This window comes from Psittacula echo, assembly GCF_963264785.1.
Source record: "Psittacula echo genome assembly, chromosome: Z".
NCBI lineage: Eukaryota > Metazoa > Chordata > Aves > Psittaciformes > Psittacidae > Psittacula > Psittacula echo.
The window spans coordinates 62,957,060-63,101,238 of record NC_137742.1 but is presented as its reverse complement, the minus strand read 5'-3'; the positions used below and the strand labels follow the sequence as shown (position 1 = coordinate 63,101,238).

The 144,179-nt window shown below is 41.3% G+C and overlaps 2 protein-coding genes across 2 annotated transcripts; one reads left to right on the top strand and one right to left on the bottom strand.

The window, feature by feature from the left end:
* Positions 1 to 83,064: 83,064 nt before the first annotated feature.
* On the top strand, positions 83,065 to 103,889 carry RIGI (RNA sensor RIG-I; the record flags this gene model as incomplete). Its single annotated transcript, XM_080638332.1, has 18 exons — positions 83,065 to 83,170; positions 83,274 to 83,405; positions 84,827 to 85,005; positions 86,846 to 86,996; positions 87,182 to 87,307; positions 88,084 to 88,197; positions 89,166 to 89,319; positions 90,177 to 90,435; positions 90,943 to 91,105; positions 91,523 to 91,624; positions 93,760 to 93,917; positions 94,211 to 94,346; positions 95,244 to 95,392; positions 96,642 to 96,732; positions 97,402 to 97,572; positions 98,974 to 99,125; positions 101,713 to 101,859; positions 103,590 to 103,889. The coding sequence occupies 18 exons, from the start codon at positions 83,065 to 83,067 to the stop codon at positions 103,887 to 103,889; spliced, it is 2,790 nt and encodes a 929-aa protein (XP_080494458.1).
* Positions 103,890 to 107,040: 3,151 nt separating this feature from the next.
* On the bottom strand, positions 107,041 to 143,270 carry ACO1 (aconitase 1). Its single transcript, XM_080638218.1, has 21 exons — positions 143,245 to 143,270; positions 132,723 to 132,843; positions 130,815 to 130,983; positions 127,881 to 128,018; positions 125,789 to 125,858; positions 125,501 to 125,684; positions 123,442 to 123,581; positions 122,230 to 122,401; positions 121,663 to 121,763; positions 120,567 to 120,683; positions 119,113 to 119,272; positions 115,017 to 115,152; positions 114,432 to 114,516; positions 114,007 to 114,163; positions 113,328 to 113,452; positions 112,804 to 112,908; positions 111,972 to 112,114; positions 110,597 to 110,744; positions 110,074 to 110,196; positions 108,874 to 109,059; positions 107,041 to 107,660 (listed from the first exon to the last, which is right to left on the bottom strand). Exons 2-21 carry the CDS (start codon positions 132,817 to 132,819, stop codon positions 107,547 to 107,549), a joined length of 2,670 nt encoding a protein of 889 aa, XP_080494344.1. The 5' UTR covers positions 132,820 to 132,843; positions 143,245 to 143,270; the 3' UTR covers positions 107,041 to 107,546.
* Positions 143,271 to 144,179: the final 909 nt, after the last annotated feature.

Here is a 144,179-nt window from a genome sequence, read left to right as displayed (position 1 = left end):
ATAATTCCAAAACCAGAAGCATTCCCTAGTCAGTGGCCTCCCTAAAATATGCTTGCCTAAATGACTTGAGTAGAGAAGCAGAGTTTAACAACAACAGAAACAAGAACTCATGGATTCTGTAAGCCTGCAGCGTTGGTCTGTGTTGCCTAATGAGAGGACTGCTCTGTTAGTTAGTTAGACTAACTAACAGAGTTAGTCTTTTTATTTGTCTTCTTTGTTCTGTAAGAAAAACAGATTAAACATTTCTCATTTTTTTGCTTTCTGGATATGTCTGCCACTGGGTCAGTTTGCCTTTCTCTGTCATTTCCAAGACTTAAGAATAATATATTGCTTCTAGTGATCTTTGAAAAATTACGATTTCTGCCAGCTAAATGAATGCATTTAAAATTTCATAGCAGATGTGCATATTTACCACCCCTCTTCTTGGAGAGCAAAGCATGTAAAGGGGAGTTGCAGAGGTGCATTTATTTGAAGTGATTTGCTCTTTAAAACATTAAATTGGAGAATTGTCTATTTTGCTCATCCAGATCTCAGTTAACCTATGCCCACCGCACAGACAGCAACCAGATGACCATTCTTTTTTACACTTCAGCCATTCCTTTCTGTTTCTGACCTGTGCCCCTCACGTAACACCATCAACATGGAACAAATGTGCAGTGCTGTTACTCCTACCAAAGCAGAACATACTGAGTACAATGTCCATGCTGCTCTTGGCAGACAACAGTAAAAATATCACTGCTTATCACCATAACCACTTGCCTTCTATCCGTCAGCCCTGGTGATGTAATTCAAGGGTTTCATGTGCTCAGCCTCCCAGTCAGGAGGTCAGTTTAGGGAGACAGCAATTTTGCACCTTCTATTTAAGGAGTTGTGTAACTGCGCACATCATTTGGAGTAACTGAGCAGTTATGAGTAGAAAGGGACGATGTGAGAAACAGAGGCTTGAAACCGTGGTGAGAACACAGATAGTGGGGGCAGAGAGGCTGCTCTTTCTGATGATCGTATACAGTATGAAAGCAAGCATGCCAGTCAGCCCCAGATCTCTTCCTTTTAGCAAAGCCCTTTAAACTCCCACCTGCTGTCTGTTCCTTGGGGCTGCAAAATAAAAGGCTGTCCCCACAACCTGTCTCCAGAAGCCAAATTCGCTGAGCTGTGGGCTACTATCCCTCTATTTGGAAATCCCCAGCACACCCAATTTTACTCTGGAGTTTTAGAATTTGAGTACTTCTGATCTAGTATCTAGTCTATCCTTTGCACTAGTTATTGTTTTCTCTTATTTATTCTGTCCTTGCAGACAGGGTGCTGGTGAGCTTGCTGTTCTGGCAGACCTGAAATGGAACACATCCTCAAAAGACTGTAGGGTACTGCCTTGGAGCTCCATGTCACTGTTGATATTACTCATGTAAATAGGTGCAAAACCACATCAGAGTGATGTGCTGGTGTACAGACATGACATTTTATGGGGCAAAAAGACGAATCCCTTAAAATCCGGACAGTCTCTAAGGAAAAGCACATGACCTAACTAGTCTCCGTTTAAGGAAACATGCAGAGACTAGCAGAAATAGTTTACCAGAAGTACTAGCTCTGTCTGATCTTGAGACATAGGGCTATTTCTGTCACCAGATAAGCCTGTATTTTCACTGCTGAGGGAGGCAGCACATGAAGCTAGGGGGTGGCTTTGTCTGTGGAAGTTGTGCCCCTTGAGGCAGTTAAAATACATCCAGAGCAACACATGTGTTCTGCCCACTGTTTTGCTGTAAACATATTTGAAAGTTCTCCATGTTCCCTTCTTTTGGTCAGTATACTCTGCTTTAGCTCTCAAAAAAGGCTTCTCATCTTGGGCCTTTGCAGTTGCGTTGATTTCTCAGTTTTGATCAGACTGGGATTTTACAGGTATTTTTTTTGCCTGGATAAGTTTATGTCCTTGGCAAGATTATCTTCATTTACTAAAGGTTGCAGCTTCTGCTAAACTTGGGAAATTCATGAGTTGGAGGCTTATCAGGGGACACAGAAACAAAGATAGACACAGCATGCAACAATGACAATAATTTTCCTGTTTACACTGAACACACTGAAAGCAGCTTCTGAAAAAGGCTGAGGAACATAATAAGAGATTCTGTGTCACAGAATTTAGGTCTGAACTGTATTAGAAACCTCATGAGGGAATTAATTAAACACAGTCCATTCCTTTGATTCTGTTCACTGTGCACCTACTGTTATAAAATGGGATTCAGAGTTTGGAGTTCATTCTCTGACCATCAGACTGCAATCATCCAGTGTATGGGTAAAACACTTTACTTTTTAGTGCTCCTTTACCAGAACGCAAACATGAAGACTGAAATAATACATCAGAGAATTGTGGAGTTGGAAGGGACCTTGGAGGTCTGTAGTCCAACCTATTGCCCCATCAGTCCATTCTGTCCTGAGCTGCACCATAAGACACCCAGCCCTGTCTCCTGCTGTTTGTGGCTGGGCTGCCTTGGTGAATCCCAGGACTGACTTGTTACCTCACCTTGTTTAGAGCTGCAGTTGGTCACTGTAGCCAACCTGACACTACTGTGGTGGCAGCACTGTCTCTGCTGGGGGCACCTTGTTTGTGCCCACCATGGAGCAGCCTCATTCTTCCTGTGCTCTCCTGTACAACAATACTTACGAGGAGGTTACTGAGAAGAGACACAACTGTTCCTAAAGCAGCAAACAGCAGGAGGGTGAGAGGCAATGGTCATAGACTGAAACAGGAGATGCTCAGCCTGATGATAGGAAAAGACAGTGCAGCACTGGCTCAGGGAGGTTGTGCCATCTCCATCCTTGGGGTATTAACAGCCTCTTCCAACACAAGCCATTCTATGACTCTACGATTCTACGATTCTACAATTCTACGATTCTGTGATTCTATGATTCCATGATTCCATGATTTCATGATAATAAAGCCCCCAGCAACCTAGTCCAAACCCATGGCTGAGCCTTCTCTGGGAGGATGAACTGGAGTCCTCCCAGGGTCCCTGATAGGCTGTGCGGGTCTGTGGTCCTCAGTCATGTAGTCAGGGAACCTTGAGATGCTCTGCTGTGCTTCAGTCAGGAATAGGACCGTCTGCGTCTTCCTGCTGAGGAAGTCAGTTCCCTGCAGTAATGAAAGCCACACTGCAGTCTCAGATGGTGGCCTTAGAAGTACCCCTTCTCGCGGTAGTGAGGGGCTGCCTATCTGATGTGGACCAGCAGCTGCAAGCTGAAATGAACCTGAAATACTGTGCTTGAGTTATTTGGTAAGGGTGACAGAATTACTTGTCTGAAATCCTGGGAGCATGATGCTTACTGCACTTTAATTCTGTGGGGTTTTTTTTTGCCTGTGCTCTCATGGTGATTTTTTGCAAGCAATTTGGTCACGAAGTCCTGCAAGCTTAAATACTAGTTCAGCTCTTTTTGTAAAAGTGATCTGGTAGAAGCAGGCATTTGCAAAGCATACAAAGCTGTGTTGTAGCTTTTCAAGCTTTGGTACAACTGAACTAGTGACAGGAAACCTCAAGCGCTGTATTACTAAGCAATAAATAGCAAGTGACTTCCAGTAATTCCTGGAACTCATTCACAGTATTACTACATGACATTTCTCAGTAATATTGTGAAGGTATTTCCATCTGGCTGGCTTAAATTCTCTGTACTGGTTAAATCTGAAAAACAAAACTATTTACTGGAAGCAAATTTGATCATAGACAAAGGAAATGGAATAGAATGGGCCTGAGCCTCATAAAGTAGAATTTTTATACACAAAACCTGTTGTGTTTTCTCAGGAAGCCTTCAGGTATGATCCAGCCTAACCAAATTTGTTTCCAACATAATCACAGAATGGGATACTCACAGGCTAGCAATCTTCCTTCAAAGCAGGAAGATGAAGGTATGAAATATTAAGTTTGACTGCAAGGCTGCCCTGTTCATTTTTGATGCTGTGGTGGAAAAGGAGCACTGTGTGAAGTGACTGCAATCTTGAATATGTGTCATGGAGCTCAGTGAACGAGATAAGCCTTGGAGCACTCACAGATTGCGGATATTATTTCTAGTTGTCAGCATGAAAAACTGGAAGACATCTGCCTGCCTAAGGACACAGGTAGATGCATGTGACAAATCCAGGATTACAAGAACTCTCAGCTCTTTCGCAGCTGGTAGCCAGCAGCAGGATCTCTCCCAGCTTATTATGAAATGTTCCTCTCACGACAGGGAATTGGAAGGAAGATAGCCCATTAGCCTAAAAGACTCAAAATTCAGCTATGTAAAACTGGTTCTTAGAGAGGTTTGTACGAACCAGTAAGGGTATGGCTCAGTGGCAGAGCTTCCTCTTCAATTATAAGGATGAAAACGAATCACTGGCATCACGTTTGTTGGAGAACTTCCTCCTTCTTCTGAAACGGTCTGATATCTGGCTCTCTTTGGTGTTAGGCACTGGTCTTTTTTCTTAGATTTGGTGGTTGGAAATGCAAGTCACCAAGAGCTTCTATCTGTGTCCAAAGACTTAGTAGATGAATTATTTAACCTCTGTGATTTGTTTTACCCATTTATAAAGTGGACATAATGAAAAAAATATGCACATACTGGTCCCACAGTATCACAGAGGTCAGATGAGACAAAGAACCTTAGTTTCATGGAAGTCTGTTTCAAGAGGAAATGTGTAAATGATAGAGGAGCCAACAAGGAGAGGTGCCATACTTGACCTTGTACTTAGCACAGGAAGGGTCTGGTGGTGAATGTGATGCTCCAAGGCAGCTTTGGCTGTAGTGATCATGAGATGGTCAAGTTCGATATCCTCAGGACAGTGAGAAGAGCGTGCAGCAAGCTCACTGCCCTAGACTTCAAGAGAGCAGACTTTGGCCTCTTCAGGAACCTGCTCAGTAAGGTTCCATGGGATAAAGCCCTGGAGGTCAGGGGCCCAAGATTGCTGGTTGATATTCAAGGATCACCTGCTACAAGCTCAGGAATGTTAGATCCCAACTAGAAGGAAATGGGGCAAGAAGGCCAGGAGGCCTCCATGGATGGGTAAGGAACTGCTGAGAAAACTTTGAGGGAAAAAAGAAGCTTATAAAAGGTGGAGGCAAGGACAGGCAGCCTGGGAAGAATACAGGGATGTTGTCTGGGTAGCTAGGGATCAGGTCAGGAAAGCTAAGATACAGTTAGATTTGAGTCTGGCCAGAGATGTGAAAGATAAGAGGAGGGGCTTCTAGAGGTATGTCGCTAACAGAAGACAGACTAGGGATAAAGAGGGCTCTCTCCAGAAGGAAAAAGGAGAACTGGCTACCCTGGATTTGGAGAAGGCTGAGATTCTCAATGACTTCTTTGCCTCAGCCTTCACCAGCAAATGCTCTGACCACATGGCCCAAGTCTTGGAAGGCGGACACAGGGACTGTGAGAATGAAGACCTAGGGCCCACTGTAGGAGAGGATCAGGTTTGAGACCATCTTAAGAACCTGAAAGTGCACAAGTCCATGGGACCTGATGAAATCCATCCGTGGGTCCTGAAGGAGCTGGTGAATGAAGTCGCTAAGCCACTGTCCATCATATCTGAAAAATCATGGCAGTCAGGTGAAGTTCCCAACGACTGGAAAAAGGGAAATATAACCCCCATTTTCAAGAAGGGGAAAATGGATGCCCCGGGGAATTACAGACCAGTCAGTCTCACCTCTGTGCCTGGCAAGATCTTGGAGCAGATTCTCCCGGAAGGCATGCTAAGGCACATGAAAAACAAGGAGGTGGTTGGTGACAGCCAGCATGGCTTCAGTAAGGGGAAATCCTGCCTGACCAATTTGGTGGCCTTCTGTGATGGGGCTACGGAACTGATGGACAGGGGTAGACCAGTTGACGTCATCGCAGTTGACATTATCTACCTGGTCTTGTGCAAAGTGTTTGACACTGTCCCACACAACATCCTTGTCTCTAAACTGGAGAGACATGGATTTGATGGATGGACCACTCAGTGGATAACGAATTGGCTGGCTGGCTGCACCCATTCAGTGGCTGCAACACAGTTGAGGTCAACAGCTTGATTTCCAGCTGGAGACAGGCAAAAAGTGGTGTCCCTCACAGGTCTGTGTTGGGACCAACCCTGTTCAACGTCTTTGTTGACGACATGGACACACACACTATATACCAACAGTGAAAGATGGCATGGAAATGTTGGTGTCCATGGAGACCTTTGCCTAGACAAGGAGAAATCCAGGCAGAAGGGGACAGATGAAGAAAGGTAGCTTTAGCTGAAGCCTTTTGGGACCAAAGTTTGCTTGTGAGATTAAGGCTCTGCTTTCATTCTTGCCACATCTTTTGCCACATTTGGTTTTCATTAGAGTGCAAACATTACAGATACGCACATTTAACGCCAATAAGTGAAAGGCCTGTGGGAAAAGAGCAGCTCTGTAGGCAATGAGTGTCACAAACCAGGAGCCTGTAAAACCCAGAAGGCGAGATGTATGCAAAAAAGTCTAGGTTCTCTTTATACTGGGGATGAAATAACCCTTACAGTACTGGAGTCCTTAATTTTTTAAAAATAAATAACCATAAAATCATAGCTGTTCTACTATTGGTTGCTAAAAAATTATTTTGTTGCAGTATTGGTTAGGGTTGTTGAGCTGAAGTCAGTTAACTTTCCTCTACTTGTGTGTATTTCAGGCAAACCTGTTCAGGAAAGGATTTGCAGTAGAGGTATCTGTCCTCTTACCAGCCACAGAACCTGCCTGTGCTGGGGACCCAGCTTTTTCTTAAAATAACTTTACCTTTCTAATGGTCTTCTCTGTACAGTTTTTAACTGGGGGGGGGGGGGCGTTGGGGGGTTGGGGAGTGAGTGAAATGGGGGGCAAGCAAAACACGATGAAACACTACAATGTTATATATTACATGATTTATGTCTCAATGCACAAGCTGAAGCGGTATGGTTATTCTAAGACAAATGTAAAGTTCATGCTACTCAGAAACCTCCTTTTCAGAAGGCAAGCAGATGCACTGACTTACACCCACTCTCTCTTGGCTCCAAGGCCAGGGTGGAGCTTGCATTCGTTTGTCTGTTAAAATAAACAAAGGATCTGTTAGTGGTTTTGGTGGTCTACATAGTCTCAAAGCCTGTGGGATCTGAATCAATGTTATTGAAAATACATGTTTGCTCAAAAAAAAAAAAAAAAAAAGGCAATTAAACCCTACAATTTCTGGAGTTGGCAGCAGTAAAGAACATTAAAGCACCTTTCCATTTCACATGGTACATGGACTATTCTCTTCAAGCGCTTCTATTAGTAGAACTCCTTATTAATCTGCTGCAGAGTTATGCAACTAAAAAATAAAATCCTGAAAATTACTATTTCTTTTCCTTCTGGCACTTAGACACAACAATAACAAGCACTCAAAAAAACTGTAAATAAATGAAGCTGCTTTATCTTATTAAAGCCCTGAGAAAATTACTGAAGTAAATATAATTGCCCTGGATTTGATATAGAAATCAAAATACAATTTTGGGTCAGGAAACCGATTTGTTGCTGAAAAACTAATGTCACACTATCTTAGGAGATAGCTTTGAGGACAGCAAAGGAGGAAGAATAATGTTTGAAATAGAAAAACGTACTCCCAAGCGTAAAGGTTAGAGATGGTACAGCAACATCAGTCTGTGTGAAATAAAATAACCCGGGCATTTTTCTTAATAAAAAGTGTAGGTATTACTTCAGACTATTTGTATCATCAACACTGTTGTTTCTAATAGCATGCTTAGACCAACTTTTGCTCTATGCAAGGCATTCTTTTTTTAGCAAAGGATGATTGTTGGACTGCTTTACTGTGACACCAAGAAAGCTATAGAGATCAAAGATGGCCTGTTGTAGGCATGTTCAGCTCAAAAAAGTACCTGCCTCTCATCCCAAACCCCTGAAAGAAAAGAAAGGTGTCATTTTCAGGATGCTTGTCCTCATATGTTACCTGCAGGAGCTCACATATTATTTTGGGTGAAATCTTGACTCCACTGAGATAACTGGTAGTTCTTGCACTGGTTTTGAAACACTTGAATTTAAATGTCATTGTGCTATGTTTGTTCAGAGGAAATTCAGTTTAGAGGGGATGAGTAACTATAATATTGAAAATAAATACTGCACTTTTGTATGAGAATTTTTGAGATATTTTTATTAAATGTGTCTCAGATACATGTATTTAAGTGGACAAATGAGTTATTTTTTAATTTCTAAGTAATGAAAAAAGTACTCTTGAGACTCCTAAAAAACCCCTCCCTTCTTACAGTATTTTCACAGGGGCTGGCAGTGGTTCAACGTGCAGGTGCTCTGCTGTCAGCAAAGGTGACCAGAACAGTCTCCCTCTGCTATTGGCTGCACCCTGACTTGTTTCATAGCCCTGGCAACCAATTTAACATCCTCGGATATATCATTACCTGGTATAAATTGTCGTAGTGCCATGTAAGCCATTAACACTGGCACTGAGGTTATGCCTTGCTGTGCCTTGGTTTACTCTTGTGATGAAATGACCAGAACTGGCTGCGCTTGCCAAGTGCATTGCACTGGGTAAATAATGAACAGATGTCAAATGCTCTGGGCTTCTCTGATGGGGAAAAACCCCAACTACCCACCAACAAAAAGAAGCTGTAGGAATGGCTAGGATTGGTGTTATATTCAGAGATCTTCATAGAGCTGGCAGGTGAATTATTAGGAAAGTGAGCTGCAATAAATACTGGTTACTCTTAATTTCTCTTTAAAATATTTGCTTACAGATTCCTCTGAGCAGTTGTTTTGAAGTCATGGTAATGGGTACATTTGACTCATGTAATGTTTAACTTGCAGTATTCTATTTGCTCAAGGTTTCAAAAGTATTATAAGATCAAATGTGTGTTGTGGGAGAGAAAAAGTCAAACAATATCTGAATTCCAGTCAGGCTCCAGGAAGACACAAGACTCCTGCTTATCTATTAGAAAGTAAACGTTTGCTGCTATATTTTGCTTGCTACCAGCACCTGCCAGCTATTCATACACTGCATGACCTAAATTATGTTTTTTCCTTTAGGAAGCTATCAAGTCTCTGAGAATCAGTATAATGTGTAGAAACCTAAGCCAGTATAATGACAGTTACTTCTGGAAAAGGGCTCCTTGAACCTTAGATTTTTTTGTTGTTAAATAATCTTTTTTTACTAACTTGGTCGTGGAGACCATTTTTTTACTGAGCTGCAGAGGACAATGATGTACAAGCTTTATTAAAGACTGGTCATGCAAATGGCAGAAAATACAATGGCAAAGTAAGTCCCCTTCAGTAGCTTCCATGGCTGCTTACACACTTTACCTCTTATACTGCAGCAAAGTGAAAAGCAGAAAGAGCAGCGCCGTAACTAGCCTGAGACAAGGAGGGTGAAGAGGCAGCAAATCCACTGGGGAGCATGAGCTGTCCCAAGCTCACAGGGAGTTGGAGTGCTGTGGTGATGGGAAAGGAAGGGTGGCTGAGGATGGGGGCTTCTGGAGGTGTCCTGGGAGAAGGACTACAGTCTCAGAGGAAATCTGGGGTGTAACCACTGTGCCTGAACTCCTGGTGACTCTAGGGACTGAGGTTTTTAAGCCTGGTAACAAAAACACAGTTGCAGGCTTGCAAATGCTCAATTTTAGTCATTGGTGATAAAATTATCACTCATTAAAGGAACTGTGGTTGTGGGAGGGTGGGTATCTGAAAAATCTTCCTATTTCTTAGAAGGCCGCACATGCTCAGCAGGCAGTGCCTTCCTCTGAAGTCACCAGGCAGCTATAGCAGAAAACAATGCCCACATCCGTGGGATGAGCCCCTGCAGCAGTGGGGCTGTTTTGTACTCTCCAAGGTGAACACCTGTGGTGCTGTTATGCCACCATGGAGGGGGAGCTCATTCCAAAGCTCAAAGTTGGGGAATTTAATACACTCCCCTTCAAATGGGTGGCAGCAGCTCCCAGCTGCTCTTCTTTAAACCAATGTCTTCCTACATGTTACATGATCCCTTTTATGGCTGCAGCCTGGCTCATGCTGCAGGATGCCTTTTGATTGCTGTAAGACCTGAAAGAGTGTCTTTCTCCTGCACTACTAATTCATTTGCAGCTTGTACAAATAATTCGTGTGGCTTCTTCCTGACTGATTACGCTTGCTCTTGTTAAGTCACAGAATCACAGAATGGTTTGGGTTGGAAAGGACCTTAAGATCATCGAGTTCCAATCCCCATGTCATGGGCAGGGACACCTCACACTAAACCAGATCACTCAAGACTCCTTCCAGCCTGGTCTTGAACACTGCCAGGGATGGAGCATTTACCATTTCTCTCTGAAACCTGTTCCAGTGCCTCACTCACCTTACAGTAAAGAACTTCCTCCTTATTTCTAACCTGAACTTCCCCTGTTTAAGTTTTAACCCATTACCCCTTGTCCTATCACTACAGTCCCTAATTAAGAGTCCCTCCCCAGCATCCTTATAGGCCCCCTTCAGATACTGGAAGGCTGCTATGAGGTCTCCACGCAGCCTTCTCTTCTCCAGGCTGAACAGCCCCAACTTTCTCAGCCTGTCTTCATACGGGAGGTACTCCAGTCCCCTGATCATCCTCGTGGCCCTCCTCTGGACTTGTTCCAACAGTTCCATGTCCTTTTTATGTCGAGGACACCAGAACTGTACACCATACTGCAAGTGAGGTCTCATGAGAGCAGAGTAGAGGGGCAGGATCACCTCCTTCGACCTGCTGGTCACATTCCTTTTGATGCAGCCCAGGATACGGTTGGCTTTCTGGGCTGCGAGCGCACACTGAAGCCGGCTCATGTTCATTTTTTCATCAACCAACACCCCCAGGTCCTTCTCTGCAGGGCTGCTCTGAATCTCTTCTCTGCCCGACCTGTAGCCGTGCCTGGGATTGCTCTGACCCAGGTGTAGGACCTTGCACTTGGCATGGTTAAACTTCATCAGGTTGGCATCAGCCCACCTCACAAGCGTGTCAAGGTCCCTCTGGATGGCATCCCTTCCCTCCAGCGTATCAACCAAACCACACAGCTTGGTGTCATCAGCAAACTTGCTGAGGGTGCACTCAATCCCACTGTCCATGTCACTGACAAAGATGTTTAACAGGATCGGTCCCAGCACCAACCCCTGAGGGACACCACTCGTTACCGGCCTCCAGCTGGACACTGAGCCATTGACCACAACTCTCTGCGTGCTGCCATCCAGCCAGTTCTTTATCTCCTGAGTCGTCCATCTATCAAATTGATGTCTCTCCAATTTAGAGACAAAGATGTTGTGTGGGACAGTGTTGAAGACCTTGCACAAGTCCAGGTAGATGACATCAACTGCTCTGGCCATCCATCAGTTCTGTGCCCCTTCATAGAGGGCCACCAAATTGGTCAGGCAGGATTTCCCCTTACTGAAGCCATGCTGGCTGTCACCAACCACCTCCTTGTTTTTCATGTGCCTTAGCATGCCTTCCAGGAGAATCTGCTCCAAGATTTTGCCAGGCACAGAGGTGAGACTGACTGGTCTGTAATTCCCCGGGGCATCCATTTTCCCCTTCTTGAAAATGGGGGTTATATTTCCCTTTTTCCAGTCGTTGGCAACTTCACCTGACTGCCATGATTTTTCAAATATGATGGACAGTGGCTTAGCGACTTCATTCACCAGCTCCTTCAGGACCCACGGATGGATTTCATCAGGTCCCATGGACTTGTGCACTTTCAGGTTCTTAAGATGGTCTCAAACCTGATCCTCTCCTACAGTGGGCCCTAGGTCTTCATTCTCACAGTCCCTGTGTCCGCCTTCCAAGACTTGGGCCATGTGGTCAGAGCATTTGCTGGTGAAGGCTGAGGCAAAGAAGTCATTGAGAATCTCAGCCTTCTCCAAATCCAGGGTAGCCAGTTCTCCTTTTTCCTTCTGGAGAGAGCCCTCTTTATCCCTAGTCTGTCTTCTGTTAGCGACATACCTCTAGAAGCCCCTCCTCTTATCTTTCACATCTCTGGCCAGACTCAAATCTAACTGTGTCTTAGCTTTCCTGACCTGATCTCTAGCTACCCAGACAACATCCCTGTATTCTTCCCAAGGCTGCCTGTCCTTGCTTCCACCTTTTATAAGCTTCTTTTTTCCCTCAAAGTTTTCTCAGCAGTTCCTTACCCATCCATGGAGGCCTCCTGGCCTTCTTGCCCCATTTCCTTCTAGTTGGGATCTAACATTCCTGAGCTTGTAGCAGGTGATCCTTGAATATCAACCAGCAATCTTGTCCCCCCTGGCCCCTAAATTCCATGTCTTCTGTGCCACCCTTTCTGCTCTGTTGCAGTAGGACCTTGGCTAAGCCCTTTCACCTCTCCATGTCCTTTTTTTTCCATCCTTTCTCCAGGCTATTTAGACAGTGAATGGCTTAGGGCAGGGCCTGCCTTTTCTTGGCAGTGTGTATGTGTACAGTGACTAACATAACAGGCTTGTGATTTCATCTAGGTCTTCTACTTCAGTTCAAGTAGTACCCAAAATACATGTTTAAGATCCAAGTAATTAATCTCTAAGTGGTATCTGCTGGTGCAAGGAGGAAGTCCCCTCTGCTATTGAGAAATCTTCATTTCTGTTCCGCGTTAGTGCTTCCACATAAAACCAAACTCTTAAGTATCTTTGAGAGGTTTGGTCTCAAGTGCATAGGGTGTGTGGAAAGGGTTTATACATTTTGAACATGTTGCTATGAACCTACTGTGCTCTAGCCTGCAGTCTCGCACATGTATGGCACGCTTCCCTAGTACTTGACAAATTCTTATAGTCTCTCATTAGGGATTTTTTGATAAGACTTTGCATTCCCATAATGTTTGTTCCAATCCCTCTCACCTCCCCAGGAGCACTCAACTAGGCAGAGGTACTTGAAACAACCAACAGTGGGTTTTGTTTTTCTCTAACTATGCTATGACTGCATCTTGTACTTGTGCAGAATCTTGGTGCCTGCTCAGGGGATGTACATCCAATGTGCTCTCCCAGTGGGCTCCCTTTGGAATGAATGTTAGAGGCATTTTCTCCACACTGCTGGTGGCAAATAGCAGGTCCTGCTGTGAACAGTGGCACTGTTCCCATCCAGCTGAAACAGAAACGGGCTTGGTCCTTCAGTCTCTGCAGTTAGTTTATCTTCGGTTTAGTAATGAATGCTATTCACCAAGCCTGTGCTATAAGATTTGAGGCACTGGTTTTACACCAGGCCACCCAGAAGCCAGGCAGTGAGAACAGAAACGCCACTGCTTCTTGTGCCTCCCAGAAACTCTCCCCACCTCCACCACCAGGAGGGAAATATTACCCTGATTTTGGCATGGGAAATGAAGGGGATAGGAAAGGTAGAGGAGCTAATAACAAAGGTAGCTGCAGACACATTCATCACCAGAGATACACAGATGTCTGCCTTTCTCCCTGCCAGGGGATGTTCATGGAAGACAGAGTATTCATCTGTCTTAATAGAGGATAAATGTAATTTTCTCCAGTTAAAAGTAGAAAATGCAGTGAAGAAGAGGTGTCTTTCAGCCAGCACATCTAGCCTCTAAAGAAAAGGTTCTTTTTCAATTTGCTATGGCAAGTGACAGAAAAACCTGCCCGTATGAGACAACAGACCATCCTAGATGTGTTACTCATTGCAGACTAATTGCATGAGATTGTTCTGATACTGCAGACACACTGAGATTGTACCGTGGATTAATCGTGTATCAGATACCTGACTTAACTTGCTGTTATTCTAAAACATTGCTACGTTTAGCTTGCCAGACAAGCATGCAAAATGGGATTACTGACATCAGGGTACAGTAAGAAGTGGGATGGTCTGACCTGGAGAGCAACAACGAGAGCAAGAGGGACTTGCGTTTTTACAGGCTGACATCACATCTGGAAAGCTGCTGCCCTCTGGTGAGTCAGCACACAAAAGCAATCATACGAGTCTGATCATCCAATCGCTTGGATGGAGGAAAACACGCTGTTTCTGCCAGCCGACTCGTTATAACTAAGCCTCTGCTTTTACTAGCGAATTTTGGGAGCACTGCAAAAAGTTCATGGATAAATCTCCACCTGTTTTCCTTGACTGTAACGCTGCTCGACACTTGAAGGTTTTCTAGGCTACATAGGTAGGCGTGTGTCGCCTGGTGAGGCTTTACTAGCTGTGCTTTTACTGGATTGGAGCAGGAGTGTCTTTTTTTATGGCTCCTGACCCTGCGTGGTCTTGTTTACACCTGAAGCACCAGAGCCCTGCCCCAGTACGAAGCGTGATAGTGGGAACAATGCACCTGGCATACTCCTTTTTTGGACAGGCCAAATACAGTTCTCCATTCCTTAGCTGGTAGCAAAACCCAGAAATTCAGAGAAAGGGGATAAAAAGTAATTTTTTGTATCTTCCCTGTGGTTTGAAGTCTAGAATGGTTGGTTTTTGCTTCTCTTTTACTGCTGGCTGGCATAGCTCTTGAGATGCCAAAAAAGATCTATTTTTTCAAGGTCTGATCTCTTATTCACTATGGATTTTACTAGTAGAAAAAAAAAAAGATATTGCAGTGTCATAATGGTTGCAAATATCTAACTTTTCTAGTCACTGTCATATCAAAGAGGTAAGCCATCTCTTCTGGTTTGCGTCAAGCACCCTGTTGTTTTCCTCGCTGCAAATATTTTTATCATAGAATCACAGAATAGTTAGGATTGAAAAAGACCTTACATATAATCTAGTTCCAACCCCCATTTGAGAATAACTCATTCATTGGTTTCCTGTCACTATCTCAAATATTCTATAATGCCTTCCCCATGTTCTTTTCTCTTCCTTTCCATCTTTTGAGAAGCACAAAGAACTCTTGAATAAAGCCTTAAAGATAGAGGCAAAGAGACTATCATACATCTGAGGAGAAAAGTGGGTAACTGCTACCATTTCCAAATAGCAGGGACTATCAAACTTGCATAGCAATTTCTATATCAACCCCACAGCTGTGCTTCAGTACACCTGTGGAAAGATCAGTCTTACTTAATGCTTTCATTGCTTTCAAAATGCTTTCATTGGCAGGGAATCAATCACCACCTTAGTGGTCAACCGTCCTCCTTTTAAAAAATATACATCTTTATTATAGGCCTGATTCTGTTCAGTTTTAGCTTCCAGCTATCGAATGACATCATGTTTTTGATGAATTTGATGCTTGATTGAAAGAAGCACATGGTATTGGAAGTATCCCCCAAATGTAGGTTTGTACTGGCAGGTTGTCACCAAATCACTGTTTAAGTTTTTTGTTGCATTAATCACCGAAATTTCTCAAGTGTCTCTTATACAAGGAAAATTCTCAGGACTGAGGATTGTTCTTGAGGCTTTTTTGCCAGAATATATTCTGAAGTGAAGGCATCAGGACTGAGCAGAGATTTCCAGGATCAGTCTGCAACTGCTGTAATATTTGCAAAAGCGACATACAGCCCTAACCCTCGTTAACAAATCTCACTGACGTCTAGTGAGACTTAGGCTCTGTGGCATTTCGGATATGCTTTTATTAGTAAGAGTTGGCACCACCATTTTATTGTGACTACAACTTTATGAGTTCTGTGTGTGAAGTTCTTAAGAAGGTCTCAAATACCTGTTTTCAGTTGGATGGGACTTAAACATGGGAAGCACCAGTTACTGGGGAGCTTATGAATATGTTTTGAGGGAAAAATACGAATCAGCCAAAAGTGAGTGTGTAAGACAGGGATCAGCTGCCTCTTGAAACTGTCTCCAAGTGCAGAGGAACCCTAAACAGTTGTGGTAGCCTTACTTCCCGATTTTTAATTCCTGAAGGAGAGAAAAATTCCACATAACTTTACTGTGCTGTGTGATTTGAACAAGATCATAGCTTTATGTCTAGGGCTAGTGTTTCTCTATCTCCAGTGAAAAAAGGATTATCACTAAGCATTCCACAGCTCTGGAATGTGGCAGGGAACTGGTGTGCAAGCAAGAGAAATTTAGACTCTTGTGGAAGCTGGTGAAACATGCAGGTTCTAGAGCAGAGAGCACCCTGACATTAGCACAGATACCAAGGCAGCAGTCTTTGCCTGAGGTGACAAGACTTGCAAAGGGCTTTAACAGATAATCCTTCTCCTCCCTTTCTGCTCCATCCCCCTTCCTGCACAAAAAACCCTGCCCATGTGAAGCCTGTCTAGAGAACTGCAGGGAACAAGCTATTTTTATTTCAGCTGCATCCTAATAATGTACAGGGACAACGACTCCTGCTGAATGAACAGGAAGGAAAGGAGGTTTGGTGCATGGCACTATCCCAAAGCATTTCTGGGTTGTGCTGTTAACTTCCTGATAGCTGTTTTATAACAACCATCTCCTTTTCCAGACTGCACAGACCTCTCTTGCTCACCCAAATCTCTCATGGTTTTACACAGGCCTGCACTTCCCAGTGCCACAAGGTCTGAGAGCCTTCACTCAGTCATTCTGCAGATAAGTCTTAATGGGCTTTTGGCAGAGGTGCATCCCTACAGCTCCTCAAAGGCGGTTATCGCTCCTGGGCAAGAACACATGCAGGTGTGCTACAGCCAGCTAGATGGGTATCTGGAAGAAAACAGGAATGTTGAAATATCTGGAAATGTGCCCCTGTGCTTTATGCTGGCATGCCAGATACGGAGTTTCTTTCCCTAATGGGTCTTATGGTGAACTGTAATGAAAGCTGGGCTCAGTTTACACCCACTGGAGTATATGGAGCTTCTACATTAAAAAAAAAAAACCCAACCAGAAATTAGAAGGTGGAGACAGATTTCTTAGGAAGCTCCCAATAAAGATCTCATTCCTCTTTGAAAGCCTCTGGGAGCTCTCCCTGCAAGGCTGATGGACCTGAACGAAACACGGAAGAAAACCCAAATTATACAGGGTAGTTTTGAAAGCAGATTTCAAGTCAGTGAAAGCAAACGCTACCATTAGTGCCATTCAGAACTTCCTGGTTAACTTTGTGTTATCAGAGAATAGAGAGGAAAGTCACCTCTTGTGTAGGAAGGACATATGGGATAGAGCCACAGCTTACAACTGCAGGCTGATACACCTGATCACTTGGCTACAAAGGCAGCAGTGCTGCTGGGTTGTGCTGCTTGCAGTAGAACCAAGTTTGAGATGTGTAGAGTGATAACTCATTAGCCATAGGAGCCCTTCTCCTGCATACAACATATTCATTTCAGTACAGAGACTAAAATACAGCTAGCAATGCTCAGTAGATCTAAAAATACTATCAGAGTTTGGGATGCATATGTGGTCCCACTGCACAGAATAGAGGAAATCTTTTCTTTCTCTTCAAAAAGTTTGTATTCATGATTTGAAGAATGCCTATTATTTCATCCCAGTGAATAAATGCTTTGCTTGCTGGCAGATCACAGATATTCCAGGGCAGATTTCTTTCTGTATTGTTTGAGAAATTGTGGTTATAGACCACCAGCATTCATTGGCCAGGTGGACTTTCATGGCCATTTGGCAAAGATGCTGGGAAAAGTAAATGGAGTTTGCTACTATTGGCAAAATCCTACTCCATACTATTAAGTGCAGATAGCACATGAAAGTAGATGGTAATATACAATATGTGTGTGCATTAAAGCTGATCTGAAAGGACCTGAGTGTTTAGAAAAACAAAACAACAATTAAAAAAACCTTCAGAATTTTATAGCTTTATCAGGCTTAAAATATTTGAGATTGCCCCAAAAAAGAGGTAACTGTACACTTGGTGCTTTTCAGGAGTCATTGGAAATTTAAACTAGAAATCTACTGGGGAAAAATTAAGAAAAAAAAAACAAACCACAGAAAACAGTTCATATCCTGTAATTTTCTTAATATAGGATCATAAGTAGTTGTCATCCAGTCTAACCATTCTGGCTGAACGTAAATCACATGCCTCTTTCTGTGGTCTGGAAATAGTGTGTAGGGAAACCTGTTGCTCCTTTGTTTATGGAACAAAGAATCTCCCTCATTAAACACTGAATCTCAGTTGGGGATGGGAAGAACAGTAGTGTTCCTTCAAATGCAAGATGCCCAGGGCAATACTGTTCCGATGTTAGCATGAGTCAGTGGAATGCCAGTTAAATTTCAACCTGATTTGTACCACAAAACCATTATTTTTGAGTGGTCAAGGCAGGAGACCCGGGACAAAAAACTCCTGTCAATTGGTGCTGGTAATGTATAGCTTTGGGAAATTTTGGTAATCTCTGAAGGTAGATAAATCAGACTCTTGGTGATAGGAACATGAGGGGTGAACACCTTCGTTAAAGTCTGCAGGTGATTAACTTAATTTGTGACAAATTCTTCTTGTGTCGGGTCTGGGAGAAATTCAGTACTGTACTACGTTGTTGGCTCTTAATATAGGAGATGAGTCATTATATCTGTTCTGGCAATGAATAGACTTAATCCTGAGAACTGCAGTTAACTAATCAAGGAAGGATTTTCTTGTTGCTCTTAATGACATACCTGTATAAAACTTGAACTAGCCTGTTACCACTGTTCGCCTGTTTGAAAAAGCAGGTGACTATGGGTGGGGAGTGAAAAAGAAAGTCTAACAGGTTGCTGATACGGCATTTTCAAATCACTTCCTCAAGCCTATTAATTTTAACTCATGGATTTTGTAACGCAGCCCACAGAAACCACACAATTTATCACCCTTGCCTCTTAATATTATTTAATATTTAATATTATTGCATATGAAAAAAAGCCCCATGAAAATTATCTGCAGCGTGATACAGTTCTTCCAAGCAGAGAAGCTGATAGTCTCTGATTCAATGGCTGTAGAAGCAACCATACCCCGAATTGCCATTTGAACATGTTCACTCAGTGTCCTGGAAATAGACATCATATGAAGGGATCAGCTTCTACAAAACTAAGAATGATGCTCTCCATATAAACAAGTGATCACTTCAGGTCACCCCTCCCTGAGCTATTCTCCCAGCGTATGTGAACAGCAGTGTCCCAGGACTCCAGTGTCTTTGCCTTGTTCATCACAGATCTGGTTGAAGATGACATCTTTGCCAGCTGCTCTTTGTTCAAAGAGAAGAAATAAAGCTCTTTACAGGCACAGAGAGCCAGAGACAGTGAAATGGCTGTACAAAGCAGCTCATATCATGGCTAGAGGTGGGTGGGTAATGTTCAGATTAGACATTTGTCTTGGCTATTTGTTATGGGGCAGAAGAGGAAATGTTAAGTCTTTTGAAATGGAAGGTTTTGGTGGGAATGTTTGGACATTTCTCATCAAAATGAGAAAGAGACATTCTTGTCAGATGTTTCTGCTTTCACAGCTATAGGTTTCTTAGTTTTTCTGTGTGCTTTGGCAGGAGACACTGCAGATGATCACCCAGTGGTTACAGCCTTCACTTGAGGCATAAGGAAGTTTGGACTGAGATGGCCAGAGACTGGGCCTTGAGCTAGAAATTCTCAGTGAACAATGTCTCTGGAAACTGTTACTCAGTGACAGCAGAGTCCTTCTCTGTTTCACTCTGAGTGAAACTGAAGGGAGAGGAATTATTGTTTAAAAATACCCTATTTGAATTTTGGGGAAATACAGCTGGACTATCAGGTTTACAGGTTCTGAAGAGCATAGTCTTCCTTACAGTAATCACTTTAAAGACCTTTCCTCAGATATATATTTACAATTTATTGTAGTCAGTCAGTGTACCTGTTATAAAGATAGGCACTGGAATTAAAATTCCTATCTGGGTTATTATCTGATAAAACATTTCTTGGTTCAATAAACGGAATTACAATTACTTTCTCTTTGTTTGTCAGCTGATTGCAGGCTGAGGAGGTAGTGAGCAGCAGGAAGGAGTTTGAACTGTGAACTTTTGCTTTATTGCATTGAATAAGCTTTTATTGACTAGTTTGAAACTTTCCCCTCCCCCTGAGTTACAAGCTGGGCGATGCTCATTTCTGCATACAAGTATAATGTTTAGCAGTACTCTTGCATTTGGGTGTCTTAACTGTGGGCCTTCATCTGCCAAGGCACAGTGGATAATGCTGCTGGTACCTCTGCCAGGTCGTGCAGGAACAGCCCTTTTGTTTGAGCTCATCTCTAGAATCAGGTAAACATGGCTTGATCCAAATCATAAGTTACAACTACCCCTGCAGCAAGGAGATGTTTGCATTTCAAAATGGCATTGAGAAGTCATTGAGTTTACACCTACAATGAGCTGTTTCATGGGTCATTGCTTTTTATCTAAGATGAGAAGCTTCTCTTAAGACTATTTAAGACTATTTGCGCTGAGCAAAACCCTCTAACAGCTTGTAGGGAGCAAAATATTGTTGTCTTCATATGAACTTCAGGGCAGAACTGCTGTAGAAATATTTGTGGTGTGAACGTTAGTCCTTATTTTAAATGCCTATTGTGAAACATAGAACTTGCTGTAAATTCAGGGATATGCCTCTCTCTTCAGAAGGCACCTACAAGATTGGGTGCCGTACACGGGCACCTGAGGACAAATGGAGGTGTTAAAATGCTCAGACCTGGACCAGGTATCAGTTCATGGTAATGTCCAACTGCCAAACGACATTTGTTGTTTTCTAAAGTCCACTGACTCAGTTCCACATTGGTGAAGCTGATGAGGAAGATACATCTCATTTGAATCTCAATTGCAGATTCAGTTTTTGAAGAAGTCATTTCAAGAGTGGTGGTGGGAGATGAACAGACTGTGTAGCATCGGGAAGGAGGTACAGGATCTCCACAGGGTCTTTCTGGACATCTTGTAGAGGCAAAAATCCAAGCCACACAGGGCAGAATAAAGTGAAATTTAGAGGCCATGGGTGGACAAGGAGCATTTGAAGACACTTGCAACGGGAGCGACTGGAAGCTCGTGCCCTCTGTCAGCAGTGGGCAGGCTTTCTCTTCATCAGTAGGCCTGCAACAACCAAACAAAAATTTGGGACACGGAGGCAAGGAGGAAGCATTGCAGTACTGTTTAATGTGTCTATTGACAGGCCAGATGATGGGAGGAATGGCAGTCTTGAAAAGCGGGCAACAATACCAAACTGAGGAGAGCAATCAGTGGCTACATGGCAGGGCTGGTCCAGAGAACGGTCCCTGTGATATTCTAAGTTGGAGTGTAGGGCAGCTGGGGGGTGCTGGGCTGGTTCAGCTTATAGAAGAAGAAGGAAAGCAAGGATCTCCCTGTTCTCTGCAACTGCATGGTGGGAGGTAGCAGGGAAAATGGAGCAAAACTCTTTCCAGTGGTAAATAGCAACAGGATGAGGTGCAATGAGGATGAACTGAAACATGGGAAATTCCCATTAGATATCAGGGAAAACTAGAACAGTGGTCAGGCGTTGGACCAGGGCCCAGAGAAGATGTGGAATCTCTGTCCTTGGAGAGATTAAAATTTGACTTGACAAATCTCGGTGCAGCCTCATCTAACTGGACCTACTTCAAACAGTGAATTAGATGAATTCCAGAGGTCCCTTCCATTCTGAATGTTTCTAAGATTTCATTAAAATAATTTGAAAGAAAAGATGGCTGCATTTTAAAACTAAATAATTAGCTAACTAGGTTTCTGTAAGCAAATTTAAACATTCTTTATGTGCTTTTAAAAATACGAATGTTACTATCCCATTTTGGCAAATTTTCTAAATTATGCATGTATATAAAAAAACCTGGAAGGTCATTATTACTATTGTACTATTGTACGTACATTGTTATTATTATATGTTATTAAATGGAGTGAAAAATTTTCACTTAAGTTAAAGTATGATAGTAAACTGTGACATTTTCATTGTCATAGTATTTAGGACCATTAGCCATGTATCAGAATAAGAGGGATTGCTGATATGAAAGCACAAAAAAGAAACATATATGAACTTTCTATCTCAACTCAAAATTAGTTCTGAGAAACTTTGCTTATTGTATACCTCTAGACAGAAAAAAGTATCTTTTATTTTTTGTAAAGAACAAGTCATGCAAGGAAAGTGTTTTGCTGTCCAGGAGGGAGTGACTTAAATATATGACATCTAGAAAAACCAATGTAAAAATACTTCCTGTATCACAAACTAAGCTACAAATCCAGAAGTCTAGCATTCCTGGAGGCAAGTCATAGCAAACTGTTGGGAAGCCTTCTTGAGTAATGTAGACCAGAAAGCAATTTTGAGAAGTTTCAGATTTCATAGGTTTATTACACCATGAAGCACAATAATATAGTGCAAAATAGTGGATGAAGTACAACTACCATAATTCAAAAAAAATTAAAACCAGACATTATCTAGTTAGGTAAGACTTTGACGTTTTCATGGACTGTGTCTTCAACAGGTGTCTTGCCTTTTCCCAATGTACTTTCTTCCATACTTTCTCTGAAAGGAGGGAAGTCATGTTTCTCACCATTGCTGCCTGTCACCTACTTTAAAGCATCTCTCCCCTCTGCCTCTTTATTTCCATTCACCTAGAAGACACACTCAACAACTTACAAGATTTATTTTTGTCCTTTTGTGTTCAGCCTGGGATTGCTCTGAAATACAGCTTGCACTCACCTTTTCAGGTGAAGTAATTCAGCTTTCCAAAAACTGGTTCCTCTTTCTGCAACTAGACTGTCGTATCACATAGCACCAAGGGATTGGATTGAGAGCAGCCTTGAGGAGGAGAACTTGGGGTTGTTGGCTGATAAAAAGCTCAGCATGAGCTGTCAGTGTGTGCTTGCAGCCCAGAAAGACAACCATATGCTGGGCTCCACCAAAAATTGTGTGACCAGCAGGTCAAGGGTGGTGATTCTGTCCTCCTACTCTGCTCTCATGACACCCCACCTGCAGTACTGCCTCCAGCTCTGGGGCCCCCAACACAAGAAGAACATGGACGTGTTGAAGCACATCCAGAGGAGGGCCATGAAGATGATCAGAGGGCTGGAGCAGTCTTCTGGTACCTAAAGAGGCCTGCAAGAAATCTGAAGACGGAATTTTTACAAGGGCATGTAGTGATCCGACAAGGGGGAATGGTTTTAAGCTGACAGAGGGGAGATTTAGATTAGGCATTAGGAAGAAGTGCCTCTCTGTGAGGGTATTGAGACACTGGCACAGGTTGCCCAGAGAAGCTGTGGCTGCCCCACTGAATGCTCCTGACCATATTCAAGACTAGGTTGGATGGGGCTTTGAGCAACCTGCTGTAGTGGAAGGGGTCGTTGCCCATGGCAGGGGGTTGGAAGTGGATGAGCTTTAAATTTCCTTCCAATTCAAACCATTTTATGATTCTGTGATTCTGTGATGTCTGACTCATCTTTTTCTTACAGCTGCAGTTGCAAGGCTGTGATGAAAACCAGATGCAGACAACACGGCCAAATATTTAACAAAGTTGTTCTTCCCCAAGATCCTTCCTTCACTCCCCAGCAACAGCATGGTTGGTTGCAAATTGCACTGCCTCCATGGGGAGCAGTGCTGGATTATTAGTGGTGCAGAGAATCAATCCCCAGCTTCGGAAGCTGTGCTTTATCTGTGTTGTTGCATTTTCAGCTAACTTGGCCTCACGGTCCCCATCCCAAATTAGGACTTTCATGAGGGACTTTTATATGTTACAACTTTATCAGAGCTGCTTTCATCTGAAAGTCTTGGGGAAGGAGATGTGTAAGCAGAAAATAACCCTTAGCTCTGGTGCTCCTAACCGGGTGATTTTGTAACTAAATAAGGACATTTTAAAGTTTCTTCTGTTTTTCAAAACATTTCTTTAAAAATCAAGGCCTGCATTTTGAAAGATAGTGGTTTGCTTTTCTCCAAAACTTCTGGCTCCTGCTGAAGTATTACATATGTAAAATTGTTTAAATATCCCAAAGAAATTGTGATTGCTCTATGTGGATAAAAGCATATTTTCCACTGGCGACTAAACAGCTTTAGTTCTGTTAACCTGCTTGTCTATATTAGTAATCACAATTCAAGGAAAAGGAGATAATAGCTAGGGGGCTAGGGTGTATTTGACATTGTGGTTATGTGTGTGGCCACGGCAGACAATTCTCAGGATTTTTACAAATTTGCACATTGTTTATAGTATTTAAGCCAAGTAAATGCAACTTCATCTACGAACTAGGAAGCGTACATGCAGAAAAACGTTCTTCCACCTTCCTTGTCCTTGGCAGGGCCATATTGATGTCTTAGAACAGTTGAAATAAATGACACAAACAGCTGCCATCACACTAACTTTTGTATTTGTACATGCAAACAGTTACTATGTGTAGAAGGAACCGTCATATTTGTCAATGGAGTTCTCTTTACAGATATTTCTCATGCCTTAGATCATTTGCAACTGTATTTGCAACATAATTGAAATAATGACTGAAATAATGGTTAGAGAACTTCTTAGGCATATGTGATTATGAATATTTGTGAGTTTGTGTCTTTGCTCATTGAAAACTTATTCTGTGGTTTATCTCCAGGTTTGTGGGGTTTTTTGTGTTGTTTTTTTTTTTTTTTTTTTTAAATTCCCATTTTATGTATGAAAATGTTGGTTTTGGGTTTTTTAAACATCTTCTCAGTAGTTTTATAACCAAAAATATTTATTACTATTTTTCTTAGATGTTCTTAGAAACAAAGGTGATCCAGACAAATTAGATGAAAACTCTGCAAACTGCTGAAGGATAAAGAACAACTACAATATAGATTATATGACAACTATTTATCTGATGTTTGTTTATATCCTTGAAGGAATGTGTGAGATTTCTGGTAAATTCAGTCGTAGTTGTGCTGGGTACAGTTTCATGACTAGCTTTTCCGTGATAAGCTAGCTGAGCTCTAGAGGTGTTTTCGGCAAAAAGTGCAAGACCTTTAACGGAACGAAAATAACTGTTCCCCATTACAGAATAGGAAAGATCTTGGTTAGAAAATTCAGCTGTGAATTTTAGGTACCATAGGTCAGGTCTATCACTTGCCTGCAGCAACCCCTTCTAGCCCTCTGTGTTAGTGGTTGTATAACCATAATGGGATGTTTGCTCAGCTAAAGAAGCAAATAGGAAGGAGATATTTTGCATATTTGAGTGGAGTCCAGATTTACATCTCTATCCCTCTGCATCTGAGGAGGGTGTTTGTGAATTGTATTTGACCCAGACAAGCTGTTAGTTTTGTTACTAGGTGTTTTTTCTTCAATCAATCAGGTACAATACCAATACTGTGAAACATTCATTAAAACATAGGTTTTAATTCCCTACTCTCCACCCCTTGCTTGATAGCATTGTGTCCTTGCCTGGCTAGACAGTGTGAGTCAGATCATTACCTTCCAGGGCAGAATTGCCTTGGAGGGAAAACATTCCACAGAAAATAATAGGATGCTTTGACTGAGGCATCATTTAATCTTTTTCCTTAAAATATAAAGTATCTTTCTGAATGAATGACCCTTTATGGTAAAAGTGCAGCCTGCTCTCTTGGCCCTGGGATGTTCAAAGCATGTCTGGTATTAAGAGGTATCTGGAAAATCATATTTTGTCTTTAATCTCTAATAAATGGTGAGTCTGAACACAATGTGTGTTTACTTCCTGCTCATTCCTGAAAGGGGCATGAAAAAAAGTATTAACCAGACAGCCTGGTGCTGTCTATGATACTTCCTTTCCTTTTACAGATAGGTGATGGAAAATTCCTGTTCCATGCAATCAGAATGGGCCTTTCATTTGTTTTGTGTACCTGTTCCATCAAATTCAATAATCAGTTACAGTCCCATAAGTTGGTAGGGGTCTTCAAACTAAAAAATAATCTACTAAATTCCACGAAATTTGTAGTAAGTGTCTGTAATGTGGCTTGGCTCTGTTCCATTGCATAAGGTGATTCTTCAGAGCTGTTACTCGGAGAGGATTCCCATCCCACAAAGAGGAATTAATTAAACATGAATGACAGGAAGAAGGACATGATTTCTGATTCAGACATTAAACTGTAGATGGAGAGGTAGGCTCTTCTCCCGCTCACTGTATCTGAAGCTCCTTGCTGGATGGAAGCTGCTTCTCCAGTCTTTTTCTCAGTGCTACTACTTACATAGCGCTACTACTTACATAGCGCTACTACTTACAAAGTCTACATAAATAGTAGCACTGACAGTGATTTTTTCTGAAGAGACAATTTGTTCTGCTCCAAGAGAAAGGCAAAGGTACCACTGAGTAATGGGAAGGCAGCAGCAGCAGTGCTTTCTGGCCACTGGGGATCTTTCAAGGGAATCATAACTTCAGAGGTTGCTTAGCTGGGCTTTGGTTGTGAAGCTGGAAGTCTGGTTTCATCCAGAGGTGTGCAGATGTCTTGCATGACAAAAAACTCTTGTGGGTGTGAAGCAATAGAGAACATGCATTAAAGGTGTGACTTTATGGTTTGAGAGAGCACTGGATTGATTAGGGGGTGATGTCCCACTTCTGTCATTGGTGTTGTGTGAGAGTAAAGCTGCATGAAAAGTTACATGTTAGGACTCCCCTGCATCTAGAACATGAAGTAGTAATCAAATTCACCACATGAACTGATTCTGATGAAAGTGTAATTAACCCAAGGTGCTGCAAACTAGGTTTTAGTTTGTTGTGCTTAGTCATTTGTTGTATTTGTTGTCTGTTATTTAGGTAAGTTGATTTTTTTGAGTCTTTCATGACAGGGAAGCCTAGGTAACTCTAATGCCCATAAAAATTAAGTTACAATACACTGCAGAACTTTTTGTGCATGAGCACAAGCAGAAGCCTGACTCAAACCAGAAGGAGTGGCTCCTCTTAGAGGTGATATATGAATTTCAGAATGAAGTTTCTGTGACCTGGCTTTCTCCAGTTGCCTGAAAACTCCCAATCTACTCTTAACTAGATGACTAGTAGTGAAAGCATTTAAAAGTGTAAGATGGGACCAGAAGAAGAGGCTTTTCAAGTGCATTTTAACATTACTTCTGTTGGCACAAGTGAAAAATACAGATAGGTGTATCTACATTTTGCACAACTTTCTGTTTGTCTTACACAAGTCCATAATTCATTTGAAGTATAACTAAAAGAATTCTATGTGTTTTCTATGACTGTGCAGTTACAAATCTTATGGCTAATAGTATCAAAGGTCTTTAGTGGTTTTAGTAATTGAACTTACAATGTTCTTACCAGTATACTTGGAAATCCACTTTAAAGTGAAAGTCTGCAACTGGGCACACGAAAGGATGGAAATAAGTTACATATCTATACAACTAACTGCATACATATATATATATGGAAAGCTGAAGGTAAATCTATCTCTGAGCAAAAATGTGAGGCAGCATGAATGCTACCTTAGTTTGTAAGCTCTTACTGCACTTTGGTCTGAATCACACCCATCAGCCTTTGTATTCAAGCAGTCTCAACCTTTTACACTGCACAGATACTGCAGAACTAACTACAGCCTGATTCATCTTTGAAACAGAAGTCTTTCAAGGCAAATCTTTCCTCATAATATGAAATAGCCTTGTGATAAAGAGTGTTCTGCTTAGACTTGAGACTGTAGCAGTATTCTGGTGATTAGTACAAGGTCTAAAAACATTATGGTAGTGAGCACGTAGATTCCTTTAAGTCATTCAATGCCTGCTGAATTGGCACAGTTTCACCACCAGTCCTGCCGCTCCCCTTCCTCAGCTCTGCCCTGCACACACAATCTTAATAGCACTGCTAGGGTTATTTTGCATATTATTCACAGTGGTGAATGCCAACAGAGAATGTACCTGAAATGAAAAAGCTTATGGGAGCAGCTTGCTCAGACCCATCATGTGGAAAGCAGACCACTCGAACAGGCATCAACAAACACCTTGGTCCTGCACAAAGTTCCAGTGTCAAGTTCTCTGTTATCCTCAAGGGCTGGTGTCTATTTGAAAAAGGAAGAAAATGCCTCCATGTCTTTTTCAAATTAACATAACGCAAAAAAAAAAAAAAAAAGAAAAAAAAAGCAAAAAAAAAAGCAAAAAAAAGCTGCAGTGAATGTTAACAGATTTTAATTTGCTGAGTTATTTTCTTAAACTTATGCTCCTGGATTTAATCATACAGTAAAATCAGTAAAAATAGATATCATTATTTACACACACAAGCATACAGTGTGGGTGGTAACTTCTCAGAAAGTGTTAAAGAAAAAATGCTGTCTCTCTCATCATCACAAAATGAAAAAGCAGAAGAATATAGGGAAAGTGAAATTATTTGTCTCTAAATCACATATTTGGAAAATTATGATGAAACATTTAAAAAAAAAAAAACAGTAGGAGACGACTTATTGCAATCTGCCACGTTTTCCTTTTTTTATGAGTAATCTAATTGCTTTAAATTTATTCAGGACTCACATGCTCTTGACTTTATCCCACGACCTAATGAAAACTGTCAGTCTCTCACCCACTCATGGACTGAATGCCTCCTTTCAGAATTTCCTAATATACCCTGGGTATGTCTTGCCAGAAAGGTACTGGGGAACCTGCCCTTCTGTGTCATAACAGGGTAAAAGGCTACTTCACTCTCTGCAGTAAAGCTGTAAGACGGTCTAATTTGTACAACCCCAGAAAAATCTATTTTATCAGTTAAAGACTTGAAGTATATCCTCACTAAAGAAAGTTTATATGTACTAGACTTCAATTTATATGTACTAGACAGGTTCAGGCATAATTTCCACTAATTTTGACAGGGACTACAAGACCTCTTTTTTCCCTATCGTCTGTTTTCAGAACACATCTAGTATCTGCCTACCATTGTCATTGCTCTGGTCAGGGCTAGTTCAGAGATCTTGGGTGAGCTCTGGCAAGTACACGCCAAGCTGGCATGCAATTTGAAGGGTCCTCACACCTGTTTTTCACAGGGATAGCAGAAAGGCTGGGATCCGCCAATCCTAGCATATGTCATGGGACTATTTTTTCTGGAGGAAGAGGCTTATGATTGTGCTTTGTTTCAAGAGCAAAGATGAGCTTGCCTTCATGGAGCTCATGGTGGCTATTCACACAGGATTCACAAGGGGCTCACCAGTGCTTCAGAGGATTGAAAGGCTTCAGGACAGGAGCCAAAACTTCAACATCTATTGGCAAAGACTAAAGGATAAATAGCTTGACATAAAGCAGCTGAATCCAAGGAGCAATGATGGTCAGCTGAAAAAAGGCAGTGTCTGAAAGCAGGGGTTAAGCTTTTGAAGTCAACCAGCTTTGACTTTTGTTCAGTTGAGACTTACAAACAACTGAGGCTAGTATATGAGTGTAACATCTTTTTGCAAGGAAGGAGGAAGCCAGCGAAAACTTAGTAAGTAATTTCTAATAGGCAATCAAAAAGCTGGCCAATGGACAGGCCAAAAAGCAGAGACGAGCATGGCTAATATCTACCACATGAGAGCCTTGGTACAAATGGGTAACTTCTATCCAGCCCATAGACAGTGAAGTGTCCATTTACTGTCATGTACATTCTAGGAGACTACAGTAATGATTGACAGCATATATTTAAGTATTTGCTGCCCTGTAATCTATGAAATAGCAGGCAATACAAAACCACTGTCAAGAGCAGCCCAGCTCAGCTGTACAAAGCCCCTTCCCTGTCTGCTTGCATCAAACAAATGTCTGTCCCGTGACTTCCCAAGACCAGAGCTGCAGGTCTGGTGGGGTTCTCATATAAGGCTGGAAGGAGGAACAGCAGAGGCAGGACTGAGGATCTTTTGAAGTATGTCTGTACAGCAGTATGTTGCTTCATTGTGTGAGGTTATTTCCCTTCCTGAGAAGCACTGGGGATCTGAGACTCAGCATCAATTATCGGCTTCTCCAAAGCTGAGATAACTGACAACTGAGTCAATGAAGAGCAGTATCAGTCTAGTTTTTAGTGGCACAGTTGCTGCTTAGCCTGAATACCACTAGCATGGCTGCAGTTTTTAAGTGTGGGGGCAGCAGTGCATGGCTGGAGACTGTGCTTGTTCCTCAGTTACATCCTCTCCTAATCTCACATAGGAGATTACTATATATTTGCTAGTAGGGAAGACAGAATTTCTGTTGCTGATCATCTGAAGATGGGTAGGTGTTCTGTTATCTAAAATACCTTGTGGTTTGATGCTCAATAGAAAAGTCAGGGTACTTGCCAGAGATATTGTCAGTTAAGTGGTTAATGTATTTTTTGCCACTTATCTCCAGATGTCAAATGGAATAAAATATTAAAATAGTTTTTCTGCACTGGGACAGATAAAAGAATGGACCTTCCCCATGGTCAAGGTAGAACTATGGAGATGTATTAAGATGACAAGGAATACAGAAAACAACAAAGGGGTGGCAGCTAGAAACTGCAGTCTTATGTTCACAATGGATATATGCCTTTCTGACTGAAAGAAGACAGTAGTCTAATGATGTAGGAGAGAGAAGGCAATGGTCCATTTCATGCTCCATGTGCTTCAGGTGTTGACCGCTCAGTGATTGTTGCATGGGCAAGAGCTTGTTGGTTCTTAGTCTTAGACTCTGTTCTGCAATGTGATTATTACCTACAGAAAGACAAGATGTACTGCGCTTAAATGTGTTAGTTATTCTCATAATACTTGATAATGAAAACAGTGAATTACAGACTACATTTTATATTTAAAATTTGCATTTACTGTTTTGGCAATGACTTCACAGAATGAGCTTGACTGCATGAGAAACGAAGTATTTTTAAGGGTAAGTCTTGCAAAACTGAACCAGGAGATGGCTGAGTGAAGATAGATTCTTTCTTCTATATGTAGAAACACGTTAAACTCCAGCATTGATTAGAGTTATGAATCAATCTGTTTACAAGTTTGTTTTGCAATAAATGCACAGTAAACAGCTGAGTACAGGAAGGAAGGCAGTCCAGTTTATGTCAATGGATAAATTTGCACCCTGATGATTTAAGATGTTTTCCCTATGGTGCCGTTCTAGCCCACTGTTATCAAAGAGAGTTTATCATTGATTTCACAAGTCACATAATGAAGACAGCTGTTAAACACCCTCGCTCTGCAGAACTGGATTTTGCCTGCTCTTACATTATATAGAGAAACCCATTTGTAGGTTTGATCTGTGAGGCATGTTAGTGGAGACAAATAAAGACATGTTAGATGAGCTAAGGGAACGAGCCTTGTATCTAAGTGTATGGTGCAAAAATTCAGTGTGATTTAAGCTTGATGACTTAAATGAGTTTTGCATAGAACTGTAAAACTGTTTGATAAAAACCAAGTGGAGAGTTAGGGTAGAGCAAGTCAGTAATTCAGGACCTTTTGGCTACTGAATCTGCACTTAGTTTACCAGTGATTTGTGCCTCAGTTCTTTGAGAAAAAAATATAATGAAATGTACAGGATGGTGTTATAAAACACAGATAAGCCTCACTTTCTCCTAGGCATGCAATGTTCACATTCATTTTAAGGTCAACCTCTTTCGTGGAGTGTGTCCCCTCTTGTTTGTTTGGGAAGGATCATTTAAGCACTGTTCTGGAAGTTCCAAGACAGTTCTGCACTTTGCTTTAGATATCCTAGTAAACTTCTGCACTTCTTCTTTCTCATATCCAAAAGGTGGAGACCATACTATATCCTCATTTTGATGGATAGTATGAGGATAAACAAATCAGGTTGCATTGGTCTTACGTGGTATGAAACCAGAAATATACTCAAACCTGAGAATTCAGTTGCATTTCACGGCAATTTTTATGACAAAAAAATCCCCTCTTCTCCAAATGAAGGCTGTATTATTATTGTTACTATTGTTGTTGTTATTATTGTTTACATTTGATCTATTGAAATTATTCCTTTTTAGTGACTAAAGTTTCTATAAAGTTTTCTGGCACTATTTGTACTGTTTTGTTCACCTTGTAAACCACTGGAAATATTTGATAGTCTTCTAGATTTAGAATTTAGGGTACCTATTAAACAAGTTTAATTAGATACATTGACTTCCTGATTGATAAGCAATGGCTTTATAAGCATTCTTTTCATACTTCTTAGTTGCCAAATAAAACACTGTGGTTAGAAGAGGAAAATTTCAGGAATGTATGAAGCATTTGCAAAAAGAAATTAACTTCTTTTTCTGTTTTGTTGACTGGAATAGCAAGTCATCAGTCCCATCCATAGCACATCTTATTCTAAAAATAAAGTTTTTAAAATCTCAGCTTGATAACACAAAAGAAATCAGAACACGACAGGAATTTTCAGTGTTCAAGATGTCCTTTAGCTGAGTTAAATAATAGACAATTATTTAGGTGTGACTCCTATGCTTGTTTTATTGATCTGTCCCTCTGTCCTACTGTTAAAATATAGGTAGACATGTGTGCTCTTGGGACTCATGTGCTTCCAGCACAAGTATTTAGGAACAACATGTGCCAAGGCACTAAGATTTTGCCTTTGCTAGTCTTTCAAAATTCCGTGCTCTAAGATAGAAGATGTCTCAACAGATACAGATCACATTATATTATGCATAATATATGTATCTTCTCTAGACTCAATAAGATGCCTTCCTACCAACTGCAAAAAAAAAAAAAAGGAACTTCACAAGTCAACCTCAGTATTTCTTTCATAGCAGCCTGCCAGGCGAAGTGGTAAATCCAACAGTGTATACACAGATCACATTGCTATCATCACATAAGTGACTCCAAGAGGCCTTACCTCAGCCACACTCCTGCAAAATCTCTAGTTTGACTAATCCTGAAAAGGAAAAAAATTTCTCTCCTGTACACTGACGCTTTAATCCTATTCAGTCTTTCAGCTCCCATTAGAGGAGTTTGTTTACCAGTTACTTGACCAAACCATAATCATTTCAGGTTAAATATTCCATTATAGGTTATTGCACTCAGAGGATTAGGCTCACTTCTCACTGGAAATATTTGTCATCAGGCCACTCATTCCCATAAGCATATTAGCACAGTTCATGGCAGTGAAACATTAAGCCAATTAGCAATATGCAGGTCCATGGGACCAGGTCTGATTCAACCAAGGGTGTGGAAAGAGCTGACCAATGTCATTGCAAGCCTTGCTCTTTAGCATCTTCAGCTGAACCAACTTTATCACCTTTGATTATTTTGATTCCTGATGGTGACGGAAAGGCAAATGTTTCATGCACCCTCAAGAAGGGCAAGAAAGAGGATTCAGGGCTCTGCAGGCTGGTTAGCCACAGCTCGGTCCCTGGAAAAGTGATGGTGAAAATCCTCCTCAAAGCCACTTCCAGCCATGAAAAGGACAAGAACATACCATAGACAAATTCTGCCCAACGAACTTGATTGTTTTCTATAGTGACATGAGTGGTTGTGTGGAAAAAGGGAGGACAGCACATGCTGTGCACTTTGACTTTTTCACGGTGCTTGCATGACTTTGCCATGATCTCCTGTAAACTCCTGAAAGCCAAATCAGTGAAATATAGGCTGGGTATGCAGACAAATAAATGGATGTAATACTGTCTGGACTGCTAAGTTCAAAGGTTGGTGATGGTGGCATGAGGTCCAGCTGGTGGCCAGTTAGTGGTATGGCAGGGGAACTGCTACAGTTTAATGCACTCATTAATGATGTGGATGATTGGTTGGACAGCACTCCTGCAGTGTTTGAAGATGACACCAAGCTGGGGGTCATGTTCAATGTTGGAATGCAGGGCTACTGTTCAAACAGGACAGGCTGGAGAAACTGGTTGATGGGTACCTCACAGAATCTGTTGATCAGAGACCAGTGCAAAGCTGGGCCTTTTGGATGGACAAAGCCCTGTAGTAGGAGAGGCTGGGGCCAACCAGCTGGGAGCAGCTTTGCTGAACACAGCACAGTATCAGAAGATCCTGGTGGACACAACATGACCAGAAGACAGGAGTGCATTCATGCAGCAAAGCAGTCCCCACACTAAGGGCTGCACCAGCAAGGGGAAGAAATCCTTTCCAGATGCTCAGCACTTGTGAGACCACATCTGGTGTGCTCTCCCCAACTTTGGGCTCTCAGCAGAGGACAAGTGCTGACATGTAGGAGTAAGTTCAGTGGGGGGTCCCTGTGACGGCTGGAATTGGAGCACAAGGAGGGCAAGGTGGAGGGCAATGGGCTGAGGAAGGGAAGGGAAGAACCCACTGCTGTTGCAACTGCCTGGTGGGAGGGTATAGAGAAGAGAAAGCCATTCTCTGCTCAGAGATGCACAGCAACAGGATGAGAGGTAATAGGCACATGCTGGAATGTAGGAAATCATTAGGCACTAGGAAAAACTTCTGTCACATGAGGATGGTAACAATATTGAAATAAAGCCCAGGGTAGTCGTTGGAGATATTCAAACCTCAAATGGCCAAAGTCCTGGAGCAACCTGATCTAACTGGATCTTTTTCAAGCAGGGAGTTGGAGCAGACAACCTAAATTATCCTGTAACTTCATTTTAATGGTAAATAGCTTCAGCTAAAGCTCAACTTCTTTGGAGAATAAATTCAGAGAAAAATTAATTCTGTGGTGTAATTTCCAACCAATAACAATAAATTTACAGATGTTTTGTGAGAACTGCTTTAAATATATCAGACCAAATAAAGGTGATGATACTTCTAGGTACAGAAGCTTGCTCTGCAGTTGGGATGATGCTTTTTGCTAGAACAGTAGTTTTCTCTTCAGCTGACAGCAGTGCTGCCCTGTAGGAAAACATCAGGATCTGTGCTGCATAATGATCCCTAGAGAATCAAGGCACCTTTTGAGAATGAAGTCAGGTGGGCAGAAGGTGATGCTGGATTTTTGCTTTTAATATAAATTACGCCTACTAAGAACAGCAGGTTCACCTGCCCAGTTGAACAGAAAATCCCAAACTTCAGAATTCCACCCACATCTCTGATAACTATTTCAAGCCATGAATACACACCACCTGCATAAGAAGGAACAATTAATTTCCTTATCAATGTTTAGAGATTGTCTGAAATTCATCTACATGAGAGGAATGTACCACTCCCTTTTAGCGACCTGAAGCAAAGTCTCCAGAGTAGCAAAGTAATATAACTGAGGACGATAGAACAGCTTCATGAAGCTTCACTCTGCTTTGCTTAGACTGAATGCAAAGGGCTGGCTAAGACAAGAGGCTTTGGGAAAATGCCCACAGCTAGGTAAGGTTGGCACTATCTCTCTTTCTTTGTAAGGGAAAGGAAAGATTTTCAAGTGGTTATGATGCAGAGAATAGCCTGGAGGAAAAGTAAGTGAAAACTTGTTATTGCAACAGCTCATACAGAGGAGATCTCTTCTGCGGCTCCCTCAAGCAAGGTTTCACTGCCAATGAAGCAGGGATCAGTTGGGATTGCCCCTTCCCCAGCCTTTCAATGGCACTGGGAACAGATGTCTGAATCTATCCTGGAGACAAACCTGGAACTTGGTCTTCCTGTGTGATGGATGTGACCACTGCTGTATATTAAAATTTATACTAATGAGTGTATTCTTTCTTCCTTGTTTTTAAGTGATTAATGACTCATGCTGTATTTCCTGCTGTATCTGTGCCCTTTGGATATGTGTTGAGCCTCTCAGCACGTTTATATCAAAGGGTCTGTAGTGTAAAGACTGGTGCTGTGCGATGGTCACTGAGGTACTCAGCACTGGCTCAGTGGCATTGCTGTGCACAAAACCACAGACATGAAAAGAAGTATGCCAGTAAACATGCAAATCCAAGTCTTTCTTGCAGCAAAGCCTTTAGATGTGGATCAGGGTGTATGCTTTTTCTCATTTCCTTTCACATGACATTACTCCATTATTCTTGTCTTTAAAAGTCATATATATTGGCATAGTGCTGCATATTACTGCCTAGTGCTAAAGGCACATCAATCTCAAAATTATTTTAGTATAAATACTCTTCAGCAGCAAATACTCTCGTTTGAAGTGGATGTCAGTGGTTCAGACAAGGCATTGGGAGAACAAGTACATATTTCCTGTCACATCCTAGCAAACCACCTTTATTACAATTTAGAAGAGAGGTTTCATTGTTAGATTTACAAATGAAGATCTGCTTTTTCAGCTTAGTGCCTGTTCTCACCTTGATCTTATGCAGCAGTTTCAAGATGCGCTTTCATGGCTTTTGCTGAACTCTCCAGACTGATTTCACAATGATAAAACATCTCCTTGTCCTATTTAATTTTTTTATCTTGCCCAGAAAGCTATAGTAATGTGAGGCAACTGAAAAAAAACCCCACCCCAAAACACAACCCTGCATTGAAGGAAACTGGTAACCCTAAGCGAAAACACCTTTCTTTAAGACCAAGCTATGCCAAGAGGAGATGGTTGTATGTCCCATTTCTGCAAAGGGCTGTACTTCATGCACAGCTGATTTGAGATTTTGGAAGGACTTTGGATGGAAGCAAGTGGTGCTGTTGACTCATTGCTGGTTCCCTCCGGATGGGGCCTCTCTCCCCCGCCTCACGGGCTGGCTGGTTTCCCCATCCCCGCAGTGAGACAGATGTCAGGAAAGGCGAGGGCTTTCTGTGCCTCTGCAGGATTTTCACCTGACCCTGGCTGATGCAGTCCTGACACGACAAGAAGGCAACTTCCATCCCTGTTGCCTGGCCGCACCCTTTTAAAGGAATTTGCTGCATGCTCCTATATAGCCGCAGACTGTACAACCACTGGCTTTGATGGTTGAATCACAGCGGCCTACGCAAAAAACAAAGGTGGCAATCTCAGTGAAACTCCCAAGTCTTTCAGCTCCTGAGTGACTTCTAACCATTTAAAAACTCAGGTGGTTTCCTGCAGCTTTGCTCCTTGCACATCCTTTTGTTTGATGCCACTTGGGCTGAGAGAGATTGGGAATTACGGCATGCCATCAGAAGCACTGCAGCACTGCAGAGCAGCCAAGTGGGTCCAAGAGCAAAGTAAAACTTGTGTGGACAGCTGTAACAGCACTTGCATATATTTGTTCCTTAACATGCACTTTGCAAATCCAGAGTGGAGGATGTATGTGCAGCCTAACAAATCTAAAGGCAGCGGATGGCAGGCCAGGTCACGTTGCACTTTAGAAGAGTGGTGGAGATACAAGCAGAGCCTTGAAGCTCAAGCAGCATTCCACTTAAAAACTGCTGGAGAGGGCAATTCCGTGTCCCTTTTCCAACTCAAGCTCCCATTAATTTCGTCTTTTCATAAAAAACCTTTTAGCTATATTTCGTAAGTGGAAGATTACACATTGGTCTGTTTCTCCTCCTGCTGGCTACCAGTTAAATTACTGCTAATATTGAGACATCACAGCACAGGGTTAAAACAGTTTGAAGAAATTAGAGATCTGGTTGTCTGAAGTACAACTGAGAAATACTGAAATTTACCTTCAGTGAATATTTGACAACTTTTGCTTTGCAGAGAAGATTAAGGCAGAGACAAAATGATTTTTCTTTTTGAACACTTACTGAACAGCTCTTGTAAAAAGGCATAATAATAACAGTAATAATAATGGTAAGGATGATAACAACAACAATAATAATAATAATAATAATGTAATTTAAATTTCTGAAGGCAAAACACTCCTGTCAGAGAAATGAAAGACATTTTGCAGGGTAGCCTTTGTTATTGCAAAAAGGAAAGAGCTTGTTGGTCACAGTAGTCAGGAGACCCATGTTTTTATTTCCAGCTGAGCTGCACGTTTCCTGTGTGACCATGCAACTCCCCCGCACCTCCGTTTCCCGTCTGTAATGCTGGATAATAGATATCTTGGCGAAGCAAGGCTGACTCTCTGCTTGCAGAAACTAAACATGCAGTGTTCCCAAGGGCATCCTTTGATCCTCACTTGTGCTGCCGGAGGAGGAGTGTGCCACTCTCTTTTTCACTGAATTTGGGAGGCTGCTTTAGGAGGAATGTGTTCTTTTTGTCTCTCTCGGAGGGAGCTAAGGAAACCCAGAGGAGGGAGAAGGTGTCACAAATTGTTTTCAAGGAGTGGGAGGTGACAGAAGGAAGCAGTCCCCAAGCCCCTGAAACTGAAAATTACTGGGTCCTTCCCAGCTCAGGTTCCCTTTTTAGGCTCTTACTAAGACCCTTTTGCCTTTCACTGGAGACAAGCATATTGCCTTTATGTCTTGTTCAGTTTGCTTCCTCTGAACTACGTTTTCAGGGATGACACCTTGATGTCCATACAGGCTTGTGAAAACCAGTGCAAAATCCTACTCCATCAGTGCAACATGGTTTTTGCCTTAATTTTGCTCAGGCAAAATCAGCTCACTCCTATATGAAGGCAAGGGAAAGACACCCTTTCAACTTCTCTATCTCAACAGACATTCTCCCAGCTTCTAACCAGGGTGTGTGCCTGGCTGTACTGGTGCAATGCAGCAGACCTAGTGGGATGCCATGGATCTCGCAGAACAGAAAAGAGCTCAGAAAGTGTCTCCTGCAGCAGGTTTGCCATTCTGTGACATACGTGCCAAAGACAATACAGTGGCAGATTCCAAGTGACATTCAACAGAGGAAACACATGGCCAGCACACAGCTGGAGGCATCTAGACATAGGAAAGCCAGTGTCTCTCAGACCCTCTGGGATTTCCTTCTAAAGCAGGTTGAGTGGAGGTTGGAGAGTACACCCAGCATCCCACTGGGACCTGGCTGGGGTCCTTCCTGCTCAGCAGCATGGGGTACCCTGTGGAGGTTCCGAGGCTAAGTGGTGGGCATAGAAGCTGCCTGATTTAGGAAATGGCAGGCTCTCCTTGGCACCGTGGAAACCGGGGGTGGTTTGCACAACCTGTGCTGTCCCAGGAGAATAAAAGTCATTACAAATAAAACCTAACCCTGCATGCATACCCACCACCCCTCTTCTAGTATTACAGTTTGCATTCATGACTTTTCAAGAAGGGCAGGCAGAAAAACTGGGTGAAGATGTCCAGCTCCTTCACAGCGACTCTTAGTTGTTTAAATCAACCCGGCAAGGAAAGGATTTTCTGCATTAATTCAGGAGTACAGGAAACAAATCAAGGAAGATGCAACCTGTAAGTTTACATGTTTCTTCCTGTTAAGTAAGGATCATATTTAGAAAACAATGAAGCTAAAGTTCTGCTTCACCTATTTTAAACTGTGCTCCTGCCAAAAGGAACAGATTGCTTCTCCTGCTGGAGGGCTCATCTGTGAAACCTGGCATTCTTCCCTGTGCCAGTCGTCCCAATACTTCACCATGCCTGCTCTCCACAGCTTAGATAGCGGCACATGTGGAGCCTATATCTTGCTGGTAAAACATGTAGCAAAGCTGAAAGCTGTAGTCTTTGGTGAGACCTCTTCTGCTCCAGGAGACACAGCCTCCAAAGTGGGCACACTGACTGTGGGGTAAATAGAGGGTAAAACTGCCCATAAGCAGTATATGGTGTTTTCAGAATAGTGCTGGGGGACAGGACTCTTTCCTTGGTCCTACATGTCCAACATGTAATGAAATGCTAGGTGAAACCACACTGTAAATTAAGTGGTATTAAGTGGTAGCTGTGCTATAAGTATACATTGCTGCCCAGTACCTCTGCAGCTATTCAAATTCAAATTCAAATGGTGATTTCAAGGGGAGGCAGCCCTAAGCAGTGTTTGAATGGAGGGATATTAAACATTTTTGAAAGGTTTCATGCCAGGAGCAACATACAGAACTGAATAATCAAATGCTCACTTTGGGCTCCAGCTGCTACACTGTGAGAAACTTGCAAGCCCGCAAAGGTAAAGGGTTGGACCCCCAGCAGCCTTGGCCAGGTTTTTGGGTGCATGCGTTTTGGTCAGTCGTGGGAGATAAATAGGAGCCCTTGGCAGATAGTTCACAGAAAGTAGCAGAATAGCCCATGCAGGAACACAATGGCAATACTGTTTCCCATAGACTAAAATAATGAATCATAGCTTCCCCTTGCTACTGTCGTTCACATAACCTTTACAATAATTTATAATTAAATTAGTTGCCCTTTGGATAGGTGCACATGTTTTTTTTTTAAGGGTTGCTAGGGTAACTGATGATTTCCTTATTTCATCCTGTGTAAGGGGAAATTTTACTTCCTAGTGAGCCTGAACTCGAGACTCAGTGAAAACAGATACTTGTTTATCAGGAGTTTCAGTGATTCTGCTGATATCAGGCAAAGGACTCTCAACCTACTTTATGTGGGATTGGTTATATTATTTCATTTTAATGGTAAAAGAAGAGCTAGTGTAACCCTTCTGAATTGTTTCATCTAAAGGATAAGGGAGTGGAATTTTTAATTCAAAATTTTAAAAGGCTTTTACACTTTCTCATAAACTTTTACTCAGCCTGTTTGCTTGCTATTTTCTCTCCTGTAGCTAGAAGTTACTGCTACGCATGCAAAAGAAAGAAGGCAAGAGAAGTCTGTGTGTAGTAGGTGATAGTGTGTAGGATGGTAGCGTGCCTCTGCTGGACCTGACCAGTTCTCTCTTCTGAAGAGCAGATGAGATTTTATAAATAAACAGCTGAAGAGAGAATTATTTCTTATTTCCCTCTGTCCTCTCCCACATACACAGCATGAAGGCCGGAGAACAGAGGGAAGCTACAACAGAAGCTAAGCTGTATGTCTCTCCGCAGTGGGAAACCTAGTACACACTTTCAAATTAAACAGCAAATTCTCCAATGTCCTTGCCCTCTTCCACTCCACAGCACAAGACAAAAGGAAAGAAGCTCCAGCTTCTGAGAAAAAGAAATAAACATCAGCATACTAGCTCGAGTAGCCAGCTGATCCTGTAATCCCCGAGCCCCTGTGTGCTGTTTATCAGCAGTCCTCTCCCCACACGGCATGCGTACTGCGGGCAGCTTGCTTCCCTGCTTGTGGTGTGAGCAAATGGACTGAGGGGCAGCAGTGCCTTGAGAGGAGGCCTGTGATGGGTAACGGCACAAAGCGCCAGATGGCCTTCTGCAGGGAATTCCCCTTCTCTCACTGAGACTTTCTTGTGCATCCTGCTCTAGTGATTTTATCCCCAAGTGATCTGGCTTTCCCTCAGCAGTGGGATGGAGAAAGCCAGCCACAGACATTGCCCCACTTCCCTTCCAGAGCCTGCATCTGTGCAAGGCACTGGTGCTGCTGGCAGCACAGCAAAGAGCTCCGCTAGCCATTGCTTTGTGGCCATGCTCATGTGCAGATGTGTAAAAGAAATTTCTCCAGGAAATATTGGCTGGAGGTTTAAAAGTAGTCTGTAATTTGATGCAATAGAGGACAAAGGTGAGTACATTTTATTATTTAATCTGTCAGACAGTTCAATGCAATTCAAGGTTATTGTAATAAATAGAAATGTTTACCTAACCTTTCTCCATCTGATTCATCATGAATTGTGTGACATGTCCTCAGTGACACGGGACTGTATAACTATAACCAAGAAGCAAGCAGATAAGAGCTTTACAGTGTATATCTCATCTCTGGTTTTACATAAAAAAGCACATAAAAAGATAGACATGTCCTAGGATGCAGTTCTATATGTATATTCCACTGGCTGTTGCTCACATGAGGTTTCAGACAAAAACTAAACCTCACATGAATTCTTCAAACTGACATCCTGAGAGCTTTCGAAGTTAACATTTTAATCTCTGTCTCCTCCTGCTCTCTTGGTAAGGATTTTCTATAATACTTTTGAGTAAGTGACACCAATATTCAGAACAAAATGGTTCATACCATGCTTTCTATATGACCATGGCAGGAGATGTTATTCTGAGTCACTTTGACAGACTAAAAGTCCCAGTTATTTATCAGGAGTAAAGACTCCTGTCAGAAGGCATCTCAAACTACTTAGGGAGAGTGAAAGTTTACACTGTGTCTGTTCTCAGTAAAATCTGGTTGACGGTTTTTGATCTTCCGTCAAGAAGATACCACACATTCTAACCAAAGCTTTTCATAAAGGAAAGTTACTTATAAGAAAATTTTTCAAGTCAAAACAATTTAGTTTTCCTTTTAGTTGACAGTTTAAAAAAAATAAATCTAAGCTTAATTCCTGAAGGAATTTTCATTTAAAGATCATTGAGAATTAAGTCTATGATTGATCATTTAGATGTTAAATATTGTTGAGAGTAAGTCCATGGTCAAAATCAAGCCAAAACTCATCATGACATTGGAATTTCCAAATTTTACTTTTAATTTTTTGCTTAATTTTTGTCCTTTTGTCCTGACTAGGTTTGGGACTTTGTATTCCATGTTGAAAACCTGATTTGGAGTCAGGAACTATTTTCCCTCTTGAGATTTTAGGTTTAAAAAGGAGAAAGGACACACACAAACAGCAGAAGTAAGCAAACGGAAGAGTGATTCAAAACATCTTGCAAACACTGAGTTTCTTTCAAGGTCTTGATCTTTTTATTCTGGAGAGTTTCCTTTTGTTACATAAATCAATAGCTGGCCAGCAGAACCAAGCTAATTAATTCTTAGGACGACTGACTCTTGTTAAATGTGCAGGGCATTTAAAGCTGTCTGTGACCGCCTGTTGAAGCAAGCTGCACATTTGGTCTCATTCTGGCTTCCTCAAGAGTAGTGGCAGCAGCCTTTAATTGGCAGAAATCCCATCTGTCACCCCTTGGAGTATGGTGTGATTGTAGAGTGCAGTGGTCTCACGAAAGCTGAGACCTTTGTTGGGCAAAGGTAGGACTTGAGTTGTCTGCAGAGTGCATGGGAAGGGGAGGTTGCTCCTGGAAGAGGTGTGATATTCCCACGCTGGCCCAGGTTGCTGATTTGGTCTGTTGAAATGCAGTGTTGGAGCATGTTTGCAGCAGCTGTTTCCAAGCCAAAGTGGGGAAAGTCACACGAGGTAACAGGATGAGTAACTGTGGTTAAGCCCACATGTGCCAGTGGTGAAGGAGAAGTTTGCAAATGGAGTGTCATTTCTCTGTAGATGTATCTTTTAACATTAAAGAAACCAGAAAAGCCTTTCAGAAGTAAACCGAAGAGCTCTTTTTCAGAAGGTTGGAGTCCACCTGGAGCAGTCAGAGAAATAAATTGTTCAGACAATGTGAACATGTAACATGTGGGAATAACCTGGATTTGAAGTTGTCTGAGTAGAAAAAGACTCACTAAATTTCAGAGTGCCAAAGCAAAAGTACGAATAACAAATCATAAAGGTGCAAATTAAAAGTAATACTGATTCTTGTATGGCAAAACACCCCCTCTTTGCTTTTTAAAGAATGCTGACCCTTCATCACCTCAGGTGGTTCAGCTCTGAGAAATGGTACAAAACTAATGACATTTAAGCACTGATGTTTTGTGGGCTTGTACAACCACAGGCTTGCAACTGGCTATTCCCTTTCACTGTGTAAAAAAACCCAAAGCAAAATAATGGAAGTTAAGGACACAGCCATTCACACAGAATTCTACTGGCAGGTCAATGCTGAGAAAGGAACTGAAGAAATTCAGAAGAAATTCAGAAACTTCAGAAAACAACAGAAGCATGGCATTAATCTTGCCACTTGGCATGTGGGAAAAATGTATAAATAGAATACTATGCATCTATTTAATTTCCGCTGCCTTCTCTGATTTCAGTGCCGGTATACTACATAGCAGCAGTTAATCACGTCATAAAATATACAGAAAACTTACTGTGTCAAAATTGGTGTAAAATTAAAACTTTATTAATCATTTACATGCAAAGAATAGTTAGCAACTACACTATTTACAATACTTTGAAGTGTCCTAGGCACCTAAATGCATTCTAGTGGAATAAATGACACATAAAATGTAGATTGCAAGACATCTAAATTTGAATTTATACTGCATCCACAGTCCTGCCCTTTGACTGTGTGCTCTCACACAGAAAAAGGAGTCTCTTCCTCTGAGCATTTTTGAATAGCATCTTAAAGATGTTAGGAATACCTCAAGAGTGAAACTATACAGTTTTATTTGAATAAATGCTTGTTGTGTTCATTTTGTTGTTGACATGCTTTTGGAGGATTGGCTCTCATCCAGTAAGGCTATATTAACAGTACTTGTCATCTCTTCAAGGAAGGGACTGCTTCTTACCAAGAATGTGTAGTAACACCCAGAGCAAAGGTAAATTAAAGCTAACCAGAAATGCTGTGTGGTTTTATAACACAAATAATAAGATTACCATGCAGACAAGTAATTATGCCTTTAGCCATGCAAAATCTGAATTCTTGCCAGCTTTGTTTCACCTGTACAAATCCTCTTCTGCAAGCTTTTAAGGCCCTCCATGAACCAGACATAAGCTGTTCCTCAGCTCTTCTCAACACTGAAATCACCATTCTCACTCCAGTGATGTCTGTTGCTCTAGAACAGATAGTCTTTCTGGCATGCTGCTACTTCTGCAGAAGATGTCCCCATACCCATCCCTGGCCTTCCCTCTTCCAGCTAATTATCATACTGCCTTTGAGTAGGAGGGTAAGGATTTTCCAAATGACCTCAGCATGCATTTCATCTTCTAGATTTGCAATGCTTCTGATGTGAGCATTTCACCTGGCAGAGGGTAGAGAGGCTGAAGTGGAGTCTGTTCAGGAGTGGGGAACCTTGTATATTCAAGTATTGGAGGTGAGCACTGCATAATAAGAAACTTTCTGACTTGATGTTCTGGTTTTGTCTACGAGCACAAGGTTTTCAGCCTGAATCTCTGCACTCAGGACCTCTCTTACGTAGACATTCAGGAATTTTCAGCATAAACCTCCGAGGGGGAGACAGAGGTGGACAGAGGTGACATGAGTCTAGGTCAAGATCATGATGGGCAGAAGAGTGACTGGTGGTTGATGGTGAAGCAGCAAACAGCATGCTGCACACTCATTTCTGCTTTTTGAGATCTCATCCCAGAGTTGGCAGTGGTATTTGTGCATGTGCTACTGAAGTCTGCCCAGTCTTAGCCAAAGACTACTGGCTAAGTTGCGGCCTGGGAATGCAACCTCTATGCATTTTCACCAGGCATTTCTAGATATTTATGCTCTTTAACTAATGAAATGAGTCTAAGAGTAATCAGCACATAATTAGTGGCCTCAACTCATCTATCAAGCTTTATGGATTCATCAGTTTGAAGTGGATGGACCTTTCTTTCAAAAGCACTAAGAACTTGCAACTCCCATGTGTGTTGATGGGACTGAGCATTTTTTTGGCCACCATTAATGATAAATCTGATACTCATTACTACTAGATGACCTAATGAAGCCTTCTCCTGTTAGGTCACACAGCCAAGCTGAGATATATAAGGCCAAACAAGATAGATGTTTGCATACAGATAATCTGTAGGCAAAACTTTTTTTCTCCTGTTAACATGAATTCTTCAGCTATCAGCATTGCAACTTTTGACTTTTAGCATCAGCCGTTGCTTTTCTCCTGCTTGCATGTTTCATATTCTCTTCTTGGCTAGTCTTAACAGTGCCTTTCTAATCAGACATTGCAATTAATTAGGAAACAGGATAGGAAAGCTATCCTAACATGTAGGCATTCACAGAAGACGAGATGACTCTGAAGTACTGACCACAAGGCTATGGGTGACTGAATCCGTTTGTATCATTATTGAGAGAGAAATATCCAGAGGCTTCAGTGGAAAAAAACAGTCAGGAGGGGAGAGGAAGTTTAATGTATTTAAAAGATCTGCTACATCCTCAAAAATTGTAAAGGAATGATCCTCCAAACAGATCATAAATGGGGGAATGAGAATAATTTGGGAATTTTAAGTGGTATTCTGTGATTTCTCTTATGAAACATTAATTTTAAGGTAGTTATTTCAGGATATAAACTTTAAATTATTATTATTATATATGAAGAGGTTTTGTCTACTTCTGGCTTCAGAAATTTTGTCTTTCCAGGTCTGGATTTCTTTGGGTCTGCCTCTGGGTGCATGATCTTTTAGGAAGGACAGAGGATTTAAGACATTTTGAACAATCACACTTTACGCCAGGGTCCTGGTGTGTCTTGAATCTCAACGAAACCCTTTCCCCACGTGTTTAAATAAGGCTTAGAGTTGTATGAATTGGCATAAACAGCCAAAGCACCTGTGTTCAGCAGTTCAATTAAAAATGTTTTCCCATACCCAGTGAACAAACAATGTTTTCCAGTTGGCTGTGAACATCAGCAGGGAGAAAAATGGGTCATGATCTCTATCTAGACTTACATGCTCCTGTAACACATGAAAATGAAAAAGATTATACAAATCCATTTAATGACTGAATGACATAATAAAAACTAGTTCTGGAGTTGCCTACAGTTTACATCACATGATTTTTTTTCCAAAATGATAGGGTACAACGACACCTAAGCAAAATGTGCGCAGGTTTGAGTTGAAAAGTTGTTAAGTAGTCTGAATTATTTATATTTATTCTTCATTAGCTGGGTGACAATAGCTCTGCACAGGTGTGGAACCTGTGCACCTGGCACTGCAGAACTGAGTGGCAACATGCACATAACCATTTTGGTGCACAAATGGATGCTGCCCACCCCTTGTGGCTATACATGTGATTCACAGTGTTGTGGGCTCTGGAGAAGTGGTACCCCTGGAGGCTGATGAAAGCCGTGGGCTGAGCCCTCCTAGCCCAAACGGCCAGAGAACAAATGGAAAACCAAGTCAAAAGATTCATCCAAAAATAAGAGATCTTAATGGTATGTCCATGAGTCATGCTTTTACCTTCTCAGATTTCATCCTAATGAGGAAGCTACATGGGACAAAACTGAGCAAGATTTTTGTGGATAAATGAGCAAGGCAGTTTTGCGTCACAGAGAGGCTAGGTACCTTGTGTGAGAAATGTCAGAATAAGAAAGAAAAGCAGAGAAATAACAGTGTTGGGAAAACTCTCAGAACAGGAAGCTGTGAAAATTTTATAGTGGGATTAAAACTGACTGAACAGACTTGCAGAAAATTGTAAGCCTGGAATATTACCTTGACTTAGCATTTTGAAAGGCCTTGGAGATCCAGAGAAAATCATATAGAAGGGCACTTCAGTATTCAAATTAAGACTTAAAACCCCAACAAGGGAGAGACTGCAGGGCATTGGATTACATGAAAACAGAAGAAAGGAAGCAATGGCTTTTATAATTAGAGTAGAATAAGCCAAATCTATGATATGGGAGGGGATAAAGATGCTGACGATGGTTGAGAAGAATGTAAGTAACAAGATCAGAAAGGAAACAAAACTCAATCTGTCTGGAACAGAGTCCAAGTCAGAGGTGCTTATGAATCAACAGGATGAAAGAACTGATTGTATTGCCCAAGAAGGCAGAAACACAGGGAGAAAATACAAGTTCTGAAGGACAAATACCAAAAATTGTAGAAGTGAAAGGAAAGCTTGCCATGCAAGTTAGGAAGGAGCAACCAGCTGTACACGAAGAAAGGACTGAGTCATGAAACCCAAAATTAAAAAAACCCCAAAACCCAAAACCAAACCTAAAATATCCAGCAGGTAAGATCTGATAATAAGAGGATCAAAAATAAAATTTGGAAAGCTTTCCACTCTGAAGTACATAAACAGTATTTAGTTATTGGGAGTAACAGGAAAAAAAATCCCATGACTCTCTTTAAATCCAGAACAGACTGCAAATCCAGAACATAGGAAGAGGAAGAAAGCATGTACAATATTGTTTCCTAAAGCAGTAAAAACAAGACCCGTGAGATACATTGAGTGTAACAAGGCATTTGTTTGAATGAATTGAATTTACATAGTGCATAGTACGCTTGCTACTCAGTCTGAGAGTTAGCTAGCATTTCCTTGACTTTCCTCCCTGCTGTACTTGTTGTCTGATCACAGAAGTGTGCCATTCACAGAAATGCTGTATATTCCTGTCATGTCTGTACCTGCTCTTGACTGTGTCTGTTTGGGTGTACATTCAACTCTGACTTTCACCCAAGGACAGCAAGTTAGTAGCAGACAGCTGAATTCAGATCAGTAGATGTCTTTTTTCCCCCCAAATGCAGATGTTCAAATGACACACCTTTTGGGTACTAGTACTAATGAACAACTCTTCTAAGAATCCACAGTGGTAAGAAGATCATTGCATGTATTTTAGCAGCTAAAAATGAGCAGGTGTTTGATAAATCAGCTTTCACGTGTGTGGTTAGTTGGGGAAGTGTTTACTGTGGTTAATACTTACGATGACTGTCATTTACTCCAGCCTCTTAGACATGAGCTTGATTTCTGGGGGTTGATTATAGACATGATAACCTTGCAAATTCAACAAAGCTCATTTTACTAAAGCTCAGGTGAAGCAGAAAGTGTGTGCCAAGGGGAAGGGAGTGTCTGTGGCTCCTGGCAACGTGTAGCACACCCATCATCACGCCAGCAACAGGAACTCCTGGGCATGGGAAACTACAACTGGAGGAACAGCTCCTACCACAACTCCTATCCCTCTCCATACTGGGAGGAAACACACGAGTTTCAAATCAGTGGTGGACATTGATGAGGCACGTGGTTAGAAGCAGGTGTGGGAGCTTTTACTATAGGGTGCACATATTGAGGGAGAAGAAGGAGAAATCAAGGCTAGTCAGAAAGCTGGTGGCTGTGGAAAGCCTGGTGCAGACTACAGTGAGCCAAGGATCAGACAGTGTAAATTTTTTCTGTGTCACTATGGTTGTTTTTATAAAAGAATTAAGTCCCTTCCCAGTGTGCCCATTCACTCCCAGCAACCTGTAAGTCCTGATTTTGTAAGGAAAAGGCACAGTTTAAGATGAATCAGGCCAGCCGCGCTGTGTCCTATCCATGGTCGTGTTTAATGACATTCCTTGAAAGCACTCACCTTGAGTGAGTGAGATGGTGTAAAACATTGCATAGTCCAGAGTTTAATCTAATACAGGCCAGCTGAGACCCTGATGCTGTTGTACTGGTTTTATGCTTATCTAAGCAAATGCTAAGCCTTGATATTTTTTATACATACATTTCCTACAGGGCACACAGTGCTTCAGTGCAATTAGTAAAAGGTAGTTGCCAGCAGTTACCAATAAAATAGACTTATGCCATGAGAAGAAGTCTCAGCAGAAATTGCCAAGAAAGGCAGATGTTAGTTTCTTTGTGTGAGTCTCAAGGATAATGCTTTTTAATATATTTTTCTGACTTATCAAAACATCCAACATATTCCCAGGTCTATTGCTCTGATCAGAAAAAGCCCATAAGAAGCGAGGCCCATCTCTAAGTTTGGACTATGTGGATTAACTGGGCTTTTTTGACATTGTCCTTGGTTTCCTTTGTGCCTGATTTATTGAGGTAATTCTTTGAACCTTGCTATGAGAGACAAGGGGTAGATCTCCTAATTAATTTGTAATGCTTCTGAAACCACCTGTCTTCTGAAATGCAGGGACTATTTCCTCAGATCTTGTAAAGGATCTCTTAAAATCACCCATGGATCATCTATTTATGGAAAATGTAGATGCAAGACAACATTTATTTTGAAAACACCGATTGCTAATTAAGAAACTCTTCATATGTATGCATAGAGTTAGATGTTCAGCCAAACCTTAAAGTGACTGAAACCGAATGTTTTTATGGATGTTCAGTGAATTTTATTCTAGCACCTTTCTTGCATTATTTTCTGGCTCTACCAGAAGCAGATTTAATAAGTCAGTCATGGAAGCGCTGTCTGACTTGTGAAATTTATCTGAACCAATAATCTTGTCTACCTAGAGGAAAACTTCACATCTGGAAGAGTTTCATTCTTTGCCAACATCCAAATATTTGCACGAATGCAAAAAACATCTAAGGAAAATAAAAAAAAAGACCTTCAAAAAGTGCATATAACGGAATTATGTGAAGGATGGTGCTTTTAGGACTAGCAAAAGTTGTATTTGGCAATTATTTGCATGTGTGGAGAGATGTATGATCTGATGATAGTGAACCTTACTTATGTACTTCAATATATCCCTTCTTCCTTTGAGCTGAAGAAACATGCATCTGAAGCCAAACAATTTGCAGTGATACACAGGGGAAAGTCAAGTGGATCTCTAGGCTTGTTGCTTGTATCTAACATAGTAGCTCTTGGAGCTGCTTATTATGTAATTTTTTGAAATTGCTTCAGGCACTTGACAGTACTAATGGGGCTTATTCTCACAGATGTCTGTGGGTATAGGAACCTTGAAAGAAGGAGCAGAAAGCACAGCCTACAGACAATGTAAAATGCCAGAAAAGGTCTTGCCATTCACAAAAAAGATCCCCTTTGAAAGGCTTAAGGTTAAAATTTTTGGGGGGAGGAAGTGATTAAGGGCTGGTGAGAACAAGTAGGACTTCTGTGGTATTAAATTAATGGAACAGTTCTGTCTTCATGAGGTTGGTGGGACTGGCCAACTGTGAAAAGAGGAACTTTTGCTCTCCCTTGCTACCCACATACTTCCTCACCAGCACTGAACTTGATAACATGGTCTGTAAAAGATTGCTGGCTGTCTTCCCTGTACCCTTGCTGATAACAGAACACACACTGTATCCAGCACTGAGCTCTGCAAACCCCATGAAGATGTGCTTTGCTCCTGGAGTTGTCTTGGCAAACCCCCCCTGCCTCACCCATCCTTGGCAATGACTTTTTTTTTTGCTGTGGAGAAGACTGATGCCTGTCCAGGACACAGAAAGTAGACACAAACCTTACCTAAAAAAGCAGTTGTAGCTGGAAAAAATACTCCAGCCCTCTGGTAGCTGATGTCTCTTTGTGCTGTCAGGGGTGTTGGGAAAGGAAAAAGGTCTCCTGAGACTTGGGGGAACAGTGGGCTGAGCATGTGCTGATATGAGCTATCACATTGGTCATGTAAGGAGCCTCTACCTCCGACACTATCTATACCTTTGGGAGATACTGACCATGTAAATCTCCCACTGTGCTGGCATATCACACCTATGCTTTCTGCCTGTAGGGCTACACACAAGCTGCAGGAAAAATTCTGGCAGGAGGAAACTCTTGCTCTGCAAGTTTTGCATGACTTGCATGCACAAACTGAGGTGACCTCAGTCTACAAACCTCTGTCTTCGCTGGGTGTGACCAAGATACTGTCAGTCAGGAATACACAAGCAGGCACGTGTAAGGAGCAGGAGGAAGAGGAAGGAGCTCAGGTCTCCTTTTTCGATGAAGGGAGGAATCCATGGGAAGACTTAGAGATGACTGTGGTACTCTGAGTATGCTGTGGGGTAGAAAAGGGATCTCTGAAATAAGGAAGGTGGAAAACAAACAAAAAGCACCATTGGCTATACAGAAAGTACACACAGTGTTGGGAGCTGTTAAGACTTCTCCATCTAGACTGTGCCCCTTGGCTTTCTCACTCACCCAGCAAAACACTGGCTGCAGATGTGAGGGACTGGGGCAAGGCTGCTGGTCCTGTGGGGATGAAAAAGTAGCTGTAGAGTTTTGCTTTGGTTTCTACAAGCCCGTTATGGACTCTCCAGGCAAACCCCAGGTAACGAAGAGGATCTGGTAGCATCTTCACAACACCCTGGCAACACGATGTTGAGAGAGCTGCACAGTTCTGCTGGGTGGTGTCTCTGTAAGATGATGGAAAGGCTCCAGAGGAAGACTTAGGCAGAGTGAGGGTTACTGCAGGTTACACAGGGCTGTGCAATGTATGTTCAATGGTGCTTTTCTTCTGTAAGTGTTATTTGCAATTGCTATCAATAGATATGTCCTGTTTGCAACTGGAAGCAGGCAGCTGAGTTTCTCTGTCAGTTTCTGAGTGAGTTTCTCTGTCCTCATGAAATGGTGGTGCTCTGCAAGCAGGCATGATAAGGCGTGTGAATCATACCATCCCAAGCGCTTGGCATCTGTGTGAGTCATTGTTTTGCTTCCACGTTTTACAATTCCTTCCTGTTTTTCAGTATCTGGGGGTTTGTTATCCTTGTGACCTACCCACAGCACTTTGAAAACTGACTGAGGTGCAAATGTTAAGGCTTGGCTTGGTGCAGTATTTTTTGCTTCCTAGGAAATGTCACAATTACAGTCTGCTTCAAAGAAGAATGAAATAAAAGAAACCTTTGAAATATCCTGCAGGAATGAACACTTTGAAAGCACCTTTGGTCGACTGCTTTTTTAAAAATTTAGAGGCACTTTTGACACTAAAATGCTTGTATTCCAATATTAGCTGTTTAAAGATTTCTTAACATCTAAATAAACCCTAAAACTTGCTTGAGCTGAAAAAAACATAGTTCCCTTTATTAACATGTCAATAGTAAGTTTTGACACTACCAAAATGCAGCACTTAAAAAGTTCTACCAATATGGGCCCTGTTTTGAAACCATTATTTCTGTCATAATGGATTATAAAAAAAATCTGGGCCTAATTCTCTGTATAGAAATGCATACACACAGAGATATGAAAACGCAAAAAACTTGTTGGAAACGAAAGATGAAAATTCAGAAACATAATCATGCAAACTGAGGATTGTCACAGTTTTATAGATTTTGGAGCAGGTATTGAAATGCTGTTCCCATTTCCCTTCCATTCAGCTTAAGCCTAACAGATTTGACAATTTTGTCAGTTACTTGAAAGAAAAAAAAGTAAAATGGCTAGTATTTAGAGTTCCCATAAGACAAATATCAGAGAACTGCTGATCTGTGAAGAGACTGCAGTATGGATTTAGCAATATGATTTAGATTTACAGATATATGCAACAGCATATGTTAACTCAGGGTGAAAATGTAGGTAATATTGCTTAAAGGAGAACCAGTGACAAGATATTTTTGGTGGTATGCAAGTTCTCCCTGCAACATCAATGCCAAAATAGCTGAAGAAATCTATTGGGGAGTGTTAAATGGACATGAAGCTTTGGCTTTTGGTTTTTTGTTTTTCTCCTTACTTTCTCTGTATGTGCTAATGATGTACGTATTTCTGCAATTCTATTAAAGATGTTCATGAAGTACACAGGGTTCATGTAGGAGCCACAAGGATGAATAATGGCCTGAAAAATATATCCCATATGAAGAGACTCAAAATAGTTGGTTTACCAGACAGGAAGTTAAAGAGATAGTTTGATCAGTCTGTCAGCACTCACATAGTGAGCAAGCCCTTGACTTCTATGTCTTAAACCTGACAGAAGGAAATATCACGGGAACCAGTGAATGAACTGAAGACAAATAAAGATTAGGATTTAAACGCAAATTTTAAGAAGTGAGGCTAACTAATCACTGAAACAATGCATTAAGAAATGTGTCAGATAGATAAAAAATAATGCAAAGAATGTTACTTAAGAGGTTAGCCTGGATGACAGGAGTGATTCCCTTTGGCTTATGCTCTAGAAATGCTTGGTCTTTGTCATGTTATCTATGGTTTTCACCATGAAGGTGTGAAGGGTGGTGTTTGTGTTGCTTGTGCGTTTTCAGTGATATATTACATTCCATTAGGATGGCTTCAACAGTGTGGAAAGAAAAGGAGTGTAGCTTGCTGTTGTCTACGTAGGGACCAGATGTCCAAGTGGCATAGGGTTGGAAAAAGGAATTTCCTAGAAAGTAGTGTGAGGAATCTACTGCTACTCAAAAAGTCAGCAAGTTGGCTGCAATCAGCCATGGACATGAGGATTTGCTTGTAGAGACTCAGTGGGCAGTGGAAGAAATTCATCTAAACCTTTCTATTTCTAGACTGTCTTACCTAGTTGCTTAGTTTTCCCAATTAATAACGTATTCTAACTTTCATTCTATTAAAACTAAGCGTTTCTCACTTTAATTGATTTTTTTTGGTCTTGTTTGAGGATCATCTTCTGGATGTCCAGTTGTGTTGTATGTCATTGTAGGTATATTTCACCTTTCTTAAGAGATGATGCCTAAAATTGAGCACAAAAATAATCTGAAGATATATGAGTGAAATGCAAGCAATTTCTCCCTGGGTCTCTCAAGTTAGACGCCTGATCATATGTTCCTGCATGAGCGCTTTGTCTTTCTTGCCATAATATAAGACTTTGTCATGTTAGATTTAGAAACCACCTTCCCCCAGAAGCCGTTTTTGCAGGGCTACATGCTCCTATCATTTCTCATCCTGCATTTGATTGCATTTGCTTGTCATTTTTTATCTAGAATTTCACATTTGTCATTACTGAAAATTGAACCCAGTGTTTCCAGAACTTTTCTTTAATGTTTTAAAATTATCTGAACTCTATCCTTGTTCTCCATCACATCTAACGTAGGCAAGAATGGCATCAGGAAAAAAAACACTAAATATTTGATGTATGATTTTTCTATACTCCCTGAATTTTACATTGATATCTCATGATAATAAAAACCTATAACATTTGCAGTTCTATCAGTTGCAAATACAATGATAGAAAGAGGAGAATGAGCACAGCAATCCTCTGTGTGAGTGACAAAAGCATAAACTGCTGGAGGTACTCATCCCTTCAGACAAATTGCTGTCATCTGTTTTGCACACACTGTGAATTGGGTGGATAAACATGGTTATAATCCTCCTAAAGCATAAGGCTGCCTGCCTCTTGTCCTCACTGTACCCAGGAAACAATTTTACTTTACTCACAGTTTTTCTGTCAGCCACTTAGAGGTTCCCAACAATATGTATCATCCTACCCCACAAATCATCAGTTCCCCTTGCTTGGGATCCTACTGCTCTGCCCCTGTTAGGAAATCTTGACTATATGAATGGTAGAATCTGAGTTCTATAGCACCTACCTCTGTCGTCATTAATGGAGCTGCAGTTAGTAAGGGGTGGGCACCTGGAATTTGGGGACTGCAGCATATGCTTCAAATTATGAAAGCAGTGCACTTGCAGCTGCAGAGAATGTCATTCTGGTTGCAAAACTTGAGGGCCTCTATAAGCCTGCTGGTGACTTGCTCTGCACTTCTAGATTTAGCTCAGTCAAGCTTTGCATGACTTTCATTCACACCTTTCTCTCAAGACACGCATTCACTCTTGCTCATGGCATACTCTAGATCTAGATTAAGAATCTGAGAATGCAGGTCTTTTGCTGGCCCCCGGTGTCTGTTTAAATATGAAATTTACTGTTTTGCAAACCATTCACACTTATCTGCTCTATTTTGCTTGATCTTCTGCTGACTCATTTCCATCAAAGTCAAAGCCATTACCTAAGAAATTACCTGAGTTCCGTGAAACAGACACTACAGGGATATTCAGTCTTTGCTTTGAGAAAATGTGGCTGGACAGACTCAATTATTTCCCCTGCTGTGGAGGTGTTAAACAGCAGCAGAGTCTAATGGCATGTCTCCAGAGAAGCACCTTGGAAAAGGCAAAATGGGTTTACTTCCAGCAAGAGCATCGGACTGTACTTCCACCCCATGTACATGTTCTCACCAGACCTTTTTTCTTTAAGGTTTCTCCATAAGGATTTCTATACAGTACAGAGCACTGAGCTCCGTACTTCTACTTTGGAGGGGAGATGCTGCCACAGCTGTGGGATTTGTCTTTACAGTTCCAAAAAGAGAACACTTCACTTCACTTTACTTTACTTTTTAAAATATTTTTGATGTTAGACCACAAGCTTGACCAATTAGGAGCTTATTGTGATAAAGGTTACATAGAGATATAATAAATTTCAGGTCCTGTTCAAAGAACACTCAAAATTTCATCCCAGTCACCTTTTCTGCTCAGTCAAAAGAGGTATTACATCTTTGCATCAAAAAGTCAATATTGTACCTTTGTGTGCAAACAACAGTTTCACAAGTATTTCTCTTTCAGCTGTGATTTTCAAAAAGGAAGTGTATGGCAAACAGGATGCAATCGGCCAGTTCATAAGATGGGCAAGACTGTCTCACCGGAAGGGTTACAGTGAGGTGAATTTCTTGTTGTTGCTAAAGCCTTGTCCAAATATATTTATGTATGCTTAGTTTGGGGCTTTGGCAGGAAGCTTTAATGCAAAAACAGCATGCCCTTCCGTCCTCTGTGTGTTTGAAAGCTCTTTTGGTGTGACTCATCAAAATCCTGTGGTTTGTGTATCCTGAGAGGAGAAGGGCTCTCTGTGATTATCAGACACCATGAAAAAGTAGCAGTTTGAAAATAAGATGATAAGGAAGTTCATTATTTCATAGGAAATGATTGCTGATGGCTTTTTATTCCTCCTCCCATAGGTCTGCTGTTTTACGTGAAGGTCTTGTGAGCGTACATGGTTCTCTGTAGTTTTGCTTCACAGGCACGTATCCTTTTTTGGAAGTGACAGTGCCTGCTGGGAGGGGGCTTTCCTTACGAGCTGATTTAGAAAATCAGACTCCTTGAAACAAGGGAGTGATCCTGAATGTTTGGTTGTCCATGTGGTGATATGCAGACCTGTGCCACTAAGGGATACTGTTCTGTAGCTGCCGAGGTGCATCTTACCTCACAAGACGTGATGGGAAGATGTCCATTGTTAAAGACTTTCTACTAACATCCCAGTGACACATAAGTGGACTAAAGATATATGTTTCCCCAAAATGATAGCTATTTCCCCTAATGCTTTCTCAAGATGGTTCTCAGCAATTGCCATTGAACTATTTGTCTTTATACCCTGCTGATATCAGGGGGGATTAATGGTCCTGCCATTGTGTCAGAGTGTTGTGACAGAAAACATTAACAAAACAGGCAAATGGAATGCAGAATTAAACCTATTTTAAAAAAATTTCCAGTTATGTCAAGAGTGAAGCTATCACTATGTGGGATCTTCAACATTTTACAAAACTATTTCACAGAAGAGCATTAGGAGAATGCTCTCACTGACATGTTTGGGGTGTATTTGCCTAAGGGGCTGCTCATTGAAGGAACAGAAATGCCATTTGAGAAAACTCTCTTCTTCCTGGCAGTGAAAAAAACCCCTGACATAAAATATCTCCATGGAATTAATTATTGCTGACTAGTTGAGGAAGCCCACAAAACTGGACAACATGCTGGAGAATCGTGGTATGTGAGTTCATTTAGAAAAATTAAACAGTCCTCTAGCCTTCTCAATGATCTTTCATTCCACAGAAGCAGACCTTCTAAAAATTTAGAAATTCCAAATTCTAGGAAGTGCATGGAACACCAGGGCTTCTGTAATAGTTGAAGGATGAGTTACAGTCTGAAGCTGATGTTTTTATGATACTTTTATGATACTTTTCCTTTTATGATACTTTTCTTTTTAAAAGGAGTCTTTATAGATAGCAAGCAAGTTGCTGTTTTGCTACAGAATGTGTGCATGCACCCTCTTCTCCCCTACCCAAGCACATAGGCACACTGGCATTAATAAAAACTTTGTGAAGGTGCTGACAAATGAAACAGTGTTGCACGGTATGGACCACACCACCACCCCCTTGTGTCTTACAAGAAACACCTATGCAGGAATTCAGAGCAACGCAACGAAGTCCATGACATTTAAATTTGCATCAAAACTGCAGTGTGCTGTGTTATTTAAGTAGTAGTCTCTTAGCATATGAATGAGACCAATAGTATACCCAGTGTAGTAAAGTGTGTTGTAGTTTGAAATAATAACTGTGGTTTTTTGTGTACTGTGTAAAAAGATGCTTATTCTCCACGTTACCTTTATCTTGACAGCCACTTTACCAGTAACAGTAAGAATGCACATCACTTCTAGAAAATATGATTAGAGATTCTACTGATCTTAGAAAGAAGAAAGGATTATAAAAGACTGTGAAGTCTTTTTATGGCCATAGGACATAAATGAGGTCAGCCTCAAATAAAGCAGAATATAATTTATGTGTACATCTGGGTGATATCCAAAGTCTTTGGTTAAATAGAATTACAGTGAAGAAGAGACTTCCAGCCAACAAAATACTAGTAATAACATTGTTAAGTACACTTGGTGAAATTCATCTCTGCTGAGGTAAAAATGGCAGACTACCCTTTGATTTTCATTTGGGCAGTGTTTCACTTTAAGTCTGAACCCAGCAATTTAGGGAAGAGAAACTTGAAAGATAGCTAATTTGGAAAAAGACAAAAATTTGTATGAAGCATTACCCAGGAGGATGAAGTTGAACTCTGTTTAACCCAGGATCTTGTGTAATTGGGATCCCATTACAGAGGACTGTACAGATTTCTACTTTCCATAAACCTCCCAAGGCTTGCACAGAAAAGTGTTCACGTGCTGTGTTAGGGTCTTCTTCAGTAACATTTGCAGTGGTTTAGTTGTTTATTGTTCTTCTAAAAATACAAGTCTCACTTTAGCAATCTTATAAACAGTTTGGAAATACTGTGCCATTGCTAATCACCTGTGCATTGGTCACATGCTAATCACATGCATTGGTCAGGAATCTGAAATGAGGTGGTTTACAACCTATGTTACATTTTGGAGAAATTTGAAGTTACAAGCAAAATCACAGCCCTAGAAAATGAAGGCCTTTATTATGGGTGTAAAGGACTTGTCATATTTTATTGCCATGTAATTAATTCTGAATTGCAAAACACAGAGTTCCTTCCTATTTTGCACAAAGTATTTTCCCACATTCTCTTTCTAGTATTGAGTGAAGTCAGGAGAAAAGCATAACTGATGCTTTCTTCACTACACGGAGCTTGTTTTATTGCAGAAAATGAAATAAAAGCATGCCTCAGAAGAATTACAAAAGCTGTTTGAGGGCTGGTCGAAGTGAACAGACATTTGATTCAGATTCAGGAAGTACCAGATCAAGTCATGATGTTTCTTCAAAACTGGTCTCCCGCTGACAGTCTCAAAGGTTAGTGAGAACTACTCCTCATCTGGTCCCTCCAAAACAGCTGATGTGTGTTGGTGGGGTTCTTTTTTGTACCCACCTCTACCAGACTGATATTTTTATGACTTCTCATAATGTACTAGATGTACTCCTGTAAATTTTCTCCAAGTGAAAAAGCTCACAAGGCAAGTTACAGACATCAAGCTTCTTGCTGAAATTGGGAAAATGAGATTGGACTTTGAACTCTCTCCTTTGTTATAAGCAAGACGACATAAGGTACAAAAGGTGCCTGTAGTGAATGGCATGATCGCACAGGCCTTCTGTTGGCTGAAAAGATTATGCAACCCAGCATATAGAGGTTTATTGTTAGCAGTGGTACCAATTGCCAGCAGATGCAGAGCTTCTGGAGAAGTCTTTAAAGGTGTTTAGAAGGACAGTACATTTTCAGATAGTTGTGTTATGCTCACTTTTATGTATTCCATTCTGTGATCCTGTAACTTACTGAGTCCCATTTCTTTTGGAGTATTTCCATCACAATGAGATTCCTGTCAGCAGTAAAGGTGCTTTTCACAGCACAGATTGGAAGTGTTTCTTAAAAGCCAAATTTCATATGTTTTTAAATTTAACAGCACGTAGGAATAAGTAAATCCCACTAATTTTGAAAGACTCTCAACCAGTGCAAAAATATGTGGATTTTTTTAGTGGTTATTTTGGTTTTTTTTTTTCTGGCCATTCAGATAATGAATCATCTGTGCTGGTATCTCAGACTTCTGATGGAATGTAGCTATTGCTACCTTAGCTTCAGCCTTTGCAAAGGACCAGCCTTTCTCAGTAAAAAGCCATCTCCAACCTGTTAATTTGTGTGCTGGGCAGAGCTTACTGTTCAATGCTGCATGCAACATGCAATGTGCAAGGAGATGATCAGAGACAGCACCATGTTCACTCTGTAAGATCATGGAAAGGAAGCAAGGAAATTCAGAAAAGTGCAAACTGAATGTGAAATGAGAAGCCAAGACAACATGGTTGTCATGAAGAAAAGTAAACAGTTAAGTTCTTACTTTTACTCTGGGTGTCTGAGTGAAAATCAGTTTGCTTTATGATTAAGAATGTTCCTTTCAGGTGTTTGAGAGAGGAATGTGAAATTCAGCAGTAGAAAGATGAATCAGAGTCTGCTGCGGTTAGTTTGTAAATTCCCACTGCATAGTGTAAGGTAACAATACACCAAACCTGAATTCCTCCACATTGAGGAGGCCCAACAACAACATCACCAAGGCAAGCTTATTTCTGCACATACGGATATACATGCCTTGAAATTATGGATCAATTTCCTTGTAAAGAAAGAGATAAAAGATTATGGGAGAGTAAATGAATCACAGAGAAACAAATATAGTCTGGTGACTATGAAAGTGGATTATTGTGGGCTGCTTGCTAAATGACAGTAGAATTTTGTGGAAAATAATTGTTGTGAATAAAAACATAAAAGGTATTTAAGAGAAGGATTTGAAGTGTATAAAGATGATACTAATTAGATCAGTCACTTGGCTTAAAAATGCAGGGCATGTGTCCTTTAAATGTATAAACTTCTAACATTCACAATTAAAGTATTTCCATTAATGCTGTGTTAGTTGGTGCAACATATGACTAAATAAATTTTAGCAGGCTTAATATCTAACCACTAATTCAGGTGTTAGTGACCACAATCCCTGGAAGCTTGGAAAATACAGATGACTTTCACGTAGATAAGTACAGCACAGAGACACTCAAGTGAAAAGAACATAAAAGAAATACTTCATTAAAGAAAATTTCAGGAGGGTAGTACAAAAAAGAAGCTTGCCAAATACTGGAAAACTATCTTCAGTGTGTTAGATTAATAACTATCGATTGTCTCCTTTTATGTCAATCTAAAACTGTATAACTTTATCTTTTTTTGTTGTGTTGTGAAGCACTAAGTTTTGCAGTATAACAAGAGAGCCTTGCTCCAATAAACATTAAAGGTTTAATGTTTTAAAACATTAAACCTTTAATGTTTTTTAATCCCTTTCTCCTCAAATTTTACTGTTGATTCTGCCTCCGTCTCCTCAGTTTTGGTTATCCCAAGCCCTCCCCAAGAAAAGATGGAAGACTTGAAAGTTGGAAGTTGGTGCTAGGTCCAGAAGAATTATTTTGCTAGCTAAAATGAGAATCAGATGTCACTTACATACTATGTCCTGTCCTCTAGCACTGAGGCTGCAAGATGCTTGTATATTTTTACCTGAAAGTTTTTAGAAACCGGGGGTTGCATCTCTGAGCAGCCCAAGTGGTAAAGGGGGCAGTTTTCCATGTTTTTCACACCTCACTCCAGTCCAGAAATGAGACATGTCTGCTTTCCTGGGGGATCCTGATTCAGAAGCTGTTCTCAAACCACACTTGAACATGTGCCATTGCACGAAGGGGCATGTACGAGGAAGGAGTGGGAAAGGGACACGATGGGTTGTTGCCTTCAGACAGAATAAGAAGGGGTATCCTTCTTCTATCAGTTACTCAACATTTTATTCCTAATCTGTTTACTGTAGGATAAGAAAATTGCATCAGGGCTGAGACACAATTATAACTAGCCAGGTATTGTACTCTTTATTTTCCACTAGAGCTGCTTTGTGGAATAATTTTTGCTAAAATGGTGGAGGCACTAGAAAAACAAAGTATTGCAATATTCCACTGTTCGTGACTGAAATGTTGCGTCATCTGCCTTTGACCTCTGTTGGGTGTGGGTTGTGCTGGGCAAAACACACAAAACTCTTTCTCGTCCATTACCGTTGTTTTGCTATTGGCAGTATTTACTGTCCCAAGTCCTGAAATAGCGATATAACAAATAGTCTTTTGTACAATGCCATACTTTGCTTTCTCATCTGTTCTTGTTTTCGTGCCAGCTTGTCTGAAACATATAGGGTTTTTTATTGCTCTTATCAGATATGCCTGGCAGGAGTATGAGGCAACAACATCCCTTCCTCTTACATAGCAATATTTTAACCTGCTCAGTGAGGGAAAAGACAATGTTTGCTTGAAATGCAGATGCACGTGGCGTGACTGAGGCTGTGTGACAGCTCTGTAGGATTTCAGTGGGAACCTGAAGTGCATTCAGAAATCATGGCACTGGAAGTCGGGGAGATGCAGCAAAATCATTTATCACCTCTTCAGGGCATGGATTCTTGAATTTGGGTGTGACAAACAAATAAAAAGTTAAAAAATCAGTGACTAGATAGGTTATTCCAGGCTAGGCTGGGTGATTGATTCACCTGTGTCACGCTGACTGAATGAGAGGAACTGCTGACTGAATAAGGTCTAGAAACTAAAGTCTGACTGAAACAAAACTACTTCCTGTGAACCAAACCAAAACTGCCCCCAGATTTATTTAGTTCTCCCTCAAGCCAAACATTTTACATATCACTCACTAACACTTCTTGTTATCACTACATTAATTAACCCAATTCCTTCTTCTTTTTACCTTCTTAAATCAGGTTCTATTACAGAAAAATAAAAAAAGCATTTTCAAAACTGAAAGTGTTCTGTTTTGATTAAGGGGAAAAAATGTGGGCCTTTTCCAAATGGAATACATGCTGAAAAGCAATTTGTTTTGGTTTTAAAAATCCTCCTTTGCTTTTTTTTAAGATACATTTTGATAAAGTTGGGGCTATTCAGCCTGGAGAAGAGAAGGCTGCTTGGACACCTCATAGCAGCCTTCCAGTATCTGAAGGGGGCCTACAAGGATGCTGGGGAGGGACTCTTCATCAGGGACTGTAGTGACAGGACAAGGGGTAACGGGTTAAAACTTAAACAGAGGAACTTTAGACTGGATATAAGGAAGAAATTCTTTACTGTTAGGGTGGTGAGGCACTGGAATGGGTTGCCCAGGGAAGTTGTGAATGCTCCATCCCTGGTGGTGTTCAAGGCCAGGGTGGATGAGGCCTTGGGTGGCATGGTTTAGTGTGAGGTGTCCCTGCCCATGGCAGGGGGGTTGGAACTACATGATCTTAAGGTCCTTTCCAACCCTAGCTATTCTATGATTCTATGATTCCATGAAATCTGACCATGACTTCTAGATAGCTTTTCTCTGTGTTACTTCTTTCTCCAGTGAAGTGACAATTTATTTGAATGTTTTGCCCAGTTCTGTTCCAGCCACTTGCTTGCCACATGCAGAGTTGAAAGCCACTCAAGTATTATCTGTGGTTCCTTGTTCCTTGTATGTCATGAAGAACAAGAAACAAGAAATCATCTTAGTTATTACTGATTTCCTGCAAAAGCTTAGCCTAAACATATCCACTGAACCACTCCTACTTGTATGTACTGCTCTGAGCTGGATCGTTACTGTTCCTGCTGCACAGTACTTTAGAAGATGCTCAGGCAGTCTGTTGATCTTTAGGGAAACCCCTAGATTTCCTTTCCTATTATTCATGGGGATTTCCCAGTCTGCTGCAGAAAAACAAGGATCAAAGTGTTTTACATGCTGTTGGATGTCTCCTGCTCCTTCGTCATACTTAAAAGTTTAAGGGAGTGACCATAAATAGAATTATTGAAACAATAGAAGTGGGAGGAACACAAGCATATTTTATGAACGGTTTTCTTAGAATAACATTCATAAGACAGCTTAAGGTTTAGGTTTTACCATACAACAGGGAGTACCGGAAAACAAAAAAAAAGAAGAAAGTGAATCAGTAGTTTTATAACTGTACTTCTTCTAGCAAGATAATTGGGAGGCAGAGAATAACATTAGCGAGGTGTCTTAAACCAAAATCAATTAGAGATAAGCCTGAGAGTGCTGTTTGAAATCTATCAGTCATCTGTGTGACCAGCCTGTTTAAGCTCAAAGTATTCAACAACATACTCCATACCTGGAAGTGTTCAAGGCCAAGCTGGGTGGGTCTTTGAGCAACCTGATCTAGTGGAAAATTCCCTAAGATATAGCAGAAAAGAATGCCATACTCAGAAAAGATATTTTCACATGCAGTGGGTAACTGCTAGTTTGGTTGGAAATGCTGAGTTCCAATCATTGCCATAAAGGAAAGTGTATCTGTCTTAGAAATACTAGGGTGGAAAAGAAAGTAGGCATAAACTTCGCCAAAACATATCTTCCGTACCATTAACCAGTCCATGATATTTCTGGATTTCAATTTAATTACCTAATCAACCTTGTATTTGAGAAAGGTATTAGTTACAGTTAAGAGAAAATTAATATTTAAATTAATAAATGTACCAGTGTTTTTACAATCCAGTAAGGATGGGAACACTTTCAGGCAAAATGCAGGTGTACAACTTATTTGCTTATGCATTTAGAACAAAAGTGAAATAATGGTGAAGGAAGTTCATTTCCAATTCAAGTGTGATGTGAATGGGACTGACCACATCTCCAAAAATAAGTATGTATATAGTACTATGTTGTACTCCCTGCTTCAAACTTGGCCTTTTCTCAGCGAGCCTCATAGTATTTTGATAGCAAGTTAAAACCCAATAAATCCTGCATACATACATAATTGATCATAACCATTATCTTTCAGTTTTTCAGCAGTGTAAGGATGCTGACCATCTGAGAACTGTACAAAAACTCACTTGTTTGACCTTAAATAACACATACATGTCAGTAATCATACATAACTTTTAAAACATGGGGGATTTGAAAATGAAAGAAAAATAGCAACTTTGACTCTAGATGAAAATCTGTCCTCATAAGGGCTGGAATTTACTGCAGTTTGCTTGAAATATGTATAGTTTAATGTTAGAAAACAAATGCTTGCTTATTAAAAGTAGGAAATATTAAATGACCATTTTTGGGGCACATTTTTACAATAACGAGCAGAGTTAACCTTAGCAAGTCAGATTTGAATGGAGTTAGTAATAGGATGAGCTTTTTTCTCTTATATTTGACTCCCAAGTTCTCTATGTTTAAATAAGAAAAGATTAAAGTTCTGTGCTCAAGTATTGGTGGAATTACAGAGGAGCTAACTGTATATATCTATATAAAATATAGATATATATGGAAATTCATTATTAATTATTTAATCTAACTGCAGAGAATTCTTGTTGTACATTCATCATGGACTTCCGTATTTGGGTTGGTGCTCTCTTATGTGCAACAGTGCTGTCTCCTGATGCACCTCTATCAACAAAGGAAATAAACCCAGAGGGTATGAATTACGGTGTGGTTTTGAGCCTTCTTGTGCCTTTGTCCAAGACTGCTTGGGACAGAGATGTCTAAGAAATCAAACTACATAGCATATTTCCAGGCTGTGGAGAGGTACTGGAATGAGTTACCTCAAGGGCCTCTACCCAGAAGTGCCACAGAAGCAAGGGGCTCCCTGCTTTGCCTCATTTCCCTTCCTAAGAGAGTCATTTAGAACCTCAGCTTCCTGTGCTAATACAGTAATGATGCTGTAGGGCTGCCTTTTCATGGTGGCACCCTCTGAGGTCAGTGTAGTGAACAGCAGTGATATTGCCAGACTTGTTATCTGCTGTGAGGGGGGCTACAGCTGAGAAATGGCCTCAATCGTGCTGTAATGATGGTTGCTGTAACAAATGCACATATGACATATGTGGCTTGTGTGAGACTTAGCTGTGAAATATGCGTGTGTTCATATTTTGTTCTAATGCATAGTCTTCAGAAGTTATGGAAACAAACCTTCTTGCTTCTTTTTGCCCAAGTAATACAAACAAAGGGGAGAAAAAAGTCTTATCCTTACAGCAAAAGCTTCATCGAGACCAGTCTGGACAGTAAGCACAAACCTTAACAAGGCAAAGCTGTCGAAGCCTGGCAGCTGCCTGATTTGCTAAAAGGTGAGCACTAAAATTGTCACAACATTGTACCTATTTTCCCAAAAAGACGGGTTCCAGGATGTGTCATTTATCATCATTGAGGTTGTTACTCTTTGTCCTGATGAACAATGTCGTAACAGAGTCGGTAACTCCTCCTGTCACCTTTCTACCTGTCCCACAGTGGTGGGTCAGTGGTTTACAGGGCTGAGTTACTCTGTGTGTTTTCCAAATGCCAACACTAGTTGTTTCCCCTAAACCTTCCAAAAAAACCATTCAGCCTGGCCTCGGCTTGGAAATCCCAGAAATGGTTAAAAGAGTGATGTGATGTGATAATGTGTGTGTGTCTGCGTCTGTGTGTTTTAATCACCATACATTATTCATGTGCTTAGCTAATGACATGCAAAACTATTTTCTCCATTAGTCCCTTGTAATAATTATGCAGGCGCATGCCTTTCCTTTCCTGTTTTCCCCAAACACCCACACGGAACTGGAGGACAGTTGATCTGAGGGCACGTTAATGATATTTACAGAAGACGGGACAGATGTTAGTTGTGCTGGTTCCAATCAAGAGAGCACTCTCTACACAAGGGGTTCTCCTAATGCAAGCTGCCTCCTTGAATTACATGACAGGGTGTGTGTGCACATATCTTTGCCAGACTGGGACCTGCATTTCCAGAAATGTCTCTCTAATATAATGTTTTCTGCACACCATGCTGAACGTAATAGTAATACACGCTTAAGGCTTGATTCTGCTCATACCTGAGAAAAACATATGTAACTTCATTTGAGAGAAAAAAATCTGCAGGCATGCTTGTGTCTGAAAACTAGATATGGAGGATTTTTCGCTCTGGTTTTATATTGCTGAGGGTGTTATGGCTTCTGTTGTTGGGGTTTTTTTTGGCTTTCAGCAAGCAGCATGGAAATTGCAGGAAGACATGCAGGTTGCAGTGTAGATAAATGAGAAATAGGCACTTAGCTTGCACTATTGTTGCATTTTTCCTTAGGGTGCAATTTTTTTTAAAGAGGAGTCAGTACAGTCTTAAGTGCTTGTAAAAATCCGTTCCCTGTAACTCAAGGCACCCACTTGGACTAGTAAAGTCAACTGGCTGATTTTCTTGTATAGATAATGAGTTGGGGAAGATAGGCATTTCCAGCAAGTGATCTCAAGCTGAAGCTTAATGCCTCTGAGCACGAAGCCCCAGGGAGACAAGTTTCTTAGTTGTCTTAGTAGTATAAGTACTTAGCTGGCATGAAGTAACTCAGTGGGTGTGTAAAACAAGGTGAAGTGACTGCCACTCACCCAATTACTCATCACAGGATGTATTTGTACTGTCTTACAGTAGGACTGTAACTGGCACTGCCTTGTGGCCAAACATTTCAGGTTTTTTGGAAGACATGCTATACTTAGAGGTTTTCTTCAAGCCTTACTTTCTGCAAAAGGGACAGTGTGACATAATTTTTTTTTTTCCTGTTTAGTTGATTTCCAGAAAGAAAAGGATAATTTCAGGTTTTCATGATTGATTTGGAAGGCTTCTTTATATTTGAAAGATTGGAGCTGCCATTTAATGTACTGTGAACACTGCACAGCTTCACGACACCTTGCAGCCTGCTACGCTGCCATCATCTCATCCCACCTCTGCCAAATGGCCCTGAGCACCTCCTGCAACACTTTGCAAGCTCTCATCCGAAGGCTGGATCAGCCCAGGACCACATTGAGAGTCTGGCTGGTTCATCCAGGAGCATTCTCTGCTGCTCACAGGCCCCTGAAGGAAGTGATGGAGAGAGATGGACAGAGGTTAAAGGACAGGTAGGTCCTGAGCAGTGGCTCACTATTGCTAGCACAGTAGGTGGCATATCTGTATTTTCTTTAGCATCCTCACAGGCTTTTCTGTAGTTGTCTTGTAAACTGCAGGGCATCACCTTCTCACTGTGCAGTGGTGGGGTTGGATGACAGCTCCAGACGAGAGGCCAGAGCATTGCCTCTAGCGCCCACAAAACACAGTGGTCAGCAGTTGGGTCAGATGTGGTTTGGTTTGGTTTTGCCCCTGTGTGTATCTTGCACTGGCTGGCATGCTGAGGGCTCCCGCCCCTCTTCCCACACACTGTGGCCTCCCAGATGCCTGTGCCAGGAGCTTCAAAGGGTGGTTAATTCCCCATCTGCTTGTGGTCAAAAGGTGAGCTGTGCTGAGGTCAGTGCTTGTGCCAGCTGATTTCAACCCTCATGCTATTTGTACAGCCTCTGTCTTGGTACTCCAGGGTTGAACTCCATCCATGAGTGCTACTTGAATGAGATAGTTCTGGACCTCAAGGGAAGGTGAAGTAAACTGCTATAAGGAGAGGAGGCTAAGGGCTGTGCAGCTGGTTCCCCTGACAGCGTTCACTGATTATATTAGCAACTACAGCCAGTTTATATCTCTAAGACTAAGGACATGGTGAGCTTTAGGGTTAGATTTTTGGTAAGATAAAGTGCATGAATCTCAGTAATTTATTTTAGTTTTAGAAGGTGGAGTCTGAGTAAGGTTGGAAAGCAATGCAATTTGATCATAGCACACTTGGAATTGGAAGTTGTTGATGTCTTGTTGGAGGAGGTGACTATGCCAAGATGTTAGTAAGCCACTTTAGGAAGATGGAAGGCATGAAGGGGAGAGCAGGTTCCATCTACATTTCCCACTAAAAATCTGTTTCCTTATTTCTCACTTTTCCAATTGAGTAGGCATGGTAGGTAAATTCTAATGCTGGGATTACAGTCTGGGTTACTAAAGTGCTCTGAAAAGTAGAGGCAGCCCTAATTCAGGACTGTTTCTAGTTAAGATTCCTGAGCACTGGCCAGACTTGGGCTGAAATAGGTCACTGTAGGTGAACTGTGTCTCCTTTGAAAGGGAGGACCTTGAGGAGATGCAAGAAAGGGCTGGAAGGTATCCTGGTGACGGTGGTGTGGTGAGAGCAGGAGAGCCATATCCCTTTTAGGGCCCTAAACAGATCACTGTGTTCCCTGCTGGAGTTAACAGCTTCCTTGGTGGGTTAAGCCTGCAGTAGGTTCAGGGTTTAGAAATGGGAAAAAAAATAGGCAGATAGTATATAATATGTTTGCAAAGCTGGACCCAGATGTTTTTAGGAGTGGCAACGCAAAAGGTCTTCATGGTATTCTGGCATGGTGGGCCAACTGAGCAGGCCCTCAATGGTGTTTTTGCCAAAGCTGACTTTAAGTGATCATTGGACATTGATATGGATGCTGACTGGACATTGAGCAGCAGTTTTTAACACCTGTTCCCTAAAAGAGTTTTCTGGCTGCTGTTTCTTTGTGCAGTTGCTGGTTACAGCTAGGCCAAATTCAGGCTGTAAATCATAGCAGCATCATTTGGTTTCTTTGCTGAAGAGATTGGAAACAGTATGTCTTTCCTGTCTGACACCTCATAGTAACGGGGCTCAAGGAAGTGCTTTAGGTATATTTGCAAAATAGGTCTCTTTGCTGTGCTGGAAATTTCCCCTTACATTCCCTTCATGCTCTGGGAAAATGCAGTTCAAAGCCTAAGTTACTGGAACTAACTTCACATCTTGTCTTTTGAACTCTTGGGTTGCTCTTGGTGAAGATCCACAAAGACAAGCTTAACAGCTATGGACAAACTGAAATAATGAGTGAAATGTTCCTAGTTCCACATTCCTCCAGAGTAAGAGGTGGTCTCCTTTTTTGGTTGAGTGAGATGAATATAAATAGGATTTACGCTAATTTTCTGCCTGTTCAGTCCACATGTTTGCCGATCTGGCTTGTAAGCGCATAGCTTAATAACAGCGGATAGATGTATGTTTTAAAAAAATCATCGAAGACTGATCAGAAATTGTATGTGCATTTCTCTAAATACAACCATGCAAAAGGCATTGACTCATTTAAAGGCTTGAAAGGCTTTATCATCTGGATTTCCAAGAGTTGGATGAACAAGCAAGAAAGAGAAATATTAAGCACTCTGAGATCATTGCAATGGATTCCCAAATGGAAGAAAAGCCAACTGGAAAGCATGGAATCATAGAATGTTTTGGATTGGAAAGGATCTGAAGACCATCAACAGCGTCAACATGACTAACAGTGTACCTCTAACACAAACATTTTAGAAGTATTTCGTTGTTTCGTTCCTCCTCCCAGTGGAGGGAGGTTTTTCACCTGCAAGCAGGCATGTCCTCAGGCAGTGCCTTTGCCAAATGGTGCAGGTGTGATCCTGGCCCTCACCCAGGTGAGATGTGGGCAGGCAGTACTTGCGCTGTGGGAACAAGACAACATTCAAACTACTGCCTCTTCTTCCCTCCCACGTCTTTCAGATCTTTCATGCTCACAACCAATTTATTGTTTCCTGGGGAGAGGACCTTGCCTAGTAGATATATTAAAATCAGTTGTGTGCAAGCTACTAAAACCAGCAGATACCATTGGTTTCCTAGTTTCCAAGCCCATAATTCATGACATATCACAGATTTCTGTCCAGCAGACCACTGTGAAAGTGAATTAAAATATTAGCTATTTCTAAAACGCATCAGCAAGCAGAATTGGGTTAATAAGTACAATTCCATGTTGGCAAAACTGAAATTCTGCATTTTAGTAGACTGGGACTCTGCTTTTCACAGGGAAGTTAGCATTCATGCTGTGGCATTTCTGTAAGCCACCTTTCAGTGAATGGGCTGTAGGAAATGTGAGGAGTTGCTGGGTAAGCTCACTTAATGAGAACTATGCATTTGTGCTTACAAGGAGAAATTCTATTGGAGGGTGACAACGTATGCTCTCAGGGTAGTAAGTCATTGCTGAGGGACCCTGGAGCTGCTTCTCAGCTTGCTGCTTGGGTTGCAGGTCAGGGGTATATCCACGGAGGTCAGTGGTATCACATCAGTGAAACAGCCTGAGAGGATAGGCAGAGGTTAAAGGAATTGTCAGACCCGCATGAATCATCCTGTGCTTAGTTCACTGACTCATTCCTGCTTTGAACACAGATGCTGAGACAACAGTTCCCACTTTTGCAGAAATTCTTGGCACTGAACAAATCACAAAGCTTGACAACACCTCTGTACATACTGAGGCTTTTTCCTTTGAACTTTGGAAGTAAATTACCATCCTGTGATAAATATTGAAGAGAAAAGTTAGATACTCAGCATAATGTCCAAAGGAATAATCAGCCACATTTGAATAGCACAGCATGCAGTTAAGTCTGGTTTCTGATTCAAGTCACTAGCCAATGACCCGAATCAGAAGCCACTAGCTCAATTAATAAATGAGTATCTGCTTAACTGTATTAAATATCTACTGTTGTTATTTTAAATAATATGATTAATTTTCATTTTCCATAAATCTGTTAATGGTTTCTGTCAAGAACAGGATGATATAGTCCCTTCCCAGTATAGCTCCCCTCAATACCTGATTTTTGAATGCACCATGGGGTGGAACGTATCATATAGTTTGATTGAACTGGTGTCAGCTAAGGCATAAACCAGAGAATGGAAAAGGTAAGTGGGAAATTGTATGTGGATTAAAGGAAAAGGAATTAAGAAGACTTATGAGGAGTGGCTGTGGTTATTCGGCTTGTGAGAGGGCTCTCACTCAGCTTGGAGAAAACAAGGCTCAGGCGTGACCTCATCACAGTCACCAACTTCCTCACGGGGGCAGCAGAGGGAGAGGTGCCGATCTCTGGTGACCACCGATAGGACATGAGGAAATGGAACAAAGCTCAGGGGAAGTTCAGATGGGACACTAGGAAAAGGTTCTTCGCTGAGAACTGGTTGGGCACTCAACAGGTTCCCCAGGGAAGTGGCAGCAAGACTTTCACAGTTCTAGGAGTGCCTGGATGATGCACTTAGTCATATGGTTTAGTTTCTGGTAGTCCTGTGAGAAGCAGGGGGTTGGACGCAGTGACCCTTATGGGTCACTTTCAACTTGAGATACTCTAGAGTTCTAAGAAAAATAATTTATTACCATAATTTGTGATTGGAATTCAGAGTTTCCTGTAATAATTGGCAATATGACCTGATTTATATTTTTCATACCACTATAAGAGGAAAACAGTATTCTGAGACTAAAATATGCGTGTGCATGCGTCACTGAGTTGAACAAAATGTAACGAATTTCACAGTTTAGGGTGTAGTACTAAAATTGAAGGTTCAACATATTGTTGACATATGACCAGCTTTCCCCCAACTTTAAATATTTCACAGTAGACTGAGGATACTTGATCATCAAAAAAATGTCTTTTGACCTTCATGTGGAAGTGAAAAACACTTCTTCTATCTGCATAATGAAAGAAGCTGATTGCACTGACAGCTGCAATTTTATGCTTCCAGCTCCTCATAACAGAAGCTGTACAAGCTGCTCTTGCTGTATATCAAAGCTGTGTCCCTCTTGAAAGCCACTGCATTCTAATTATCCAACTACTCCCTTACAGGATACAAGTCAGAAAATGGATTAAAAACAGGTGGGTTTATGAACTCTGGAATCAAATCAGTCATTATTGATTTTAAAGTATTCACAAATGAAGTATTTAGTGAACAAGAATTGGGTGCATTTTTTTTAAGGAGGGCTGTATAATAAAGCTATTATGTAGTTAGTCATATAGTTGTGAATATTTTTTTTTGATTTGGTAGCAATAGAAAACATCTTGACTTTTCTGGAACCACTGGTGTTTGAGTAAGCATATACTATGCTTGCTGAAATTAAGCATTTTTCATTCATTCACTCAAAAATGAACTCAGAGGAGGTTCAACCAGGAAGTTATGTTTATACACAGACGAATTTACTGACACAAACCATCATATTGTGTGAAGTGTTGCTGCTGCCCTTGAGAATGGTGGTAGAGCTCCCACTGATTTCTATAGCAGCAACTTTTACGCACTGAATTCAGCTGGATTATTGTGTGAACAACAGTTTGGTGCAAAAAAAAAGAAGTGGCTATGCATGACAGTAATGGTTGTGGTACTGCAGTACACCTGAAGTCTGTTTGCTGGCTGAGCATTTGCCCTACCTGTGGTGTCTGTACGAACCAAGTATTCGCAAGGTGGGCTTCAGTACTGTGAAAATACTTGATCTGCAAGAAACTTAGCGTAAATGCACCTGTGTGGTAAGCAAGACTGTGCAGAAAGGACACCAGACTGAAAGGTGAAAGTATGACAGCCTGTATGCTAGGATTTGTTTAACGAATTGAGCACCCATCGAGCCACAGGATTCAGGCTGCTCCTTTTGTTGAATTTCTCTGTGAGTCTGCTCTGTCTGAGGAGATATTTAACTTTCTAAATGCACTCATGTCCTTAGATTGAAAATGTCTTACAATTTTTACACTAATTAAAATTCTTATCTAAAAGGAAAGAAGCTTGTAACATGGAAATATTACAGGCAGTTTTATGTGCTTTTTCTAGCTGGAAGCTGATAGGAACGGTAATAATTTCTTTTCTCAGAAGATGCTTATCCCAAAAAACACTGACTGGGATGTAGGTCCCACTCTGTGAACATACACATATTTGAGAAATCGTTGAACAGGGCATTCTGTTACTGTTACAGCTAACAATGAGGTTAGCAGCAAATCCTGCCTAGTGTGCTGTTTGCAGCTTGGCCTTGTTGCTCATCTCATAATGCTGTGTCAAGCATCTTACACTTATTCTTACATTCTTGCTCAGACTACAGGTGAAGTCCATGAAGTCTGACTCGGCTGATAATTTTGACTATTTCCTACTCATTACCTTGTGCAGGAGGGAGCCTTTTTGGACAATCAAGCCTGTAAACTCTTCAATGTATATTAATAAGTTGAAGAGCTTCTTGCTGCATATGGGACCTGTGTGCATTGAGTAATGTGGAGAATCCACATGATTATATCAGAGATTTGCTTTCCAGTATGAGCCTTCTAATAAAAAAGTGGACAATAAAATAATTGAGATAGAGAAGATTCTGGGTCCTCTAGTCACTCATAAATGCTTGTTGTGCTATTGTAGTACTTTTCAGGATTTTTAAAAAATACTTTGGACCAGTGGCTGCTGCAGCATTTTGGAGGAGAGGATAGTGGAGTACCAAACACCTGTAGAATAACAGGACTAAAGCATCACACAGGCTGGTTAACACGGAAGCTTTAGAAGTCCTGTGAAAAGTAAATTTAGCTGCCAAATGAGCTGGATATTTCTGTGAGCAGCAATGGACAGCCCTGCTGGCAGCAGTGTTCAGGTATGTTTCTTAGGCCATAAACACTGATGGAGGGGGTCAGCTGCTATGCTCTTCTCTCTGTTTTTTGTATATTAAACTCCCAGATTTAGGTTTGGTTTCTGTCTCACTGTATCAGTCCTAAAGGGGCTGAGATAAAAAGTATTGGAATGAAAAAACATGTTAAATTCACAGGGGAATGCTGGAAGCATTAGAGAGATTTGGTTCTTCAAATGATGGTAATTTGAAGAATTTCCTGTACCCAAGGATAAAAGAGTGCAACAAGGATCACTGCTCTTATTACAAAGCTACTTAGAACTGTGCTGAGTTTCTGACATAGTACAGACAAAGGTAATTTAAATAATATTTTCTTCCTTTTCTCTTACGAGGGTAAAAATATGCTCTAGCATAATTTTATTGCCTTCTAAGATCTTCAAAGGGTACTTGCCTATGCCTTTGTGAATGACGGGACATAGAACTCTCCAGAAAAGAAAAACACTGTTCTAAGGTGGAGAAAAACAATTTAAACCACAGTGACCATGTTTTTCCCATGAAACATAAAATGTCATGACAAACATCACTTTCAAAGGGCATTGGCTACTTTCACATGTTAACCCGAGGGGAGGCTGATGGGATCAAAGGAGGAGTCACCAAGGAAGGAGAATGATGGTGTTTGTCCAAATGCTGTTGTGGAGCCTTGTCTTAGAGCCAGAGACCTGCGAGGATCCTGTAAGCGGAGACTGCCAGCCACTAGGTACTGCAAAAATGCACTTAGCCTAGGTGCTGCATCTTATTTTGAAGCACACCTAAGCCTTCTGCTGTAATGAAAGAATTAGGGCTTGCAGTCTTCCTCGTGTGTTATCCTCCATCAAAAACTTCATTCTTTTCTCATGCCACAGTGGAATCTAGCATCTGGTCTCACATGACATTGATTACTGTTTAATGATTGATTGCATTAAATTTTTTTTGCTAATTAGTTATTCTTTGTATATGGGGCGGTTATTGAGGAACTTATGAAAATAGGCAATTTAAAAGATCACCTTAAATTCATTTTGTAGAAATAAGACTATGGTCAGAAGGAGCTATTGACTTCTAGGTCTGTTACACATCTTGATCACAAGAGGGAGATATAGCTTGTTAAAACATTTCTCAGGGGCGTATACAGTCAGTGTGAGGCTTCCACCACACAAAACACGATCTAATTAATTTTGTATTGATATTCATAGCTGATGTTTCTTAACAACTCACCATACATATAATATTATGTACTCAGGACTATCAAAGAGCTCGTTTGGGTCTCACTGCAAAAGAAACACTTGCTCCTGTGTACTAAATTAGGCATGGAAAGCCTTAGCAGGAGTTTGTGCACGTTGAAAACGGCCATGAAGAGTGAGGAATGGAGGATCCCTGGGGAGCGAGATGAGGATGCACATAAAGAACCAGGCTGAGAAAAGAGCACTCCTGGCACCGGCAAGGGCCTTACCTGCTGCCAGATACCCTTGTCTCTCAGCAGTCCCGCTCCTGTCTCTAGTCATTAAACAAAAGCATCAGTCTGAAAGCAGCCTTTTTGCAAAAGACTACTATGATGGAAAGAGGATTCATTTTACAAGTAAGCATTAAAGCCAGTTTTAGAATTTGTAATCCTAACTTAATTTCCACAGTTTCATTGCCTGTCTTCAGATAGGGCAGCTGGAACTTGATGGTTCAGCTTATAATGAGAGACCCATGCCACAAACTATGAAAAAACTCAATTTGCCTTTGGAGTGAGACTAAAGAGTCAGCTGTTTCCCCCTTTCTGATAGCCCAAAAAAAGAGCTCTAGCTCGAAACAAAGCACTAGAGGCTTTACAAAGACGTTTGGCATGGGCAATGCCAGGCAGAGTAAGACAAAGCAGCATGTGCATTGCAGTAACAGCATGAGCAAGGGGCAGCAGGTATGCCATGGGGAATTGCATTTCTCTTCTGTAAGTCAAGAGGATATTAATAAGAAACACAGGAATTTCAGACTCCGTGTTGTGCGTTCATCTTGAATGTTGAAACTCAGATTTGTGGGATTGGTTCCCTGGCAAAAGCAGACTATGGTCAAAAATGCAAACAATAAGGAATGAATATAGGAAGAATCTAGGAAGTCATGAGCAAGATGGAAAAAAAAAGTTATAAAAAATAAAATAAAGTAAAATAAAATGTTCCTATGTACAGGAACAAGGGAACAGCAAGTGCAACCAAAAGGTGTCTGATTCAAAAAAGAATGAAACCATTTTTTTCACAACATGTTGTTAATCTGTGGAAGTCATTGCTACAAGACATTGTGGAAAACAAAACTGTATAAGGATTCCAAGAGCCTTTGATGAGTCCATGAAAATAAGAAACCCCACTGAGGACTATAAAACATGAAGATACCACCTCTGGAGAAGAACTCCAAGGTGTAGGTGCCTGGAAACCAGGAGACTAATATCTAAGAGGCAGCACTGTTTGGTTCCCTTTATTTTACATTTTCATTTGACGTCTGCAATTGGCTGCTAAGTGTGAAAGGCCTTGTGGTCCAAGCAAATTATCCTGTGAAAGGTTGCAAAAGACACAGGACAACTGAAAATCAGACCATCAACATGTGTTTTGGGCACTGGTGTTCCAAAAGTGGTGGCTTTATAAACCACCATGAGACTGAGCCAGTAGCAGAACTGTGTAGACTACTTACACCATTTGAGAGAAGGAAAGGATTTGGATACCAAGGCAGAGCAACTGGCCATGACTTCCACGGCAGTCCCATAACTTAGAAGCACTTACATCTTACCTAAATGAATTGTATCCAAAACAGATCATCTGTTTTCCTTCTGTTGGAGGAAGGAACCTGCCTTACAAAAACATGAATAGGATGTTCTCCAAGAGTATGGCTTTGCTCTACAGGCTGTTTTAGTACCTGATCCAAAGATTTGCTGGTGTTAAATACATAGAAGAGTCTTCTGAGGCTTCCAAAAACATGCCACGCATGGGAAATCCTCAGTTCCTAATCAACTCATTAATGCTGTCAGGCTTCCAATATTTAGTCAATGCCTCTTCTTATACATCAGCAAAGTCTAAGCTCACAGAAATGTGATTTACAGGAAAATGCATAGGAGGATTCCACACACTGTTGCCATACAATGCCTGCTTCCTGGTTATAGAAATTTAAAACGTGAGGAGCCTTTAAAAGAAGCATATTTCTCTGTGTATAAGTGTATTTGTATTCCAGTGAAGAAAAGAGGTTTCTACTTTACTGTTCAGTAAGAAAACCATTTTCTTATACTGCAAGCTTTAGAAGAAGTACTTTTCTCAAACTGTCTCATGCTTTGCTCATAGGAATAATCTGCTGGCAGAACACAGAGCTGGAGGAGGAATTTTTTCCTTCCAACAGATTATTCCCATTGCTGAGCAGGTGTTCTCTTCCATTGGATTTACAAAATCAGAAGAATGACTGTCCCTCTCAGCTGAGGAGGGACAAGTACTCTGCACACTCTGCAGGGGCTGCTGTCATCACCAACACTGAAGTGAACAGAGACTTTGCTGGAACCTTCCTAAACAGTTATTACTGCTTGATGCAAAAAGCTGGAATCCAAATGATGATGGCACATTTGTGGTGTGATGATTAAACAAATGATAAGCATCTGCAGGCAAGTGCTGGGCTGCAGAACTTGTAAAACTCCTACTTCCCACTTCAAAGCTCAAACATTTCAGATGTATAGTCTTTCTATAAATAGTAACATTTTTAGTAAATAGTGACATTTAAAATGCCTAATATACCTAAGATATTATAAGGTAAGAAAGGAGTTTATTTTCCCACAATAAATCAGCAGATTTTAGTCTGTTGTCTTGTTTTGTTTTGGTTTGTTTTGTTTTGTGTTGTTTAACAGATTTTGTCTCTGATCTAATCTGTTTCTGTATTTTTTGGGTTTGTTTGTTTGTTTGTTTTGTTATTGTTTTCCTGGCCCTTTTTCCCCCTGGGTGTGTTCCATAAGTGCATATTGGAATATTTTTATCATCATCTTCACTACTGATCAACAGAGATTTTAAGTACTAGTTCAAGCCAGTCTCGTTTTTAAAAGCTGAACAGTTCACCTATTAAAATGCAGCTCTCTTCAAAAGATATGGTCAGATCAGGCTACTTTTCAGAGACTCTTGTCAACATTTTCTTCAGTTTTATTGAAACACATTTGTTCACTAACTGAGTTGAACTAAGTTAACCTCATTCACACCAGTTTCTCAAATCCTTGCTTTCATTGAGTTTCAATGGTAAGCTGAAAAAAAACCCCATTTATTTCTTCAAAGCCCTGTTTCCAGTTTTAAGTGCTGTCTTTTAAAAATCATAGAATCATAGAATGGTTTGGGTTAGAAAAGACCTTAAAGCTTATTCACTTCCAACCCCCTGGCATATGCAGGGACACCTTCCACTAGACCAAGTTGGTCAAAGCTCCATCCGCTCAAAGCCCCATTCATTCTTGTCCACAGGAATACCACAGGGGCTGAAAATGGGAAATACAACTAACCTCAAGGCTGAGGAACAGGAGTGAAGACTAGACTAGAAGAAGGTTCTTAGGAAGGTTGACTGACATAGTTTGGGTGTCCATTACAAGAGATTTCACAAAGTTCTGAAGGTGTATTGTCTTGAACACCAGGATACAGGTTCCTTTTAGCTTGTTAAATTTGAAGTATCAGAATGACACCTGAAAGTTTCTGATTTAAAAGATAGCATTTTAGTTCTCATTTCTTCTGTGTGCTCCCAATATGGCCTCTCTATTGAGATTTTAACTTTTCCAAATGTATATAATTATCTAAGTTCTATTTCCAAGTAATGAATTCCTTTATGCCACTTTAAATACTTTTTCCTCAGGGAATACATCAATCCCTTTGTATATACCATTTCTGAACAGAACCATTTCCTTCATTATTCAAAATCACTTGATTCAGAAATTAATAAATCAAGATGTATTCTTCCCACCATTTAAGCAATGTGAGAGACTTGCAGAACTTAATTAACCCCTTTTAGTACTGAACTGACTGAACTGTGTCTTGTGTTGCAAGTTTCCTTGTATGTAACCACCAAATTGTCATATTTTATCTACAAAGAGAAAACGTTACAAATATTTCTTTCTGATTCACTATTTAATTCTTATTTCCATCCTTTATTAAGGTTTGTATTGGCTGTAATAAAAATGTGTTAGTGAGTTTCATCAGGGTTTTTTTGCTGTCTAAGGTCTAGTTAGGAAGAAAAGAAAAAACAACAAAATCCCTAACTACTGTCATTTCAGAACTGATTCCAACCTCAGTTCCAATGAGAAGAGGCAATGTACTAAAATATCATTGGGCATGTCCTCACTTCTGATAAATCAATGGAACTTTATCAGGGTATCTGGAGGAAGAAAAAGGTGTTAGAAAGAGGTTAACTACAAAACTGGCTGTTTCAGACAAGTCCTGGGGAGAGGTGCCTGGAGTTCTGAGCAAGAATATCCTGTATTTGAGACCTAAGAGGTATGTAGCAGATACTCAGCAGAAACCTAAGTTTCCAAAGAACAGCCATGACATTTGGTTTAGTTAGGAGTCATACACTGAGGTCTGTTCTGGGCTTTTCTCTTGCCTATTAAATAACATTACCCGATACAATATTTTGAAGCATTTCTCTTCATAGGCTTTATGTTGTGCCCTGGAGGCTAGTCAAACAGGAAGTGAGCACTATCTCCTGTCCATGCCAGCTTACCTCAGTTAGATGTGTTGGTTTATAAGGATCATCCTACCTGCAGAATGGAAGGTGTTTCTTCTACACAGGTACTAGAAATTTTTCTTCCATGATTAAGTGATGAAGATTCGTACTGCAACTGGTTGTGTTACATACAAAACCATGTGTCAAGGAGCATAGTTATCAGCAAACAAGGCTGACACAATGGATTTATGTCTCCTGCCTTTTCCTTTTTCTCCACAATATACCATTGGACTGATGGTCTTGAATGAGACTCCTGTAACTAGTGGAAATGCCTCTTAGGCAGGGTGCTTTGACATCTACCCTGTGAATACTTTTCTTTGGGCATGTTAAGTCATTCTCTTTCGTGGAAGCACTTGCGTGGCCACAGTCATGCTCATTAGCTGTTACAAAACTGGAGACAGAAAGCTACGTCCTCCTCAGGGCTGTTAAGCATTCAGCAGTCACTGCACTTCCAAGCTGCGTTTGTTGTTCCAAGGAGAGGAAAAAATGTGGGTGCATATGTGTGAGTATTTGAAAAGCTTCCACAAACAGCAGCACTTCCTTTGTTTGTTTCTTTTAACAGTTGGCTAGCTAGTGTCTCCACCAAGGGTTGGGAATTTTGCAAGTGCTCAGAGGATTCAGGCAAGCAAAAGGAAAGCATTAATGGTTTATGAAAAACAGTATATTTAACAGCACTCATTAAACTGCATTTAAAAAATACTTCTTTTTTACTTAAGTATGGAGCAATTTATTTGCAGTGGAAGGCTTGAGTATGCTTTAGGGATGAGGGGTGATCTTCTGGTGAAAACTTCCTAAGATGATTCAGTAGATGTTTTTACTTAATTTTCTGGTGTTTTAGGAAACACCAGGATTCAGAAATGTAGCTAAACATGTGCATGCATGGGTGTCTGTGGCTAGGCTAAAGATCATTGTGTATATACACACTCTCTATAGGTCCCTACGATAACTGGCCTTACATGCTCAGTCTAACCAGTAAATGACATTGGCCTGGTAATTCCTCCTCTCCCACCTTTCCCCCTCTGAAATAAACAACCTGCCCTGTTCATGTTTTCCTCATTTGTCCCCATCCTGCTGCCTCAGCACGCTTATTCACTGACTCTTACGCCCATGCTCAGGGATACCAGTAAATCAGCACTTCCCCCCTTCCAGCATCTTCTCTCTTCTGTCAGCCTTGGACTTCCTGATAGACTCCTTCCACATCTTCTCCCTGGTAGTTTCTTTCATTACTGCCTTACTACTCCAGGGGCATGTCGGGGTTGGCAAATATTTTTTCACCACCTGTTTGCCATGCCTGGTATTTTCTTTCATCGTCCTCCCATCAGTTTACCTTTAGGTTGTCTGTTGGTCTCAACACCACCTCTGATGCTTTGCTGTCTGCCATGTACACAATTCATTGGCACTCACAAGTGGTGATCCTGGGGAAAAAGTTGGACTTGCAAAAAGCTGGATCTAAAAAACCTGAAGCCGAGGACCACTGAAGCTGAAAGTGGCAGAAAAACATGACTCATAGACAACAGCAGCAGCATTCCCTGCATCAGCTGCTGGACTGCACTCCAAGGCAGGATTTGGAGGCTCCCCTGGGGATCCTTCCAAGCTCCACAAGAGTTTCAGAGAGAAAAACTAACACTTTTCCCTCATCCTGGCTTTGAATGATCTCCAATAAACTATTCAGCACCCTGACTTGCAGCAGCATGAGGAGATTAAGGCATTCCCAGTACCGTGGCTTGTTCATACACAACACAACGAAACACCGTCCCAGCCATCTCAAACCACCGCTTGCACTGCAACACCCAGACACCCAGTGCAAGAGCAGCGTGAAACAACCACCATGGACGTGAGCATGAGAGGTTCAACAGGCCACAGCTCATCTCTCCTGTACTGCTGCCCTACAGGCACAACCCTGGGAGAGCTGCCAGTTCGCATCAGGAGCGTCTCCAGTCTGGTGGAACTGGTTCCCACACCCTGCTCAGTAGGTGCCATCCCACCTCCTGGGTGGTTTTCCTGTGCCAGTGTTAACAGCAGTGTGTCAATCTGCCAGGCAAGAGAAGTGACAGGCAAGGAGCTTATTTCCCTCTTGCTCTCAAAGCATGGGACTGGGTTTCTGCACAGCACTCAGTTGCAACACTGATTTTTTGAGTCCCTGAACACACTCCTTCTGTGCCAGAAGGAGCTGGAGTGCTAAAATCACTTGTCGCTGGTAGAGTGAAAGCTGTAACAGGCACTTGTGAGGTCAGCTGCTGCGCAGAAAATGCTCTCTGCTATGTCTGTTACTGGCCCATCTGATAGCTGCACTCTGCAGGGTGAGTGTGGTGACTAGCCTGAAGGCTGACACACTGTTACACACAAATTAAGCCCTTAGGAATCTTTTTAGTGCAGCAGAGTGAAAAAACAAAACCAAAAGTGATCCCTGAGAAATCAAATCAGGCTGTTTGTTTGTCACATCTTTAGGCTGCAAATTAACCAACTTCATTTATTTCATAGAGGTGAACAGGAACAGTCAGTGTTCTTCCATTCCATGCCAAACAAGGAGCTGGAAGGTACAATGTCAGAATTCCAGAGTCATTACCGGACCAATTCTTTAACTGGGTATATGATGTATTTATTTTGAACTATTTATGTGCTCATGAGGTGTGGATGTGGTGCTTCGGGGTATGCACAGAGCTAAGGAGCAGGGTGGCCCGGGTCTCTGCCTGGAAATACTGGTGCTTGGAGGGAAGAGAATAATTGTGGGGATTTTGGAGGAGAAGGCTTTAGTTCTCAGTTCTAGGGAATCTGGGCTCCTCCAGGAGGACACAAGCCATGATCAAGGGCAAAAGTTTAACCCACCTGTTTGCTCATTTTAATACTAAACTCACCAGTTGTTAATTCTGTAATTTAGGGCTGAAGTGCCTTTCTGTAGAAGCTGAGCTCAGCCACAACGAGGTTCAGGAGCTGCTGCTTTGCTCACAGCACAGGAGGGATGCGCAAAGAATGGAGAGGTGACTGGTGGTGCTATTTAGGGTTTATTCATCTGACTTCTTCCGTCTGTAGAAGCTGTCCTCTCTGTTGCTTGACATTTTCCCAGCTAGGGGTGGATAACCTTCAGCTGAGTGTGAAATTTCCCTGGTCCACTTCCATGCATAGGGTTAATACTAACGCAAATCTTTCCTATGCTAGGGCACTTTGAGAGGACAATGGATAATGATACTACATCATGGTGGTACATGATGGTGGCACAAATGAGATTTCCTATAGTCCCTTTAAAACTGCGTGGAATAGTAAAAAGAGAGGATTTAAGAGAAAGAAAGGAAAGCATATACTTGAGAGTAAAGATGGACTAGAACACAGTAGAAAATACGCTGCCAGTGGTAGCACTTCCTTCTGCCTCCCTCCCCTCCATCCTTAGTGCAAGCCTATCACTCAGTGGTCTTACGCTGCCATTGCTTTAGAAAGCAGGTATCTTGGTCTGGGCCAGTACCTGTTAGTCATCTACTTGCACATGAGATTTATGAAGCTGCACACAGATGCATACGTCCACTCTACACACTAATAGTTCAAGGGATGTTTGCATATGGAGTTGCCGTGTTTAGCAGCACTTCTAAACTGTGGGAGCTTTCGGCTCTGCAGCCTGCTGGTCCTCTTTGTGAGCCTTGTCCTTTGATGTTCACTGCCCTGCTGCAGAGCAGTCACGCCTTCTCATTTTGATCTTCCCAAGCTATACTAATGCTAGCAGCTTAGCAGGTGCTTGCTCAGAGCATGTAGGGGTCTTGCCTTGCTGTAGAAAATTATTTTTCAGTCTTCTAAAAGCCAGGATACAGACAAAATCCCCCAAACAGTACAGCGTTTTCTGGAGCAAAGGGGAAGAGAGGGTAGAGCCATGCCTTTATTCCTATTACCTCGCTGTGCTATCCCTCTCCCTGGCAGCCACAAACTGCTGGTCAAAGGCTTTCCAGCTGGGTACACGCGCCAGTGCTAGCTTTTGTTCCCCCCTTTTTCCCTGTTCTCTTGCTAAGGGCAGGCGCCAGCCTAGCACAGCGCGGTGCCCGCCGGCGGTCTGCCCCCACCGCGCCGCTTTCGGTTTCCATTTTCTCCCTGGCGCCAAGTTTCTGTTTCTCGCCCGCTCCGTGCTCACGGGGATTTCCTCTCGCTGCGCGCAGGCTCTCCCGTGCAGGGCAGGAAGGGTCTCCGAACCGTCGCCGTCCCGTACGCAGCCAGCGCTGGTGCCAGTGCGAAGCCGGCCCCGTCATGACGGCGGAGGAGAAGAGGAACCTGCAATGCTACAGGCGGTACATCGAGAAGAGCCTGAACCCCGTCTACATCCTGGGCAACATGACGGCCTGGCTGTCGGACGGTGAGGGGCCGGCAGCACCTGCTTCTCCCCGCGTCCTTCCTGCTCGGGCCGCCGCTCCTGGTCCCTCCTCACTTCTTTACCAGCTTCGGGTTTTTTTTTTCAGAGCAGAAGGAGCGGGTCCGTAAGGAGGAGGAGAAGGGAGTGACGGCGGCCGCCGCGCTGTTCCTGGATACCATCCTGCTGCTGGAGGCGGAGGGATGGCTCCGGGGCTTCCTGGATGCCCTGGTTGCAGCAGGTCTGTTCCCCCTCGCAAGCGAGGGTTTCCTGCCCTTCTCCTTTCCCCTGCCAGAGCCACAGCCGCCGCTCAGCCGGGCAGCCCTGTGCAACCGGGACCCGTCATCCTCGGGCTTCTGCCGCCGAGTCTTGTCCATCAGATGATGTGCGGTGGAAAAAAGTGGTTGTCAGAGACTGGAAATAAAACTCTTCGAAGACAGGAGGAAACAACCGCCTGAGAAACAGCTGGATCAATTTAAGTTGCGGAGAAAGTCAATGAGAGACGAAGGGATGAAGGATAAAGCCTTATTGCCAGGAGACTTGTCTGTCTCAGAGCCTTTAGAGAATAATTGAGACAGCCATTGTCTCCGCCACATATGATTGAATGAAGCTAAATCCTCTGAAAGAGAAAGCTAATCGGGTTTCAGGACGTGCGTGAGTTAACTGATAGCATGGGATAACTTCACTCAAGGACAGAGTCTTAAATTAGGAACTTATTTGAAAAAAATAGTCATAGATCTGAAAAATCTTAGGTTTCAGGAAGTAAGTAACCATTAATAGTTTATAAATGAGATGATTGTTCCTCAGTAGCTATGACTGCTTAGTGTGTCAGGTCCAAATACAATTTCCTTTCGAAAATGTGACAGTAGAGATCATGAAGGTGTAAAACCACCAAGAGTTGTCTGCTTTCCCATACATATGCTACTATAGATTCTTGTTGGTGATTTGTTAGATATCTTGAACCCAAGAATCTCATGTCATAAGCCAGTTTTGTTTTCATTTACTCACTATTAGCTACAGACAGTTACAGTATCTCTGTGAGCATTTATTACAAAATTTCTTGCCACTTCAATGTAGCCCACTCTCCTCTTATGGCAAATACTAGGTCCAGAGGAACTTTTGACCAGCCTGTGATAGTCCTGATTTCTGAACTGCAAAAATACCTTCTTAGAACATGTTGTTAGAGTTCAGTTTGGTATATCTTCAGCAGAAAACTGAAAAAGTTAACCTCCTGACTCCAGGCACTGTCCAAAGTACTTACGAATTTATCATTACTGTTGTATGTGGCAGAGGCAGAGAGAGGTGATAATTAAAGACAGTGTGGTGGTAAATATCCTCACCACTCTCCTGCTCCTATGAAAGAAAAAAAAGTTAGGCAACTTCCTTCTGTTTGCCTGCCGGTCCTCTGGGATCCTGACCTGCTTTATTCCGCAAATCACACGTCTTTGAAACCTTATTCTGTTACACATTCCAAGTGCTGTAAAGGAAAACAGTTACTTAATCTATAGAAATAACTTGTGGTTCACCAAGATTTTTGGCAGTTACAGACCAAGATAATTTTCATTTCTCCGACATGGCTGAGAAAGTGTATTTTCAGCTTCTTCCCACCTACTATAGCTAGAGATTGAGTTCATAGTAACAATCTGCCTCTTCTTCTGAAAGGTTACACTGGATTGGCGGAAGCAATTGAAAATTGGGACTTCAGCAAGCTGGAAAAACTGGAGTTGCACAGACAGCTGTTGAAGCGGATAGAAGCAACTATGCTAGAAGTTGATCCGGTAGCACTCATGCCTTACATAAACACGTGCCTGATACAAAGGGAGTGTGATGAGATCCTGCAGGTACAGTTAATGATAAAATCCTGTATTTGCCTCATTTTGCTGCAGAGAGGTGCTGGCTGCCTCACTTGTGGGGTGAATTGGTGCTCATCTGTCAGGCTGCAGAGTAAGGAGGATGGCCAGCAACAGTCCCCTGAATAGGGACTTGACTTTACTTTCTTCTGCTTAGAAGAGGCTTTGCTATGCAGCTGCAGCTTCCCACAGCAGCACTGCCTGTGACACCTGCATGTTTCATTCCTTACCCCTGCAGCTTGGTGGATATGGTGGTGTGCGAAAGGATTGCAGGCAGGGAAGCAGGATAGGGTGGCTTTGGTGTTTACAGTGTTCAACTGTGTGTCTTTGTGGAGTCCAGCCTCCCATGAAGAAAACCTCAGTGGTTCTGGAAGGTGCCGCACTACAGTGAAATGACTGCCTTGCTATGCTTGGAATAGACCGCTTTCTGGAGCAATCATGCATTAATGCTTCTGAAAATACAGATGGAAGTAGGCAAAGTGGCATTTAGATGCTGCCTAAAGTGGCTCCTGCTTGTTACGGGATTTGGCAGAGTCTATTACCTTAGATAAGCTCTTACTTTCTATAGCCCCTAGAAACTTCATGTGGTTCTTGAGTTTGGCAGTATTACGTTATGAGTACAGAAATTTGGCAGAAAATGCCCCCACTGCACTCCAGCCACTGCTCAGAAATCAGAGAGGCTGGGGATGGCTGGGCTCAATTCTGGTTATCACTAATCCAACACTCAAGCCCCCTTTGTGTTCAGTAAGAACTTTCACAGTTACAGATTCACAAATAGTGCAGTTTATTGAAGCAACATTAATACAGATTCTGAATTGCCATTGATAATTTCACATACTTCATTAGCACTGTAATCCAAAGGTGGCCAGTGATTAATTGAGCTCTTATGGAAAAAATAACCAACTGGTAGTTCATTGAGCTCAGTTTCACCTGGGTATCATCTGACATAGTTGGAAGCAGCCACGATCTCTCTTTGGTTTATTTTTTATATGTAAGTGAGGAATAATGAGAGTATTACCTTTGGTCAGGCTGCTCAAGGGCTGTGGGTCTTGTGAAGGGCAGAACAGAACCGTGACATGTTCCATCACTCCCTCTCCCATCCCACCGAGGCAGGCCGTCTGGCCTCCTGGTAAGATCCTCTGGCCTTACCAGGGTCTTGCAACTCATTACTCCCTTCACAATGTATCTCAAGGCCTCAGGCCTCATTCCTACAGTCAGCACCCAAAGGCACAGTTGTAGGGTGAAATGAAACTTCTAGTCTGAAGTCATTAGTGAAATGCTGTGCCACAGAAATCAACAACATTTTCATTGCCTTTAGATGTGAAGCTCCTGTACTGTTACTCGGTTCTAGGGTTCTAGCTCAGTGTCGTTATTGATGACTGCTAACAAGTGATCACTCATCATTTACAACTCCTTAATAATAAGTTGTCGATGATGTGTGGAGGAGTCTGTTAAGGGTTCTCACTCCATGTGGGTACTTTTTTCAGCTATTTTAATTTTTAAGCAGTAGTTTATGGAGATATGTAGCATTTGGAAAGCCTATTACAAGGGCCTCACCAGATAGAAATTCACAGAACAGTTCTGCAGTGTTTCAGACCCTGTGAATATTTAAGCAAATATTGTTGCAACCTGTTGTTGCAGTCCAGGTAAGTTTAGGGTACAGAACTGCAGTAATAGTAAGTAAATGACTGAATTTTATTTGAAACCTTACATACTGTGTAAGGAAATGCAGTTTTCAACTGAACATCAAACAAATCAAAAAATGTTAGTCAAAGCACAGTGGTTTTGATCACTTGGAAGCTACAACGACTTTTGTTTGTTGTGTGTGCAGATTAGCGAATACAGAAGCAAAGCAGCTGGGATAACTAAACTCATTGAATGTCTCTGTCGATCAGATAAGGAAAACTGGCCAAAAAGCCTTCAGCTGGCACTGGATAACACGGGATATTACAATGCAAGTGAACTGTGGGATATGAGAGAAGGTAAAGCCTGAATTGTTTTTGTGATGCTCTTCTCCTATTTTTGTGCCAAATAGTAATCTCTTTTTTTTTCGTAGAATCATGGAATGGTTAGGGTTGGAACTAACTTCTTCACCTAGTCATCACAGCAAATACATTTGAAAATCAGAAGGATCAATAACATGCTTTTTTTTTTTGTGATTGTACAGATTATGGCAAAGACGTTGATGGTGAAATGACAGATGACTTTAAGAACAGCTTTGAAACCACAATGATGTTTTCTGAAGAGGCAGAATGTGATAATAATCTCAGTGAAAATCTCTGTTCAGGTTCAGGTAAGACTTAGGAACTTAAGACAGTGTGTGGCTGGAATTCTCCATTTCCTTAGACACTAGATGTGATGTGCCAGAAAATAAGGTACTGAGGAACAGTACAAATCTGTGACTTGATTTAGCTGTCTTCTGGTTTAATATTTAAAGGATCTCATGCTACGCATTGCACATGTTAGGGGCTGCCCCACATTTACAACATCTCTGGTGCAAAGTTGTTCTGCCAGCACATTATCAAAAATGTCTCTGAACACTAGACGGTTGTTGATGCATCTCTTATCTGATATAACTAAGTCACACGTGACCTGGTGTTAGCCATTTTAGAGAGCTGAATGTGGCTGCAAAGGATCCGTGCAGTGGTTGTCTCATATTGCAAAGCTTGCTCCATCAGTGATTTCTAGTTCCTGTTCTGTAAGTGCAAATCTCCTGAGAAGATCACAGCTTCAAAAATCTGTGGAGCAGAAGGCTGGAAGGAACACTGTGCACAAATGTGGGAGAAAAGAAGCCCTTGTGTTTTCTTTCCGAGTTGAAAAGGGACCAGTTGAGGCGAGAGTTTCAGCCAAGACCTTGAAATTAATTCGTATGAGGAAGCACAGGCGAGTGGTAACAAAAGTATGCCACCAAACCTACACAAGATTCTTGTCTGGTGTGTATGTCCTGTTAAATGGCTTGTCTATCAGTGAATTGTCTGTGTAGACTGCAGGGACTCTATCATTTTAGATAGCAACTGTATTTTACACCTTCATGTTGCAACACTTCACAAAACCGTGATTCTCTTCTAGAAGAGGTCTATCAGTCTTCACCTGTTCATGAACCAAAGAAGGCTCGGAGCTACCAGACTGAACTTGCACAGCCCGCTATCAATGGGTGTAACACATTGATATGTGCCCCCACAGGTAAGAAAACACATTTCTTAAAAAAATTCTTTTGCTGGAGAGGGCTGTGAAGGATAGGGAAGGCTAAATGTTGAGTCAAACTTTTCCAGCTGTTCATTTAAAAGCAGTCTTCCTTGCAGGAGCAGATCCAGATCTAAGCTGAAATTAATGACCAAGGGCAGCGCAAAGGCTGAGAAAGACAGATGCGTCTCTTGGCACTTCAGTGCTTGTATTCAGATTCCCATGTGGTGACCTCTGCTTTCTCACTCTCTGGTGCAGATTTTTGAGTTAAAATCTTTTGCAGATCTTTAAGAAATTTGGCTTGCAAGTTTAAATAAAAATAAGAGGCGTTGCCCTAAGACTCCCATGTCTTCTGTACTGCAATGTCAACAACATTGGAACAGCACAGGGAACTTTTGCAGTAGCTCAGGACAGAATTAAGAAGACTGAAGTTCAGCAGCAGAGAGATCAATCAGCTCTTTCTCTCCACCTGTGCTTTCCATGTTTTTAGGCTGATTCTCCCCTGGGCCCTAGAGAAGCAGGTGGAATGGCAGAGGCAGGGCCAATGAAGAGATCTGGGAGAGCTGCATAGTGAGCCTGAGTGCCAAAGGAAAAGTGAGAGGAGCAAGGCTGCATGGGGAAGGATGGAAACTGAAAGTGCTTTGTGCCTGTACCATAATGTGATTTGATGTGGGAGCAGATGCTAAGAGCAGAAATAGAATTTCAAAGAACTCAAAACTGCAAATGGACTTTCACTCCCAGTGACTCCTACATGGTCTTTACAGACTGAGACTGTGAGAGAGAGAGGGATGATTACCCAACTGGGTAAGCAGCATGCGCATATTCCAAACTGTCCTCAGGGAGTCCGGAAGTTTAACAGACCCCTTGTCAGCTTGCCGTTGTTACAGGGCATCCAAATGAGACAGGCTCCTGCTCACAAACACATGTTTTCATGTTAGTGCTTTACCTTTCATGTTCTTCCTTTAAAGGATCTGGAAAAACTTTTGTGGCACTGATGATTTGTGAACACCATTTCCAAAACATGCCCTCAGGACGAAAGGCAAAAGTTGTCTTTCTTGCAGTCAAACTGCCAGTGTATGAACAACAGAAAAATGTATTCAAGCAGCACTTTGAAAGAAGTGGGTAAGTGTAATTCTTCCTCCATAGAAAATAAACTGCCCTCTAGGTCAGCTGTGGCTAGAGCAAAAAGTGTTTGGCTTTAGCAGAAGGATGATACCTAATGGTAAGAGTGGCAAGTTACCATGGTGGACTTTGTTCAGAGAGTCTGAAATCTGTTTTTAGAGAGTTTAAGCACTGCTTGAGCAGCATCTGTAGAAATGGCTGAAGTATACCTGTGTTTACCTCTGTAAAAGAGTGAAGTGTGTTCTCTCTTGAGACTCCTCTCAACATGCTTTCAAAGATGAGGCAGTTTCAGGCAGCAGCAGTGGGATTCCTCTCGCCATTCTCACATGGCAGAGTCTCTTTTTACTTTCCAAATGGAAGTACCCAAGCTTCTTTGATATTTTTTTCACGCTCTAGTCATAAAATGACAATCTTCCTCTCCAATGGAACTGAAAACTGTTTAGGAAGCTATTGACAGCTTATAGCTTCTGATTCCGATTGCTGAACATCCATATATGAATCTTCATAGCTATGGGAAAATGAGGCTGCAGCCCTGTGCTGCCAGACATGTACAGAAAAGGGATGAAGGACAGGATCTCCAAATACAGCTTACATGTGAACTGACAGATACAGCTTAAATGTACAAATTCATCACCCCTCAAATCAAACACATTTTAGTCAATGGGAGTTGAAAACCCAGGTGTTTGATCTTGGAATGTTTTTCTCGAATGTGTGAGTAAAACAGGCAGCCCGAACAATTTGGTATTTGGAACTTAGTCACTACCCTTCAGGCTTGCTGAAAACTCCATTCTTCTGGTTTATTTTTTCGCCTGCAAGACATCCATTTTCATACCATATCTTTTGCCTCTTCTTCCTAGATATTCTGTTCAAGGAATTAGTGGTGAAACAGTTGCAAATGTCGCTGTTGAAAAAGTTATACAGTACAGCGACATCATTGTGCTAACACCCCAGATTCTTGTGAATAGCATCGAGGAAGGGATCGTTAGCTCCCTCTCCATCTTCACTCTGATGATATTTGATGAGTGCCACAACACTGTGGGCAACCACCCTTACAATGTGTTAATGACCAGATACCTGGAACAAAAATTTGACTCCTCTGCAAGCCAGCTACCTCAGGTAAGGTCCAGCCAAGCATGACAGAGACTGGAGTACGTGAAATCAAACAGGATTGCTGGTCTTGGAAGTAAGCATGTGCCCCAGAACTTAGTAATATCCTTGTCACCTCTCTATTGCTGTCTTCTGCAGCAATAAAATGGGGCCACTGCCTCAGCTGGAAGGAAGTTTTCGTCCAGCTGAGAAGACATCTCTTCTGAATGAATGCAGAGGACAGTTTCGGGGATAGATTTGCTGTTTCTGTGCATGATGGGCACTGACAAACACAGCTGGTTATGGGTTTAAGTGGGTGGATAATTTGTTTTCAGTTTGGATGCTTTAAGCTTGGGTGCCTGGGAGAGGGAAAAGGTTTGTCTCTCAAGATTTAGTGCTTGCACTAATGTTTACTTCAGCTTCCCGTTTTGTTTCCTTGTTTTTGAAGATGGTGGCCCCTTGGCGATTGGTGACAGTGTATCCTGGTTATTTATTTGTGACAAGGGAGCAACCACTGCTATTCACGTGTGTGCTCAGATTGTAGGTTTAACTGCTTCTGTTGGAGTTGGTAATGCCAAGACCATCAAGGAAACGATAGAGTACATCTGTACCGTCTGTGCCAACCTTGACGTACAGGCCATATCTACTGTCAGAGAGAACAAACAGGATCTGCAGAGATTTGGAAACAGGCCAGAAATACGTAAGCACACTTCCTTTTTGTTTTTCCTGAGAGATGCAAAGCACGTAATTAAGGCAGCCGTCCAACTCCCCTTTGGTCAGGTCAAGTTAAAACCTTAAAACTAAGCTGAATCTTTGCTTCCTGATAGCTTGGAAGGAGTTTAAGCAAGCACTTCATTGTTGCCCCACAGTAAAGCAGTGCCCTTTTGGGTAAATTTTCTCTCTTCTGAGATCCACAGTCTCTGTTTTTTATTCAATTCTGCCAGTGAAGGCTGGGGGCTGTTTCTTTCTGTGCAACTATAATGCTCATTAAAAATTAACATCATTATGACTGCATAGAGCAGCACATGTAGCATACGTTTAGACAAGAATTTGTTCCATGCTGCCCAGTGAAATACTTTACTTAATCAAGCCACTGACTTCCATTTCTTCTCTCTAGATGTCAGATGGGTGAAAATGAGAGCTCAAAATCATTTTGCAGGGATTATCTCAGGCCTGATGTCTGAAACGGAGGCATTGATGAGAAGGAATTACTCAGTGGGTAAGACACTGTAATAACTTCCCTGTAATTGGGATTCAATCTTTTGATTGCATCAGTGAATCCTCATGGCTGCTAGGACAGTTACTGTTTTTCTACTTTCTTTCTCCTCCTTTCTTTTTACTTGCTTTTAACCAGTATTTCCTAAATAAGAGATTACATATAGAAGAGTTAACAATTTTCCTGTTTTATGTGATTAGTTTGATAATAATTTTTGCTTGAATTTCAACCTGTGTTTTGTGCAGCTAAAGATGGTGTGCTTTTAACACTGTCAAATAATTTCGAATGTTTAAACAATCTGGAACAAAACAACCAAAGGTCTTGCTTTCAAAATGCAATGAGATAGATTTCATTGATGAGAGATACCTCTTCTTATTTAAGCATTTCTCCAAATTCTTCATACCTCAATCTGTCACTGTTAAGGAAAACAAGAAGGGTCTCAGTTATGGTGTTACTCTGAATGTTGTAATTTCTTACTTTCAGCAAAATTTTACTTTCACTTGCTGCTTTGTAACTTATTCTTATATTTTCTCTGGCCTCTCTGCACTCAGAGTTATTGCTAGGGGTGCTAGGTACCACCTTTTCTGGTCAGGATTTTGTCCTCTTTATACCTCTGGGTACCGCCGTTTTCCCTGTTTCCCAGGTATCCGTTATTTCCTATTGAAAAGCATTTAAGGCAGTTTTACAGAGGAAGATATGTGGAACATGAACACCACCAGAGAGAGGGTATGGCTGCCTAAGAAAGTAAATACTTGTCAGCAGGGTTCCAGCTGCAGTGGTGTGTTTTGCAGAGAGGGAGGTGCATGGCTGTGCGAAGAGAATGAGTCTCATGGTCATGAGACCTACTTCTGCAGCCCTTCAGAATTCAATTCATTTTTCTGCTTTTGCAGTTCATAAATGGTGTCCAGTAAGTGGCTGTTGTCAACATATTAGAGAGCTACAGGGAGTACAGAGCAGAGACCCATGGATGGCTACGCTCAGTATCAGCCTTGGTCTGTCCCGCTCTGAGTTAAAGGATTTTGTCTGTGCTTAGACCGGCTTTTGCAAACTGCCCAGGGTGTCTTAAGCCTGTATACTTCAATTCTACACTTTCTAATTTTTCCCCTGCTCCGCTTTCCAGATATTGGAGAGTGAACTGTATTCTGGGTTCACTCTCCAGAGTACAGTGGAGAATTCCAGAATTCCAAATCTCCAGAATTCTCCCTTCAGTCAAGCAAGGGATAACTAAAAACAACCCAGCGAAACAACAACAACCAAACCAAACATCCCACACAACCAAAAATAAACCAACCCAAACCCCAAGAAACCCCAACTTCCAACAGATACAGTGAGATTTTCAATATGTGTGCTAAACTAAGCAAACGCTTCTGAAGCTCATTTCTGCGTCGCAGTTCCTCTTGCATGAATGCCATTGCTTTCCCTTCTGTGGACTCTGATTACTCTGAAGTTTGTGAAGCACTCAGAGTACTGACTTGTTCTGCCTCAAGGAAGGGCCCTTGGATAACATGCCTTAAGTACTATGGACCATTTTGCAAATGAGTACTTAACTATTGAGTAGATGGTAATTCAAGAAGCAATGCACATGCAGTTTCTTGAATACTGTAGGCTTCTTATAGGATAAATGAGCTCTAATTTTACTATTAAAGACTGCAGATATGTGTATGTACATAGATCCCCCATTGAATTGTACTGGGTTAATTTTACCCTAACATCTGGGTATATTTTGAAACACAGCAAGTGGAGAAGACAGAGCCAGACTCTTCTCAGATGCTTCCCAGAGGCAGGACAAGAGTCAGTGGGCACAAGCTGAATACTTAAATAAGAGGAAGAATTCCTTTGGTGTAAGGATGGTCAAACACTGGAACAGGTTGCCCAGAGAAGTGGAATTTCCATCCTTGGAAGTACTGAGAATCCATTTGGACATAAGCCTAAGCAACTGACTCTAGGTGATCCTGCTTTGAGCAGAGGGTTGGACTAAAGACCTCCACAGGTGCCTCAGTGGTTGTGTGACTGTATCATACAGTGTTCTTCTGCGTATGCTTTTTAGACATAATGGAAAATGTGTTATCTTCAAGATAACCGTTCTGATTATTTGTTAGTCAAGATGAACAAATGTTTATTTCCTCCTTCTTTAATAGATACTATCACCCAGATCAACAAGAACGATTTTGGAACACAAAAATATGAACACTGGATAGTCACCACTCAGAAGAAATGCAGACTACTGCAACTGGCAGATAAGGAGAAGGAGAGCAGAATTTGTAGAGACCTTTTCATTTGCACTGAACACCTGCGGGTAAGTGAAGCTATCCACTTCTTCTGATACTAGTTTGTTCATCTAAGAGCAGGTTTTGAACCTAATAATTTTATTTGATTGACACAGGCTAAAGCATAGCGCATAAAGAGTTTATCTTAAGATACTCACTAAGAACAGTATAGTGCAGAGGAGATTTTGTAACGCTTGGGTTGTCATGCAGGTGGAAGAACAACACAAGTTTGTAATACTTAATCTAGCTGAATAAAATTTGCATTCATGCCCTGTCACACAGAAAATGCGTCTCAAATGTACATGTCTGTCTTTCTGTGCAGAAATTCAATGATGCTCTCATCATCAGTGAAGATGCCCGCATTGAAGATGCTTTAGCCTACCTAACTGATTTTTTCAGAAATGTCAGAAACGGACCATATACAGAGTTAGAGAAGCAGCTTACAGCCAAATTTCAAGGTATTTCACACAATACCTGTGACAGTTGCGGGGGAGAAGAGGGCTTGTGGTAGAAGTGTTTTCTTCAGAGGAAGTGTCATTGTTTTTCCAGAAACTTTTCACTTTTAAGAAAATCTAGTGTCTGTGTGGGTGCAAGTGCAGTGTTAGGGGAGGCAGAGGGATGAGGACTTTCTGGGACTGCAAGCTTCTAGCGCAGGAGCTAAGGAAGTAGTAGTAATTGTAGGTAGACAGTGTAGTAGATTCTTACACGCCTGACTCAGGGATAGGGCAGTGGTGTCCTTAAGGAAATACCTCACAAGTCTACATGCATACTGGCAGTGTCTACACACATGGTGGCAGCGTCAGATAAGGCATTATGCACTGTTCTGTGCACTACCTAACCTCCTCCTGCCCAATGCTCCTGGATGAATCCTAACCTTCTGGGAAGAAGCTTTTGGTCTTTGTACAATTCTGATGACAAGTTAGAGGTTGCACTGTTCTCTAATTTCTAATTTAGAAGCAATGTGCCATAAACCAGCCTGTGATCTGGTGGGTTGCAGTGTTGACTACAATTTTAAATCACTGGGCTGTCTGCCTTGTGGTGTCAGCTGTTTCCTAAAAAGAAATAGCAGCTCTCTGTAAGAACTGAGTTTGTTTTGTTGCTGTCTTTTGCTGCACAGCATGTCACAGAGGTTCTCCTGTCAGTTTGCTGCAAGGTGTGAGAGATTCAGAACTCTCTTTTCCTGGGGATTTTGCTGCATTTAACCAATAGCTTTCTTTGCTTGCATCTGAAATAATGGTATAGAAAATAAAAATAGATGCTAAAGAGAATGTAGGTGGCATTACAGGTTTGTGTAAGAATTATGTTTTCTGCATGAAAGAAGGTAAATTATTAAAAACACTGCTTTTTTTTTCCAGAGAAAGAACCAAAACTGTCTGCCCTTTCGAAAGACGAATCAAATGAGAATCCCAAACTGGAAGAGCTTGCTTGCATCCTGGATGAAGCATACCACTATAACCCACAGACTCGCACTATTCTCTTTGCCAAGACAAGAGCCTTAGTAGCTGTAAGACACTTACTGTTAAAGCTCCTAAAATGGGAAGTGAGAAATTACAATGCCTCATCTACTATCCTTCCCATTTTGATCTTCCCAAGAAAATATTTGTCTTTCTGTATCTTGCTGAACGTTGATGTTCTGAGACAGGATGAGGGCTTGGCTTTTGTTTGCTTGACTTGGTTTCTTTCTTTTCTAAAAACTACAGTGCAGGGTTGGTGTATTTCATTAGTTCTCCTTGCAACATGTCACAGTTGATCATTAAGCTGTCACATTTTTCTTTAGGTCTGAAGTGAGTTTTAACAGGATGCATTACAAGGTTTTAGGCTTTAATGTAGCAGAGTTATTAACCAGCAGCTCTGCTCTGCTACTGACTGCACATCAGGAGGTATTTATAGGTTTCCCAGAGGATTCCTATGGGCCCCTAGCATGTGTTCTTGACCAAGAAAACGGAAAGACAGATGTTCTGTGGACCCTCTGATTCACTGGTCTATTTCAGACTTGTCTAAAATCAAGGATCTAGGCTGGACAATCTTTTTTTACACCCTTCCAATACCTTGTTCCCAGAAAAAGTTCATGTGTGAAGCAAGTGTGCTGCTAATCATTAGCTTCGGTAGCTCTTAAACATTTACTGCTAGGTATCCTAGTCTCTGACTACTGTAAACAGATTTATCAGCTGAGATTTCCAACCCTCATTTTATCCTTGGGTATAGACGTGCTGGATGAATTGCAAACCAGAAAACAATTAAAGGCAGACTAAGGTCCAAACTACCAAAACCAAGCATCTGTTGGCTACTTTCCATTATAGATGTGAAAGTCTCCTGTAGCTTGGCTGAATCTTGTTCTTAAGTAAGAGCAGTTTGAAGGTGCTGTTTTCACTGTGCAGTGAGAAAATGCAGTTTGTAAATAGCTCATTGCTTTTGGATTCCAGAGGTATAGTATCAGTGATCTGTTGGTTTATAAGAGCAAAAGGCATACTTTTTAGCAGTGAAAGGCTGAATGCGCTCTAGCCAGCCTTCGAGTGGCAGGGATGGGAAAAGTGGATATCAGCTGTGGCACAGTTCAACTTGGCATCATGGCTGTGACTTTTGCCTTCTTACCTATCAATAGATGTTCCCCCCTGCCGTGCAACATCCACCTTTTCTGCTTGTGGTTCTTGGAAGCATTAATTGTTTAGGCAAGCATGGGCAGGATCTAACTATGTATCTCAAACTATCATTTCATCTGGACAGGGAATCTAAGTTCCTGATTTGATTTCCAGGCTTTGAAGAAGTGGATAGAAGCAAACCCTCTATTTAGCCACATAAAGCCGGGTATATTGATGGGTCATGGAAGAAGAGATCAAAAAACAGGTATGTAGGTTTGAACTGTGGAATACTAGACCTATGGTGGCCACAGTGCTAAAATTGTTCTGCTCTTCCTGTGTTCATCTTCTCTGCTCTTAAACAGAGAAAGGTAATGCAAGTTTGCACTACGCTTTCTTATATATCTGTAAGACCTGTTACCAATCCTAAGGAGATGCTTGCTTTTTCTGACTGGAATCTTTGGTTAAAGTAGCAGTGACCCTTTGCTGTAGGATTCTTCTGCTAGTACAAAAGAAGTTTAGAAACTGTTCACTGTCACGGCTTGTGATTACTCCTGGTGGTATTTTTCCTGTTCTTTTCACAGATACCTCTCTTATTTTGTGTTCAGTGCATGAAGATATTTTAAGGTAGAATGGACATTACAGCTGGAATAAATTATGTAAGGCTTAAATCGAGAGTTAGCTTGGACTTAAAATAACTAAGCTGCATGGGTCTCTAATAAAGATCAGCTAGGTGTTTTGTCTGAAATGGTGCTTCCCAGGATGACAGTTCCTGTGGCACATCAGCAGGAACGTGGGTAGAGTATGCAGCCAGCTAAGTACTTTTCCAGATCAAGACGATGTGCTTACTTCTAGCTGGTCAAGAGCAAATATAAGTGTTTTTTGCTCAAGGAATTCTTCAATGTCTTTTTGCTGACACAGTTTCTTGGTATTGTAGGTATGACTCTCCCAATGCAGAAGGGTGTACTGGATGCATTCAAAACCAACAAAGACACCAGACTGCTAATTGCTACTTCTGTTGCTGATGAAGGCATTGATATTTCTGAGTGCAACCTTGTTGTGCTCTATGAATACTTCGGTAATGTCACCAAAATGATCCAAGTCAGAGGTAAAGAATTTCAGAACTATTACCTCACAAACCTATTTTGGAAACTTGGGAAATACTATAGCAGTATGTGCATGTCTTGCTGTTGTTCCTCTGTGCCCCTGTGTGAAGTCAGATGAATTATCGAACAAGACATGACAAATTTGTTCACAGAACTGAGTCCTTCATGTTGTGTTAGTTTTCTTTTGTCATGCAAATTACCCATGCTGCTCAAGGTTACTGAACTTTTGAGGACTGATCCCTGAAGTGGGTAATTATACGCGTAAACAGAAGTATGGCTAGAAGAGCTGTAGTCAGAAGTAGTGCAAATCGTTCTTCCTATTTACAAAGGACTGCTGGAGTTTTGTATTGTCTTGGCTTCTGAAGACCTTGCCCTGCCCAGTGGCTTTTTACCAACCCAGCTAGTTACAGGTACCCGAGGTTTAAAGAAATCTGTCACTTCGGCATTGAATCTTGGTGATTTTACAAGACGGCCAGTAGAGGGGAATGAAGAGCCACGTTAAATACTGGTTTCTGTTACCATTCCTAAATGAGGAAATGTCTTTCAAGGGTGCATCTGCAATATTTTGTCGTATCACCCAAGTAGGTAACTTAATTATTTGATGGAAAGTGATCTCCGCTGTACATAGTCGTCTGCTTTCAGGGTTTATGACCTGTGATTTTCCTTATTTTTTGTCTTACAATGAAGTAATTGGCCCAGAACTCATGTTTTTTTAGTGATAGTGTTTATTGTTTACAAGATATTAAAGATGTGAAGAAAATAGGTTGCATCAGTTTTAAACCACAAAAAATCACGATTTTTCAGGAAGGAGAGCGCAAAAGCAAATGTGAACACTTTTTCTAACTGCAATACTTCTAAACTGGTATGAGCTCCCTGCAGTTCTTAGCTGCCTGTGTCACAGCAGAAAAAAGCAGGCAGGCAAGCAGCACAGTAGGTGGGAGAGACAGTGGTTGCTCTTGTCTCTTGCCAGAACTGTATTTCCAGCTCCTCACCTTTTTTGTGATAGACTGTTCTGTTTTTTTTTTTTTTAATAGACATTAATTAGCATGGCAGAAAACTAGTAAGTAAGATGACCTTTTCTGCGCTAGCTTTTTTTTTTCCCCACAAGAAGACACCAAGATGCTATGCAATAACTAGTTTCAAGCGTGCCTGAGCTTAACCAAGGCAGGCCACAGCAGCTGGAGACATCCATGAGAATACCTGGAAGGGGTCACTTTGTTCTGGTTTGTGATCAAAGAAGAGTGAGCTGAAAGAATGCTCTTTAGAAGCACCATTATCTCAGTCTGAACATAGAAAACAAAAGCAGCCACACAGAAGATCCTTAATGCTGTTTTATGGTGTAACAGCTGTTTTTGTACATCTCATTAAGAGTAACTAAAGAGGTTAAATGTGCTGCTGTGTAGGTCGTGGAAGGGCTAAAGACAGCAAGTGCATCCTTGTGACAAACAAAACAGAAGTGGTTGAGAAAGAGAAACACAACCGTTACAAGGAAGAAATGATGAATGAAGCTGTTGAAAAGCTACAGAATTGGGATAAAAGAACATTTGCAAGAAAGGTTTGTACTTTTGAGAAATTTTCACACTCAGATCTACAGGCATGATCTGTATTGGCCTTCATTTACTAGGGCTTCGTCTAAGACCAAGTGATAACCTGAGGAAAGTGTTCACTATATTTGGTTTTAGACCAAGGCTAAATCAGTAAATAAGGGATAGCTAGCTTGCAGAATGTCATCTGTATCGTAAATGTAAAAAACTTAGAAGTTAAGGTATAATTTATATAAACTTCTTGCCTTAGAAATAAAATATAAATTATTCAGTCCACTGGAGGAAAAATACTGCTGTGTCTACTTGGGATAGTGGACAGGGAGATGAGAAACTGCAAATGGTGGTAGTATGTCTATCCATATTCATAGAAACATAAAATGGTTTTGGGTTGGAAGGAACCTTCAAGCTCATCCAGTTCCAACCCACTGCCACGGGCAGGGACACCTTCCACTAGACCAGGTTGCTCCAAGCCCCGTCCAACCCGGCCTTGAACACTGCCAGGGATGGGGCATCTGTAGCTTCTCTGGGCAACCTGTGCCAGGGCCTCACCCCCCTCACAGGGAAGAATTTTTTCCTAATGTCTAATGTAAATCTCCCCTCTGTCAGTTTAAAGCCATTCCTCCTTGTTCTATCACTACAGGTCCTTCTCAACAGACCCTTTCCAGATTTCTTGTCAGCCCCTTTAGGCACTGGGAGCTGCTCTGAGGTCTCCCTAGAGCCTTCTCTTCTCCAGGCTGAACAAGCCCATCTCTCTCAGCCTGTCTCCATAGCACAGGTGCTCCAACTCTCTGATCATATTTGTGGCCTCCTCTGAAGCAGCTGCAACAGGTCCATGTCCCTCTTGTGTTTGGGGACCCAGAGCTGAATGCAGTACTCCACGTTCGGAAGCACTTTATGTTTGATGAAGGCCAGTACAAGTGCTTTTGTTTGTTGCCATGCCAAGTGCTTATTCATAGAATCATAGAATCATAGAATAGTTAGGGTTGGAAAGGACCTTGAGATCATCTAGAGCAGTGGTATTTGAGAGATTCCAAGAAACCACTGCCAGGGACATTAACAGGATGACATTTGGGTTTGTACGTGCTCTTCCGCTGGTGACTTATTTTGTACTGCCTGCGGTAGTGTTCATCTTTGCTCCAAGCAGTGTCTGGCAGATTAACAAGTCTAGTTAACTCAGCATACATCCATTATGTTACATTAGCCCTGCTGTGTGCTGTGCACTTACAAGATCAGAAAATATCATGGGGATAGAAATGAGTGTTAAGCATTTGTGGTGCTGGGGTGTCTCAGGCTAAGCCAGTGATGGACTTCTGGTCAGGCAAGTGCAGCAGGCATGTCTCTTCCATGACCAGCCCATGGTGGTCTGGCAGAATAGGTACAAGGTTAACTTGGCAACACCTCCATCTAGCTTGGAGGTGTTGCGAAGGATAAGTTGGCCTACACTCTGCATAAACCCACCTTCATAAAGAGCTGGGTCATTGTTATAGGAGACTCTCCCACGTGGAAGAGCAGTGGCCTCAAGTGGCCTTGAGATGATTGGTTTTAGGATCAGGAGCACAGTTAGTGTTCTTCTGTACCCTTCCAGTTGCAGGAAATGCTGAGGGAAGAAACAGGAAGAGCCAGCAGATCAATACCTGGTCTGCGAGTAGTATCATGGCATGATTTGTGGTTTTTGATCATGCATCAGTCTACATGACAGCAGCCTGCTGGCAACAGATGGGGTACAACTGTCTCAAAGGGGAAAAAGGATCTTCGCACAGGAGTTGGCGGGGCTCATTGAAAGACCTTTAAACTAGATTGGAAGGGGGAGAGTGATAAAACCAGGGTCACCAGAGATAAGCCTGGGGGCAGCACATCCGTGTTGAGGGATGGGTGCATTAGTGAGGTCTTTCGGTCTGCCATCACAGTGGAGGTAGGGGATGGAGATCCATGTGGCAGCAAAGGAACAAGGGTTACAATGGGTTAGAAAACACAGGAACTCCTGAGAATTATCACCTGTGAATGAGGGTTTCTGCCTGCAGAAAGGTGGCAGGATCACTAAGCCAGCTGAAGTGCACCTACACCAGTGCGCACAGCATGTGCAAGAAACAAGAGGAGCTAAAACCCGTTGTGCAGCTGGAAAACTATGATATAGTTGCCATCACAGAAAAAACAAGGTGGGATTACTCACAAAACTGGAATGCTGCTATTTCTGTGGTCTCTGGAGCCTTCTTTCCAAACTGAGCTTTCTAGAGCCTGAGTGCTACTTATGCAGTAGAGTGTCTCACATGACTTCACAAGGACTTAATATTGTTAGGACCAAAAGGGCTACAGAGGAGCAGAGGGAAGAAAGGAACAGACAGCATAAGTGCTGTCCATGATGTAATATTCTTCCTTATTGTTCAATTCAACTGATGTAATTCTAGTCTTAAATACTTAACTTGACAAACATACCATGTTATTTCTTTGGTATGAGTTGCTAGAACAGGACATGTTTTGTTTGTTTGCTTTGAAGAAGTAATAGGTTCCTAGATGCTACATATCCTCAGTCATGTTTAGGCTGACCCTGGGGCTTCTCTTAACTTCATAATGATCTTGATTTTTATTTATTTATTAAAGATACATGATTTGCAAATGAAGGAAAAGGTGTTACGAGATTCCAGGAAGAAAGAAACACGATACAAGGTAGCGGAAGGAAAGAAAAATCTTCTGTGTGGAAAATGCAAAGCATTTGCCTGCAGTACAGACGACATCAGAATTATAAAGGTATGTCTCCGTATGGAAACCTACAACCTTGGACACCAGGGAAGTCAGCATTATTGAACTAACAGCATTGTTTACCAGTGTGGAAAGTAGGCTGTTTTGCACAAACTGGAGCAGAAAAAAAATTTGAGTAAATTCATGAGCCACAGGACCAGTCATAACTACTTCTATAGCATATTATGATGGTGGTAGGTGATGATGTCCAAGGAGTATAAATATATGATATGACAGAAATCACTTCAATTTTCCTGAATCTCCTTCTGTTAGAAATGTATTAATTTTGTGGAAAACCATGTGATCTTCGATGACATACAACCTAATAGTGGAACTGCTGGATATTTACGTTCCCAATTAGCATAAGGTTGGAAATATTCCTGCAGTTGAGAGACTTCTCCCATCATTTCTGTTGACCGAAAATTAGCTGTACAAAGTACTGAGGTTAGCTCACTGTTTAGCTTCCTGTCTTGTGGGCCAGTTTTCAGTTTTGAAAGGCAAACCATGGTTTTAAAAGAGGAGCCCTTTATTTCTTCAGTATTACTTTGGTTTTCATTTTTCAGGTAGTTCACATTGCTTCTATGTATCTTATGGTGACATTTTTACTGTGCTTTTTCTGAAGAATTTCTCTGTAGGCCCAAGAAGCCAAGAGTCTACACATGGAAAGTGGTGATCATGAAAAAAGACTTTTCTGGGCACTTCGAGCCTTTCTAGTTCTGAAATTTGTTCTTCTGAAGCTGCTTCTATTTGTGCAGCTCTGAAAAGCACAGTTGTGATGACAAAGAGCTTCAGGCCACACCTGGGAACGGCAGAGTGCTTGCCTTCAGGCATTTCCCTTTTTAATCAAGAAAATCTTTGTTTTGTTTTGTTTGTTTTTACTAGCTGTTTTTGTAACATAGATGGAGTTCACTACTGCTCTGCACAGGGAAGGTCCACCGGCGAGGAGCAAAGGCAAATAGCTCAGCCTTGAGAAAACCCATGACTAATAACATATCTCTGACACCTCTGAAAGTTACTCCAGATTGCGCTTTTGGATGATCACCTATACCTATGCAAATATATCTGAGAGTTCAAAAAACTCTTCAAAAAGAGATTTTGCTTAGTCATCTGCAAATAACCACTCACAATATTTTAAATAATCCCTACAAACTGAGTTCTCAGTTCAGCCTATGTATTTAATGGAAATTGCTCTTCCAGGATGAACTTTCTCAAATTGTACATTTTTTTTTTTTCAAATTAAGTTGTTAATTTTTTAAATCTTTGATTATATGTGTTATAAACAACAAGTGTAACTCCCTTACCTTGCTGGGGTTACTTTTGCTACCACTCAAAAGGAACTGCACTTCCTCTCATGGAAAGCCGGAGTCATACAGTTAAAATGAGTGGGAAGCAGGAGTCTCGCAAGATGTCTGTTGTCTGCATGTCTCTGTTAGTTCTACGCACAAGACTGAAATACTGCAGGCATGGTTTTTAAAGGAGCTAAATTCAAATATGCATAAACTGGTGATGATATACAGCAGGTTTGGTTTTGATAAGCCCAATCCCGGGCCTTTCTATTACCTGGTATTTAATGAATGGGGAAAAAAGAGCAATGAGCCAAGGGGGCTGGAACGTGGGCCTCCTGAATGACAGGAACCACTTTACCAGGGAAATGGTATTTGTGAGGGGAAGAGGAATGTCAGGAAAAAATAAGGAATGGCGTTTCTACTACTAATTACTTCTGGCATGTGTTGTTTCAGGAATCTCATCATACTGTCCTAGGAGACGCATTCAAGGAGCGGTATATAACAAAGCCTCACCATAAACCAGTCCAGTTTGATGATTTTGAGAAAAAAAGCAAGATGCATTGCCAAAATACTAACTGCCAGCATGACTGGGGAATCATAGTGAAGTACAGGACATTTGATAATCTACCAGTGATCAAAATCAAAAGCTTTGTAGTAGAGAACATTGAAACTGGGACACAAATGGATTTTCAGAAATGGAAAGATATTAATTTTTCTCTGAAGAATTTTGATGCTGAAGAACTGTCCAGCTGAACTCAGCATTTTAATGCATTTATCAGCCTACTGCACTAAGCTGAAACAGTGGATGATCTATGAGTAAAAAAGTTCTGTTCTTTATGCCACCTTATATGCTAGGCCCCATATCAGTATCTGGCTAGAATAAAAAAAAATGCTAGTATGGCCACTAGAAAAAAATTGCTATCTAATTAAATGTTTCACTAGAAGGTTTAATATAAGTAGAGCCAGACATGTGCCTAAGCCTCCAGATCTTAATCCTGCTGATTCAAAATCAATTTGAATAACTAAACATCTAATGTCAGGCAACAGGCTGCGTCTTCAAGCATTTCTGTGTGAATCAGAACTTGTTACCAGTGACTTCTGGTTGGACTGACCCTCCATGTAGACAACATGGCTTATGCATACTGGTACTTTGGCTACTTTTAATGCTTTAAACATCTTGGTATATAGAAAATTGAGAGAAAATGTCCAGTAACTTTCCTGTAAGGCCAATATTGCATCTTTCAAATCCATCTTTATTAGAGAATTCTTCTGCAACAGTCTGAGAAAAGCAGCAGGGGTTCATGAAGGAGGCATCTTCTGGATTAAAATGGTAGCAGTTTCCTTTCATCACTGCATGTTCATCAGTTGCCATTGCAGGTTTCATGTATGTGTCTGAAATATCTGAATCCTGAAGAAAACCACCTTGAAATAGGAACCTAAGTAGGAGTCCAAACTGTATTTAACTGCCTAAACCCTAGTGAGACTTGTGGTGTTCTTTCAAAGTGTTACGTGGCATTTAAGAGTAAACCAACTTTTTAAGCACTATTTCACGTTCTGAGTCAGTGCTTTTTATTGTGAAAGGTGCATGCACTGTACAGGAAGACTGAATCTCAGGCTTACAGAAACTTACTCTGTGTTTAGTTTTTACCTAATTCTTCGCTGTTCTTATATCTATTTCCAAAAAGGAAACACAGAACAATGGATAAAGATAACATAAGGCTGGAAAATACCTTTCCTCCAGAAACACTAGGAACAAAGATTCTGCAAAAGGCTGGCTAGCATATTCAAATTAAAAACACATGGAAGAATCACAGCCCTTGAGTATCAGTTTGTTGTGTGAAAGGCTCATCTACTTTAGGACTCCTGACATTAAAAAAAAAAAAAAAAAAAAAAAAAAAAAATCAGTCTTAATTTTCACAGCTTATAGCACTAACTACTGAGAAGTTAAGGAATTTGAGGAGTTTGCCTTTTCCTCCTGCTTGATCACAAGCATCAACAACTCTTCAGTTCAGCCTAAATGAGTGTAATAAAGGTTGACGAGGTAACACATTAATAAGAATTCAACTTGATACAAAAGTACCTCCGGTACACAGTGCAGATGGGAAGGTGGGGAAGAACACCAGCACTCTACTTGGAATTTGAGAATATCTGAGTTTTTTTGCCATTGAACCCAAAGTTGCATATTTATTATCAAATAATGCTCAAGATGATGAGTGTATTAAGAGCTCTCAGAAAAGCTGGGGAAAGGAGGGACCTCTAGAGGTCATCTTGTAACCTACAGCAGTTTGCCCACGATCATATGTCCTGACAGCCTCTGAATATCTCCAAAGTTGAAGACATCATAACCTCACTGGGCAATCTCTTTAAGTCACCACTTGGTTACCCTCACAGTAAAAAAGTATTTCCTGATGTTCAGAGGGAACCTCCTGTGGTGCAGTTTGTGCCCATAGCCTCCTGCCCTGTCATTAGGCACCACTGAAAAGAGCTTGGTTGCATCTTTGTGGCCTTCATTCAGATATTTGTACACAAACAGTGGAGATGTCCCTAAGCCTTTTCTTCACCAGGCTAAGCAGTCCTAGTTCTCTCCCCTTGTTCTGAGAGATGCTCTGTGCAACATGTCTGTGAGCCTCTGCTGGATTTGCTAGAGATTTGCTGTTTGTTGTAATCAAGCACAAACGGCCAGTTGCAGGTACAGTGCAACCTCTAGCACCTCTGTAAGCCTCTTGACTTCTTTCAGAGCTATCCTCATTGTGTCTGGTTTTTTTTCAAGATACAGCTGGAGCTAACAGCAATAAAAATACATTAGGAGATTACTTTGAAAGAATTTCTTCACTGTTAATTGTTGTGAAAGTTCCTCTAAATACTAGATAGTGAAGAGTAAGAATTAGTACTGTAACTTTGTTTATCTCTGAGCAAGAGGACATTTGTTATTGCTGTAACTTGATTCATGTGGCATTATGGATTGGGCAGTCACTTCAATGAACACAGTGTAATCACCGGTAGCAAAGTGCCATGAAAAAGGATCTTGAAATTATGGTAGGTTGTCTTTTTGAGGACACAGAACAGAAGGAAGTACATCACAACAATATTCTGTTGGGTGTCCTGGGTTCAGTATACCTTCTCAGTAGCTGGTGCAGCACTGTGTTTTTGACTTTCAGCCTCGGAACAGTGCTGATAACACCGATGTTTTTAGTTACTGCTCAAATGTTTAGTCTGACCAAGGACTTTCTGAGCCTCATGCTCTGCCAGGGAGGATAGGAAGCCAGGAGGAAGCAGGGACAGGACACCTGACCCAAACTAGCCAAAGAGGTATTCCATACCACAGCACGTCATGTCTGGGATGTAACTGGGAGTTACCTGGAAGGGCACTCTCTGCTTGGTCGGGATCGTTCCGGCAGGTGGTATTGTGTTCTCTTCCCTTGTTGTTTCTCTTGTCATTATTGTTGGTGGTGGTAGCAGTGGTGATATGTGTTGTACCTTGGTTGCTGGGCTGTTCTTATCTTGGCCCGTGGGGGTTGCATTCTTTCGATTCTCCTCCCCATCCCTCCGGGAGGGAGGGGGGGGTGGGGGTGGAGGCTGCATGGCTGATTTGCCAACAGGGATTAAGCCACAACAGTTGGGTTACAGAAGACTGCCAGTATCTGACAGTATTTGTATTCATCTGGTCTCATGCAGATTATTTAATGAAAGAGGAATTAAAACATAAGAAGTCAAGACTCATACAACTCTGCTCCAACAGGGACAATGAGAAGAGCTTAAAAATCAAGGCTTTGTTCTGCATCTTGGTACTGAGGATAACATGACAAAAACCACCAAAATTTTTGAAAATAAATTTAATTTCATCTATTAGAAGTATTATCCCCAATAGGTCCATCTTTCCACAAAGGCTTAGATTTTAAACAAAGTTCACATTTTTTAAAATTAATAAACAGCTAAATAATTCATTTCAGTATTAGATTCAGATTCTGGTAAACTGAGTGAGAAAGCAAGTCAATATCAGGTAATCAGAAAGGAGTAACAACTTTTTTATATTGTCAGTTAATTTTTGGACCACTGATATAAGCATAGAACTTAAATTCAGAGACATACTAAATTGACCAAATATATGATATCAGCATATTATTTTCAACAGTTCCACATATTTGAGCAGTATTTTAATGACTTTTGCACTGTACTGTAATGTAAGTCAAGCCAACCACCATACAAAACAAATAATAAATGCTGTTTAATTGGGCATTTCCAGTTTCCTGATACATAGAATAACTCAGCATTGTAAACAAGCTTTCTAGTACAATCCACAAAAAACCTCTTCACTTTATGTTTCACACTTTCAAATTTATGATTACCGTCATTTTACTTTGCTCACCAGAAGCAGGCTTGTACCTGGACGTTTTTGCTTAAAATTTTAGATTAGGATGCCATTTTACGGATCATGTAGTTCAGAATGCCGCCATTGTGGAAGTAAGTAAGCTCCACATCAGTGTCAAATCTCATGATGGCATGAAAGGTTTTCCCAGTATCCAGCTGTTGGGAGCAAAGAAAGTCATTCAAGCAGGAAAACATTACACGTTACATGACATCATGGTAAAAGGACTATTACAATAGTTTTGACTTCTTAAGAAACTGTGATAGCTAAAGTAAAGGCACTAAGGCACTGTTTACTTTTTTAATACAGATATGAGTATTTCTTTCTACAGACTATAGCCAGCTGCTTAAGAGGAAAGTGGTTTAAAACAAACCGTAACTAACACGGTATGGACTCTCCTTGCATTGCATTTGCTGGCTCATTTAGATTTATTGTTGATATAAGCCTAGAGGCATGAAAGCTGAGCATCCTTTCAAGCAGTTATACCAATTCTTGATATTCTTCTAAGTGGTCATTCTTCTGGTTTATGTACAACAGCAATACTAATTTCATTAACTTCCCTATGGCCTAGCGTTTGGGAATCGGATTAGCACAGAGACAAGTGTATGAAGTGAATAAAGCCATTGTGTTTTACTAAAAAGTCCCTAGTCAGGTACTTCCAGATGAATGCACATTGTGCATTCATCTGCCAGTCTTCTGTGGCTGGTAAGCTGACCAGCTCTTTGTGATCTATATTTTGTCCATTTCAGGACAGTTAATGAGGCACATGTAAAAAACTACCATTAGAAACTAAACGAGGGAGATCACCTGCATTAAATAATGCAGTAAGTAGATTGTTTTGCTAACTGCAGTAAAAGACCAGACTAGCAGCAGCATGCTATTAGGTTAAGTCAGCTAGACAAAAAGTAGTCTTTCAAGTACAGAGCCTGAAGTTTAACTACCTTTCATGCTGGGTACTCTTTAGACTGCACTTTGAATGCTACAATGTGTACAATATTTTGTCAATTAAATTATCAATTAATTGTTTTCAATTCGTTTCAATAGATAGTTTAATTTATTTAAGACTTACAGTTCACTTTCCATTTTGCTTCAAACATTTAACAGACTGAAAAACTATAGTGGACTTGAATGACTGCTCCAAAATACAGGACTGCTTTGTGCTAAATAAAACAGTTTGGGCATGCTGCTTTTATATCCCATCACAGCAAATCCCTCTTAGAATAACCGTTTTAATCTTTCTGACCATCTCAATTCCCCCTCCCTCAAGCAAGAGAAAGTTACTGCCATATGAAAGCACACTGTTTGAAGAGACAGTTAATTCTGAGATAAATTACAGTGATTCAGAAAATTCAGCCCTTAGGTGTCTCATACCTTAATCTGGACATTCATCTGCGGTTTTAGTTTTTCAGGAATTATAATCGTGTAACGCTCCCGTCCAGTGAGTCCTAAAGTCCCTGCATCCTCTCCAGGCAAATACTGCAGAGGAATCACTCCCATCCCTACTAGGTTGCTCCGATGAATTCTCTCATAGCTTTCAGCAAGCACGGCCTTGACACCCTGGGAAATATACAACAGCTGTAGTTACCTTCATTGTTCAGGGTAGCCCTTCTGCACTCACAGGAAGGAAATTGGCACATTTGTGGTCCCCCTCCATTTCATTTATCAGCTACTGCTAGAGCTAGCAGGTTGGTCTGACAGTGGACTGTCTTGATTATATGTTAACATTCAAGCATTTTTAAAAGAAGTGTAATTGTCAAAAAATTCCATATGCTTTCTCAGGAATTGTGCAACTTCTTTAACACGTCTTATGTAGAACACCACTAGTCACCTCCATAACTCTTCCTAATTCAGGGCTGCCCTCCTACATTACAAGCTCCAGGATGCAGTTTAATTAATTTCTAAATTTTTACATGTTAATATGGTTAAGACAAAAAAATTACCACTGGATAAAACCCCCAAAGACTTACAGACAAATGTAATCTTAAACATCAACTCTTTCAAATCTTTGTTTAATAATACACTATTGCCTTTACAAATTCCACGCCCAGCAAGCTTGAATCAGAGTTCAGGCTGGTAAATAAAGGCAGGACAAGACAAAGAAAGAGACAGGTATTTCACCGTATGTGGATTTCTATTAGACTCCTATAACAATACTGCTAAGCATCCCTGCAATCTGCATGGTGAAGCCATGCCAAATCTCATTTTTACTAATACTACTTTTCTTATACATGTTCTATCTTCCCTGCGAAGTGAGTTGAAGGAGGCAGCTGGAAGCAGACCCAAGGTTTCCTGGCTTATGGCAAGCAGAAGAAAGAAACAGGCCTTTCTGGTGTAGCTTTTTGGATTTCTGGCTGAAGATCAGGCAAGGCTTCCAGTCTAATAAATATATTAATATTTAACTAGCTTTTTAACTGTGCTGTGGTGTTTGGAGACCGTTGAGATTTCACAACAGCTCTTGCTACCAAAAGTGAGAATGAGCTACCCAGGATGTTGGTCATAAGCTAAGTCTTCCTGACAAATTAATGCACTTTTAAAAACTGGCCTCCTCTTAAGTTTACTGTAGTCACTCACCAAGAGAAATGGTCCTTTGGCTGCCCAGTCTCTGGAACTTCCTGCACCATATTCTTTCCCAGCCAGCACAATCAGAGGATGGCCAGCCTGCTTGTATCTTTCTGCAGCATCAAATATGTCCAGCTGGAATGAAAATGCCAAACACTTACTTTCTGGGGGTAAAAGCACAGTTCCAGGGAAACAAAATAAAAAAAATCCCCACATGAACAGCTCAAGCCCACACTCTACACCAAGCAGCACTTTCAGGGTATTGACCATACAGTGCTTTGTGGCTTCGAGCCTGATCTCACTCCTAACACAAACCTGAGCTTTCCACTACCGCTTCCACAGTGGTTATACCCTCCACTGATATGCCTGATAGCACCACGTGTGACCCGCTTCCCTTGGTCAATGAAGCTCCTCTCCTCTCATTGGCTTTACTTTAAAGGTACTTAAGTAAATGACCCCAGTTGTAAGAAGGAAAGCCAGTACTAATCCACTCTATTGTCAATAAATCTCAGTTTTGATCAGCATGTGTACTTACAGTTTCCCCAGAAGGGAAATGGACAGTCTGAGGTCCTTGTTTATCAATAAATTTGTTCACCAAGCGAATGTTTGCAAATGTTCCTCTAGCCATGACAGCATCATTCCCTCTGCGGGAGCCATAAGAATTGAACTCTCGAGGAGTCAAGCTATTTAGGGAAAAGCAAACAAAGGAAAAAATGAAACTATGTTGGTTTTAGACTGAAGCACTCTCTGTGCTTTAAAAAAAGAAATGATTGGGTGTTTCTGAGGAAGGTATCTACACAGTTCCCATCATGGCATAATAACTCCTTGTTATTTATATTACCATAGCATACAGAACAAAGGTAGAGATACCACTGTGCTAAAACATCTAAAAGGCAGAGAGAGCCCCTGCTGCAAGTTAGAACTCCAGAAGAAAAAGTTCATTTGTAAACAGAGATACAGGAATGAGGGGACACTCCAGCCTAACCAGTAAACAAAAAGTGTACTGGAATGTGACGAAAAATTGGACTGTTTGCACTGGGCTACATCCAAACAGCAGCTATGACATACAACAGCTGCTTTGTAACGTCTGTAGGACAATTTAGATTTCAAAGTGACTGATAGCAGAAGGCCAAAGAGTCAAAAGCAGTTAAATTTCAGTAGATCACATTGTTCTAATAAATTTCCTCTCCAGAATTATAACGTCTAGTGAATTTTTTTTTCTTTTAATGAAGTCAGTGCTGTTCCTCAAAACACCACTGAAATTCTAAGAAGTGCTAAACCAGAGAATAGAAGTATCATATTATCTGTGAAGACCGAATAGGGCAACTCAGCAAGTCCCAGTCTTGCCTTACGTTGATCCCCTTGTTAAACTGACAGACTGGCCGTAGGAAAAGACAGCAGTTTGGACTCCAGCCACAATAGCTTTGCCAGTCTTTGCAGCTGGGCTGAAACCTAAACTTCAGGATGTTCTGTTGCTCCTGATAGCCTAGATCTATGAAATAGTTGCACATGCTAGAAGAAATTAGCATAAAACAAATTTTTGGCATTAAGGACCATGATCATTTTGCTTCTATCAGGGAGATAAATCTTGATTCCCTTATTCATGAATAGACTTACTGCAAAATCTAACCTGAAAATTATCTTTTTCCCTTCCCTCTCTCTAAAGGTCTACAGCTCTCCAGTGTTACAGATATGCACACTATATCCAAGTTCTTACACTTGATGAGAGCTGCTGAATGCAGCAGAGAAAAAAATGCTTTTCTTTATTCTTTTACATGTTCTCCAGGCATTTCTCAAGGTATAAAAGTATATGTGAACAGATAGCAGATACGTGAGCCTGTAACATGGTGCAGTAGCTGTGACTTGTTTCCTCTTCCCAATTTATAACATGATCAAGAAGTAGAGCTTACCCTCTGCTGGTCAAATAACGAGCTGCAGGACTATTTCTTGCTATATTCCCAGCTGGAGAAATGTGGTCCGTTGTCACAGAATCCCCAAAATTCAACAGGACATAAGCATTTTCAATTGTTTTCGGGGTCTGAAGAGCCAAAGTCTAAACCGTCATAAATACAAACAAGATGATTAAAGTACGACACAAAACTCCTTTATCTTTCTCAAAAGTGCAAACTGCAAAATAAAGTCTGCCTTTTTATGCAATTTGAAAGAAAGGAAAGATCCCAAAACTATTAAAAATTATTACATTCTTGAATAAAATACAATGTCCTGGTTGTCTGTCAGCAAGTTCACGGGTGAAGAAAACAGTTGAAGTAAAAACACCCCACATTAACTGAGGCTTCCTGTGGCATATGCATGCAAGTAGATAAAAACACAGGATTCCTAGACATCTGCATGCATTGAAATCTGCATTTTCTTTTAAATGGTATTGAAATAGCAATATGAACACTGAACTACTTGATGCAAAAGGCAGGCAGGCAGAATTGTGGGGCTTGTTTCCTGTCCTTTTCCCTAACTTGCTTTGTGACTATTTTGAACTATATAAACTTAAAAGGAAAATGAGACCTTTCAAAAGCCCTGAAGTGACTGAGAATCCTTACAATCTTCAAATTCACTCATGACTTTGTATTAAAATGAATGGAATAGCCTAATTCTAACATTTGAGAAGTAAGGCCTCAACAGGCTATGATGGATGCTCCCAGGCTCCTTTAAGTGGCTTTGCTTCACCTTTAACATTAGTCAAGGTAACACACTTTGGCTAGATTCAAAGGGAAAGCATGCGCATACCAGACCATCGAAGAAAGGTGGAGACTTGATATAAGTTGACTTGGGATTCCAAGTATATAGTTTATCTGAAGGAGCTTCTAAGGCGTTCCAAGATTCATTTACTGTCTGAAAAACAAACAAAAATATCCCTCTGATTTCTAAGTTTTCAGAAGCAACAGAATTACTTCAGAATCCAGGTAAAATTACAAATCTTATTTGTGAAGCTGGAATATCTCACTTTCTAGTATCAGCCTACTGTTTAAAACACATCATCTATATGTTACCTTAAAAAGAAAAAGTCATGAAGGAGCAATTTACAGGACACAACTGTCTGAAGACAGTTGGGAAGAGCCAATTAATTAACCAGAAGCCATTAAAAAGAAAAACCAAACAAACAACAAACCAAAACTTATTTGAATACTTGTAAGAACAGGAGCAACAGCAATAGAAGGAAAAGGTTCGTTTCATTATCAAGACCAGCTTATTTAACACATTCAGAATAGCATAGCACATCAATCAACCTACTGCCCAGGGGATTAATTCACCTCTGTTTTTTGGTAGACCTCCTTGAACATTCCAGGAATAACAAACTGACGCTCAACAGCCTGAATCTCATTTCTTGTTGGCCAGATATCTCTCAGGAAAATCTTCTTCCCCGAAGCATTTGTTCCTGTAGAAAATGGTATTATATTTTTTTCATAATTTTTTCATTTAAAAAAAGAATAAAAGTTTACTATGGTGTCCTTTCGTTGTGTGTTTCTTCTAATCTTCTCATGAGACACACTTTTTCACCTACAAGAGTCTGACAGAAGAGGGCCTCATAAACTTCATGATGCCTGTACATATACACCTTCTTTTGTCATTTCTGATGACCTTCCAGAATAATTTATAGAATAATTCAGGCTGGAAAGGATCACTGAGGGTTGTCTAGCTGCACTACCTGCTCAAACAAAGTCTGCTAGGTCAGTTAGCTCATGAGAGACTGTCACACCCAGATATAACCCAAAAGATGCCCCTGTGGAATTCAAATACTGGTCAGGCTTGGCTTCTCCCTTTCTCCATCATGCAGACTCCCTGTTGCTCTGTTTCTTAACAATTCTATGCTTTCTATCCCAGACATACTCAGATATTTGAAGCGTCTTCCTGGGACAAATATTTCTGAAGAGCTTAATTCCAACCAGTTTAGTTTATAAGCTGTGGAAAGAAGCATCCTGACACTCTTACCCAAACACTCTTTCTCAAAGTCGATCCGGATAGTCCCTGCAATTGCATAGGCTATCACCAGCGGTGGGGAAGCCAGGTAGTTAGCACGGGTGTTGGGATGGACACGCCCTTCGAAATTCCTATTGCCGGACAACACACCCACCGCTACTAGGTCTCCCTGTAAGACACAATTTGAGACAACAGTATCTGAGGTGCTTGCAGACTTTGTCCACCAGCAGGTCTGTAGAGCTGTGCCATGGTGCAGCATCAATGACTGGACAGTCGTAGAACTGTCTCCTTCCAAACAATTCCAAAGCACTTCTCACAAAAAAGAGAATACAGACTTCACACACATGTATATTACTTTGCATAGTATAACACACCTCAGAACTGCACACAACAGAGAACAGCTTACCTAAATAAGCTGAACAGGAAAAACTGCATACCTGCGTAATCGCCTGGACAACAGGCTCTGGTAGGGGTCCACTATTGCCAATACATGTCATACAGCCATAACCCACTACATCAAACCTAGACAGAGCATAAAAATCATTAGTGAACAAAAAGCTATTTTGGAGCAAGCAACCCCTTAGCAGTTGGCTAGGGTTACTTTTAGAAGATGTACTGCTTTAGTAAGTGAATTGCTGCCAAAACCAGCATTTTTTAAAGTGCTCAATTTTTATCATTGGAGTGACTGTCCATGCATGCAGAATAAATAGCTAGGAAATGTGTCATCTAGCAAGATGAACAACAGTATAGGATCATTTATGTTATTTTAAAACCATTAATCTCAAAAAATAGCCCATTCTCCTGCTTAGGAACATGAGCCTTCAGAAGCTACAGCAGGCATGAGGCCCTCTCCTTTGCTGGTGCAGTCATCCAGCCAACAGCAATGCACTAACTCAGGCAGGATCATGCTGTAGAGTACCTGCCATATCCTTCAAGCTGTACAGAGAAATACTTTTCTATAGCTTGTTGTCAATGCTTTTAGTTAAGCAGCCATAGGACAGCAGTAAGAAAACCATTCTTACCCTAGTTGGGAAAGGTAACTCATAACTCCACTCTCCCTCAGATAGTAAGTGACAACCCCGCTTCCTGGGGACAGGCTAGTTTTAATGTATGGCTTCACTGTCAAACCAGCTTCAACAGCTTTCTTAGCAAGCAATCCTGAAAAAATGCAAAGGAGAGTTGCAGTTTTCCTGGAAATAGACAGTCTTGTGGATCAGGAGGTTAAAGGAAGTACCATTAAATAACTGGAAAATAGAAAAAGGCTCCATTTCCAGCAATAAAATAGTACAGTGAGCCAAAAGCACCAATCCCAGAATAACCAGCTCCAGTGCTCATCTGAACTGTTGAACCAGCCTGCAATTTCTGCTCCATGGGAAAGCAGCTGGGAATTGCATTCAACAAGATGCACTATCACTCGGACAGCATGTAGACATTCAAAACTCAGGACACTATTCGTAAGACAAATGTCTGACAATAAAATGCACTGAAGAGTTGTTAACTTCCCACTTATGCTGGTCTAGTGACTCAAGTGCTGAAGTAACTGCCAACATATGATCTCCTGCCCTCAGAAGCAGATGGCTCCGAGAGCACCAACTCTGACCTCTGTCACAAACAAACTATCTCATGATCTACAGCTTGTTGCAGGAGTGCTGTTTTAGCAACCTTGGATTTGTAACACATACAGAGATGCAATACAGCGTATGTGACCAGAAACACATTTATCCTGGATTTCTACCTTTCAAACAAATTGTCCATACACACATAAGTGTTCAGAAAATAAGCTCCCTCCAGCCCTTTCCCAGGACGGACACAAAAGAAGCCACAGTTAAGCAAAACTTCACATTCTCATGCCTCATTCTCCCTCACACATCCACTTAGATAAGAAAATACACAGAAGCTCTGCTTTGATCCAACATGATCTCCAATAAGAAGAAATCAGACCGCTTTGTCTTTGCCAGCTGTTTGGCAGCTGTGTTAGACATAATCTGGAGATCTCCACTTGTAAGTGGTCTGTTATAAAAGGCCTACATCGATAGATTTGGAGGCCTAAAGGTAGATATATTAATTTAAAAAAAACATTCTACTGCCGAAACTGCTGAGGCTCCTTAGCTGCCAGAGGGAGCTGTGGAAACTGAAGCTCTTAGAAACCGCTGGAAAATGTGACCATGAACAAATGATCATCCCAGGCCATCCCAGCCTGTCTGAAAGTGTTCGCTTCTGTTTTCCTGCCAATACCAGTTCTGAAAAGAATGCAAAGTCAAACTCTAAAAATTGGCAAGTAAATACCAGAATTTAAGTTGCAACACCACCTTTGTCCAACACAGATTAGGCTGTTAAGGCTACTTCAGCATACACTAACTATTCCCACAGATACACAACCCCTGCACATCATTTAGTACACAGGATACACAGTGGCAGTTTGAAACAACTATTCCTATTTGGAATTTCTTTCACCTTGGTTACTTAGTGTGAGATCACTGTATGTTTTATTTACTTTCATTTCAAACTACTCTGAAAGCTAAATTAACATGTTTCCTGTGGGTATCTTGGAGGTTCTCAACACTGTAGTGTACAAACAGTTGCTGGAGACTGCCAATTACTTTTTCTCTGCTTGTCAAGGTCAAAGCACAAGCACTGCTATTCCAAAAGGCAGCAAAGGCGTGAGTACCCACTAGATCTCAGTGCATATGCTAAGATATTAGAACTATGCTAAAATCTACTACATTTTTCAGGCTGCTTTGCATTAAGTAGTAGTCAATGTGTTCAAAGTACCTACTTTACTTGTATCTTGAAGAACATTCTACAATTTTAAAACCTGGCTATTAAGCTGCAAGATCAGCAGCCCCACTGTCACAAAGTGACATTAGCCTGGGAGCCGTGCGTGGCACAATTGCAGCATACACCCACCTACAACTAAGGGAATGAGAGCGAGCAAAGAGACTCTGTGTGGAGAAAACCTACTTCTTGATCTTTGGAGTAAAGAAATGCAGCTCTACTTCTGTGATCACGATCAGGACAGAACTAAGGAAAGAAGCATGCTGATTTGGATGTTCTGTCAAGGACAAGTGAATTGGGAGACTTTGTTCAATTCTGTTCTTCTTGAAGGCTTAAAGAATACAGCTGATCTCTCCTCCACTTCCTTTTCCCACATCCTGGTTAAGGATAGGCTTTGACATGTTGCTAGGAATTAAAGACCTTTTGTACCTGGGGAGGGGTGAGCTGCCAATACTGTACAGTACCCAAAGAAAGATTCTAGCCCAAGAACAGGTGACAAATACCACATCAATAAACTAGACACGAAGTGATTTTTGTGAGAGGCTGTCCACAAACCCAGTATCTTCCCAGCACCACAAAGGAACAAACAAGACAAATTATGTGACTTCAGCCAGTAAGTAATCCTCTCTGGTCAAGGGCCCTTGCACTGCTCACTGTATACTCCTTCCAGCCTTTGTAGAAAATAAGCCTCCATCATACAAACAGTCTGACAGACCAGGAATTGCAGAACCACAGAACGGTTGAGGCTAGAAGGATCCACCAGCAGTCATTTAGTCCACCCTCCCTGCTCAATCAGGGTCACCTAGAGTACTCAGGATTGTGCCCAGACAGCTCTTGAATATCCCCAGGGAGGGAGACTCCACAGCCTCTCTCTGGGCAGGCTATTCCAATGCTCAGTCATCCTCATCTTCCTCATGTTCAGGTGGAACTTCCTGTGCTTTTATTTACACCTTTTGCCTCTCGTCGAATCATCGGGTACCACCGAGTCTGGCCCCATCCTCTTGGCACCCTCCCTTCAAATACTTACACACTTATCAGGTCACCTCCTGAGTATTATCACAGTATTCTCTTCTCTAGGCTGAACAGGCCCAGCTGCCTCAGCCATTCCCCCTAGGAAAGATGCTCTAGATCTTTAACCATTCTAGCAGCCCTTCACTGGACTTGCTCCAGGAGTTCCATGTTTCTTTTGTACAGAGCCCAGAACTGGACACAGTACAGGTGAGGCTACACCAGGGCTGATCAGAAAGGGAGGATCACCTGCCTTGACCTGCTGGCAATGCTCTTCCTAAGTCAGTCCAGGATATCATTTGCATTTGTGGCCATAGGGGTACACTGCTGGTTCATGGACAACTTGTCCACCATGACCCCTAATTCCCTCTCCACAGAGCTGTTTTTCAGCATTCAGCCCCTAGCCTGTACTGGTGCATGGGGTTATTCCTCTCCAGGTGCAGCACTCTGCACCTGCCTTTACTGAATTTCAACAGGTTCCTCTTTGCCCATGTCTTCAGCCTGTCCAGATCCTTATGAATAACAGCACAGCACTATGGAGTATCAGCCACTCCTTCTACTTTGTATCACCAGCAAACTTGCTGATGAGGCCCTCTATCCTATCATGCAAGTCACTGATTAACAGTAAGCCCTAATGCGGTGATGACCTTAAAGTGACAGATAGGGTCTATGCATATGTTTGTGACAGAAATAAATATGTGAGCATGTAAACAAGCACTGGGAAAGATGGCTGAACTGGTGTAGTATAGACTGAATCCTTTGAGCTGACTCTTTTAATTCATATTTTGTTGCCAGAAGTACACATTCGGAATGAGAAATTTTCTGCCCAGATGAGCCAGGCCAAAAATGAACAACCTCCTGATCTGAAATTTAACACACTCAGACTAATTGTACTCATCCTCCCCTATTAACAACTCAATACACCTCTAGCAAAACATGTGCTTTGTACTCTGCTGCTAGGTCACAGCACCTTCAGACTTCAATTCATAGACTGTTTTTCACTGTCCCTCTTCTTGTGGCTCTGACTTTCAATAGCCTCTTCTCAGGTCTATACAGCTTCTTTACATTTGAACAAGTGTCAGAGGTGCCAGTTAATTCAGTTCCAGCTTGCCCCATGGAGAAGACAGTGCAAGAAGTATACATTTTCTACAACCCACATTTCTAGCTACAATTTCCAGAATTCATTCTGCTACCCTTAGGGACAAAGTTCAGTTTTAGCACTTCAAAAAACAAACAGCACTGTGCAGGCAGAATTACATCAATATTGTATTTGTCTTTAGGACACACAGCCAGAGCCATAAAGAAACTACTGCACATTTAAGGAAATAAGCTTACCTGCTCCCAGCATAACTGAGGGATTACTGGTGTTTGTACAGCTTGTAATGGCAGCAATCACTACCGAACCATGAGCGAGCTCAAAGTCACAGCCCTCAAAATTGAATTTGACTATGCTGTTGTGTTGATCTGCGGCAATTTGAAATCCCTTAAATCCTTGCTGTAAGAAAAGAAAGTAAGAATCAAAAGGATGTGGTTAATATTAGTATTTTGACTGGATATTAGTATGAGCTGGGAACTTCACAAATGAGAAGCATCTGTCAATCACATCCATGCTTGCACTTTTAGGTCTGGTGGTGAAGGCTTGCATTTCTCAACAGTCAAATTGGTGGTCAAAAATTATTTTTCTAGGGTCTATCCTATTCTCTGTTTACTGGTAAAAGAGGCAGCTTTCGCAGGAAAATGTATTTGTGTTTTCTTCCTGCATGAACATATCCTTTTCCACATTGCTCAGATGCTCCTTGCTCACAGATGCTCCAGATTCCTGACCACATACAGTCTTGTGACACAACCTAGTCCCGAGACTTTAGACATAATACGTAAGATTTTTTAAGGCATGAATATCAAACAGTTGAAACTTATACTAAGAGGTCACTTAAGAAGCAAAAGCCTGACAGTTGAAAAAACACCAAAACAACCCAAACCCAAAACAAAACCCACAAACCAAAACTGAAGAGCCAGAAAGCACTGTTCATGACATGAAAAATTACACTTATAGATCTGAAAGCACAAGGTCATTAAATGGAGTTTGGAACATGTATCAAAACAAGAATTATTAGGAATTGCTTATTTTGATTCACATCACTAGATTTCTGTACTGCCCTTATCAAGGCCAGTTACTGTATTAAGTAAGGATTCAAACTGATTTTGGAAACTCAAGTGTCTGGGTATATTAATTAAAATTAAAATCTTACTCTTCTTTCAATGACTGGATGATGTAGGCAGAAGTCTTTTTTTCTATCTTTACCGCCACCATCAAACAGCCACAGACACACATGCAGTTCTCATCTGATAAAAGATTGAGTACTGACTGCAAAACTACGTTGTGGAGCTCACGGCATAACCTGCTTGGAAAGACGATCTGGGTAGTTAGCACAGAGCTCACTGCATAGCTGCTTCTAACAATACCCACCATGGTCCACCCTAACAATACTCACCAAGGCTAGTTCATAAATCCCTAGTGTATAACAAAACCATATTAGGCCTAAGACTGATCTAAAATCAGAAAGAACTACCATTTCAAAAGGACACAAACAACTTCCTATAAGGGAAGCATCAACCAAATTTAAACTACCCATTGTTGATGTAATCTTTGAAACTGTATTCAGACATCCTCATGTACTTTCCATATGCAAATAAACAACACAGAAGTCTACCAGAATGTAGCTCCTGAACACTGAACAACTTCGAGAAACATGCATGAGCTTATACGCTCAAAGGTTCCCAGTCTCTACCTTGGCTCCCAGGCAAGTTTCAAAGTCCTTCTTCATATCCGAAACAGCAACTTTGTCCTGAGGTCTTTTTGGTCCACTGCAGCAAGGCACAACAGTATGGAGATCCAACTCAACAACCTATTCAGTAAGGGGAACAGAGAATGATTCAGCACTCCATGACAAGTTAAAGCCAGTTAAGCCACACGTATGGTTACCTCTGCTGTTGAACGAGGGCTATGTCTGCACATCTTTATGTTTGTTTGCAGAAATTAAAGACACATAAGAAAAGAAACTACTTTTAAACCCTGCCAGCTCCCAGGTATGGCTCCCAGAAGTACCCTAGTTGTTTAAAACCCAATGTGTGACTAAAGCAAGTAAACAATATAAACGATTTTAAGAATTATGTCCTTTCACAGCAGGGTCCTGTTCAGAAAACAATGATGTGAAGAAATCCTGGTATGGCATAAACCAAAGCAGACTATTCATCTTGGCCTTGGGGAGAATGTTCAGTCTATTATGAAATAGAGATTATCATAATTTCCTGTTCCTCACAAATTTTTCAACTTTGTTGCTGCATCTTCCTTCCTATATTTACTAAAGTTTTTGAATAATCTTGCAAACTTTAACATAAGTTACAAGGTAAATTCTTACTGTAAAGAAAACCAGGAATATTCTTGATTTTCCTGGACACTGAGTAAGATCTTGATTTTTTTGCACACAGAATAATTTTTTGTGGTCTGCAGTTACCACACAGTGCTTCTAAGTGTCCTGATTCACACAACAAAATAAGTTACTGAAGAGTAAAACTGGGACAAAGCTTACACAGACAACATCCACACTATTTTCATAGCTCTGAGTCTGGACTGGATTTCCCAAAACTACATGGATCAAATTGCAGAATCTGCACTAGCCAGAGCTCAACTGAAAGACAATCTATACCTATGCCAGAGCTTCCATGAGAGCCAGCTGACTCATTCGACTGGGCCCCAAGTTGTGTGGACCAAGCCAATAAAGAGTTCCATATCTATTTCTGATTTTCTGCGAAAAACAGGCAATTGTCACATTAAAACAGGTCAGAGCATGAAGCAAGGAGGCAGAAGACAGAGTAGTTTCTAACCTGTGTGAAGTTTGGGTCCTGAGAGGAGTTCTTGAAATCTCTTAGCATTCCCACAGCCTCAAGATACTTTTTTGTGCACAGAACTTTCTCTTTATCACGACCTAAGATGAAAGACAGATATAGCAAAACCAAAACACAAATGAAACTGAGGAACTACCATGTGACAGAAAAATTAAAAAATTGCGTAACAAGCTATTTCACTGTTCACACTGTACACTGCTTTACAAAACCCTTTGGGCACAAACATTAGAAACTCACTAGAAATAAAGCGACTGAACAGACTTAGTGGCTTTTGCAGAACAAAAACTTGGGTTCTTGTTTTCTTTCATCTGGACAAGCTAAGTTTGGGTGGGTCTAAACAGGCAGTCAGATGCAAAACAGTCTAAAACTTGTCTCTTCCTAAAAAACATGGACCCTAAAAGCAAGAAACGGACTGCATAAGCAAGCATGGATGAAAAAAAGCACTTAAGCTCCACCTGATTCAACCCATTGCTGACTACACCATATAGACCTAGAGTCCTTGCATTCAACTACACCTTTAACCCATGGTTATCTTCTTACACTCACCAGTTTGTATCAGGTACCCAATGCTGGTATCATCCACTGGGAAAAAGGCAGCTGTTGCTCCATACTCGGGACACATATTGGCAATGGTGGCTCGGTCAGCAATTGACAGCTGGGCTACACCAGGACCAAAAAACTCCACGAATTTACCCACGACTCCAACTTGGCGAAGGTGCTGTTATAAAAATACAGCATCTGTGTCATTGCTAGGTGCCAAATGACCTGAGCATGCATGTTACGAAATCCAGATTCCAACTTCAGAGAAACCTTTTTCAAAGGTTTCTACAGCCATTGGAAACCAGGAAGCTTTGGTATACTAAATCACAAAGATGATGACACAGAGATGTAAAGTTTTAATAATAATGTACAAGACAGGGACTTATTCCTTATAAACTTGCTCTTCCTCTCATTTAAGCTAGAGTCTGTCTTAGAAAAACTATTTTTTTCAATATGATGTTCTAAGGAGAAGAGAACAATGTGGGGTCTTTAGCCAGCAAACCCAGGAAGATGAGGCTAAAGGAAGAAATAACTGCACAAGTACACAAATCAAACTGCAAAGAACTGAAAACACACAACATCTGGATCAACTCATAAAAAAAAACAAACCAACCCAAAACGCTGGTTTTCCCCATTGGGAGGTTCTCTCTAGAGACCTCATGTTCATCTCATGATGAACACGTGTACCGAATTTCTGACCACCACCAACATTAATGCTGACCCAGTAATGCTTTTAATTCAGTCACAGTCCACACAGTGAATAAACATATCATGAACACATGACACGTGAACAAAACAGCTGCAGATCAAAGAAATCAGACTGCAGCGCTGTCTGTTTTCAAGTTTTACGTTGCTTTAAGTGAGGACTTCAAAAAAGACAGTCATTGTGGGCTTTTTTGAGGCAGTAGAGAAACAAGATCCTTTTACAAGTAGTGTGCTCCAAAACAGGTCTGCACATGAGGACTTGAACAACTCATGAGATACCAGCTCTCTGTTCTATTTTGTCTGGCTTCTGAGAATCAGGTTTGTCTAGCAAAGCTGCGATTGTCCTTAGGCACCTGATTCCGACCCACAAAAAGTGATAAAGCTTAAAGAAAAGTCCAAAATAACTACATGAAAGCACACACAGGGCTCCTTAGCATGCAGTACAGTGGCTCTGTCATACAGAATACACACAGCTTCCAGCAGTAATGACAAAGCAGAAATCACCTTAATTACCTTGGTAATGGTGAGCACAATGTCAGTGGACGTTACCAGTGGCTGAGGGTTACCTAGCAGCTTATAGCCAACCACCTCAGGAAGCACCATGCTGATCGGCTGGCCCAACATCACTGCTTCTGCTTCAATGCCACCGACACCTGTACACAACAGAAGTATACAATCCAACTACTGAGTTAGTAATATATCAAATATATACCCACAAAGTACAATTAACTGATAATGATTCAATTTAAAGCGTGAAAGGGGAGAGAAGGCAGACAATCAGAGGGCTGAAACTTTTGCTTAAGTGGCACTCCTCATCTTGCTTCAGTTTCTGCAAGGTTTGGCTTTTTAATTTCTTTCCATTTCATACTTTCATCCTTGCTCCTCAGCCATTAGCTAGGATATTGGGTAATTCTAAGTAACTTACTCCGAGTATGTTTCACTTTTACAGTAACAGATATAGAAGTTTTATTTAACAACTTAAGCATTCAATGCATAACCAAAGACATGCAATTGAATGTGTTGTGCTGTGAAACGTGTGCAGACCATGACTGCTGATAACCAAGCAAAAATTTAAAAACTTATTTTAAAGGCAAGAAAGATTAGAGTCAAAAGCACAGACTATTCTAAAGAATACTAACAGAAAAGGTACTTGTTAAGATAGGAATACCTTCCTTATACCTATTAAGTTTCAACCAGGCTTGGGCACGTGCAGGCGGGAATCTCTGTGTAAGCACCCTTCAGTACTAGAGGAATGCAAATCAAATGACTACTTCATTTTGCTAATTTAACAGAGTAAAGTTTAATTTAATAAACACAATGCATAAAGTATTTGTACATATCTATTTCAATAGGACTCCTATCACCTTGTCACAGGAAGATAGAAAGCTCAACTAAAGTATTTGCTACCATACATGGGATGACTGCAAATACTTTAATTTCATACCTCTTTATTTAGTCAATAATTCAAACACTACAGTTTCCCACAACAAGCAGAAAAGAATTACTTGTATTTATTACTGTAACAAGTATTCTGAAGACTACTGGTATCAGAATATGCTTCATAGTGCTGTTTTTCACAATAGCCTCTCTAGCCATATTTAACTCACTCAGATTCAACTTTAAGCATTTTAAATCTAATAGAGTATCTGAAGTACTTTTAGATAAGGAAACACTCTGAAAGTAGCTGCGACTAAGGGAAGAAATGGATGTTCACTGATGCTTCATCTCTTTTGCTTTCCCAAACAACTATGATGCTTCCAGAAGTCTAAATTAATATTTTTCTTGCCTGCTTCCTGGTGACTTAAATGCAGAATAAAGAAAAATATAAAAGAAAAAAACCCAAACCAACAAACGAAACAACACATGCACCAGAAATCAGCTAAGGCTGTTACGAGAACAGGGACCTTAGTTACAAAGTCTGAAATGACTGTAAGAAACCTTATCAGGTTCTTTGAATTTGGGGTCAGTCTGTGAACTGTGTCTGAGATAACTTTTTTCTTCATAGCAGGCCATACAGAGACATCTGTGACCAAACCACTGTCGATAACACGTCAATGTTTTAGCTATTGCTGAGCTGTGCTTATGCAGTGTCAAGCTCTTTTCTGTTTTGCCACTCTGCTCCTCAGCAGGTAAGCTGGGGTGGACAAGACATTGGGAAGGGACACAGCCAGGACAGCTGACCCAAACTGAATACTCCATGCCATGCAACATCATGTTCACTCAGCATTAAAACTGGAAGGCAGTGAGTAGGGGAATTTTTCCAAAGTAGCTGTTGCACAGGGACTGGCTGAGCTTTGGTGTGCTGATGGGACGTGGTTACTGATTGTTTTTGCATCATTTGCTCTCATTTCCTTCCCCTGTGCCCTCCTCCTTCACTTACTAAACTGTCTTTATCTTGACCCATGATTTTCCTCTTGCATTTGCCCTTCTGATTCTCTACACTTATCCTGATGGCAGGAGAAGTTTGTGAGCAGCTGGGTGGAGGGTAACCCTGCCAGCCAGGGTCATCTTGCCAGTCTGAAACACAGCTTAGTCAGACAACAGATTGTTCATGATACGCTACTGCACATACCCCAGCCAAGCACTCCCAAGCCATCTATCATGGTGGTGTGCGAGTCAGTGCCCACCACACTGTCTGGATAGTAGTAGCCATCCTGATCCATTACCACTCTTGCCAAGTACTCCAAGTTCACTTGGTGGATGATCCCAGAGCCCGGTGGAATAATTCTCAAGTTTTTAAAAGCCTGAGAGCCCCACTGAAACAGAAAGAATTGGAATAAACAATTTTCAATGCACATGAGCACTGGAAGAGGTTTTGTACACTGCACTGTTCTCCATGCAAATAGGATTCTTTTAGTACCTTTAAGAATTCAAATCTTTCTTTGTTTCTTTCAAATTCCAGGTCCTGATTTTTTTGCAAGCTGTCTGATCTGCAAGTGAAAATAATCTGCTGTCAGAACCAAGAGTATCCATCTGAAATTTATGTCTGGTCAGATATACCCAAAGGTTGAAAGAACAGAATTATTAGCTAATGTTAACGCTGATCAAGCTCATATTTTTAATCTCACTGCAGCTGTAAACTGCAGGCAGCCAATGACAAAGACTTAAGAAATCTTAAGAGATAATAACTGATGCCTGGTTCAAATGTGAGTGCTAGTCTGCATATTACACACGTGGCAGGCCTAGAACTTGTAGCCTGAGAAAAGCTACACTACATGTTAGAGCAATATGAAATTTGTAACACTAAATCAGTAGCAATCCGCAAAGCAGTAACGGGAACCAAAACCCAACTGCCCTGCAAATTTATTTTAGAAGAGGTTATCACTCATGATAGAGTGCTGCCTGAAGCCCTTGTGTTTCAAAGCAGAAAGAGCTAACAAACTTTTCACTTGAAACAGGTGACTAACTTGAGCCTAGAGTTTGAAAGAACAGAAGCATAGGGCTGGCCAATGTTCTTGATGTATACAGCCTTAGAGAAATAAGATGAGGCTGTGACAAAAAGTAGTTATTAGCAGAAAGTTATCTAAGTGAAGCCCTGGATACTACTGATAATATAAAATGAACGGTATTAAAACAAGACAGAAAAAGAAACGTAATAGTTTATTTTGCCCCATGGTAAAGATGAAATACCTTATTCACAAAGAAATACACTGTTTTCCAAAGACTGTAAAAATGACATGATGCAAATTAAAAAGATGGAAGTTTAGGTTTCTAGTTCAATAGATGAGTGCTAGAACACCCATTGCCCCAGAAACCAGTTTCTAGATTATTATTTCTACTTCTGTGTTATGTTAAGAATAGATGATGCATGTGTAGGAGAAAAAAAAAAAAAAAAACAACAAAAAAAAACGAGTTTAATTTTGACAGCTACACACGTAAATTTTTTTGGCCCTTTTTGTCCCCTGACAACTATGAAATGGCATCAGCAAGAACCTGTATGCTTACTAGTCTACAGTTAAAAAAAAAAAAAAAGTAGGAAAAGAATTATATTTGAAAAGTGCCTGGCAACATTATTCTTCTAAGTAGGCTTCACAATACATTTCTGCTTAGAAGTTCAGTATTTTCGTTCTAAAGAAGCCTCTAAATACTGGCACTGAGAAAGAGCTCTTTATGTTCCTCAATTTCCACCTTCTAGGAATTTTATTCTTTGCAATGCTATAATTTAAGTGTCCCACTTCAAAACTACCTCCTATAGAGGATAATATATGCACAGAGTATTTTAGCAGGCAAGGTAAAAAAAACAGACTGAAAAACTCAGGAGTTTGGAAGACTGAAGGAAACCACCAAGAAACATGTAATCATAGGATCTGTTAGGAAAAGTAGCTCATTAGGCTCATGTTTAGTTATCACGGAGGGTAGGATGACCCCAATGCAGAGGTCTTGTATTTCACTGTGGGTCTAGGGAGTGCTCATCTCTTTGTAGTATGCTGAGGGTTGAATAGCATTACACTTCTTTCCTGTACGTGTACAGGCCATATTAATCACTGTCTTGTGCTCTTCTGTGTGGAGGCAATGAACTAACAAACAGTTCATCAGAGCTTGGCTAGGGCAGCTCAGGTCTTATAAAGAAGAAACGAGACATTCTTGCTTGTCATTTCGAAGAAGTCCTCCAGGGTCAAAGAACTGCATATGGAAAAAAGCTATTTCTGAGCAACTACAATAATGCAGTATTATTATGGAAAATTATGATCACCACAGGTCTGGACAGAGCCTGTTTCTATTTACATTTAATCCAGGCTTGTGCTGCTGAGAGATGCACAATAGAAAAAAAATCAGAATTCCCCCACCTAATTCACAGCAACTGATATAACAGTCTAACTTAAAGAGTTTAGAGTCTAGGATGTTGTAGTCCAAATGCTAAGAATATCATCAGTAGAACTACCTCTACTATACTCTACTGGATCCAGCTTACCTATTACTATTAAGAAGTAAGAGTTATTTTGTATCCTTACCGCCTGTTAAAATCAACCTGGATGGAATGATCTATCACCAGATCAGCAGGACAAATAGGATTGATTTTTTCAGGGTCCCCACCAAGTTTCTTCACAGCATCACGCATTGCAGCAAAGTCAACCACAGCAGGTACCCCACTAGAACAGAAGAGAAATAGGCAAGGTGAAACAATCTGGAAAACAGAAAAAAACCCAAAACAAAAACCATCCCCAAACCCAAGAAAGAAAACGCAATGAAGACCCTGAGATGCAGAATAGACATCTACAGTCGCATACAAAGCAAACAACAGCCTTACCCAGAGTCTTGGGATCATTACTCTGAGGCAGAGAGAGTACCCTTGGGAAGACAAAGTCAGAAGAGCAGAAGGGACAGAGCTGTATCTATATCCTGAGCACTGCTGAGAATGAAACGGTAAAACCAAAATTCATCAAGTAACAGATGCAGTTTAATGTTGCTTGGCTGGGAATCTGGAAACCTAATCTTAGTCAGCATTCCTTTGGGACTTTGAACTGCTTTCTTTTCTTTTGCTCTGCTTCTCTCTCTCCTCCCCATTCTGTTTATGAAAGAAGTGGGGAGGGGGAAAATTACAATGGCCTTTCCTTGATTCTTTGCTATGTTTATTTAGCTGATTTTAAGGCAAGAGTAGTCTCTTCCAAGTTTTGCAAAGCACAGGAGAATGTTCTCCATAATTAGGGCTGTTTGTTATCTTCCATGCTTCAAGTGGCGGAGCAGTGCATCAGATTTCTTAAATTACAAAGGATATGACCCAAAACACATTTGCAGAATAACTGTATTTTCAGAACTGGATTTAAATGCCCTGGCAGATCACTGGACAGACATGAGAGGCAAAAATAAGCTGTACCATTCATCTTAACTAACAAATTCTACTTACAACAGACAAAAGATGATATATCACAAATGACATTCAAACAGCACACTTTTAGGCAATAAGCCAATGTTCACATTTCTGCCTTCTCATGAATCTTGTGACAGTCCTGCATGCCTCTGAACTCCAAGTGACTTAGACAAAAGGTTAACAGTTTTTTTTATTTATGTATGTTTCATTCAAACAAAAGGATTTTAAATCCCTAAATTAAAGACTTCCTTCCTAACTGAGGTAGGTAAACTATACAGAGGGTCAACGTAATGCACAGGAGAGTCCATTTTCCACTTCCAACCCAAGTTTAGCAATAGGCAAACACAGAGTAGTAACCAAAAGTTCTGGCACTTCAACACCCATCTCACCTAAGAGATCATACATGTTCCCGTATTTATCTTAACAAAGCTTCTGGTGCTTCTCAGCACATACATTCTCAGCTTCTACAGAGAGACATAACACTTTTCAATCAGTCTGGCAAATCATCTTGCATGCTAGCCTATCTGATTTTGCTGGCTGCTGACACAAAGAGAGCTGTCTATGATGTGCTTGTAAGGATCTGGTATAATTCAGAACACTATGTTTCTGCAAGAGCAGGCCAAAGCAGTGAGAGCTTATGTTAGCAACCCTGATTATAAGGAAGCTACCATGATTTTCAAATGTTATCAGAAACAATGAAAGAAGATGAGAATAGCAAACGCCATGTTATAGTACTTAGGTGAATTTGCAGAACAGCAGGGGAAAGAGAAAGGGAGCGTAAGAGTTATTTTGTCAGCCTACAAACGTTATACCATTGAAAAGGAACAGATACAACATCCATCTACTGGTTTAGAAAAACTCGGGATAACTACAAAATGATGTGATCTAGGAAACTCAGTAATTCTAATCCAGGACATGAAAATGTAATTGCACGGCTTCTGGAAAGTTGCCAAAGCTGCCTTTACCAAAAGATCCCACTCAGGAGCCTGTTCAGGAGCTTGTTTTTTATGAATGCAGCTACTCTACAGACTTACAGGCACATTTTTAAAACTCAACAGGAGAGTGCAGCAATGAAGGGGACAACGTTTGCTTGAAAGCTCAACTTCCTCTGTGCTCCAGTATTTTACAATGTTAACAACAGCCAGCAGGTAGAAGATAGCTAGGAAATTAGCACATTTTTCAACTGACATTTTGCCACCCTGGCAAAGTCTCAAAAAAGCCCAACAACTTCCTTTAAGAATTGAGCTGTGCTGGGTCTCTAGCACCTGGCCAACCTCTGGGAAAATGCAGAACACAAGGAAGCTAAGATACTTCATTGCTCTGAAAAATAAAATCAACTGACAGCTCAGCAGCATGGTGCTTACCATGAATGAGCTAAATTTAAACTCTCTTACAAAGGACAGTCGATGTGCAAGTCAAATGCTGTATTAAGCCAGTTAGAATCTACCATTCCACCTGAAAATTGACTGTCAACATCTACTAGGGACTCTTACATGTTGACACATGGGGACTAACCAAACTGCAATAACAAGGCCCAGTTTTCAGAGGCCATGACAAATGAATCTCAATATGCATTTCTGGGAAAAAGTAGACAGTCACTTTTTCAATATCAGAGAAGTCTTTAAAAATATATTTGGAATAGTACTTACTTGGAAGAGAAAGTAATGATGTGCGTTATAAATGAGAACTGAAAAAGGTAGACAACTGAAAGCAAAAGTCCTGGGGCAGGGGTGGAAGATACCACCCTACCTCCCTTCCACCTCCAAAAAACAAAACCTCTAAACTCTGAATTCATTCATTTGGATGCAATTTATCCATCTAATTTTCTTTCCCTCTGTTCTAAAAGTTTCGTAAAGATATCAATTTCTCCATCGTAGAAGCACTTCATTTAGTGTTTTCATCACGAGTGTTTGCCTTTACAACAGAAGTCTGTATCATGACATCCAGGAAAGGTGAAAAAGATCTTTCCACACATTTCACTGCTACTTTTTGCTTCAGCTCACCCATCCAGCCCAAGCTGAGCATTGCTACACTTTCAAAAGCCCCTCTTCCAATCTTTGGAGACCATCGCACTCACGTGAAGTCTTGTAGAATAACTCTTGCAGGCTTAAATGGCACTTCAACATTCTTGTGTTGCATCACTTTCCAGTTGAGAATGTTCTCAACATCTGCCTTCTTCACTAGGAACTCATCACAGTTACGGATTGCTGCTTCCAAGAGGACTCGAATAGAAAATGGCAGGCGTGCTGCATGGGTGAGAGGCAAGAAACAAATTCAGTTTTTACTTTAAGGCATATGTCAGCAAGTGCAGCATTTGACACCTGGGGCAGATGGGTCCTCAAGTGCTGTCCCTGTATTCTCATAAATTATCAGACATCCTTTTCTAGCCTCCAGCTTTGTCAAGTCAGTGGTAACCAACCTGCTCCACTTACTTCTTTGAGCAGATTTATTCTCTCAGATCCTGTGAGACAGCAGACACCTTTGCTGAAAGGAGTCTTTTCCACAGCTATTCCATCCTCAACAGCAATACTGTTCTGAAAAGACGCTGTGCTCACCCTGTTTCTCTGCAGTTTTCTCTCACTCTTGCCACTGAACACAGTCATATAAATGCCCTAGAAACATACAATTTTCTATGTAACATGTTGAAAGGCATAGCTTTAGTGGTCACGGCAGTCTCTTCTCAAGAGATGGAGAATGAAACTGAACAACATTAAGACTGGGCATCTGCTAACTTTCTTTTACTTCAAGAGAGAAATAGAAGATCACATAAAATACTATTAAAGCAGTCCTGACAGCCATATAACAACCAATGGGTGTGAAGAAAAAAAAAAAACAAACAAGCAGTAAAAGCTTCTCTGTCCTTCTTCCCGTGGCCCACTGTAATCATAGCTGTTTGATTTCCTCTCAGAATGTTCACATTCAAAACTCTCTTGAGAAGTTTGTCCCAACTTTCTACATACGGCCCCCAAGACACAAAAATCACTTAATTAAAGTGACACCTCATTGCTGCTGTCATAAAACCACCTTAACTATTATTCAGGACAAAGTCATTCAGAATCATTTGCACTGGGGGGAGGGTGTAGTGGCTTTTCATTGTTGTGGTTGGTTTTGTTTGGGTTTTGGTTTTTTTAATCCCTAACCCCCACCCCCAGCTCTTCTGTTCCTCTGTTACCCATTTTTCTGTAGGACAGTGATATTTTAGTTGTTTTTTCTTTAAAGACTCAGGAATTTCCCATTCTTGGAATCCTGGAATGCATCAACTGGTAATATCATATACGTATTTGTCTATTTCTTAAGACTCATCTCTGCTTCTTACACACCAAGTCTGACATTAACAGTTTTCTCACTTACACACTACCTGGGCCTGCAATGGATATGCATTGCTGATGTTCAGAGAAAACATTCATCCTCTTGCTTCCTGAATTCTTAATCACTTGTTTCCTTTTTGAAAGAGGAAAAATATCCAAAACAGACAGCTGTAAGCTACAAATACTTGCTTTCTACATCAGTGGCACATATTGGAAGATTTTTACCCTTGCCGCATGGAAGATGCCCACAGACATTCAGGAAGTGTCAGAGGAACAAAAGAAAAAGCCTCCTAAGAAAGGATTTTCAAGCCACTACTCTCTTCAAAGCAGAGCAATCTCTACAGATGATTCAGTCATGTTAGTGTTAGGTCCTTTGCAGCTTTTCACAGCAGCATAGCAGCATCTGAGAAAACTTTTACTCTTAGTTTTGTCTAGTCCTCCTCATCCACTCAAGAGAAACATGACTGCTGTGTGCACAGCATATTGAGAAATGTATACTGTGATCTTGCTAGGTTTTCTATAGTTCTAAATTTCTAAAATTAAATTTTGTTAATATTTCAAGAACCCTCTTTTGAATTCATAGTGTCCTCCAGAGACCAAAGATTATCCAGTGTTGCACTGTCTCTTCAGGTTTTGTTCAATGTTAATGAAATGCTTTCCTTACATTGTCAACATACCGTATCTCGCATCTTCTAATTTGCTTAGATTGAAGAACTTCTTCAGAGGCTGTTTAGGGTCCAGTGGCTCCACAATATGTACAAAAGGGTTGCTCATGGTTACTCAAGACTCCTACTGTCCCTAAAAGACAGAAGAAAAAAATTAAAGCTTTTTCATGACATCTGTTCCACATACAAAGTACACGCCCAACAGCCTCCCACAATGTATCTGTCCCACATACAAGGCCAGTACCAGACAAAATATTACTGCACAGGCTGTGTTAGTAATGCCCTTTCCCCTACAAACATACTTGTAACCCATCCTCAGAGATAAAAGGTCTGCAGGAAGGTAACAGCATTGTGAAAAACATGGATACATCAATTCAAACCAGAAAACATGATAGTTTTACTTGAGCTAGAAAGTATTATAGACTAAGATTACAAACCTTGACTATCAGAGACACAAGGAACCTTTCTGAGTTCAGAAGATTAGTTTTGGTTATCACAAAAACAAACAAACTACATAATTAAAAGTCGATTTTATTGTAAACATCATTTTAGTTGGAGATATTTTCTTTTTTGTGGCTATCCTAATGGTTTATTAGATAGAGCATTCCACTGGGACCTTGGACTTTTAGGATTCATTTATACAAGTTAAAGTATGCCAAGATACTCCCACTGTCAAGGCCAAGTAGCACAGCAGGGTCCACATTCACCCTAGGCATATATCTCAATCTCCAGAACAGGTTAACTGCATGCAAATGGAACAGTTCCTAGGACATTCCTAAGGCCTGAACTCTGCCCCGGGCTCTTTTGGGAGCAATAGTTTAGGCCAACACATGCCAAGGAGCAAGCCAACGATTTAACAGTAAGGATAACTCTCTTCCAGTGCCTGGCAACATTCCCAGTCATGTTTAAAATGTTTTTAGAAGAAAGACAATCACAGGCCCAATTTCCAGATCTGTTGTTTTCCCACAGCAGTGTTCCTGTCTCCATTCAAGTAACATTATCTTCCTGTTTGGTGCAAAGGGATGCGCAAAGGTCAGTATTTGTTAACAGTTAATGCAAGACCAAACAGTGAATGCATTTATCTCACCTATCAGTCTCATTGAGTGCTCAGGGAATACTATTATGTGGAACACATTTATGGCGAATTTTTAAACTATTCCAGCACAAATCAGATTTGATCTGGGACACAAACCAAGTCAAAGTTTAGATTGAGATGGAGAGACAGCAGAAATGGTGACAAAGGAAGGTTCAGGGTATAAAGCAGCAAGACACCGTAAAAGAAACAAAATCTTCACAAATTCTGTCAAACAAAACTCCAGAAGTTTCTAGACAAACATCTGAATGCTCAGGGAAGGCAGAAAGGCAGGCATATCAACAGACTGCAAACACCCCCAACCCCCAAACATATCCTGTCTTGCATTCCCATCTACAAGTTATTTTCTGAGATTGCTCTTCCCAGCTTTGCAGATACCCATTCTGCACAAGCACAGAAAGTTTTAAGTGACATCTTCCTTAAACAGCATGAACTACACAGTTACTTCTCTTCTAAGCAAATCTGGTGCTTCTACGACTGAGCATGATCAAAATAAACTGCTTCCTTTCTCGTCACAGCTATGCTCCTAATGAGCTTTATTTTCTGCCTTCCAAGCTGAAAACTTTATTTTGTGCATAATCACATCTCCTGGGAAATTCTAAGGGTAGCTGAAGATAGAGAACGCCGAGATATCCCCTGACAGATAAAGCAGATCATTAATTTGATAATGATGTACTCAGTTCACATATTCTTATCTTAGTATGAATTGCAGTTGTAACATTTCCCATTCAAGTCAGTGTCTTGGCAAACCACAGCAGCAATTCAAGATGCTATCACACATTATCTCCTTGCTACAATTTCTTTGCCAGACATCACCCTTTTCCCTGAACACAGCTTTTTTAGTTCACTGCATGAGATACTTCAGTACAAACCTGCTTTGATCAGTGATTTAAACCAGTAAGCCAAACTATGGAATTACCAGGGCCTAAACACATGTTCTTTTCACCTACCTGGTCACACCATTATGAAGAACTCAGTTACAGCCTTGTGAGCCATTTAGAATTCCCTGCAAAGGGGTAATGAATGTTGCAAAAAAAACAACTTGCAGGATTGCTGCAGCAAATATCACAGAGTAAGAGGAGCCTCAGTCATACCAACTCCTATTTCCAGACAGTAATTTATAAACCTAGGGAATGGTTTGGGTTGGAAAGAACCTTAAGATCATCTAGTTCCAAGCCCCTGCCATGGGCAGGGATTACTCACCCTCGACCATGTCACCCAAGGCTCTCTCCAGCCTGGACAGATTAACTTGTGATTGCAGCACAGAACATTTATTCACAACCTGCAGACTCAGGAATGTAAATATGACAGTATCTGCCTGTCTGGGATTGGTGCAGTGCACAGGGTCACACTGACCATGGCCAGTGCTGCATGACGATTGTAATAGCTGATCACATGTACACAAGACAGCAATTCACCTTCTGCCTAACAACCTCAGAAGTGTTTGTGTGGAGGTCACATCTGAAATAGGATTCCACACAGTGGCCCTCAGGAAGACTGAAGTACAGATTAAGAGGTTTCTAATGGTAACAGATACCAGCCATCCACCCAAACTGCTTTCATCCTGGCCTTGGAATACAGCAGCAACACTAGCCTGAGCTTTTCTTCGTCCCCCATTATCCAGACACGCGTTCTTCATTGTGCAATTCTGGAAACAGCTCAAGGATACCAGGGGTTTCAGCTGACTGAAATGTATGAAAAAACATTTTTCCTAGTTTTTCAACTAGGGAGTTAAAAAAAAAAAAAAAAAAAAAAAAAAAAGAGAATTGCATTACTGGAACCTTCTTAAAGAGTTACATGGTTACATGACTTGTCTAAAATGTACCAGACAAACAATAACTTTATTTTACCCCTTCCTGTGCCTACTAACACAATTCCGTGAACACTGATAATTTGTCTAATACTGTTCATCTTTAGATCTATACTCCCTAACTACCAATATTGTTTCCCACTCACCTGTTACATCAATACAGCTGCTTGGCACTGTGTCACCTAGCTCTATCTCTTTTGAGAGCATGCCTCGAATACACTCACAGGCTGCACATCAGCTCATCACAAGTCTGACTTCTGGCTTTCCTTTCTCCCAGCACCACTTCTCTCTCACCCCAGGGAAGCAAAAGTACAGAAGGACTCTAACCATGAATAGCAGCATGGCAAATTTACTTGGACAAGATCATAACTTTCCAAATATAAAAAAAGGAAGCTGGGTTTTGTGCATTCAACATTTGCTCTTCAGAGTAGAGAATAAACCCGTGGCTGTAACAGCTGATTCATACCCTAGATGTTAACACAGAAGGGTTCAAATTCATCTGGCAGCACGAGTTTTACATTGTGACACTCTTAAAAAAGCATCCGCACTAGAAAAACCTGAGCATAACGACATTCCTTTCTTCATCTGTACTGAATGGGTCAGTAAACTCAGCTTTTACCATGAGAGCTCAGATGTTTAATAGCAACAAAAGATCAGTGCAAAAATGAGTAGTGGCTGTACTGGGGGTTGATGTCTTTATGGCAGCCTGAAGACCACACCATTTGATGATACAGGAATTTGGAAGGTGATGACACAGAAGTATGCACAAGCCTAAGGGGACAGAAGGAAAAAGATGCCTGTACCCTCCTCTTTCCTTGCTTTCTCTTAAAAGTTAATCAACTAAATCAAATACACTTGAAGCATATTAAAATCTTGTGCAGATTTCCACAGAAAGGATTCAAGTACGCAACTTAAAATAGCTTTCCTTAAAAAAAAAAAAAAACAAAAAAAACCAAAAAAACAAAACAAAACAAAACAAAAAACAACAAAACAAAAAAAAAAAAAAAAAACACAAAAAACAACAAAAAACACACCACACAAAAAATCACCCCATTCACTGGAGATTTAAACACAGGATGCATGCGTTGATTTAAAATCTTAAGCTGATGTAACTTTCTGAGTATCCAACATGAATTCAGCACTAGTCACATCACACCACCTTCTATTAGAAAAGGACTCAGTTCAGGAATTGAGGTATTATTTAAAGAACCTTCTTGATCAGCTGTGAGTCTTAGACCATACTTCAGACCCCTTTAAAAGCAGCAGTGTGACTTGGAACAATAGCAACAAGCTGAAATTTTACCAAAATGAATGGAATTAAGAAAGCATTCTGATATATCCCCTAGTCTGCACTTGCAGAAATTACCTCATGCAGATTGTAGAGGAGGAAAAGATGTGCTATTTAGCATCCCACTACACCTAGGAGACAACCTGAAGACACCAGAGCTGTTCTAGACATCACTTTAACATATTATCTACTTTGTTTAGAGTTGTAGGAAAGGCTGAAGGTAAACACGAATACAGCTGATGAAGCTAAAAGCAAAAATCTCTTTCACACCACTATAAAAAAAAAAAAAATAAAAAATGAACACACAACTGCTTATTTTCATTTGTTGTATCAGAACAATACCAGCAACAATATTGTTTTGGTTTTTTTAGGGAGCCCATTCAACTCTAACTATCCAGAGTAATAGTAAACCTTAGCACAAAGAGTACTTTTCTGCTAAAATACATGGTAGCAAATCATGCTCTTTCTGCAGTACCTGACATGAATGTTGACAAAAACTCCTGATTAGTAATAACCATATTCATTACATAAGTGCCTGAGGACAAACCAAGGACACAGATTCATCTTGTTTGACCGGCAGAAAAAAAAAGTAAAAAAGAAAAAAAGGGCCTCTGTATGAAACTATTTCTGTCTAAGCTTCAGGCCATAAAGTAGGAACAGAACAGGCACAGTCATTCAGCATTTTAGTATAGACATTAATTTCACTCAGGGAAAAGAACAGGTCTCCACCACTGTCTTCTCTATTGCATCTTTAGTTTCTTAGTTGTTGTCTTCCAAACTATACAAGGATGCCTATGTTATTAACAGGAAGAGTTAATTTTAAGCATCTATTAATAAAACAAAATATCTGATAGCTTGACTAAAATGTAGTAGTACTAGTAAAAGCTCTTCTTCCTGGAGAGTGGGTAAATTCTCAACCACCACTGGGAAGCACATGCTCAGAAAAGCAGCAGTTTAATTCCAACACTTTAACAGATGCTAGAAATAGTAGAAAGGGTTACACTCAGCCAAAGCAAAGATAGTATTTTGTCAGCCATCAGCAAAAGGGGGAAGGCTCAGGCTTGCCAGTTCTTGCAGGAAATCTGTGAAGAAGCTTCCAACTGAAAACTGGGAAAAGGAAAGGTGAGCTGGCATGACTGCTATGACAAAAGCCCTCACCTGGTGGTAAGGCAGAGGACACAGGGAACACTCACAGCCTCGCCTGGAAAACACAGCATTTTCCACCCATGCTGAATCTGATCTTACCATCTCCTACTGCAATTATCGTAACTCCTCCTACTCCCCCAAGTTATTTCCCCTAGTTTTGTCCACTCAACTGATTGATGTTTTACGTGTTTACGTATGTATATGTATCTGTACTTAGCTGTCAAGTATGTGTGTGACAAGCACATCCAAATAGCAAAAGCAAGTAACTAGAAAACCTAAGGGGAGCTGCAGCAGAGCAGCAGACCACCAAGTTATAAATTCATGAAGACAATACTGAGCATGCATTTTGTAACATTACTAAAAATTATATACAGCTGAACAGCACTTAAACTGAGAGCTATTGCCCAGCTCCCCAACAGAAAATGAGCATCTGCAACTTACACAGCTTTTCTCATAGTCTCAGATTCTACTCAGCAATGGGCGTAATTAAAGACGTTGATACCTGCTTCCAATTTACTGAACCCACAGATCACCTAGCCACAAAGATCCCTAAGCAGATCCAACATGTAGAAACTTCTGTGCTATTAGAAATGCAGCATGCTCCAGGTATGCCTACCTTACTTGAAAAGCAAAGAAAATATCCAAGTTAAACATGTTGCCAGAAGTTTGCATTTTTAATATGGAAAAACAACTTTTTCCAATATCAGTCAGGTGTCTGCAGTAATAAACTCTCAGTAAGTGAATCGATCCATAATTCAAATTGGTTTAGAAAAAAAACCCAACTAATAGGTATCTATGTGGTAAACAAGCACACCACCACACACACCCCTCAAAAAAATCTGGCAAGAAAACAACAAAAAACACAACCACCCCCCAATTCACAACTGGCCCCACCATTTCGATAGAGTTCAACACTACTACAACAAGCAGAGTCTTGTTTTATAATGTATCTACACATAATTTTGGATGCAAGCAGAACAGATGAAGACACCTACTGCTGCAAAAAACACAGGCTTCTTGTTTTGATTAAGAGAAGCTCTTACTATTTAACACTTACTCTACCTGTGACAGGTAAGGCCACTTTATAAGAATACACAGTGCTGTAAGCAGTCAGTGCTGAGATTTCAGTGCTAACAGAGATTTGAGAAAGAATCTTCTGTGTTTCCCTGTTACACACAGAAGTCTACCATTACATAGAGACACTTGAAGAGAAGTCCACTTACAATTTGATGACTTAGCTACTATTCTGTTGGTATAAAGTACTCATTATTACACACTGGAAAAAAATACGGTAATATGTAAAGGAGGGTTTTCTTTTAAATACTCTCTAAGCTTTCAAGAAGCCTCTTTCAACTTGAATACTCAAGAGGAACTCTGTACTGGAACATAAATGGGACTCTGGATTGCAGACTCTACTGCTTTCTCCTGAGGCCTGAAACTCCGACAGCTATGCTAAAATATTTATTTATTCACAGCCATAACGTGGTACACTTCCCATGCACTGGACAGGTTATAAGTGCATATCCCTATAATCTGTATACTTCACAGGCTGTCATAAGCATTCTGATCATTTCACTCTGTTAGCAGCACTGTATAAGCATTCTGACCATTTCACTTTGTTAGCAGCATTGCATTCACATATAGGAACTGAAGATTAGCTCACAGATAACGCTTGTGAAATCAAACCTTTAGGTCTTAAAGCAACTGGAACTGGAAGTTTAGATGTGCACCAGATTCCAAGATGTGCATATTAAACCCCCTCAAGTCATCCCTCTGGAAAGTCAAATACTACCTCCTTCCTCACTTCAACAAACTTAGCGCACTTACCGCTCAAGGGACAGTCAAAACACTTCTCTTGCCTACATCTCACCAGCTCTTGGTGACTCAGGCAAGCACACATATCTCATATCCTCAGACAGCCTCTGGAACACAATCTAGCCTTACAGTTAACAAAATCCAGAACCTAATTAAACAGGTGTAAGTAATTGTTGCGGGAACACTATGTCAGAGTCATCGCTGCATATCCTAGTTAAAAAGTAGAGACTAATTTTCTATTTGTTGCAGGAAAATGAGCAGTATTATGCCTGAGAATACAGGGAAGCTTATTTGGAGGCTACAGAACACAGAAAAATGAAGCCCTCGATTTTTTTTTTTTTTCCCCGTGAAACAGCAACAGTGAACTTTAACCTACTTCCTACCTCTGCAGAAACTTGCTGCTCATTTCCCCTGTGCTAGCAGTCTTAGACTGTTCATTAACAAATATGCAGCATAGACCAGTTTTAAAGAACCAGCTTTCAGTGTTAGTAAAAACCAAGTAAAATAAAATCCTGCATAACACACAGAAACATGTTCCCACTGACAAGTTAACATGTAAGTGCTGCAAGAAGTCAAATACAGATAGTGCTGTAAGCGTGTACATAGGCTTGGTCTGAAATTTGGTTTCAACTTCAGCAGGAAGGATTAAAGACATCTCCATGTTCATCTGTTTGTTTCACAAGGCTCATGTGAAGGGAAAAAGGAACACTGCAGAGGTGCATGGGAAAGGGAAAAAAAAAAAAGCAGGAGTATTGTGAATTAGCTCTCTACTCATGCCGTTACCAATGTGCCAGCTCTGTAAACTGCTGTCTCTGCACCTCTGTGCAACTTGCTATCTTGAACTGTTTCAGAGCTATCAAAGATATGTAGGTGGAAGGAGTCCTTTCAGAATGAAAAACTGCTGAGAGGATTACTACAGTTGTGAAATAAATCTGCCATCATGGGGAAAAAGTCCTAGCTTTTCATGCCATTTCAAGACTAATTCTGAATTTGTGCTCTGGAAATAATAAAAGATAATTTTATCACAACAAAAATTGCTACGTACAATCTCAGCAGCTATTCAACTGTTCAAGCAGATGAATTCAGTTTTCAAACACCCATTGCTTCAGTCTGTAAGCGGAACAAGTGCATATCTGACAATTCCAACTAGCTGATAACCAGAGTTCACAGGCCAAGCTCTGTGAGGAGGCAAGTTCAGTTTTCACAAAACACTTGTAGTCCAGCGGCTATCTTCAGACTAGTTTTCCACTAAAAGGCTGGGGGGGGGAACTGAACACCCCTTCCACCCACACCCACCCCCCCAACGACAAAAAATAACCAAAACTGAATACCCTCTTTCACAAGCTTCTGGACTCCTCACCCTAGAATTGTGGGATGTCCCAGTTCCTGCAAGGAAGTGCCAAATATCTAGAGGAAATCTTCTTAACTAACCACTCCCTTAAGACAGCACTGAAGGCAGATACCCTAAAAAATTCTTACCTCCTATTCACACAGACAGAGTAGATTGGAAATTAAGATTCTTGCCTACCTTTTCTCTGTTTTAAAAGAAAAAAAGGGACCACTCTTCAATTCATAGCCTTCCACTGATCTTAGATGGATTGTTACTCCAGGGAGGGAGAAAATTTCCAGTTATTATCTGGTGAAATCCTATAGGCAAAATCTATGTTGGAAATAAATATCAAGAGAGATCTGCTGCTATTCTTACTATTTAAATGTTAATAATATTTCTTCTGTGGCTTTCTGCAATTATTACAATTAAATTACAAACATGATATGACAAAAAAAAAATCAGTTTGAAAGCCCTACAGTTTGAATGATACAGTAGTCTGCATGATACATGCTACAAAGCACCACTATGTAATCAGAATCTTTCATATACCAAAAACATCTTCAGAAATTTCCTCTACCTTACAAAGCCCAGAATGAGAAAAGTATAGACAATTTTCCAAGTAACTCCTCACACACGCGCCACAGATCCTGGAGGGCATGAGAGTCAGCTGCACTTCCTACATTATGCCCATTAAATTCCTTTTACTTTCTTTGAAGCAGTAACAATCCCCAGAAGTTGATTGGGACATTTTGATGGAGCACAATTGCTTTTAAGCAAAGCAATACTAAACAAACATTCCAGTGTTAATATTTCTCTAGGGTGGTCTTCCTTTACTTCAGTATTGTGGATTGATAGAGCCAGCCTGAACAATAGAACAGCACTGAATGTTCAGAGATATTAATTCAATTCCAATTGTTTGGAGAGAGAATCATCTGGTTTAGACCAAGTTTCCTGCTGATACTGAAGAATACTTAAGTCCAGACCTGTTTTTCCCACCCCCAGCCTAGCTAACTTTAGAGGTGGAAGCCAAGTATCCAAGTGCAACCTCCAGCTGAAAAAAAAGAGGGAACTATGCTAGTGTTATGAAACGTGGCAACACACTGAACAGATCCACAGGGACTAATCCGAACATACACATAATCCAGATTCTGAAACCAGGCATCTCCATAGCCCCAATTCTCAGCCAGATAAGATGACAAGGCGAATACCTGCATATATGCTACAACCTCCACGGCTGTTACCGTTGTGCAGCACTCCCACCTGCTGCCTGTGCCATGAAGTAAACCAGATGATTTTGTCACCCAAAGCAAAACACCAAAACTATTAAAACCCTGTTCACTTAGCCTTAACAGAGGCTTCACATTCTAATGCTTTTCTTCCACTGCTTCTTTTAGTTATACTGAAGTTTTACTCGGTTTTTTGCAACACGGCAGGGTTTCTCTATGCTTGATATGTTCACAATGCACTCTACTATTTAGTTACTACAGAAATACCGACAGACAAAGCTGGAGTTGTTCCTGTAGGAGAATTAATGAGAAAGCTTTGCCTAGATGAAGACAGGGCAGCACAACTTCTCTTCCATTCCCGCTCTTTTCCTTTAGATAGTTTAGTCATTGTCCTTCCTCAGCTTTGCAAAAGCCAATTCCCGTTCCTGGTGTGCGCGGGTTCAAAACCCAACAACGGGGCCGGCTGCCGCGGCCGCTGCCCGGGACCGGTGTCACGAAGCTGCCTGCCAGCCGCACCAGGGAGCCTCTCCATTCCCGACTCAGCAGCCGGGGCCGCCTGCGCCGCTGCCTGAGGATCCCCCTTCCCACCGCAACTCAGGCCTGGCCTGGCCTGCCCTGCCGCCGATCCCCGCCCTCCGCCCAGGCCCGCACCCGCCTTAGCTCTCTCCCAAGGGGCGCCCCTCAACCCCACACCTTTCCCCGCGGTTGGCAGGCCTCGGCGCCGCCAGGGAAACGGGCCGTGGGACAGGGTGAAGCCGCTTTAAGGCGCCCGAGCCGCTGCCGCCGAGCGGGGGCGGCGGGGGGGCCGGGAGGGGCCTGCACTCACCGAGAGCGACGAAAGCCCGACCGCCGCTGCACACCGCCAGTGACTGCTGGGCGCGGGGAGAAAAGGGGTGGGGCCGGCGGGGCTCCGCCCCATGGCTCGAGGACGGCCGTGGCGGCATGGCGGTAGGCGGCCGAGCGCGGAGGCGGGAAGCGAGGGAGGGGAGCCAAGCTGGCCAGTCAGTCGGGCTGCGCTTCCCCTTGCTGCCCGCTGCCTTGTCCCAGGTTCGCCTCGCGGGGGTTGTCGCTGCTGTTGTGGGACGGCGCCTCTGCCCGGGGGGACGAGGCTGAGCAAGGGGGCTGTGCTCCGTGGGAAGAGGCGGCTTCAGATCAGGGGTGGGCAGCGTGGTGGCGGCGGGACCGAGGCGGGGTCAGGTCGGGCCTGTGTTAGGGACCAAGCCATGGCAGAGCTGGACGCTGTAAGACGGGCGCCGGGGCACGGGCGGTGGTGTGCTTTGAGCTGTGGTCTGCATGCTCCCAGCCATGCACCTGCGCCACCTCTGAGGGGTCTCAGGGGCCTATCTCTGAGGCTAGGACTGGGAAACAAATGGGTCTCCCTCGTAACGGCCTGAGACACAGGGCTGCTTACTTACACAGTGCGATGGGAGAGGTCCCTTGGGTTGCACCTCAGGGCTGGGGGAGAGCCCACTGCCCTGGCTGTCATCAAAACCACCCTGTTACTTATAAACTGGTCAAGATCAATATCATGACGCCAATATTGAAGAATGATGTCAGAGTACAGAACGTCCAAGAGAATCTCGTGGACATCATGGCCACAGCAGAGTGCTGTGGGGTGTTAAACAATGTCCAGTGTGCCTGTGACTGTATGGATTGGGCATGAATACGTGAAGAAGTATGAAATTCAAGGTAAATCATCATATAAATAGGAAAAGGGAGTTTCTTGGAAAGAATGTAGATGTGTCTTACAAGGCTGGAGAA

Coding starts and splice junctions, on each gene's coding strand:
- ACO1 (XM_080638218.1), bottom strand. CDS start 132,819: ATGAGCAACCCTTTTGTACATATTGTGGAGCCACTGGACCCTAAACAG. Junction 125,685..125,788: donor AAAGATTTGAATTCTTAAAG/GTACTAAAAGAA, acceptor TTTCTGTTTCAG/TGGGGCTCTCAGGCTTTTAA. Junction 109,060..110,073: donor CCAAAGGACCATTTCTCTTG/GTGAGTGACTAC, acceptor TATATTTCCCAG/GGTGTCAAGGCCGTGCTTGC.